The 144,179-nt window shown below is 35.4% G+C and overlaps 10 protein-coding genes, 3 long non-coding RNA genes and 1 other non-coding gene across 18 annotated transcripts; 4 read left to right on the top strand and 10 right to left on the bottom strand.

Moving 5' to 3' along the window:
- Positions 1-31,598: 31,598 nt before the first annotated feature.
- LOC110786901 (tRNA-specific adenosine deaminase TAD2) lies at positions 31,599-41,933 on the top strand. Of its 3 annotated transcripts, XR_008932721.1 has the most exons (4): positions 31,602-31,778; positions 32,622-32,685; positions 36,061-37,180; positions 41,753-41,933. XR_008932721.1 is itself a non-coding variant. In XM_021991482.2 (3 exons), exon 3 carries the CDS (start codon positions 36,196-36,198, stop codon positions 36,754-36,756), a length of 561 nt encoding a protein of 186 aa, XP_021847174.1. In that variant the 5' UTR covers positions 31,599-31,778; positions 32,622-32,685; positions 36,061-36,195; the 3' UTR covers positions 36,757-41,933. The 3 variants fall into 3 exon arrangements, 2 of the variants coding, with proteins under 2 accessions (XP_021847174.1, XP_021847176.1); XM_021991482.2 differs by having other exon boundaries at positions 31,599-31,778; positions 36,061-41,933; XM_021991484.2 differs by lacking the exon at positions 32,622-32,685 and having other exon boundaries at positions 36,061-41,933.
- A 571-nt stretch (positions 41,934-42,504) lies between these two features.
- LOC130472448 (uncharacterized) lies at positions 42,505-43,343 on the bottom strand. Its single transcript, XM_056843458.1, has one exon. It carries the CDS (start codon positions 43,111-43,113, stop codon positions 42,790-42,792), a length of 324 nt encoding a protein of 107 aa, XP_056699436.1. The 5' UTR covers positions 43,114-43,343; the 3' UTR covers positions 42,505-42,789.
- A 2,281-nt stretch (positions 43,344-45,624) lies between these two features.
- On the top strand, positions 45,625-59,470 carry LOC110786898 (E3 ubiquitin-protein ligase JMJ24). The gene is made up of 15 exons (XM_021991479.2): positions 45,625-45,900; positions 47,056-47,669; positions 48,429-48,571; positions 48,658-48,757; positions 48,843-48,975; positions 49,075-49,129; positions 49,649-50,339; positions 50,973-51,302; positions 52,581-52,973; positions 53,045-53,117; positions 54,584-54,669; positions 55,386-55,505; positions 55,634-55,704; positions 55,907-56,028; positions 58,610-59,470. Exons 2-14 carry the CDS (start codon positions 47,133-47,135, stop codon positions 56,004-56,006), a joined length of 2,832 nt encoding a protein of 943 aa, XP_021847171.1. The 5' UTR covers positions 45,625-45,900; positions 47,056-47,132; the 3' UTR covers positions 56,007-56,028; positions 58,610-59,470.
- LOC110786899 (psbP domain-containing protein 7, chloroplastic) lies at positions 56,053-58,923 on the bottom strand. Its single transcript, XM_021991481.2, has 3 exons — positions 58,584-58,923; positions 58,247-58,463; positions 56,053-57,628 (listed from the first exon to the last, which is right to left on the bottom strand). The coding sequence occupies exons 1-3, from the start codon at positions 58,921-58,923 to the stop codon at positions 57,316-57,318; spliced, it is 870 nt and encodes a 289-aa protein (XP_021847173.1). The 3' UTR covers positions 56,053-57,315.
- Positions 59,471-59,849: 379 nt separating the features above from the next.
- LOC110786897 (uncharacterized) lies at positions 59,850-64,722 on the bottom strand. 2 transcript variants are annotated; one of them, XM_021991478.2, is made up of 8 exons: positions 64,449-64,722; positions 64,080-64,226; positions 63,057-63,162; positions 61,693-61,760; positions 60,964-61,077; positions 60,692-60,857; positions 60,448-60,594; positions 59,850-60,350 (listed from the first exon to the last, which is right to left on the bottom strand). In XM_021991478.2, the coding sequence occupies exons 3-8, from the start codon at positions 63,144-63,146 to the stop codon at positions 60,324-60,326; spliced, it is 612 nt and encodes a 203-aa protein (XP_021847170.2). In that variant the 5' UTR covers positions 63,147-63,162; positions 64,080-64,226; positions 64,449-64,722; the 3' UTR covers positions 59,850-60,323. The 2 variants fall into 2 exon arrangements, with proteins under 2 accessions (XP_021847170.2, XP_021847169.2); XM_021991477.2 differs by lacking the exon at positions 64,080-64,226 and having other exon boundaries at positions 64,449-64,720.
- Positions 64,723-68,705: 3,983 nt separating this feature from the next.
- Positions 68,706-68,905, bottom strand: LOC130460365 (U2 spliceosomal RNA). The gene has a single exon (XR_008920250.1). It is a non-coding gene; the product is annotated as a U2 spliceosomal RNA (small nuclear RNA).
- A 2,377-nt stretch (positions 68,906-71,282) lies between these two features.
- LOC110786896 (uncharacterized) lies at positions 71,283-76,370 on the bottom strand. The gene is made up of 3 exons (XM_021991476.2): positions 76,201-76,370; positions 73,879-74,592; positions 71,283-73,475 (listed from the first exon to the last, which is right to left on the bottom strand). Exons 1-3 carry the CDS (start codon positions 76,201-76,203, stop codon positions 71,829-71,831), a joined length of 2,364 nt encoding a protein of 787 aa, XP_021847168.2. The 5' UTR covers positions 76,204-76,370; the 3' UTR covers positions 71,283-71,828.
- A 2,641-nt stretch (positions 76,371-79,011) lies between these two features.
- On the bottom strand, positions 79,012-80,568 carry LOC130471646 (uncharacterized). The gene is made up of 3 exons (XR_008932120.1): positions 80,436-80,568; positions 79,822-79,883; positions 79,012-79,182 (listed from the first exon to the last, which is right to left on the bottom strand). It is a non-coding gene; the product is annotated as an uncharacterized lncRNA (long non-coding RNA).
- An 8,091-nt stretch (positions 80,569-88,659) lies between these two features.
- Positions 88,660-90,033, bottom strand: LOC130460045 (uncharacterized). Its single transcript, XM_056827698.1, has 4 exons — positions 89,881-90,033; positions 89,729-89,789; positions 89,118-89,546; positions 88,660-89,033 (listed from the first exon to the last, which is right to left on the bottom strand). Exons 3-4 carry the CDS (start codon positions 89,522-89,524, stop codon positions 89,015-89,017), a joined length of 426 nt encoding a protein of 141 aa, XP_056683676.1. The 5' UTR covers positions 89,525-89,546; positions 89,729-89,789; positions 89,881-90,033; the 3' UTR covers positions 88,660-89,014.
- Positions 90,034-90,370: 337 nt separating this feature from the next.
- Positions 90,371-91,796, bottom strand: LOC130460046 (uncharacterized). The gene is made up of 2 exons (XR_008919887.1): positions 91,316-91,796; positions 90,371-90,752 (listed from the first exon to the last, which is right to left on the bottom strand). It is a non-coding gene; the product is annotated as an uncharacterized lncRNA (long non-coding RNA).
- A 1,595-nt stretch (positions 91,797-93,391) lies between these two features.
- Positions 93,392-95,521, bottom strand: LOC130459305 (uncharacterized). Its single transcript, XR_008918614.1, has 3 exons — positions 95,240-95,521; positions 94,998-95,139; positions 93,392-94,070 (listed from the first exon to the last, which is right to left on the bottom strand). It is a non-coding gene; the product is annotated as an uncharacterized lncRNA (long non-coding RNA).
- A 16,213-nt stretch (positions 95,522-111,734) lies between these two features.
- On the top strand, positions 111,735-114,322 carry LOC110786895 (probable methyltransferase At1g29790). 2 transcript variants are annotated; one of them, XM_021991475.2, is made up of 3 exons: positions 111,737-111,952; positions 112,282-112,327; positions 112,909-114,322. In XM_021991475.2, exon 3 carries the CDS (start codon positions 113,006-113,008, stop codon positions 114,179-114,181), a length of 1,176 nt encoding a protein of 391 aa, XP_021847167.1. In that variant the 5' UTR covers positions 111,737-111,952; positions 112,282-112,327; positions 112,909-113,005; the 3' UTR covers positions 114,182-114,322. The 2 variants fall into 2 exon arrangements, with proteins under 2 accessions (XP_056682656.1, XP_021847167.1); XM_056826678.1 differs by having other exon boundaries at positions 111,735-111,952; positions 112,282-114,322.
- Positions 114,323-119,496: 5,174 nt separating this feature from the next.
- Positions 119,497-125,239, top strand: LOC110786893 (40S ribosomal protein S15a-5). The gene is made up of 3 exons (XM_021991472.2): positions 119,497-119,756; positions 123,948-124,108; positions 124,851-125,239. Exons 1-3 carry the CDS (start codon positions 119,627-119,629, stop codon positions 124,947-124,949), a joined length of 390 nt encoding a protein of 129 aa, XP_021847164.1. The 5' UTR covers positions 119,497-119,626; the 3' UTR covers positions 124,950-125,239.
- A 1,055-nt stretch (positions 125,240-126,294) lies between these two features.
- Positions 126,295-131,610, bottom strand: LOC110786892 (CAX-interacting protein 4). Its single transcript, XM_021991471.2, has 3 exons — positions 131,386-131,610; positions 129,211-130,204; positions 126,295-126,564 (listed from the first exon to the last, which is right to left on the bottom strand). The coding sequence occupies exon 2, from the start codon at positions 130,180-130,182 to the stop codon at positions 129,226-129,228; it is 957 nt and encodes a 318-aa protein (XP_021847163.2). The 5' UTR covers positions 130,183-130,204; positions 131,386-131,610; the 3' UTR covers positions 126,295-126,564; positions 129,211-129,225.
- Positions 131,611-144,179: the final 12,569 nt, after the last annotated feature.

Here is a 144,179-nt window from a genome sequence, read left to right as displayed (position 1 = left end):
TTTCAGGAATCCGAATTTGACTAAAGAAAACAGCCCAGACCCTATTTTCAACGCCTGGCTCTGGGCGCCGAAATCTTCGGCGCCCAGACCTGGGCGCTGAAAATACCTGGGTACGTGTTTTTTCCTAATTCTTTGTGGATTAGAACTCTGCAATTCTATCTTTCCACGAACTCTTCCCTATAAATAGACCCCTAAATTCGACGTGAAAAGAACACACACAACACATAATTATATTCTGAGTATTTACTCCAACCCTTAGCCTAAGCCTCACGCTGCGAAACTGTTCACGCGTTCTGTCGCAATCGATCCATAAATCGAACAGAACGTATCCTGTCCCATAATTGAGATTCGTTAAATAAAAAGGAGAAATAGCAAAGTCAAAGTGGTTAGTTTTCTGAGAACCGTGACGCACCTCTCAAGGGTGCGTCGTAATGTGTCCCTTTTCGATGATTTAACTTCTTTCCTCGCCCTTTTTATAAACTGTTAAACTAACTAAATCTGATTGTTCTATCACGCCTAACAAATATAATATTTTTGGGAAATCGGATTATCATGTTAGGTCCCTTAATGCTATTTAAATCAGATAATCACGATCGAATTAGTATTATATGTTGCATATTGCTAAAATCGACTCAGATTAGTTTAATAGTTAACGCATGTCCCTTCAATTATTTATGCTGAGCTAGTAAGGATATCCTGCCTCTGGAGTTATCGACGAGCGAAGTACTCCTCTCGGTAGTTACAGTCCCCCGAACCCTCAATCTCTACCTTGAGGGTGTATGTTGAGTGATCCCCACACCAGGGATCACAAGGGAACCTACGGCCGTCGTGGTCAAACATAATTGCACTCCCTTTATGTCACGATAACCGGGTTTTGTCAGTTTTTCTCATTGTCGTTAAAAACTGAATGGCGACTCCTATATTACTAGTCAATTGGGTGTAAACTCACAAGAAATCCAATTACACTTGATTGAATAAAAGAATCGTCACACCCACGAGGGACGAGGTCACGCATTAGCCTCTTGCTTTTTCGACCCCCTCACACCATAGTGTTTGCATTGAAGATATGGAGACACTATCTGTATGGTGTGAAATGTAGGATATCTACGGATCATAAGAGCTTAAAGTACATTTTCACACAGAAGGACTTAAATATGCGCCAACGAAGGTGGTTGGAATTGATCAAGGACTATTATCTGGATATTCAGTACCATGAGGGAAAAGCCATTGTAGTTGCAGATGCCTTGAGTAGGAAATCAAGTCATGGTGTGAATGTGTTAGTAGTTTCTAACGAGCTGTGTAAGGACATGCAGCGACTGAATCTAGAAATAGTGAGTGGAGAATGCCTTGAGAGTATGATGAATGCCTTAACCATCCAGTCGTCAGTATTTGATGAAATCAGGGAGAATCATGCTGGTGATGTTAAGCTAGAGCGGATCAAGGAAAAGATTTCGCAAGGAAAGGAGGTTGATTTTAAGATCCACGAGGATGGAAGTTTGAGGTATAAAGGACGTTGGTGTGTACCTCAAAAGTGTGATGAACTAAAGGAGAAGTTGAATGAGAGAAGGTCACAATACGCCATATTCTGTTCACCCGGGAGGTTACAAGCTGTATAAGGATCTGAAAAAGGTCTATTGGTGGCCAAGGATGAAAAACGAAGTGGCTGAATTCGTGGCAAGGTGTTTGACTTGTCAGAAGGTTAAAATTGAGTATAGGAGACCTCGGGGAAAGGTCCAACCTTTAGAAATTCCGAGTTGGAAGTGGGACTGTATCTCAATGGACTTTTGAAGGAAATAATGACCTTGGTCCAAGTATGCATTCAATGTTAAGTCTAATAAATGCGGTTCAGTATTAATTAACAAGTTAATAATTCAGTGAGATCAAGTGCGCTGAATGCCTAGCTAGAGGCCGCTTCAGTTCAAGTGGAATTAATGATATTAAATCCACAGCTTACTCTTGACTGAACCCGTAGGGTCACACAAATAGTACGTAAACGGATCAAGTATTTAATGGCATTAAATACTCCATCTATGGATATTCGGAATCGACGGATCTTGGTTTCAGTGGGAGCTGAGATCGTCACAGGCAAGAAATGAATACTCCGGAAACGATGATATTGCCGGAAACGGAAATATGGATCGTATCGGAAATATAAATATTATCCAAGTCGTAGATGTTGCCGGAAACGGAAACATGGTACGTATCGGAAAATATTATCGGAAATGGAAATATTGCCGAAATCGGAAATATTGCCGGAAACGAAAATATTGTCAGAATCGGAAATATTATCGGAATCGGAAAATAGTTCCGGAAACGGAAATATTAAATATTTGTTCGAAACGGAAATTAATTCCGGAATCGGAAATATTAAATATTGTTCGTATCGGAAATGAATTCCGGAATCGAGAATTTAATCGGAAGCGTATCGTACGAATTAGCATCGGACGAGGCCTGCCAGACGAAGGCCCAGCACGAAGTCGGGCCATCGCCCAGCAAGCCAAGAGCAACAACCACACGCCAAGCATACGACCAGGCCCAGCGCAAAAGCCAGGCCCAGCCGAAGCTTGGGCGCGCGCGCGGACAAGGCTGCGACAGTGGGCATTGCGCTGTGCGCTCGGCGTGGGCCGCAAGGCCTGCGTGCGGGTTTGCGATGCTTGTGCGCCACTCGTGTGTGCTACTCGAATCCTAAGGCTACCGGGATTCGTAATATGATTAAATCTAATCCTAATAGATAAAGTTTGTTTAATTAGAGTCCTAGTAGGATTATAATTAAATAGATTTGTATTCTAATAGGATTATAATTCCTTTCCATAAACTCTATAAATAAGTGCCTAGGGTCACATATTTACATCGAGCATTCAAGTATTCAAAGTGAGTTTTTGAGAGAAAAATTCAGTCACACATTTGCCTATAAAGTGCCGAAAATAATAGTACCTTAAGGGCGATCCTAGTTGGTCAATCTTAAGGCGGATCCGGACGTGCTGTGGACTATCTACGGAGGGACGACACTTGGAGTCCTAAAGACTTGTTCTTGTTCGGTTCGGGCGCAGCTAGGGAAGGCACGCAACAAAGAGTATACATCTAAACTATGCTAAATAATTATGTGTAAATAATATGTTTTCCTGGCTTTATGGTTTTTCCGCATGATTTATGAATTGTCATATGTATCATAACCTAACAGTGGTATCAGAGCCTCTTATTATTTTCATAATCTAAATTGCATGAACATGGTTAAATATTACAAATTTGCAAGAATTAAAAGGGGTGATTAATTTTCGTAATTGTTAATTAATTGCAAATTGCGTTTATTTAATTATACGTAAGCAGTTTTTCGGCAGTTTCTTCGTTACTCATCCAAATCGAGTGATTTTTGTGTCAATTCCGCATGTAAAAGGCATTCTAAAATTTTGACAAAAAAAAAATATTTTTCTGCCGAACCCAGAATTCTCAAATTCGAAGCCTAACTATGACTTTTCGGAGGTTTTAGTTTTTCGAATGCAAAATTTCGTAAATTTAAGATGTTAAATTAAATATTTGCGATTCTTGTTGATAAATCTTGAATTTTTGATTGACCTACTGTATATGTTTAACAAGTTTGAATGCCTAGCCTTGTTAATTATGCAATCTAATTTGTAATTATGATTAATTTGTTGAAAATTAGAATAATTTAGAATTAATTTGATTTTCATAATTAATTATAATTTAATTAGATACCTATGATTAAAAACCACCATAAAAATTGTAAATTTATGATAAATTTTAAATTTTTAAGACCTAGGCTTGAATCCATGTTAATCGAAAATCAATTGAATAATAAATTTTCGATTTTTCGCCCTAAAATTATGAAATTAATATTATTTATTAATTTGTCATTAATTTTAAATATAAATTTTAAATTTTATGCGATTCGCTCATATAACTTGCACGCACAAAGCAATGGACGCTACGTGTTACCCTTAAGGGGTGTTGTATAGTGCGGGCATGTGACGACGAGCAAGGGAGCTCGTCGCCCATGCGGCACGAATGCAATGAGCAAGGCCATGGTGCACAAGCACAAGGCAGCAGCCCTGCCTTGTGTCGTGGGCTGTGAGCAATGGACGAATGGGCAAGGGCGAAAGCAAGGCACAGCAGTCGCGTGTGGGCAGCAAGCGAGCTGCGCCACAGCGCGCACTGCCTCGCGCAAGCGTGCGGAGCCTCGCGCGCAGCGAGCGCAAGCTCGCGTGCCACGAGTGCTACGCCCAGCGTCGATGCCTCGCGCAGCGAGCGCTGGCTCGCACAAAGCGAGCGCTGGCAAGCGCGCGCAGCGAGCGCTGGCGAGCGCGCGCAGCGAGTGCTGACTCGCATGAAGCGAGCGCTGGCGAGCGAACGCAGCGAGCGATGGCTCGCGTGCATCGAGCGCTGGCACGCGCGCAGCGAGCACCAGCTCGCGTGATGTCTTGCGAAGGAGAGCAGCAGCAGCGATGCGACGCAGCGCATGGGCTGCGCGCACATGGCCAGCGATGGCTGTGTGCGTGTGGCCCATGGGCGTGCGATGCGTGAGGTTGTTGCGTTGCGATTGGATCGTTTTGAAATTTTAATTTGAAATTTTCAGTTTACGGAATTTTAATTAATTTTAAAATTAATAATTTAAATTATTTTCTTGGATTTTAATTTTGAATATTGTAATTATAATAAATTTTATTTATTCTAATTATTTTACTAAAATTAAAATCATGAATTAATTTAAATACGACTGAAATTAAATTAAACTTTTTTGGATTCAATTATAAATTTATATGAGCTTTAAATTTTAATTAAATTTGTATGTTTCCGGTTAGACTAGAAATACATTTTTATGTTTAAAATTAGTAAAGCATATGAATTTATTGGTTTAAGTGGGAGCCCTTTTAGTCATAAACTCTTGATTAGGTCTACAAATCCTTAAGGTTAAAACAACTTGATTAGAATTAATAAGGACTGAATAATTGGTAGATTATTGGTGCCCTTGATTAATTGCTGCAAATGTTTACGTGATGCATAATGTGTTTTACTAACCAGCTATGTGGGCCATTCATTATAATGAATGGGTGAATGGTATATATTGTATATGTACTGTTTTGCAGGTTATGAAGTGACTAGTATGGCCCAAATAGGATAGAAAATATGGTCTGCGTACCATTAATTTGAATGTAATTGGTCTAAAGTACCAAAGTTGTTTTTCAATTCAAATATGGTCTGCGCACCATCAAATAGTTGTAATTAGTCTTAATTATAGCTTATTCCATTTGAAGAAAATGGTGCCTCCCACGGAGATTTTCAAGACGGACTTTGAAGTTAAAGCTTCAAGATGAAGTCGGGCCATACTAGATCACATTTATCTTATGCATGTTTTAAGTTATTTATTGCTTTTAAATATGTCTTAAAATGCATGAGATCAAAAGCTTGATTATGTTGCATGATTAAGGATTTTAGTTCACTTAAAATCTAACCAACATAGTAAGAGCCTTAAGTTCCAAACTTAAAAATTGAGTTATAAGGTGCCATGCCAAAATATACACTTGCTTGGACATCCTTTACATCAATCTAGTAATAGTTTTCGCTCAGCGAGGTGTTACTTATTGGTCCTAAAGGGGCAAGGTACACAAATAATTGTGAGTACATGTTAGTTTTGGTGAAACTCAACGATATAAGTAAGGAGTCCTTTTATGTCGTGGCAAAATCGATAGGTTTACCTAATAAGTTCTTAGACGTACCTATCAACCAAGAGTAGTTTCTAGACTATTAGCAAAAGGCTTTTGTTTACCTAAGATGTTTTAGAATTGAGTCGACAAACTGTGCTTAATTCTTTAATGGTTTTAGGGTCTTGGAATCATTTTATTCACACCTGCCGGAACACATAATTCGAATAAAATGCTAATGACTTGTTTAAATTGCATGATTGCTTTAATTTTCAAGTTATTACTCATGATAAATGTTTACACTTTGCATGCTTCAATGAATGTTTTAATTATTGTTTATAATTAAATATCTTGCACTGCAGTAAACCCTTTTAGAAAGGTAACAGTAAATTTCCTCGATAGGTAGTGAATCCAAGAACGATTCACGGAAATGAGAGAAAGTGAGCAATTTAAAATGTACATTTCTTATATCGACTTTTATGGTTGTTTTCGAATATCAAAATCGAATGACAAAACAATTGGTGCTTGTGAATTCAAAATACACTGTAGTTTTGAGATCATAAAGCATTCAGTTTAAACGCTCAGCCTTACCAATGGTTAACAACCTAAAATCTTTTTTCCATTTAATTCTCGAATGAGTCTAGTCCCTAGACATTCGAATAGATCGATGCTTAGAGAACTTTAGAAGCTTCTGGTAAGATCATCTAGTTGAAACAAAATATTCAACATAAATTAAAATGGTAAAGAACCTTGTTGGTGACATTGGACATGTCTAACAAAGTATAAAAGTCAACACTAAAGAATTCAATTCTTAAGACTATAAGAAAGGGTACAAGAAATAGGAAAACAAGGAACAAATGAAAGGAGTTTACGATTCCGTTTCTACCTATAAGTTTATGTTTAAAGAGAAGTGACCTAGCAATCAAACTTCCTTGGTATCATATACCGCTTGAGGTTCTTACTTCGGTAAAAACTCAAACAATGGAAGCTAGGCTACACTAATGACCTACAAGTGGGAAATGAAGCATGGCAATGCTACATTAGTTGTAGGGTCATCTAGTTTGTTTTAAGTCCTTTCAAAGGCTGGAACTTAATGGCTATTTTGTTCCATAATCAGCATACCTAAATTTCTGTTTTTCAAACACAGAAAGACTCACATTCAAGAAAAACAAAAAACAATGTTTGTTTGTTTATTTGAGTGAAATGGTCAATTACGGGTTGAGTCAATATGCTTGATTAAAACAAACAACTCTTTAACAATAAAAACTTTACTAGGTTCAAATCAACCCCTTGATTTGAGTTCCACTAATCTTTGGCATTGTTGCTTAGACCATATCAACAAGTTAACATTCAAAAGCTCTATTTTGATGGACTTTTGAAAGTTAATTGATTTCTAGATCAATTTAAGACGACTAGTCTTACTTGTTGAAAGTAACAAAAGATATGAACTATTGTTAGAACGCCTAGACAATAGAGTTCAAAGCTAAAGAAAGATTTTATGACTTTATTATTTCACATGGATTTGAGTGAATATAGGTTTATTTACTCAAAGTGATATAAGTTTGAATCTGTTTGACTAGTTCAAAGATTCAGAAGTATAAAATCAACTTGGCAAGAAATCATAAAGATCTAGGTTAGATCATGTTGATGATTACTTGAGACCAAATATGATCATCAATGATTGTGTGTTGTAATTTCACAATCTAGGTCCATAAGATATGGCATATCTTAGTTGGAATAATCGAAGTCAATTAGCACTTGATTCGATCAATGATGAATCATAAAGACTTTTCCTATAATTTCTAAAACAAAATGCTCAACTACCACCAAACTAAACCAAATTCGTCAAAGCTATTGAAAAGTAATTTCAAAATATCTTTTCATAATATATCTAAAGAGTTCCTAAACTCAGTGGGAGCTTAGTGTTTGTTATTCAACAAACTAAGGCCCAAGTATAGATATATGTTTCATTGTGATTTATTCAAATGAGACACAAGGGTATTGTTTCTACCACGAATTTTTGAGAACATAATGTTTGTTTGCTCGAAATAATGTCCTTTTGGAGATTCGTTTCCAAAATGACAAGTGGGAGAAAATAGACCTCGAAAGTCTTCGAGGCGAACAACAAACATAAACGGACATTCCGGAGGCTTTTCGAAGTGCTTCAGAAAATCCGAACTTATTCGATAAGGACTTTAGAAGTAGCTTTAAAGAATAGACATCTCTTAGAAGACTTTACAAGTGCTTCAAGGAGAACAGAATATTCAAAGGACTTTCAAATGGCTATTGATATTCTATTTGTTTGATGTTCTATACCCAAAGTAGGCATAGAGTTCAAGTCACTGTAACTATGATATTCTTCTATTGGATAGTGAAGAAACATGGAGTTCAGGTCATTGAAACTATGCAATTCTTCTATTAGATAGTGAAGAAACCTACAACTTGCAGTCAAACTATTATCATGTAGATTAATGAGTTTGTGACTTGTAAGAAAGGTATGACGAAACCTAGATTCCCTAAAATGGTTAGAGGCCATATATAGACTTAAATGTTTTAAATGGTTAGAGGCCATAAAACATACTCAATGTTTTGATGACAAAATTGAAATTTTGTTGATTTGCAAGAATAGGTTCACACCTATTGGTTGCAAGTTTGTTTTAAGGATAAAAACCATCAAACATGAAATTGTGTTCACACACAAAGCGAGATTAGTTGCTAAAGGTTACAAGCAAATTCATGTTGTGAATTGTGTTGAAACCTCATGCATAATCGTAATGCTCAAGTATATAATTCAAGCAATGATTGCATATTGGTACATATAGCAATTGGATGACAAAACGTATTCCTCAATCAAATGTTGGAATAAACTATGTACATGGTATGTCATAGGATTTGTGGTTCCAAATAAATGCTTGAAAGAGAAAGCTAGCTTATAAAATCTAAGTACAGATTTAAGCAAGCAATTGGGAATTGGAATTATATTTTAATGAAGCTAATAAGTATTTTAGTTTCATAAAATATACATGATTCTTATAGATATATAAGAAGTTTAGTGGGAGTACATAAAAACTTAATTGGTCCTATGTGTATCACACACATATCTCTCTATTGTAAAATAACATTCAAATGCTAATGACTTAGATTTGAGATTATTCATCAATGATGGACCATGGCGAAACTTAGTACATACTGGGTATTAAGATCTATTTACAAAGATCTTATGATATTGTTTTGGATTAAGTAATGGCATTTACTAAATCAAACACGAAAGTCTCCATTGGAGATATTCGACCCATGTGAATAAATCTAAGTAAAGGATGTTTGAACTATGTATAAGCATTTACTAAGTTAAACATCAAAGAGTCTAAATGAGATTCTTAACCTATATTATATGTCAAAGAATTTAGCTGAATTTAGTATCTACTGAAACTAGATAAGCTAAAGTTACATGAATAGAATTCAATTGGGAATTATTCTGCAAAAGAATTTATCATGTATGATATAATATGAGGATCGCCAAAAACGTATCGTATGACTTTAGGCATGACGAACATATACCAATCTCTATTGATCTAAGTGAAGATCAACTAGATTGAGATCAAGAATACTTATGGTACTTGAAAAGGTACATAGGAATAGTTCTTGATTCAAGGAAATAAAGATATGCTAAATATTGATGCTACACGCATAAACACTGGAAAAAGGATCAAGCAAGACCCTTTGGAGTTAACCATTGATAAGGACGAGCTATAGAGCATCGTGTTTTGAAATGGCAACATGGATTGGAGACCATGAGTTGTTGCGTGGGATATTAAAATATTAATTTTTATGTTCTAAGATACAGCTGGAAAGTATTCCACATATCTGTGAACTGCTTGGATAAGTAAATTCCAAACAAAGCATCACTAGCAACCTATAAAGTTGAAGTAAAAGTACTTATTGCCTAAGAAGCAATAAAACAGGGTTGTTTATGTTAAAGAGTTCTTCACTGAACTTGGGTAGATCACATGTCTGCTGGCTTGATGGTTCTTCATTGAAAAAATGCGTAGAACCACTCTTGAAGCAAGAAAAGACTAGATCACAAAATAAACATACTCAAAAGATCTTATCATCTATCTCGAAGAACATTCGATGAAAAGGATATTAAGATTGGCAAAGCATGATAACTAAACCTATGCAACAAGTGAGAAACAACACTCACATTGTAGCACTGGAAATCAAGCATAGCTTTGAATTCCATGAACTATTTTAGAAGATGGGTTTGAGGCCCATGGTGGTAAAACATTGGGGTTGAACATTTATCATATATGAAATGTATTTTCATATTCCATTTAATCTTGGTTTAGTATTAAATGATGAGTCCCTTCAATTTGACGATATATTCAAGATAGACTGTCAGGACCAGTCCTGTGACTAAGAAATGTCTATCAAGTGAACTTGAATGTCAAAGGTTGAAAATGGTCCCTAGTCGGAGTTTTCTATAAAATTGGACGCATAGAAAACGTTAGACGATTAGAATGCAAGATGACTAGTAGTTCTGTTTCTTGAACTATGTGGACATGACAATGTCATAATCATTTGCATAGATACTTACTTTGGGAAGACTAGTATCGGACAAGACCTATGAAACTTTACTGTAAGAGATGAAAATTTGTCATAAGTAAATTTCATTAAAATTATTAGACACTAAATCCTCAATACCTGAGTGATTTGAGATTACTTGTTTGAGAACTGGTTGCTTTGACGTTGACCAACCGTCGCACCGTAAAAGGAGGCTATAAAGGCAACACTCAGGTAATCACCTATCAAACGAAGTCTAATCTCAAGATCGCAAGATTGGGATTGTCCTCCCATAAATCGGGATGAGATGCTTAAAAGTTGTACAAGGCCACTCGGAGAGCTAGAAACTGTGAAATGCATGGCCGTGCTCGGATGAATCATAGGCTATGATTATCTGTTTATTTGATCAGTTGAACTCTGAAACCGAGGAACACCTCTGGACATAATAAGGATGACAACTCTTACCTTATGTTCAAGAGCAAGCATCGAGCGACAAAGGAATTAGGAAATGCACACTTGTCCCTAAGGACAAGTGGGAGACTGAAGGAAATAATGCCCTTGGTCCAAGTATGCATTCAATGTTAAGTCTAATAAATGCGGTTCAGTATTAATTAACAAGTTAATAATTCAGTGAGATTAAGTGAGCTGAATGCCTAGCTAGAGGCCGCTTCAGTTCAAGTGGAATTAATGATATTAAATCCACAGCTTACTCTTGACTGAACCCGTAGGGTCACACAAATAGTACGTAAACGGATCAAGTATTTAATGGCATTAAATACTCCATCTATGGATATTCGGAATCGACGGATCTTGGTTTCAGTGGGAGCTGAGATCGTCACAGGCAAGAAATGAATACTCCGGAAACGATGATATTGCCGGAAACGGAAATATGGATCGTATTGGAAATATAAATATTATCCAAGTCGTAGATGTTGCCGGAAACGGAAACATGGTACGTATCGGAAAATATTATCGGAAATGGAAATATTGCCGGAATCGGAAATATTGCCGGAAACGGAAATATTGTCAGAATCGGAAATATTATCGGAATCGGAAAATAGTTCCGGAAACGAAAATATTAAATATTTGTTCGAAACGGAAATTAATTCCGGAATCGGAAATATTAAATATTGTTCGTATCGGAAATGAATTCCGGAATCGAGAATTTAATCGGAAGCGTATCGTACGAATTAGCATCGGACGAGGCCTGCCAGACGAAGGCCCAGCACGAAGCCGGGCCATCGCCCAGCAAGCCAAGCGCAACAACCACACGCCAAGCATACGACCAGGCCCAGCGCAAAAGCCAGGCCCAGCCGAAGCTTGGGCGCGCGCGCGGACAAGGCTGCGACAGTGGGCATTGCGCTGTGCGCTCGGCGTGGGCCGCAAGGCCTGCGTGCGGGTGTGCGGTGCTTGTGCGCCACTCGTGTGTGCTACTCGAATCCTAAGGCTACCGGGATTCGTAATATGATTAAATCTAATCCTAATAGATAAAGTTTGTTTAATTAGAGTCCTAGTAGGATTATAATTAAATAGATTTGTATTCTAATAGGATTATAATTCCTTTCCATAAACTCTATAAATAAGTGCCTAGGGTCACATATTTACATCGAGCATTCAAGTATTCAAAGTGAGTTTTTGAGAGAAAAATTCAGTCACACATTTGCCTATAAAGTGCCGAAAATAATAGTACCTTAAGGGCGATCCTAGTTGGTCAATCTTAAGGCGGATCCGGACGTGCTGTGGACTATCTACGGAGGGATGACACTTGGAGTCCTAAAGACTTGTTCTTGTTCGGTTCGGGCGCAGCTAGGGAAGGCACGCAACAAAGAGTATACATCTAAACTATGCTAAATAATTATGTGTAAATAATATGTTTTCCTGGCTTTATGGTTTTTCCGCATGATTTATGAATTGTCATATGTATCATAACCTAACAACTTTGTCACTTGTTTACCCAAGTCGAAAAGTGGAAATGACACCATTTGGGTAGTGGTCGATAGGTTGACTAAGTCAGCAGTGTTCATACCAATGAAAGAAACCTGGAAAATGGAACAACTTGCAAAAGCTTACATCAAACATGTAGTGAGATTACATGGAGTTCCTAAGGATATCGTATCAGATACAGATTCTAGGTTCCTTTCGAATTTCTGGAAAAGTGTGCAGAAGAACTTTGGTACCACATTGAAAATGAGTACAGCGTTCCACCCAGCCACAGATGGACAAACCGAAAGAACTATTCAAACCTTAGAAGATATGCTAAGAGCTTGTGTGATTGATTTCCAAGGAGGATGGGAAGATAGCTGTAATCCCCCGTAAATTTATAAATTTTATTAAATATATTTTAACGTATATTATTTATAATTAAATAGAATTTATGAAGTTTAGTAATAAATATATATTTAACGTAATTTATTTTATACGTTCTAAATATTTCAACGTTTTATGAAATCAAGAGTAATTTTAGAATTTTACGTTGAAAAGAAATCGAATTACGAAAACCGATTGAATTTAGAAAACGATCCTAATTGATTTTGGATTGAAATCCTAATTCTAAGCCCACTTGGAAAAGCCCAAACTATAAGACCCAAAACTCTTCCTCCCTACTCTTATTGTACGTAAAAAAAAAAAAAAACAAAAACAAGAAAAAAAAAAAAATTACAAACACTCCCTCCATCAAATTCACGTGAACTAGAAAACCCTTAACCCTCCTTCCTTCAACTTCACGTGAACCCTCAAAACTCCACCCCAGCCGCCGGCAGCCGTCACCACAAGCCGCACCACCGCTGCTCTCCTCCGACGCCCGGCTTCCTCCTTCGTTCGGTAATCCTTCCACCTCCTCTTCTCTTTCGTTTTCTTTCTTTCGATTTGCCCTCCTTATTCATGGGTTCTGTTTTGCGTGTTCCTCTCGCACACCACCACCACCTGGTCGCCGCTACTACTCCACCACCTTGCCGCGCCGTTGAGACGCCTCCATGCTTGCTGCGCCGGTAATCTCTTATTCCTCCTCCCTCTCTTGCTTCATTCTTTCTCTTGTTCGTTTTCTACAACCTTACTCGATTGTTTATGCGTTCGCAGCCACCAGCGCACCTCCGTGTGCAACCCTGTCGCCCAGCCGCGCCTCCAACCGCGCCTCCAGCCATGCCTTCGTCCTTCCTCTCTCCTAACTTTTGGTTATTTCCTTAAACCCTAAACTAAATAATGAATTTAATTACGTTTTAATAATTTAATTATGTTTCTTGAATTAAAATTATAACTTTTATGATTTGATTATGAATTTCAAGAATTATATGTTTGCATAATTAAATTATTAATTTTCAGATTATATAAATGCATTGAAATATTGATTTTTAATTATTTAAAGTATGAATTTTAAGGTTTTTAATAATTTTAAATCATGGTAGGATGTTTAGGAATTATTAAAGTTATTGTTTTTATGATTTCAAACATGTTAATTATGTTTTGGAGCAGTTTGAAAGTAGTTATATTGCTGGAAATTAAAGTATGATGTTTGCGAAGAGTTTTCAACGAATTTCAATCATTGATTCAATAATTATTATGCTAGGAAATCAAATACTCAAGTTTTGATGTTGGGGAATGTTCTAAGTATATTTAGGATGTATTTGGAATGCTTTATTATGGTTGCGAATGATTAGAAATTGATTGGGATTATTTGTTGGTTGTTTTAGGCGGAGAATTTTCTTTAGGCGATATTTGAAAGTGTTAAAGTGGCCTATTAGTTGTTTATACAAGGTACGTACATACCTGTGTGCTTGGAATGTGTGCTAATTGTTGAAACCATGTTGAATCTTGTTGTTGAACTTGGTGATGTTGATATTATGGACGAACTGGGTTATATTGAATGTGCATGTTTAATACTGTTGGACAAACTTATTGAACTTATTTTGCACTATAAAAACTGTAACATGTTAGTATGGATGTTTGATACAAACATGTTGGTTGGGAACACTAGATTATTCTATATGATTGGGTTGGATCGATTGGTTGTTGTTCCCTTTCTATCTTTTCACTACTTTATAAGGGCGGAGGACCTTGTTTAGTAGGTTGAAACTTTATGCCCATATACAGGGTTGCTCATGGTTAAAGGAAAGGTTGGTTAAGTTGGAATGAGTCTTGATTGATGCTTTTATGATCACTTACTTAATTCCAAGATAAAAACAGTTGTGAACAAATGTGAATTGTCTGTCTTATGTAATGGTTGAGTCATAACGGAATCTCAATTTATAAATCATGTAAAGTGAAACTGAATAGCAATAGCTTTAGACTGTGCACGTCTGAAGTGACGGACAAACAGGAGTTGGGGTTCATGGTGGTAGCCCATGGCCTTTTCTGGAACCGGATTGATCACCGTGTCCTATTTTTATTTAAACGTTCCTCGATATCGCAGGTCACTGAGGTTACGGAGTCGCGCCCGTACCTCGTCTTCCTTAGTGAAGACTTCTGGATGGTCAACTCGGTCCATTGTCTATTTCAACTAAAATAATATTATGGTTATCAAGTCTAGCTTAGTCTAGTCAAGTATAGTCGTCAAATTATTATGTTTTGTCTGTCCTTACTTATATTTATTAGTATCATGTTAGGGTTGTTGGTTTGATAGTATCATGCTAGGATTGTTGTTGTTTTAGTATGTAGTACTCAGCTTTGCTGATTACGTGCTTTGTTTGTGTGTGTTGATCATGGCTATGCCTTATTGATCCTGTGATGACCCATCTTTGGTGAGCAGTCTCTAAGGATCAATAAGCGTTGCCCATCTACAGGTTTGAAGATGATGCATCATTGGGATCGGGATTAGAGAGCTTGTAGTTCTATTTGTTTAATTAAGTGATTTAATTTGTTAACTTGGATTTGAAATTTGTCGTACTATTCGTATTTCCTTAATTCAGTTAATTGGTTTGGACCTAATATGTAATAGATTATTTATGAACCTAAAAGTTAGTTTTATGTTTTCCGCTGCAAAATTCTGAATAAGCAGTTACGTTTTCACACGGGCGATAATGCCTTGATAATTCTCTACGTTTTATATTAAAAGATTATTTTAGAAAAGAGAGAATTGTCGGGGTGTTACAAAGTGGTATCTAGAAGCTAAGGTTTTACTTTAACAATTTTTTTAGGCGCCTAACTATCTAGTTATTTAAAATAAATTTCTTAAAAATCGAGCTTCTACGTATTATAGTGTTCAAAAATTGGTACTTTTTTTTGGGGGGCCGATTTCCTTTTATCTTGTTTGAAAGTATATGATATTTCTTATTTAAGTTCGAAATCAAATTATTATTCAAGTTAAAGTGATACTTTCGACATTTTTATTTTTCTTATTATTTATTATTCAAAATAAATAAATAAATAATGAGTACACTTTTTAAAGGAGTTCAATTTTTTTCTTTTAAGTTGTTTCGAGAGTTAGAATTCGTCGTTTAGGAAATATAAAATTTTTTTCAAATTAATAACTTTATTTTCGAATTTATTCGCTACGCATTTCCTTAATTTATTTTACTTTATTTATTATATATTTTTATTTATGTTATTATTCTATGTTATAATTTTCTTATATTATCGTCCTTTTACTTTGTTATTTAAATTATTTCAATGCTTTAGTTTATGAGAGATGGGTAATATAGGAAAGGGCATATAGGATAGAATTATATGTGCATTAATAGTTAATTGCTAGCATAAGAAGTTAATTCCTATGTGCATGTGTTAAATGTTTAAGTGTTGCATGTAAATGTGCATAGAAATTGTTTGATTCCACCAAACTTATTGTTTTATTGAATTCTGATTATGCTTTGGTTGGGAAATCGTTAGTAAGATCTTAAGTTGTTTGTTTCATGAATAAAACGCTTCTTTCCAAGTACACCAACATAGGATCCTTTGAGAAGATCGACGAATACTGAGGATCTAGATTTCACTTCACAAATTCCTAGGAAAGAACAGATAGGCAAGATGCCTTAAACATTTGAAGTTGTAATAGTTAGTTTGTTCTTAAATGTTTTGGAGAATAAGTAGCAAAGCTACAACAGTTTAAAGTTAAAGCAATAAGAGTTTGAGTTATTCTTTATTCTTTTCAAGGATGTATTAAACCTTTATAGAATTAGCAATAAAAGTTAAAGCATTCGTTCCCAATGTGAGAATTCCATAATTCGCCAACAATAGTTTATGTTTATGTCATAGAACTTTTAATTTTATTTTGAGGACAGGTGTGTTGTGGATATTTAGGATTGTTATTAACATTCTTTTGAGGAATAGAGTTAGATCATTGATTATCCAAAGGATCAAGAGTTTATTTTGGGCATGCAAAGAGAATGTTTTCTTCTTTTATTCTGCCTTATTATTCGTGATGATTGAATTTGTTCCTTGTTTCTCAGTTGAATGTCATGTATGCGAATATCATTCATAAATGATTGTTTATGTATGTGAATTCTGGATGCTGGTGTGATATTACATTGCTAGGATAATGTTAAGTGAAGTTTCGAACGTAAAATAGAATATATTACTTACAGGTCGCGCTTTAGGATGGCCAACAATAATGACTTAGTTGCTGCTATTCGCCTCTTGGCGGAAAAGCTGACCCAAGAGAGAACTGAGCGTCCCGATTTTGCTGGGGACATGTTTGAGAGACTAGCCAAAGTTAAGTCACCATACTTTAAGGGGGAAACTGATCTTACTTTTTAGAGAACTAGGTTAGAGAGTTTGAGAAATTGTTTGAGGCTGTGAACTGTCCTTAGAATATGAGAGTGGGTCAAGTTGTCATGTATTTGAAAGACGAAGCTGATTTATAGTGGAAAGAGAATAGAGTTAGTCTTAGCACTGCTGAGATATTCAATTAGGATTCAATTGTTACTGCCTTAAGGGAAATTTTACCCTACCTTTTATGAGAAAGCAAAAAGTTTAGGAATTCGTAAACCTTAGTATGGGGAGCATGACCATTGCCGATTACTATAGCAAATTTATAGCACTGTCGTAGTTTGCACCTGAGGTTGTAGCCACATAGGAGCTAAAGGCTCTGAGGTTTAAGAAAGGTTTGACTGAGGAGATCCAATTAGGATTAGGTGGGGAAACCTTTACATCTTTGGATATTGTGTATGTGAAAGCTGCTCATATTTATGGTTTGCAGTCTAGAAGGGACAAGAAAAATATTGTTCTTGGGAGAAAAGAAAAATGTGTAATGCTGGGGAAAACCAAGGGAATTTCAAGAGGAATATGAATGAAAATGGGAATGGGAATGGATATGGAAACTTTCAAGGAAGGAACAAACAGGGGCACAACAATAGGAACCAATCGGAGAAGGTGTATCACTGTAAGATGTGCAATAACAACCATCCTGGTAGGAATTGTAAGGGAGAATTAATGAACGGTAACTATTGTTAGAAAAAGAGGCATAGGAAGTATGAGTGCTTTACTAAACGGAAAAAGGAACAAAATGGTAATGAGAGTGCTAAACAGGTGAAGTCGGGATTTAACCAGTCAAGAAATTAGAGTTTGAAGCCTATAGGGTCGTAAGACAGCCAAGGAAACCTCCATAAGTATGTTAATTAGAATAACAACCATAACAAGGCCCCGGGTAAACTGTCTGTGATAAGTCGAAATGAAGCTGAACAACCCGTTGACTTAGTTTCTGTTACTATTCTATTAACTCTGTGCTAGTTAGAAAGTTATGTGATTCAGGGAAAGCTTATTCTTTTGTTTCGTCATCTCTTATTAAGAGTCTGAAGTTAGTAGATTTTGAATGATTGATTTACCTGTTATTAGGCCTACTGGTGTAACCATAAGGTGTATAAGATTATTTAAGAACTTGTCTTTGAAGACAAAAGATTGTGTTTTTCCTTCTGATTTGATAAAAGTTTAATCTGAGGGACCTGGATGTAATTCTGGGGATGGACTGGCTAAGTTTGTACAAGGCTAAGGTAGACTGTGAAATGCAGAAAGTAAGTTTAAGGAACCCTATTGAAAGGTTGAGCTCATGTAGATGTTTTGAGAAGTCCAAGAACCTTAGTTATTTCTGTAATGCAAGTGAGGAAATTGATGAATAGAGAGTGTGAACGATTTTTCTGTAGTGTGTTAGAGGTGAGTAAAGAAGTTGAAGTTAAAATTGAGGATGTTGCCATTGTGAGTGGATTCATTGATGTGTTTCCGAGCGAAATTGCAAGTATGTTACCAGCTAGAGCATTTGAGTTCTCTACAGAGTTAAATCCTGAAACGACACCTATAAATTATCTAATTAGGACACAATTGCAAGAGTTGTTTCGTTAAGGAGTATGTTAGGCCTAGTGCGTCACCGTGAGGAGCTCCTGTGTTGTTTATTAAGGAGAAAGATAAGAGTATCGAATTATGCATTGATTTTAGGAAATTAATCACCATCAAGAACATGTATCCTTTGCATAGGAGAGATGAAATATTGGATCAATTGAATTGGGCGAGTGTGTTCTCGAAGATTGGTTTGTGTTCGAAGTATCACCAATTAAGGATAGCTGATAAGGGCCTAAGACCTCATTAGGACTCGTTATTGTCATTATGGGTTTAGAATAATGTCTTTTGGGTTAAACAATGCACCTGCCATAATTATGGATGTGATGAATAAGATTTTCCACGAATTCCGAATTAAGTTCGTTATTATATTGATGATATCCTGATTTATTCAAGGAATGAGAAAGAGCATGTCAAACACTTGGGAATTATATTGGAGACGCTTAGAAAGAATTTATTTTATATGAATTAAGTATACGGATCTTGAAGTCATGTGTGTATAAGTAACATCGACGGAAAAGTGACGACTAAATTGATTGAAAACTACGTTACTTAAGGGAATAAAATTAAGAGAAGATTCGAGTGGTCCAGGATCGTTAGAAATCATTTGTTGTCTTGAAAAGATGAAAATGTATGAATTGGTGGAAGTGCTAAGAGTTAAGACCAAGAGTTATGACATAAGGAGGTTTGGTAAAAAGGAAAAGTTGACCAGAAAGAGTCTCTGTAGATCCTGCTAAGATTCAAGATGTGAGTGAGTGACCTACTCCAAAGAACGTGTCCGATATTTGAAGTTCTCTAAGCCTAGACGACTATTATAGGAAGTTGTGAAAGACTTTTCGAAGTAAGCAAAACCAATGACCAACTTGATGAAAAAGGAATCGAATTTCAAGTGAAGTGAGAAATGTGAGGAAGCTTTCTAGATTTAGCTGTTGTCGCGTCAATTGAAACCTTATAAGGCTAATTACCAAACCCATGACTTAGAGATAACTGTTATGGTGTTATCTACGAATATTTGGAGACATTACCTTTATAGGGCAACTTGTAAGATCCTTACCGAGAACAAAAGTCCGAAATTTTGGCAATAAGGTCCAGTTGAATCTTGGGGACGACATTGAAATGAGTATTTATTTCCACCCTGCAACCGATAGACAGACTGAGATTACTAACGGAATATATGTTGAGATCCTGTGTTATTGACTTTAAGGGTAATTGGGAAGACCAACTAGAGTGATTGAATTTCTTGCAACAATAGTTACTATGCGAGCTTTAAGATGGAACCTGTTGAGGCATTGTGTGGAAAGAAGTGTAGAAATCCCACTTGCTATGATTTTAATGGAAATATAGCTTTGGGGGCATGATTCGTTGAAGTAGAAATATCCAAAGTCATTCCCTGGGGTGAGTTACGAGGGCGTAACTCGTTTTCTTTAAGGGGGTAGAATGCGATAGAAATTCGCGCTTTTTACCTATTTTATGGAATTTTTATGCATTTTATTGCTTATTTTAGCAAATTTTACAAGTTAATGCAAAGCAAATAGATTCTCCGCATAAGAAAAGGTGTTCATGAGTAACACAAATAGCTTTGAGTTGGCAAAAGAGTGCACATCGGTGGCACAAGTACTTATCTAGTAAGAATAAGTTAAAAGCTTTTGGGAAAAATGCGGGAAATTTCGTGTCAAGTTTCGGGACGAAACTTCTTTTAAGAGGGGTAGATTGTAATCCCCCGTAAATTTATAAATTTTATTAAATATATTTTAACGTATATTATTTATAATTAAATAGAATTTATGAAGTTTAGTAATAAATATATATTTAACGTAATTTATTTTATACGTTCTAAATATTTCAACGTTTTATGAAATCAAGAGTAATTTTAGAATTTTACGTTGAAAAGAAATCGAATTACGAAAACCGATTGAATTTAGAAAACGATCCTAATTGATTTTGGATTGAAATCCTAATTCTAAGCCCACTTGGAAAAGCCCAAACTATAAGACCCAAAACTCTTCCTCCCTACTCTTATTGTACGTAAAAAAAAAAAAAACAAAAACAAGAAAAAAAAAAAAATTACAAACACTCCCTCCATCAAATTCACGTGAACTAGAAAACCCTTAACCCTCCTTCCTTCAACTTCACGTGAACCCTCAAAACTCCACCCCAGCCGCCGGCAGCCGTCACCACAAGCCGCACCACCGCTGCTCTCCTCCGACGCCCGGCTTCCTCCTTCGTTCGGTAATCCTTCCACCTCCTCTTCTCTTTCGTTTTCTTTCTTTCGATTTGCCCTCCTTATTCATGGGTTCTGTTTTGCGTGTTCCTCTCGCACACCACCACCACCTGGTCGCCGCTACTACTCCACCACCTTGCCGCGCCGTTGAGACGCCTCCATGCTTGCTGCGCCGGTAATCTCTTATTCCTCCTCCCTCTCTTGCTTCATTCTTTCTCTTGTTCGTTTTCTACAACCTTACTCGATTGTTTATGCGTTCGCAGCCACCAGCGCACCTCCGTGTGCAACCCTGTCGCCCAGCCGCGCCTCCAGCCGCGCCTCCAGCCATGCCTTCGTCCTTCCTCTCTCCTAACTTTTGGTTATTTCCTTAAACCCTAAACTAAATAATGAATTTAATTACGTTTTAATAATTTAATTATGTTTCTTGAATTAAAATTATAACTTTTATGATTTGATTATGAATTTCAAGAATTATATGTTTGCATAATTAAATTATTAATTTTCAGATTATATAAATGCATTGAAATATTGATTTTTAATTATTTAAAGTATGAATTTTAAGGTTTTTAATAATTTTAAATCATGGTAGGATGTTTAGGAATTATTAAAGTTATTGTTTTTATGATTTCAAACATGTTAATTATGTTTTGGAGCAGTTTGAAAGTAGTTATATTGCTGGAAATTAAAGTATGATGTTTGCGAAGAGTTTTCAACGAATTTCAATCATTGATTCAATAATTATTATGCTAGGAAATCAAATACTCAAGTTTTGATGTTGGGGAATGTTCTAAGTATATTTAGGATGTATTTGGAATGCTTTATTATGGTTGCGAATGATTAGAAATTGATTGGGATTATTTGTTGGTTGTTTTAGGCGGAGAATTTTCTTTAGGCGATATTTGAAAGTGTTAAAGTGGCCTATTAGTTGTTTATACAAGGTACGTACATACCTGTGTGCTTGGAATGTGTGCTAATTGTTGAAACCATGTTGAATCTTGTTGTTGAACTTGGTGATGTTGATATTATGGACGAACTGGGTTATATTGAATGTGCATGTTTAATACTGTTGGACAAACTTATTGAACTTATTTTGCACTATAAAAACTGTAACATGTTAGTATGGATGTTTGATACAAACATGTTGGTTGGGAACACTAGATTATTCTATATGATTGGGTTGGATCGATTGGTTGTTGTTCCCTTTCTATCTTTTCACTACTTTATAAGGGCGGAGGACCTTGTTTAGTAGGTTGAAACTTTATGCCCATATACAGGGTTGCTCATGGTTAAAGGAAAGGTTGGTTAAGTTGGAATGAGTCTTGATTGATGCTTTTATGATCACTTACTTAATTCCAAGATAAAAACAGTTGTGAACAAATGTGAATTGTCTGTCTTATGTAATGGTTGAGTCATAACGGAATCTCAATTTATAAATCATGTAAAGTGAAACTGAATAGCAATAGCTTTAGACTGTGCACGTCTGAAGTGACGGACAAACGGGAGTTGGGGTTCATGGTGGTAGCCCATGGCCTTTTCTGGAACCGGATTGATCACCGTGTCCTATTTTTATTTAAACGTTCCTCGATATCGCAGGTCACTGAGGTTACGGAGTCGCGCCCGTACCTCGTCTTCCTTAGTGAAGACTTCTGGATGGTCAACTCGGTCCATTGTCTATTTCAACTAAAATAATATTATGGTTATCAAGTCTAGCTTAGTCTAGTCAAGTATAGTCGTCAAATTATTATGTTTTGTCTGTCCTTACTTATATTTATTAGTATCATGTTAGGGTTGTTGGTTTGATAGTATCATGCTAGGATTGTTGTTGTTTTAGTATGTAGTACTCAGCTTTGCTGATTACGTGCTTTGTTTGTGTGTGTTGATCATGGCTATGCCTTATTGATCCTGTGATGACCCATCTTTGGTGAGCAGTCTCTAAGGATCAATAAGCGTTGCCCATCTACAGGTTTGAAGATGATGCATCATTGGGATCGGGATTAGAGAGCTTGTAGTTCTATTTGTTTAATTAAGTGATTTAATTTGTTAACTTGGATTTGAAATTTGTCGTACTATTCGTATTTCCTTAATTCAGTTAATTGGTTTGGACCTAATATGTAATAGATTATTTATGAACCTAAAAGTTAGTTTTATGTTTTCCGCTGCAAAATTCTGAATAAGCCGTTACGTTTTCACACGGGCGATAATGCCTTGATAATTCTCTACGTTTTATATTAAAAGATTATTTTAGAAAAGAGAGAATTGTCGGGGTGTTACAATAGCCTAGATTTAATTGAGTTTTCATACAACAATAGCTATCATGCCAGTATTGGAATGGCACCATTCGAAGCCCTGTATGGACGAAAATGTAGAAGTCCACTGTGTTGGAATGACATTAGTGAAACCGTTGTACTAGGTCCCCAATTGATAGAGGACACTATGAATCAGGTTAGGACTATTCAATCCAAAATCCAAGCCGCGCAAGATCTCCAAAAGAGCTACGCAGATTTAAAGCGTAGGGATGAAGAGTTCCAAGTAGGTGACAAAGTGTTGTTAAAGGTTTCACCAATGAAAGGAGTGATGGGATTTGGGAAGAAGGGAAAGTTTAGCCCAAAATATATAGGCCCATATGAGATCTTAGAACGGATAGGGAAGGTAGAGTATAGACTAGTCTTGCCCATGGATTTGCATAGAGTGCATAATGTGTTTCATGTGTCCCAATTGAGGAAGTATGTCCCGGATAAGTCTCATGTACTGCAACCGGAGACCATAGAGTTAGACCAAAGTTTGACCTTCGAGGAAAGACCTGTCAAGATACTTGATAGCAAAGTGCGTAGCACTCGAACTAAGGATGTTAAGATCGTAAAAGTGTTGTGGTCTAACCAAGAGTCTGAGGAAGCTACCTGGGAAGCGGAGGAGGAAATGAGAAAGAAATATCCCGAGCTTTTTCCCGAGGTTAGTTGAGTTACGGGGCCGTAACTCGTTTTCTTTAATGGGGGTAGAGTGCGGTAGAATTTGGCGCTTTTTACCTTATTTACCCAATTTACCCTTAAGGATATGCTTGAATCGTTGTTTCCAGTCAAGTTTCACTGTTTATTGTCATGTTGAATTACTTAAAGAGTACAGCAACTAAAACTTTTTGCAAATAAAACGCACTAAAGTCTCAAAATAGTCTCAAGTTTAGTTTTAAAATTGTGATTTCCGTGCCCAAGTTTCGGGACGAAACTTCTTTTAAGGAGGGTAGACTGTAATACCTCGTACTTTTCTATAATTATAAATATATTTTATTATATTTATAAAGAATTTCGTTGTATTTTTTATAAATTAATTTCATTTAATGAGAATTAATTGCGCTTTTTATTTTTAATTAACTAAATATTAATTATTTCGAAAACCGTATTTTATTAAATAAATTCAAGGAATTTATTTTGTCGGGAATTGTTGGGTCGTATTTCAAAAACGAATTTAATAAACTTAAAGCCCGATCGTTTTGTTTTAATTAAACCCAACAAAGCTTGCAAGGATTAAATTCAACTAAGCCCAAAAAGCAAGCCCAACCTTAAACCCTAATACCTAACCCATGAAGGGATGAGAACCTATAAATACCCCTCCCCTTCATGAGATCCCCAACCTAAAATGTCTGAATTTTCTCTCCTCCCTCTCTCTTGTTCGCCCGCCCTTGCTTCAGCCCCAAGGCACGAGTGCCTTGCTCGTGTCCTTGCGCTCGTGTGCCCAGTCGCGCCTCACGCGCACCGCACACCCCTTGCTCTCTCGCTCGCCTCACCCGCTCGCCCTCGTCGCAGCCCGCAGTGTGTAGCACTCGTTGCTGCTTCTGCTGTGCGCGCACCTCGCGCGCCCTCCCTCTCTTGCCCAGCGCACCTCGCGTTCCTTCGCCCCCGCCCAGGCCTCGTCGTTGCCCTCGCGCGCGCTGATGTGTCGTGCGCTGCTGTGCCGTGTGTGTTGTTGTTGCTCGACGCCCCACACACACAACACATCAATTGTTGTGTGTGTGTGTTGTTGATTGGTGATAATCAATTGTATACTTTTTTTAAACTTTGATTTCAGTTTTAAATTGTTTTAATTATTGTGATTAAATTTAATTATTGGATTGTTTAGATTAATTAAAACGGTTATGAACACCGTCTTGGGTTAGTACTGTGTTTTAATTAAAGAGATTGGTTTTGATGATTTAAAATTATGATTTTCAGATTTAATATGTTATAAAGTGTGGATTTTTGAAGTCAAAACCTGTTTTCGGATTAAACTATTGCTAGGGTTTTGGTTCCAAATTGATTAAGCAATTGACTTACATAATTTAATGAAAATTTAAATTATGGGAATCAATCAAAATTTTCAGAATGTTTATTAGCTTTAAAAGGATGGTTTTTAAGAGTTTTAAAGCTAGAAAGTCAATGTTTTTATGCTAGGACTTGAGTTGACTATTTGAGACTATTAAATTACCAATTATTGAATGAATTTTAATTAAACTAAGGGTTTTAGTTTCTTAAATAGTTGTTGGAAATTTAGTAAACATGGATATATAATAATTTAGTTCTCTTATTTGTTTTATAGGAGTTGATTTCTAGTGAGTCGTGATTCGCACAGTGGCCCCCGTACTTAGGTATTCCAGGTACGTACAAGTCTAGGGTGACCACCCATCCCTTGAGGACTTTGTGAAGTATATTGAATGCGAATCATGTGAACTTATATGTTATGAATTCATGTTTGATGATTGGGAATGATTATGTTGTTATGAATTCATGTTTAACGTTGAGAACAAGCATGTTATTATTATTGTTGAATCTATATGAATGAGTATGTTATGAATTGAATTATGCTTTATAGATTCTATTGAACTATCATGTTATGGACTTTTATAATCGTTGAATTATGTCAAGCATGTTGTTCAAGTTGGTTTGCATGTATGAGTATTTCGCATGCAAGTTATTATTATTATTATTATGCTATAGTACAGGATGTCTAACATAATCATTGAGCCAGTCGAATATTGCCAGTGAGCAATATATATTCTACCAAGGGGTAGAATATGTTAGAGAGTCTATGTGAATTTAATTAAGGACAATTCGTGCTAAGGGAACACCCCGCTTGTTAATAGGCAATGTCGGGTTATCTCAAACAGTGTTTTTGAGAAGAAACAATGGGAGTAATTTCACTTGAGTCTTGTTTGATCACAAGTCCTAAAGAAGTAAAATATTAAAGAGTCATTGTTTACTTGTTTGATTGTTCGATTGTTGTATGTTGTGTCTTGAGTCGCCTTGAACATAATATACTAATTAACGTAAAGTGTAACTCAAAGAGCTTCAAAACTCTTGGAACGTATATACCTTGAGTATGAACAATGGGGGGAGTCTTGCCGGAAAACTTGTACTCCTAGAATGATACAAGACGTTGTTTCATTCTCTTTTATGCCGTTGTGCATTGGAATTCCTGTCGGTATGGCCCGACTGTCGGTAGTAGCCCGACTTATTTTTGGCGTATGGTTGGCTCCCATCACCCTTTCTTTCCTTTTGAGGATACTTTACTTTACCCGTTCGAAGCTACTTTTTATTAAACTGTGAGTCAAAAGTCGTGTCTCGTGTCGAGTTTTGTCTCCATGTTTACTTGTTTATTTTATGGCTTTTGCATGTGGATTATTTAATTGTCGAGTGAAGCATGTTAGGATAGAATGTTATTCTAGCTTGTCCGTACTCAGCTTTGCTGACTTCGTGCTTCATGTCTTCTGGTCATGGCCTTCGCCTTAATGACCCTATGATGATCCATCAATTGCATTTGCGTTGTTAGGGAGTAGATTTTCAATAAAGCAGGTTTGTAGAGATAACTTGCGGGAGAAGTTATCATGGGATTTGAGTTGAGAGTTTTATGCTTCCGTACTTTATAAACTCTATTTCTATTTATAGTCATGACTAATACTACTATTTTCAGTTAATGGATTTTCAAACGGTTTGTTTAGTTTGGGCCTCAACGGTTCCAACTTGTTTAATTACCATTAACTATTTATTTAATATGTTTTGAAAGTTAGTTAATTCCGCTGCGTAATTCTGGTAAATAGCCTTAGCCGTTATCACGGTGGCGGTAATATCTTGGTAATTCCTGTGTTTTAAGTTGGAAAATGTTTTATAAAAAGCAAGGAATTATTAGGGTGTTACATAAAAGTACTGTAAGTCCGAGAGAAAACACGAAAGCGGAAGGGAATGAGCCTGCATAAGGCAGCCATGGCAGAGGAGGAGAGAGAATTTGCTGAAAATTTCAGGATCGCATTGATGTTGATGAAGATGAACTCGGAGGAATTAGGGTTTTTCGATGAACAAGTCTTGCTGTGTGTGACGGAGTTGGAGAGAGAAGGAAGAGTTGCGTCTTGGTGTTCCGACAGGAAAAAAAATCCGTCATCGAAGAAACGATTCAGCTCGAACGCAGCACCGCCACCACTTGGTTGAGTCTGTGACGAACGACACATGAATGGTGGTGGGAAGATCGGAATTTGGTGGCTCGTTGTGGAGTCTGATTTGAGGAGAGGGGGCGGAGGTGAGAGGAGAGATGAGCTTAGGTTAGAAAGTGAAAACGATCCAGGAGGTGGATCAGAAGAAAGAAAGGAAAGGAGAAAAGGGATGGCAAAAAAAATTTGGAAATATGCAAGGTCGACCAAGAATCGAACGTTGGTTGATTGAGCAAGGCTGATAGAGCTTTCAAAGGGAAGGAAAATAAAAACTTTCCTTATGAATAGTGAATTTCACCTAAATGTGACTCAATACACTATTGTTAAGCATAGTGTTTTGAGTTCATGCATTTTAAAGGTTTGGGGTATATAATAATTGTACTTATGAGTCATAACCATTAGTCATTTTAGAAATACATTTTAGAGAGAGAAAGAGGAGATGATTTATATTCTCTCAACATAAGAGAGATTTTTTGAGAGAGAAAGAATGAGATGGTGAGTGAAAGAGATAAAAAATACATTTTCTCCTTATTCTCTCTCTAAAATTCCTTTTGAATGTTTTTCGTTTGTTGAAAATAAGTGAATTAAGAAAAACACTAGTTCAATTTGGCTAGTTTTCGAAGCAATAGAATCTCTGGAGAGCGTGATATTTTCCGAGGATTGAGATCAGTTTTTGAAGATTTATTAAAAGATATTGATGCTCCTGATAAATATTAATCAAGTGTTTAAGGTACGTTTCCATGTTCTTTCCTCTAATGTTCTTTTCAAATTGCTATGTTCTTTTCACAACTTTACTTTTACTGTGTCATCAACATAGTTTGTTCTTTTAAATCAACATAGTTTGTTCTTTTATATCAACGTACATATATTGTTAAAAAAGAACATATAATGGTTTGAAAAGAACAAATAACACTTAAAAAAGAACATAGTCTGATTCGTGGTTTATTTTTTTAAATCAACATAGTTTGTTCTTTTATATCAACGTACATATATTCTTAAAAAAGAACATATAATGGTTTGAAAAGAACAAATAACACTTAAAAAAGAACATAGTCTGATTCGTGGTAAAAAAAACAAAAATACTTTTTTTTAAAATATAGATTTAGTTTTAAGTGCATCAAAAAATCGTCGTTTCGTCTTTTTTATTAGAACATAAAATCGTTTGAATAGAACAAATAACAATTAATAAAAGAACATAGATCTGATGCGTGAGATAAGAACAAAAATACGTTTAAATAAAAATATAGATCTAGTTTTAAGTGCATCAAAATATCGTCGTTTTCGTCTTTTTAATTAGAACACTAAGTGGTTTGAAAAGAACAAATACAACTAATCTAATATATATATATATATAAAGGGGAGTTTTTTGGAGAGATTTCGGAGCGTCCACGTAGGATTTCCACATCATCGCATATAATTAAATTATTAATTAATTAAATAAATAATATTAGATAAATATATTAGAGTCTTGACATAATTGACTACTTAATATGATAAACATAGATTCCACAAACTTATTCTACCCTTTTGTATATATATATACATATAAACTTCACGAAACAAAATAGAATAATTCCGGTGTGATAGGTAGTCTTCGAATTTTTTATATTACTCTAATATGTCGTTGTTGTTAGCATGTACGGAGTACTATAATTTGCTTGCGTTTCTTATCGGATAAAAATATGGTGTATAGCTTAAAGCATCATAACCTTTCGTAATTGAGTAACTCACCAACATTAATTCCGGAATAAGTGCTTAACTTTAGAATTTTTATATTTATTTCCAATATGTTTCCGGCACTTATCAAACAAATTTGTTTATTAAATGTTTACTTGCGGGAGTTTTGTAATCTAACAGGTGGGATGAGGATCGAGATCGAATTGGTTGTTGGAAATTTGTACGGAGTACTTCTTAACGATTCAAGTGGAGTATTTTATGTTTTTTGCACGCCTTTATCTTAGCTTGGGGATCAAAACTGGAGTGGCAACAGTTGACTATCTGTTAAATTGAGATTTCAGATTGATAACACATTGTAACCTTAATTATATGTAGGGTTGTTAAATTGGGCCATTGGCTTGGGTTCAGATCGATTATGGACAGGTCAGTTCATGTTGAGAATGGTTAATGTCGGGCCATTATTTATGTTCATATCACTTTTTAATTCGGGTCAAATCTGATCATTTTTCATTTTAGGTTCGAGTCAGTTTTAATTCGATCGGGCAATTTCAATTCAGGTCTATTATGGAATCGATTTGTATTTGTTCGATTTTAAAACGATTTTGTGCCAGTAGGTTGTCTTATATCCGGCACAACAAACCACAATATAGGTGTGAAAATTACACCAACCTCGCAAGATCGCCCTGCATCAAGAATTTTGAAAGTTAGATGTTATTAAAAAAAATTAGTGGTGATTGTAATTTCAATTACCTTAATAATAACGATTACATTCCCTTTTTATTCTCTTTTAATATTCAACCCCCACCAACAAACACAGTCAGCAACGAAATCCAACTAGACAAACTCTAATCTCTCAAGAAATCGAAGACCATCTAAATGCAAATTAAGTACTAACCTATTCTCAATTCTTTAGAGTTTGAAAGATATGATAATATGATTAACATATGAAAATATTCAATTGTCCAATCGAACTCATCATCCTAATTTAAGTATTAAGTAAATCTTTAGTGTCATTTTGATGAATATTAAGATTACTTTGTATGATCAGCTACGACCTTTTATTAGGCCGCAATACTAAAAAAAAGATGATAACGAAGAAAAGGATAGTAGATTTCAACGTAAATTTATCTGTGTATATTACCCATAATGATAAGATAAATATTTAAAAAGATGATAACGAACAAAAGGATAGTAGATTTCAACGTAAATTTATCCTACTTTTACTTTTCCCATATTAAGATAAATATTTAAAAAGATGATAACGAACAAAAGGATAGTAGATTTCAACGTAAATTTATCCTACTTTTATTTTTCCCATATTTTGTACATATCATTTTCATTATGCGATAAGGATTAAGGGCCATGGTTTTAATTGCTACAAAATAACATGGAATGATGGAAAATATCAATACGTACACAAAAAGATCATTGAGATTGTTATACTCCGTACCAAATAGTCAAACAATATTCTAATTTATTTTATTCTTTTTTGCAAATTTTTACTGAAATATATAGTAGAGTTTTATTTTATTAAACCTTTGATATTTGGATTAATTTATATTATAACAGAATTCTACTTGCATTGTTTAATATTCTATATTTTCATGTTTTATACTCTATAATATATTAACCATAATTATAAGATAAATTTTTAAAAAGATGATAAATAACACAGAATTATTATTACTTTAAAACACTCCATACGAATATCTCTACCATGTTTTATACTCTATGTATATTACCCATAGTGATAAGATAAATATTTAAAAAGATGATAACAAAGAAAAGGAGAGTAGATTTCAACATAAATTTATCCTACTTTTACTTTTCCCATATTTTTTTTGACGTTATATTGAAGGAAACTGAATGCAAAGTAAATGGCGTTTATAGGGTAAATTTAATATATCATACAAAAATGAAGCAATCTCTAAGGAATTGACTAAACAAAATATGGGGCGAAAAAAATAAGGACAGAGTGAGTCTATACTTATACAAAGTATATGTAATAATTTTGTAGAGAACACATGAATAACTAACTCGAGTTTTACCATTATTGAACTAACCATTTCATAACTCAATTTTCCTATAAATGTCTTATTCATAAACATTTTAAATATTAAGAACACATTTATACTCCAACTTGAAATGGGACATATTTTAACTTACTATTGTACGTATACTTTATAAAAACAACTATTTGTATACGATGATATAATAAAACAAATATGTACGAAAATTGACAAACCGTGCATCGCACGGGCTTCAATACTAGTAAAAGAATATAGATTTGTTGTTCTTTTCGTCCCTTTCATTCTATTCTTTTGTTTGGTAAGGAAAAAAAAATGTTGTTCTTTTTCATGTGTTATGTTCTTTTTTTTTGTCGTCGTTTTTTTTTAATTTTGAGTTTTTGTTATTTTTTTTTTCTTTTGATTTTGTTCTTTGTGTTTTGTAAAAAAGTTGTTGTTATTTTTTTTTTTTTATTATTATTTTGTGTTATTTTTAACTTTTTTGACTTTTTATAGTTTTTTAATATTTAATAATATTATCGATAATATGTATTTTTATTTTGTTTTTCTGTTGCATTTTTCACATGAGTTTTTTTGAAAAATAGTAGTTCTTTTTATAGTTTATCAGGAGATAGAATATGTTATTTTTATTTTTGTACCTTTTCTTTAGCTTTTTAACATTAATGTTCTTTTCAGAGGTTGGTCAATGTTATTTTCGTTATTACGTACTTTCTATTTAATTTCTTATGTTTTTTTTCATTTGTTTTGTTTTTTGCATTTTCTTTTAATGTTTTTGCCTTTTGGTGCAGCCCCTGCACCATGGGCGCGTGTCATCTCACTCCTCCCGTAACTCCCTCCCTCTCCCTCTCCTTCACTTCTACTTCGTTCCTTCTCCCCTCCTTGCGCCGCCCCACCGTCGCTGCCAACTCACCGCCGCCATCACGCCGCTGCAGGTAGCCCCTCCTCTCTGCTTCCTATCCCCTTTTCTATTGTGTCGCGCAGCTGCATCTCTGCCGCGCTGCTGCCGGCGGCGTCAGGTCGCCGGTGGTGGTGGTGGCGGCAACCCCTTTCCCTTTCCCTTTTCTGGATAGATTATGATTGTAATTTGCCTAAACATTAAACCCTAACTATTCAATTGGATTTATATTTTCTGATTTTTCTATATTCAAAGTATATAATCTAGCTCAAATTAGTTAAATTGGAATCAAAGTTTAGAATTATGAACAATTATTGAATTTTAACTATTATAGGATTCTATTGAAGTACTTAATTTTCATTATATTTCCTTGCTTTGAATTATGGATATCATGAAGTTAGTAGATTATTTATTGAGTTGTAATCAATTGTTATTATTTGAATTCGTTTTTGAATGGAGCTTTTATAAGCATTTTTCAGATAATTTTAGAATGGTTTTAGAACTTATATTTTTCAAAATTAAATAAAATGTGGGTACTTTGATACTTTAAGCATATATCCATGTATTTTAGTAAGTTGTTTATATTTTTATATTCAAGTATACTCTTATTTTAGATTATTTGAATATAATGGGTTATTTTAATTAACTAGTTTTGAATTTCTACACTTATGTTAGAAAGGAAGTTACTATAAACGTATAAGTGATATTTATGAATTGAACTATTATGTAATTTGGTATTATAAATTAAAGAAGTACTCTTATTTCACACTTTTGGGAAAAGAGATTGCAATAAGCTAGTTAAGAATTTAGATCAAACAAATTTTAGAATTTCTAAGGAGGAGACTAACTATCCTTTTTATTCTTATGGATTTCGATTTAGCTTTGGAATAGAAGAACGAGTTGGGGAATAGAATATCCAAAATTACGCTAAGAGCTTCCTCAAGGTAACCCCATGGACACCTCCTTCGTTCGTAACCTTTTAATTTATGTGCTAACGATTTAAATGCAAATCTAGAAATGTTCTTTTTACGATATTAAGCAACCTTTCTTATGAAAGTTTTAAACTTTGGTTTTCTAATGTTTTCAGTATACGTATTGAATCATCAAAGATGTTTTACGAATTACGCTTACTATGTTTCTATAAATAAAACCATCATATTTGCGACGTGAAAATGTGACTTTTATCTTGTTTGTTTTATTTACTATAGCGTGGATGTTTGATATGAGTAAATGAATTAGAGAATGATGATACTTTGTGGGTTGGATTAATAGCGAAGATCATGTTTTTAAGTTATGGAATTGGATGATTGAATAGGAGTGAGCTAATTACTTTCAATCGGAGAAACTTTTTGAGTGTTGGAGATTTGAGTTTAAGATGATTGTGGGATTTAATGATTTTTGCCGTATGTGGCAATTCAGAATTTATTTATCGCCGTATGTGGCAAGATGGTAAACCGTCCTCATCTCTGGTGTGACTGTTCAGGGGCTCCCGGGTCACGTAAAAGCTAGAGTTGGGGGGTGTGCACACTATAGGTTATTGAATTAGTTGGCCGACGAAGAATGGATGTATTGTCAGGGCTCCCGGATCTATCTATTGTTCAGTAGATTGTCAGGGACTCCCGGATCTACTTAGAATGGAGAAATTCAAGGAATTAGGAATATATGAGATAGTGTTTATACGATTAGAGAATAGCTCAAATAGAAAACCATTAGAAATCCTCAAATATTCAGTTTGTTTTATATTTTATTATTCAAAATTATTTGAGAACGATGTCTTGAGTTTTATATGTACTATTTAACTTGTTTATGCTTATATGATTTCTTTAATATTTATTTTACTGAGTGGAGTGGTGGTTACCAGCTTTGCTGATTCTTTTTCTTTGTTTGGTGTTTGTTTCATTGTTCTCCCCTTTGGGACTGAACCTGTGACGACCCATTTAATTATGGTGAGCAGGAGATGCAGGCAATGGCTTTGAAATTTGGGTACACGTGAAGTAAAGTTGAGAACTTAGCTAAAGTGTTCTTCTATGGAAGACTTTAATAACTGTGTACAAGTTATTAGAATTCTTTTAGTTATGTAGTATGAATAGTACTTAGCTTTGCATCTACTTTTTAAGTAGGTGTAGCAGTAACACCCTCTTGGTGTATTGGGAAATTTAATTTGTTGGAATGATGTATTTGTAGCAGGTTAAAGATATTATGACGTAATTCCATAAATAATATTTTAGGTTGTCCATATTTAGGGGAAGTGCTGCCGAAATTTTTAATAATTAGTTAAGCTAATAAGTCATATTAGTATCTTTAAAGTAGGCTTAAATATGGGCGAGTTACAGAATTCATGAGATTGGTACTTTGGTAGTCTGCGGTTGTGACTGACTGAGTTACTGATTTGGTATTTGGTAAATGGTAATCAACTAATCATGATTCTTTCACATTGTTGTTGACGTTGTTGTTGAATTGCTGACTTTTTTGGAGTAGTTGTTCAATTGTAATTTGGTAGCAGTGTTGTAGTAGTTGAATTGTTTTTGAAGAGTTGCTGGATTTTTTTTATTTGAATTGCTTTCTATTAAAAAACTACTGGATGTTGTTAATTTTGGACTGATAAATATGTTTCTCACTTTCTCTTATATTTATGTGTTGATTATTGATTGTATGGTGAGCCATTGCTGATGGTGACCCACCATCCGGGAAATCCTGGATCCGCTACTGATTTGTGATATATTATGTTGATTCTAAGATGACCCAGGATGCAATGCAGTTATTCAGGTGTTTGAGTACATGAAAATTAGTAGAATTAAGCCTCATTTGCATGCTAGCAAGATACCTAGAGAACAACACCCTAGCATTAAGCCTCACCTAGTTGGTGATATATTATGTTATTCTCACCTAGCTACTTAGGAATTGAGCAGAGGCTTTAATTGGCGGCTGAATTTTCATTAAAGTGTTGTTTGTTGTCTTTATTCTGTTTCATATATTAGGTAGCTTATGGTTTGCTTTGCTTTAGGTTCTTGAAATGACACATCTAGGGAGGAATAGATGGGCAAAACAACTTCAATCGGTTATTAAAATGGTTTGTGGTTTTTATGATTTTTTAGGTTTATTATTTTATGAGTGTATCTACAATTAGGGGTGCTCAAATCAGGGGAAAAAGAAAGAATAGGAAGGTGTTACACTCATTGCACTTGGGTCATTTAATAAGAGAAAGTGATGTAAATTGCAAAAGTGAACTTTGTGTCAATCTATGTGTCTTTACTGATATTGCGACGTACTCGATTCCGATCCATGAAGTGCACTACTATGTCTTTGCTTTATTTTATTTTTATGTTGCTTTATTTAAGTGATTTTGCGAACTTGGAGTTTAGCCCCCCTGTACCTCGGTTAGTTTGCTGCTGTGTTCAGCATTTGTGTAGGTTTGTTGTTCTGTTCTGGTTGGTTTTAGATGTTGGAGGTAGTCTGGTTAGTGTTCTGTCCAAAGTTGGGTGTTTTAGATGATGGAGATTGTCCGTTAGTGCCAAATTCTGCTGCTGATGCTTGCTTCCTGTACTGCTGTCTTCTGATGCAGTGGTTGACTGTGGGTGAGGTTTTTCCCATTTAGTTGACTGTGTTGCTGTTTGTCTTCTTTGCCTCTGAAGTCTGAAGTTCTGATGTTAATTTCCTAGTGTTGTTCTATCTTAGGTTGTCGAGATAGTCATGTTTTAGCTTTTAAAGCAAGGTTGTAATAGTTGTAGCTTGTTTTTTGCTTCAAGAACTCGAGAGATCTCCTCGCTTGATTTTAATATTTTGTTATGACTGATGCTATTTTGTTTTTATGGTATTTTATAATGATTTTAGTTGTACTAGTTTCAAACTTTCAATTTACTAGATTTCTTGTTTTATGTTGTACGAAGTACATATATAGATGTACCATACACTAGATAAGAGATTTCTTCCCTTGTTACTCACCAAACATCGAGTAAGGGAATCGTACATCAGTGATTCCTTTCCTAGAATCTACCAAACAACCAATAATGTTAATAGTTAACATTACCCTTTCCCCTTCTTATTTGTTTCCATTCTACTCCCTTTCCAACATTCATACCAAACATGCACTTAGATAACATAGAAAAGATATTATGAATTAACCTTAGGCCCTTTGCTATGACTGATGATGTAACATTCCCCTTAGATATTATAATCTTTTTCTTGACATCATTTATCAAGAAAAGCTATATTCTTTAACGTGCTATTGCTCTTCCGTTCCTGGTCCAGTCCTCCAGCTTGTCATTTTTTTTTGAATGCCGATATTCTTACTGCTTTCATGTGTTCTTGTTTGGATGCAGAAGCTTAATTCCTTGTCTCATTTACCGGAGGGAAGCAAGTTCCTGCAGTTAGGTTTCCTTCTCAGTCAAAGGGCTCCTTGCTTTATCTGCTGTGAATTATAGTCCTCAAAACTAGATCTTAGATCACCTACTTTGATGATGGATTTGGTTGAGTCCGGAGTTCCTCTAGATTCTGATGCATTTATGGAGCTAGCTATACAGGAAGCTAAGGGTGCTCTTGACAGACTTGAAGTGCCAGTTGGTTGTGTAATTGTCGAGAACAAGAAGGTCATTGCATCAGGAAGTAATCGTACTAATGAGACACGAAATGCTACAAGGCATGCAGAGATGGAAGCTATTGATGGCCTTCTACAGCAATGGCAGAGAGATGGCCTTTCGGAATCTGAAGTTGCTAAGAGGATTTCAGAGTGTGTCCTCTATGTTACATGTGAGCCATGCATAATGTGTGCAAGTGCCTTGTCGTATCTTGGATTAAAGGAAGTGTATTATGGATGTAGAAATGAAAAGTTTGGAGGATGTGGTTCAGTTCTTTCACTGCATGCAACAAGCTGTACACCATCAAATAATGCTGGAATAGCTGGTTTCAAATGTTTCGGAGGATTAAGGGCGTCGGAAGCAGTTTCTCTTTTTCAAATCTTCTATGAACGTGGGAATCCTAATGCTCCCAGGCCTCATCGAGCAGTAGTTCATCCCTAGCACTTTGCTCTTGTTGGTTGTCCATTCCTTTTGGAGATTGTCTTCTTTGTTTCTACAATATGACCTTAATTGTTAGGAGCAAGCGTTCAAGGTGCGAAATTGGGAGATTGATTATTATCTATTTGTTTATTCTCGTAATCCGTCCTCAACTAAATCTCAGTATTTGCAATGCTTATTAGCTTATGAACATTTGTACTGGAAGAGCTTTGGAGGTTGTATTGTTGTATACGTTCTGCAGATAACTTAGTATGTGGCTGATTGTTTCAATTGCTGAAACATTTGCATTGGAAGATCTTAATCTAGGATTCATAACTTGGTTTCCTGATGACCTGGTGGTTGTATCTGTTGAGTGGAATAAATTACATCCATGAACAATTTTGCATCTATATTGATTGGATGATCTTCACAGGCACATAATATAAAGGTATGCTTATTGTAACACAAGTTTCTTTCTTAATTATACTGTATTAATTGTCTTTTGATCTTGTAGAAAGGGATCTCTTATTAAGGAAAGCTCAAATTGCTCACTATTACTCCATCCGTCCTTAAAAGATTGTCCCAAACAACATTTTTCACTTTATTAAGAAAGAAGGCAAAAGAAAAGCAAGTGGGTTGGTAGTTTTGTCATTTTGCTAATTTAGATAATAGAATGTGAGAGGAAACATGTGAGCACCACATACTACAAATGTTATGGGGCAAACTCAAAGGGACGGACCAAAAAGGAAATTGGGGCGATCATTTAGGGACGGAGGGTGTACTAATTTACTTCTACTACATCCCATGTTATATTCTTTGTCAATAAACTGCTTTTCTTATCTCCAAGAGAGGGATGGTATTCTGATAGGTATTTTACCTGCAGTGGGTTGGTTTTTGCAATCATATTTTTTATATATCAATCTTGAAACAAACATAAGGTATCTTTAAGCATCTTAAACCTACATTGCTAATCTCGTAGTTCCTGCTGGGGGATAGAGACTAGATTAATCACTATAATTCAAAAGTAAGTGTTTTGAATTTTAAGGTCGTGCACACATATTATGGAGATTTAGTTATTGTATATTTGTATGGAATATAAACTGATAAGTAATAGTGCTACGATATTTTAGACTAGTGATGTTATGAAATTAGAAAATGAAGTTAAGAAAACCCTTATTTTGCTATGGAGGTAGTGATAGGCAATTATGGATAGTTTCTTTTATTAAAGAAGGAAAGATCCATAGCTCAAAATAAAATTATAAGTTTGGATGCATGAGCTGAAAGTAGTTCCATCTTGACAAATGATCTGAGGTGTCAGGCGTTTTGAAGAACTATTTCTCTGTTAAAAAGGTAACCAAAGTAAATATAACTTAACATTTGTTTGCTGTATCATATTCATGAATTAGAGTGTGGATGGTTATTTCTCTCCACTGTAATCTTTTTGGTTATGGAGTATTATGCGGGTCAATAGGAATATAGGATAAAGTAGCTGAAATGTGCAAATTTTATAGGAATTCTTGTGATCTATTCTTTTCTCCAACCAAAAGTGCTATTTTTTCTGTTCTCCTGGAAACTGAAATTGCCAAAATGTTTCTAAAATCGCTTGCGTTTCTGTACAATAAAAATCCTCTCGCTGTTCCTGAAAAAAGTATATTTTTATTAACTTTTCTTGTTCTAGATTATCGGCAAAACAGCGGTATATAATTGCTTATCTGTGTTATAAATGCAACGTAACTTGTTGCTAGCATCTTCCTGATTTGTTATAACCTTAAACGGCACTTATCATGAACGGAGGGAATAGTTGAATTTTCTGTTGTGGCGTAAAAGAGGGGAAGATGCACCAGTTGAAAATATGTGGGTTGAGTTTTATTTATTCCACTTTTCTCCCATTGTGTCTGAAGGCCTGGGGGTGGAGGAGAAACTGGATATGTGGTTTTGGTTGCCAGTATCCAAAGGATAGAGACTTAACCAAAAGCATCAGTACCTAGTGTGCTCATCTATTAATCGTTGGATTCTGAAACTTAGTTTTCTTTGATGGTCTTCTGGAGTTGCAAGCAGTCGTTTTAATCTTCCAAAATCATGAAGCTAATTCTGGCAGGGGATATTCCCCTGTTCACTTTCCCTAAGAATATTTGGTTGTGTATGTGTGCGCGTTTGTTCTGCATTCTGAGTGAATACATACTCTATTTTGTGTGTGTGATACATGTCGTGAACTTGTGTGCTAAATATAGTCTTTACTTTCACTATCTATTAGCTGGAAATAGTGTAGGGAAGAAATTAAGGACCATGTTTGAGCAGTTTGACAACTCTTGCCATTTACAGAGTATATTTTTAGAATATCTGCCGTCCTCTTCTGAAGAATTTAATTATTACTTCCAAGATTGAGGAGACACATGACTCAATGTGGATCTGTTGAACCAACACTCCAATTAGGGGTGAGCACAACAGGCACCCCGTCAAAATTTCAGGAACTGGCACCTGTTGCAACAGGTTCTGAAAATGGGAACCGGAATCGGAATCTGTTGCAACAAGTTCCTGAAAATGAGAATCGAAACTTGTTGCAACAGCCAACAGGTTCCAATTCAGGGTACCATGTCATTTTAAAAGTTTAAATAAATAATTGCTAATTTATTGTAAAAAATCTAATTGATGGTTTGTTCTTTGATTGTTTTATAGTTTGGGCTAATATTGGAATTCTATATTTATATTTTCCAAAAATTAGCTTGGATTTTTTATATTTTGGGCATAATGAATCATTTTTACATGGTCCCGGTTCGTGGTTTCGAGTACTCCATATCAGAATTGGTGTGTACAGAATAGGGTACCTGTTCCGATTTTTCAACCGGAACTTGTTACAACAGGTTCCCAATTTTGTTACCCGGAACCTGTTACAACAGAACCGCAGGTTCCTAACCGGTTCGATTTAGGGTACCCTGGCTTTTTGCTCACCCCTAACTCCAATAGTGTAGGGCTATATTTTTTCGCAGTATCATCACTGGACATGTTGCTGCTCCTAGTCTTTTGAAATGGTGATGAATACATTCGTTTACCCCTCCCTGTAACTAAATAGATGAGTACCTTCTATCATTTCCACATGAGTTAATATGCTAAGACAACGCTAAACGTTGGAAAACATCTGAGCTCTGTAAACCAGTAATTACAACTGTAATTGCATATTACTCCGTATCTTTTACGTTCAAAAGATTGGAAGTCTGTATTGATGTAACTGTGTTTATTAGTATCTGTGGAATCATGCCTTCTCAGTTAAGTAATGACATCGTTGTGGAGTTTCCTCTTGTTAATCCAAGGTAAGTACAGTCTTTCAGATGTTTCTCGTAAAGGTTCCACTTGCTTGTTTATCCCCTTCCAACACCGTTCTTCTAAAGGAAGGCAAGTAGAAACTGATCAGCCTAAAGACCCCTTTTATTACCACTGATACTCGATGAATTGCTTTATCAATTCTGTCGTTTTCGGACATGTTTCTTATGATGTGAAGTAAAGAGGGCATCAAGTCTAATTTGGAAAATCACCTTTAAAGAGAAAGGAAGAAGAATCAAAGCTCTGAAAGTTTCCTCACAATTTTTCTTAGTGGTTTTTGATGGAACCTTAGTTTTCTTAGTGCTATGGTGCCTTGAGTATTGCTTTTGATTTTTTTTTTTTTTACTTATTTGCTTTTCTCAAAAGGCCTTAGGATATGCTTGGTAGCAATTCCAGTTTGATTGTGTGTTATAAAACCCCACTGTAATACTGTGTAATATGATGGAAAGTCGGAAACTTAACCTTCAATTGTGAGAATTTCAACTGTATAAATGAAGTCGGTTCTGTTGTTACAAAATCCTTAAGGAGCTAGCTTAGCTTTTTCGGCTGAGAGTATATCCCATATCTGATAATGGTAGTACATCTTCTTAATTAGTTGCAGTTCATTAATATTTGTATAGTTTGATTTAAGTGAGCAGGACAGTTAGACATTTTATAATTTTATTAGGTAATACAAGGGTAGAAACAACATAAAGGGCAGGAAATAATTTTGCTCGTCTTTAAGTAAATAAGTGCAGTGTACTAGCTTCCAAACTTTTTCTTGCTTTATTTAACAGTGGAAAGTGAAGAGATGAAACATTGATAATTGCTCAATTATTGTCTGGAGTAGAGGACTGGCATCCATAGTGGTAATGATTGGTTTAGTAATCTGTCCTGTCACCAGCATTTTGAGCTTGAGGGCACTTTTATCAGACTCGCCTTGTCCTGATTAGCCTTCGCCCTCCTTGTGAGTGGCTGTAAACTGTAAAGGGTGATTATTTCAGACTTGAGATTAGATTTGCTATGATAGCCTTTTATATGACAAATGTGCATAAGCGAACAACATCAGTAGTTTGACTGTGTATAAACACATTTCTTTCTGGAGTTGAAACTTGAAATCCTTCATGGTCTCAATTATTGGAGGACACTGTTGAGACATATCTTTCTGCTATTACCAGGAAGCCAAACTTGATATATTGATATATGTTGTACTCCACCAGTAAGTAGTAACAATTGCAGGGGCTTGGTAACGGCAGACTGGTGGAGACTTGCTTCTTCTTTCTCTTTTTTGTTCTTTTTCCCCCTGGATTAAGCTGTGTGCCTTTCCTATTGTTCGTTCACCTTTCTTTGAGAGAAAGAATACAAGTTTGGTGTTGGAAATCAATTAAAATATTTCATAACCTATAACTAGTGGATATTGTAATCAAGTGCTTAGTATAATCATTTAACATATGTATCTATTTTTTAAATAACATGCTTTTCTGTGTTCCTCTTTTATTGGTATGTCAAAGAATAATTTTGTTCTGTTGATTTGGAAATAAGTGTATGCATAATGCTGAACTCTCTTTTGATTTCGGTTCACTAGTTTACTTGAAGCATCTTTCCCATATATTCTGTTTTATCTCAAAAGCAATGATTATGTTCAATATGTCCCATCTAATTGTTGCTCCTTGCAGCTCTTTTTGTTTACGATCCTCTTTTTTCAAACTTGTTTAATATACAGATTTTTATTATTTTTTCCCCGTAAAAGCAATGAAGAACAATACGCTTTCACGAGGATATTTAGATATTTGCACGTTGAAGCGTAGATATTTCTCTCTGCTTATCTTCATTTATAAGGAATTTGGAGAATCTATGAATGAAAGAATGGAGCACATCGACCCAGTTAACAATTCAACAGTGAGGTATGATTCATATGCTTACTCTATTATATGTTGTGTTTTTTAGTTACGGAATCTTAGCTTTGGCTTAAAGCACTTTTTAGTTTTTACTGTGATGTAAAAGAAGTGTAGTGGATGCTCCAAGAGTCCAGATATATCATGGAATCATGCCGTAGTTGAACGGTCATCCTCAGCAGGGGCCGGGGAGAGACCTAATGGGGGGCATAAATCATTTTAGCCAATACTTTGCCTGATAAGTGCCTGAGTTCGGATGATTGTGTTCTTGATGATTCGCTTAGATGTTTAACTTAACTGATTGAACACATAAAGGATTTGCTGTTCACTCTAGTAATTCTGATTTCTGATACCAAACTGGGATAGTAAAACACTGATATCGAAAATTTTCCACATTTAATTGCCCCCTCCATTTTGTCGTTTAAGTTTATGAACAAGTTTTTAAGAGGTCTTAGTTATTGGGCATTTCAAACTGGAAACTCATACCGTCTTGGTATTATTAACGAACAAATAATAGTGCATCGGCATCTTAAGTGGCATATATGATACGGAATGAGATAAGTTAGTCGAAAATACAGAATGGATTAATGAACTACTACTTTATTATTAGAGAAAACTGCATAATAGGATCTCTTGTTAGTTCTGAAATCTATATTACTGCAGTTTGCAGGCATCAAATTCTGCATCAAAAAAGCCAACAGAGGCTAGCTTCAGATTTTTTTTTCTTATTTCTCATGACTATCTGCTGTAATTTACAGGATTTTCTATACATACTGGTGGTTGTTAATACATATGCTGATAATACTTTACCTTGGTCTAGAAAAGAAGTCTAGCAAGCTTACTACTACATGCAGGAAGACGGAAACTACATACAGATTGCATAGCGCATGCTGTCACTTACCATAAGATGATCGATTTCTGAAGTTCTCATCGTATGTCCAGTAACCCATGTCCTATCAGCAATGTTCCCTTGGCGTTTAGAGAAGCTGGAAAGGATAGAAAACGGGATGCGAACAATGGTGTAAATAACCAACAAACCATTCCAAGGTTGCCTACGTTGTTGTTCTACCTCGTGATCAGCATATATTATGGCGCCTATCCCATTGCCAAACATAGTCTCATCTGCAACCTTACGACTTTTTCTTTTGGTGAGAATATGCTCCCTCAAAGCTGTGAATGTACGCGACATGCTACAACAAGTACGTCTTGAGAGAGAACCGGATTCCGGAAACTAGATGATGGTGCTGTAATTAACTAGTTGGAGCAAGTATAAAGAGAGAGAAAATTAAATGTGGGATAGGAAGATAAGAGGAGAAATGTGTTATGTTGCTTCCTTTTTAAATTACAGATATATGGATTTGTGCTGCTTTATGGTATGATAATGGTAAGTGGTGGGTATTATGCCTAGTTGGTTAGTGCTTATGACTATGAAAGAAGGGTACGATGCTCCAATCTTATCAGACGTCTACTTCCATTTATAAATATAATGCTATTGCTCCTACATTGTGGGCCTACACAAGAAATGTCACCTTTTTTGTTATTTATTTATTTGTTATTTATTGAATTGATGGAGGGAGCTAGTTACCTAATTTTGGGGTAACTTTGGAAATTTTTGAATTTAGGTTACTTTTGGTAATCGTTTGTCTTTCCTTTTAAATGAAAAAAGGTTTTTGCACCTTTGAGGTAGTTACGAAAATTTTGATTTCCATCCCATATGCGTACAACTAAAATGATTGCAAAGGGAAAAGACATTTTCATGAAAACGTTTTACATCAAACCAAACGGACCTTAAAGGGTATACAGAATGGGTGAATTTTCTCTCTCGTGTATTCAATCAGTTTTGTATACACTTTGGGAGCGACTGGAATGATAGGAGAACTCCATGGAAATTGTAACAAAGCGGCTAATTCTATGATCAAAGGTTCCCTCCTCCATGAAGAAGTCTTGGTTTGGATTGAAGAATGCCCTCCGGATGTTCTCCTTTAATTGAATGATAAACCTACAATTTTCCGTAAAAAAAGAAAAGAAAAAGGAATGATAGGAAATCTTCACCCTATAAATGCTCTTAGGATTCGTTTGGTTTGGCCTAAAACGTTTAAAGTGAAAAGTGATTTTCTATGTCAAATATTATCCAAGAAAAGAAACGTAATTTCAAACTAGTTTTTTTCTTTCATTTCTTATTAGAAAATAAACAAAAAAAGAGAAATGGGAGAAAATGAGAGAAGATTGATGAAGAGGGAGGTAAATAAGAAAATTGAAAGGATTTTCCATCTTTGAGGGAATTATGAAAAATTGTTTTTCATCATTTCACAAACCAAACAATGTAAAATGATTGAAAAGGGGAAAGTCATTTTCCATTGAAACGTTTTACACCGCAAACGGAGGCTTTAGTGGGGTTTGATCCATTACCTTGAAGTCAACATGTGCTTGATAAAATACAATAGGGGTTAAAATAAAAAATAATTGGGTGAATATGGGTTTATTAATATTCTTCAAAATTACATGATTTTTACGCAAATTATTTGGTCTACATGTGCATGATGTGATAGGTGATTTTTATTCGAAGAAACTAAGTTTAAATTCAATTCCCCTCAATTCAGTTCAGCTCTATTCATTTCAGTTGAACTGAGTAATAATTAATATTTTAGCAAACTTTGACTAGAATAATGATAATTGTTTGGAAATGGATGTATTATATATCCACTAACAAAAGCTTAAGATAGTGACAAAACTTCATTCTCGATTCTACGAGAATTTTTATGAAAGCCTTTCATTTGCTTCTCTTCGATGGAAGTTTGATTTTTTCAGAGTTCAACTCCATTCAATCCAGTTCACCTCCACTCAGTTCAGTTCAAAGAACGACGTTGTGCTCATTTACGTCTTTAATGATCTTATTTTATTATTTTGTTTTTATTAGAATGCTTAAAATTACTATTATTATATTACAATGTTGATCTTTATGTATTTATTAGTATTATTATTTATTACTTATTATTTATTATTTATTATTACTCTGTATTATTTATTATTTATTTTTTGTTATATGTTACATGTGACATGTTATTTTATACTTGTCACTTTTTTTTGTTTATTTTTTATTTTTTATTATGTATTATGTATTATGTATTATTTCTTATTTGTATTTTTTATTTTTATTTATTTTGTATTATTTATTATTTATTATGTACTTATTATGAATTACGGTGTATTTATTATTTATTACTTATTATTATTTATTTATTATTTTATTATTCATTCAGTCCAGTTTAGTTTATTCCAGTTCAATTCAGCAAAATAGTATAGTAATAATAATAGAAATAACAGTAATAATAATAAATAAAGATGAACATTACAATATAATAATAGTAATTTTTGACATTATAATAATAAATAAAATAATAAAACAAGATTACTAAAGACGAATATGAATACATCGCCGTTCTTTTGACCTGAACTGAATGGAAATGAATGGATCTAAGTAAAATGAACTGAATGAAACTGAAATTAAGTCCAAAAGTACATGGTCTTACACTCTTACCCGAAATTGACCAGTAATAGAACGGATCCTATTCATACCCAACCCGAAAGCTCCCTGACATGAATTCGAGTATTTGACCCAACTTATAGACCGGACCCGTTCCTGCCCAAACGGCCCGTTTGCCCGTGTATGTTCTGTCAACTGTTGACTTTCATAGTTTCATGAGCTTTCTCTCCCAGAGTCCCAGATAGCCAGACTCCCCTTCTTCTGTGTAAAGCTCCAACCTTTGTACTTCCGCTTAAACCTTTATCCACTGTGAAAACGCTCAATTTCCCGTCGCTTATATTCCTGGACTCTTCTGATCAAACCCTAATTTGACGATTCCAGAAACAAAATAATCATTCCAATTATTCACGCCTCCAGTGAAATTGCACATTATCATCAATCTACTTCCGAAGCTGTTCAACCCTAATAATTTGATGCGGTTATATGAGGAGGGTAAGTATTTCGTGTTTTTCGCAATTAATTTTGTTGTGCGTTTGAAATTTACAATTCTAAGCTAGCTAACTTCAATTCCGTTATCTATGTCTGCCCCCTTTTGTTGTGTTTTCTTATAATTTGCCCTATAATTAGTTTGAATGCCGACGATAAGTAAAATCAATAAATTCAACCCCTACACTTGATCATATAGTCGCATCTCCTTCCTCTTCTTCCTGCAACCAGTTTCCTCCAACAAAAGCAGTATCTTGTAGTTGTATCACCATTTTAACCACCTCTACCCGCGTTGCCTCATCCAACCACCTCTCCTTCTCTGCTGTTGCTATTTTTGGTAATATCTATTTTGTATCTATTTTGGTAATTTCTGATATGTTAAATTCATTATGTTTGGTTTCTTTGTTTAGCTTTGTGTTGGTGTTGTTTCATAATTCTACTTGAAATTCGTATTATCCCTTTTGATATGATTCTCATAAGAGTTGATTCTCATAAAAGTTGGGATTTTCCTGATATTTAAATTGTTAAATATATCCTGTTGGGTTTGTTTTGGTGCTGTTTTATGTCTAATTAGTCTATACCCACTTCATAATTCTACTTGAAATTTGTGTAATCCTTTTTTATGTGATTCTCGTAGACGGCCAGACGGGGCTGGTGAAAGTTGAGATTTTTCTGACACCGTTCATCTCTCCCTGGCCCATGGCAGGCACCCCTCCTGCTCTGGCTCAAGAATGGGCCTGTGTTGTTGCAAACTAGTCTTATATGCACGCAATGCGTGCAAATATAAGAAACAGATTTGTGTTATTAAATTTAAACTTGAAATAACATGTAAACTTGAATATAAGTTAGATAGAGCCGAATTCATATAAACAGATTGATAAATGGTAAGATTTTATTGAAGAAGCTAGATTGATTAAATGCCTCTTTCACTCTTTCGGCTTTTCCTATTGGGTAGGTTGTCATTATATTCTCTATTTCATAAGTGTGGAGGGTATTTTAGTAATCCAAGGGGGACACCAAAAGTGGATTTACTAAAATAACCGCACCTCTTCACTTATATAATAGAGATTAGTAAAAGAATTTTTGTTCATGGATAGTAATTACCTCTTAAGGATATTTGAGATGGAATATGTCGTTTACAAATATGTTGTATGCTTGCAGACTGCTCTTTGGTGTGGTTGTAATTGATGTTGTAAGTTAACAAGTTGTTAGAAGATTTATATATTAAGTGAGTTAGAATGGATGTTCTACGTACTCCCATCGGTAATGGAGATGATAATGCGGGTATTCCAGATGATTTGCGTTGTAAGAGGTCGGATGGTAAACAGTGGAGATGTACAGCCTTGTCTATGCCGGATAAAACTGTGTGTGAGAAGCACTACATTCAGGCGAAGAAGAGGGCAGCGAACTCTGCATTACGAGCCAGTTTGAAGAAAGCAAAGAGGAACTCTGTGGGTGGTAGTCCGGTTTATTTGGAGAGTAAGAGTGATGACAAGGATATGCCTTTTACGGATGTAGAAGCTCAGGACTTTCCTGTTTCAGGTTCGGCAACAAAGCCTATGGACCGTGTGGGAAAGAATCCAGTTCTCTGTTCTCCTGGATCTTCACCTTTGAAAAGTTCATCTATGCTGAATCCGTTGAACGCAGAGGATGATATGCAGACAGACTTGGATCTTTTTGATGAAAATCGAAGGTCTTACAGGGCATCACCTCCTAACGCTTTAGAATCCTCAAGGAACATGTCACAGAAGAGCACTGATATGGTTACCGACGAGGTAGGAAACAGTTTATTTACATCCACTTTTCTTTTTTCTATTTGTGCGTGTTTCTGTTAGCTGTCAACTGATTGTGTTACCAGCTTACCACTTCTTGAAAAGTAGTTAAGACAATGGTATGAAATGCAGAATGTCATTTTATTTTTTGAAAGATACTAGAAATTCGTGTAGAGAAAAAGACACAATCCCAGATTTATGTTAACATGCACAATTTAGTAATTCTTCGTGTCTATTTTTTCTCTGAAGTTGACTCCATATCCACTATCTTTGTTCCATTTACTTATGTTAACTTAATCCTGGGGTGGAGCAATTAATAGGTAGCATTTAAGGAATTATTTAGAGTCCTAGGTTCTAATGATATCTTACACTGTTAACTACTCTGTATCAGCCAACTGTAGATGGGTTTCCCTCCTCATATCCTACTCTATATGGCTTAGGTATAATAACCAGTAGTAAAATTTTGACTTGAGCTCCACCGACTCCTCCACCCTTGCTTTTAGAGATAGCTAGGGATCTATATCTTGAAGACTTGTACACCTTATCCATAAGTTACTTTTAAGCTGCTGTTAATGCGATGTGTATTTTCACTCAACGATTTCAGTTTAAACAAGCAATCATTTTTTTAGCCCAGAGAAACCTATAAATGACACCTTCCCATATCTGATAAAAATTGGCAAATCTCCTTAATGCACTTGATCTTCCAGGACATTCATGCATTGCTTTTTCTTTGGCAGTAATAAGTTCCATGTTTCTTTCTAGGCTCATTCTGATGCTAGCACAGATTCTTCAGATGACACTGGTGGAGTTACTTGCCATCAGTGCAGAAAGAATAACAAAGGCTCAGTTATTTGGTGTCTTAAATGTGATAGAAGAGGGTATTGTGAAAGCTGCATTAGTACATGGTGAGATCTATGTTTATACTTTCTTAAATGTTTCTAGTACTTGGTGGTGCTGGTGCTTGACTACTGACCACCACACTCGTGTCAAGGTATACAAACATTTCTTTAGAAGAGATCCGAAGAGTTTGCCCTGCATGTCGCGGCACGTGTAGTTGTAAGGTGTGCTCCAGGGTGGATAATTTGATAAAGGTAAATGTTTTTCCTGTTGGCTCCAGTTGTCATAGCAGTTTTCGTTTATTTACTTGCTAAGACTACCATTTCTTTCTTGTTGCAGGCAAAATTAAGGGAGATACCTGCGCTGGACAAGTTGAGATACCTTTATTGCTTGCTGTCTTCAGTGCTTCCTGTGGTGAAGCAGATCCACCAGCAACAGTGTGCTGAAGTGGAGTTAGAGAAGAAGCTCTATGGTAATAGCTTGATGTTTCACATTTATTTGTCATATTTTTTGTGCATTGTCATTGCTTATTTTGTATGCTGTGTATACTTATTATGTATGCATTCTTCAGGAGTTGGCGTAGATCTTGAGAGGACGAAATTAAATGCAGACGAGCAGATGTGCTGGTACAGGGTTTAATATGTGAAAATTGATGATTTAACAACTTATCCTTCAGTCATTATCTTATACTTCTTATTTGTTATCCACCTTTTTTGAAACATATTGTGAAGAAATATTTTTTTACTCCCTCCGTCCCGGAATACTTGACCTGTTTTCCTTATCGGGCCGTCCCTTAATACTTGATCTGTTTCTAAAAATGGAAATATTCTAACAATATTATATTATTTCTCACTCCACCCCTATTAACCCACCTACCCCCTACTCCATACAAAAAATAATTAAAAATTCAACCCCTACTCTCCCCCAACCCCCACCCCTTCACACATTTCCCACTAACTACATTAAAATAATACCCCACTATCAACTACTACAGTAATACCTATTAAATTAAATAAGTCAATTCAAGTCCCTTAAACTCTGTGCCGGTCAAACCGGGTCGAGTATTCCGGGACGGAGGGAGTATTAATTATGTTATGCCTTATTGAAAATGGTACACATGGTTGACTGAAAATGTTCTCTGCCAGTGACTGCTGCAGAGTTCCAATTGTTGACTATCACCGGCACTGCTCAGTTTGTTCATATGATCTTTGCCTCAGTTGCTGCCAAGATCTTCGCAGTGCAACTCTGGCTGAAGGAAAACATGATGTGGTGGATAATCATAGCTCTGAGAATAATCAGTTTGGAGATATTCTGAAAGAGCAACAAGCTTCACCAAACCATAGGCTTTTGATAAGTGTGCAGGTTCCTGGTTGGAGGACAAGCAGAGATGGCAGTGTACCTTGCCCTCCGAGGGAACATGGTGGCTGTGGTTGCTCTTCTCTAACTCTTCGACGAATTTTCAAGATGAACTGGGTTGCTAAACTGGTAAAAAATCTAGAGGAAATGGTTAGTGGTTGCAAGGTTAAAGACATTAGTAAATTTTCAGACTCCAGATCACTTAACTCTAGGTTCCGTGAATGTGCATCACGTAAGGACAGTGATGACAATTTCTTGTATTGTCCATCCGCTCAAGACATTAAACACGATGGGGTTGTTAACTTCAGAAAACATTTGGCGAAGGGTGAACCTGTCCTTGTTAAACAGGTCTGTGATGGTTCATCAAACACAAGTTGGGACCCTATGGTTATATGGAAGGAAATATGTGAATCTACCGAAGAGAGGATGAACGATGCTGGTAAAATGGTGAAGGCTGTTGATTGTCTAGATTGGTCTGAGGTATGATTTTCAAAATTTTAACTGGTATTTATAAAAATATTTTGTGAGCCATTTAACCAATATCTTCATTTGCGTACTTTACTTACTGGTTTTTGCCGAATGCATTGCAACTTTTATTAGCATGATAATCAAATTTAAAGTTAAGTCTGAGTTGGCAAGTTGCAGCATACAATGAATGGTTGTGTTAATACTGTTGATGGTAGCTCTTACCAGAAATAAATACAAAAATATATTGTGGCTAGTGCCATTTTGTGATATGAAGCGGAAATTTTGAAGTGGTAACTGATTGAATATGCAAACTTGCAGTTTACAAATATGAAGTGTAGGGGCATGGATCAGGTTTGCATGTGCAAATCTGGTGTGTGAGAATTCCAGTTCTTAGTGTAAGAAAGGGTTTTTTGTTTTGTTCTGTTTACTTTCCCATTGTGCTGCACTATGCTTGGGGTTGTCTACTTGGCCACTTCTATTCTTATCCTCTGAGGCCTTTTTGGTTCTTTTTAAGCTGATCTACAACATGATTGGTGCTTTACTTTTCTGTCGTACTTAGTTGGAGTGTTCCTTACCCTCTTTGCTATTTATTGTTTCACCAGTTTTTTTTTTTTTTTGGTAATAACTTATCTCACTTGATGATAGGTTGATATAGAACTTGGGAAATTCATGAAAGGATACTCAGAAGGGTGCCTCCGTGAAACTGGTTGTCCGCAAATGTTGAAGTTGAAGGACTGGCCATCACCAAGTGCATCTGAAGAGTTCTTTTTGTATCAAAGGCCTGAGTTTATTAGTAAATTGCCATTTCTTGAATTTATTCATTCAAAGTGGGGGCTTTTGAATGTTGCGGCGAAAATGCCACATTATTCCCTGCAAAATGATGTTGGGCCTAAGATATTCATCTCATATGGACTTTCTGAAGGTTTAAGTAGAGGTGACTCAGTGACCAATCTGCATTTGAACATGCGTGATATGGTAAGTCTTTCTTAATCTGGTTTCTCCTTTTGTTCTCTGAGTTTGAGAATGAGGAGGTAATGGTGTGTGATTTGTATAGATCAAAAACTGTAGAAATGAACCTAGATATACTGGGGTTTCTATGTTTCTCTGTTGATCTACTTTATGATAATTGAACTCCTAGAAACTAAATATACCATAATTTTGAGTACAAATTGTATATACTTTCTAATTTTATCTTTAATATCAAGTTAGACACAAATATTTTCTAGCAGGGAATGAATTCAGATATATGGATCTGTATCATGGTCATGAATCACGATGCGCATGTATGATCAGATAGAAATAATCATCATGTCATAAAGTTCAACTGCAGATATTTTTTCTTCCCAATGTCTACTTTGGGACAAGTTTATATCACGCCTTGTAGACAATGGACTGCGCCTAAGCCGTCATAGCTAAATAATTTAGAGTTGGTCACAACAAGCCTGTTTAGTTTGGGAAAGTGACGACAGGAATGAATTTTCTTAGTTTTCATCAATTTGATCTTCTTGAAAAATTGAAAATTAGCGACAATATAGATGGGCGTGTAAGGCTGTAATTACATAAATATTATTTTAAAAATTTGAATTGAACCAGAATTGTATTGCCTTTCTTAAAACCGGTTATGCCTTATTATCTGGTGTTAGCGGCACTTAGGAAAGGAGGGAAGGGGGCTGTTTTAGGTTTGCTTAACAGAAAGTGAGAGGGCTCTTTTCATGTTGTAGCACTTTATTTGCTGTGGAAATATTGGGAAAGCATCTTAACAAATAAAAGTTTCAGCGCGTTTGGTTGACTTTTGAAGTTCCACCCCCGCTACCCACATCTCGTTATTATGTTATTCTTTTACTATGTGAAAAGATTATCACCTAAAGCAGGACTCTTGAGCTTTAAAACTAATTGTTGTTCTAAGAAGTCTTATGTAGAAAAAAGAATTCTTAAATCCATGATTACCATCTAGCAGGCAAGTGTGCTTTGTTGGAAAGAAAAAGAAGGCACAATTTTTTTGGGATGTAGTTTACCATTATTTGAGTACTATGGCATTGTAAAGCTCGTAAATGAATTCTATTCGATGGCTCAATTATTTTACAAGCTGATGTAAATCATTAATGAGTAAAGATCTTTTGAAGTTCAAGAATATTCTTGAAAATTGGCATTCTTTAATAGGTTTTGTCCTTCCTTCTCACTCTCCTTCAACCTTGTGCGTTTGAGGTGTTTCTCAATTTTGTTAGTGGATATGTTTTTTGAATTTTCTTGCAGGTATACCTCTTGGTGCATTCTTGTGAAATGAAGGTTAAAGGCTGGCAGCAAGCAAACAGTGACAAGGTACAGAAAGCTAACAGGGAAATTCAGGTGGAAGATTTTTCAGGATATCCATGCAGGGACTTGAATGAAGAAGTTCCGATTGAGTTTCCTGTTGGCGGAGATGATAGAAGAGATGTTAATAGGGGTAAACTAGACATAAATCTGGATCAACAAATAGAGGATGTTGAATGCCAGTCAATTGACCTTGAACGCGAGCACGTGGAAAGAGGGATGATTTCCTGCGACACACATCCAGGGGCTGTTTGGGATGTCTTTCGACGGGAGGATATTCCGAAGTTAACTGAATATCTTAGAGCCTATTGGGAGGAATTTGGGAAGTCTAGTATGGTAAGCTATAATCTTTTGAGAAAACACTCGCTATAAATACTTGTTTCTGATCCTAATTTCTGGAATTTCAGGTTACTAGCCCTCTCTATAGTGAAGCAGTGTATCTGAATGATCAACATAAACGAAAACTGAATGAGGAATTTGGTAAGGCTGCTTTTTCATCAAGGAATCCTGTAACTGTAGGTCTTTGTTTCTGAATTTTTTGTTTGTCTATAATTTAAATATTCTAACTCTGTTCCACAAACTTCTAATTTCCCTTGGGAACATATTTTAAAGGGAGAATTGGTGGTGGGGCTTTCTTGAGTATAAGTGAATAAAAAATTAGTTAGTAGGTGTTGTTTATTGTATTTCTATTGAAGATTTGAAGTGAAAGAAAAAGGGACCAAAGTCAATTGAGGGAGACAGGGAGTAGAGAGAAGAAGAATAAAAGGGAAAAGGAAGGAAAACATTAATAGATTACGTGGACCCAATCCAAAGGAGAAATGGGAAGTTTTGTGGGACACGCGTTTAGTGAAATGGGAAGTTTTTTTCTGGGACGGTGGGAGTAAATGGGAACAACCGTCAACGACATTGTATCTTCAATGTTACCCAACCAATAGGTTATCGTTTGTCCCATTATGGTACTTCACACCCTATGTTTTGGCACTTTGTGAACTATGCACAAGAGTGCATAGTGCTTACTTCCACCATTTGCAATGTTTTGGCTTTCTCTAACCACTTCGGTAGTTAAGATTCATGCTTTTGAGATGTGCTTAGGCCTGAAAACAACATTTATTCAGGAAAATATCTGCTCATATTGCAATCACTAATCAGGGATTGTTATTTGTTAGTGTACAATTTTGATCTAGACGGCTCAGGAGGTTTAGGCTGTAAATGATAGAAATTTTCGTCATCTGGTGTGCAGCTTAGGTTATTTATGGGATCATGTTGTTCTTCTAGCTTCTTTCTGGGATCATGTCTATGAGGTTTCCCCTAGCTTGGCTGTTTTTGATGTGCACGTGATTAGAGCTCCTTTTTTCTGCTTGATTTTGGCAGACTTGTGGTCTCCATTTTTGTGTCTCCTTGTTTTCTCCGTTATCTGTTTTTTCAAACTAAAACTATGTAAACTTTTCAATTTTATTAGATTGTTAGTTATATTGAACTGTTAGGATTCCAACTTCGAATTAATAATCTAATGAACATATATATATTCCTAATCTGATGCACGTGTATCATTTATGGCTGTTTGAATTGAGATACTTTAATCAATATCACATTCGTTCAACAGTCTCCTTCTTGCTGCGAACCTGAGACCCAGGAAAGACATTCCTTATATACTTGGTTTTCTCTCTGGTTCCTAGTCTTATATTTCATCTGTTGTTTCCGTCCTTATCTCAAATTTTGCTGTTTCTAATATTGTCTAAATGTTAAGAGAAAATCATTACTTAAGTGCCTGGTGATTATGGTTTACTACTCCTATGATTATACAGTATTCTCAAGTCATTATACAGCTCTTGTACTGGAACATAGCTTTGTGATATTAGATTTCTTTATATTTTTGGTATGCTAGTTATGATTATAAGTTTATAACAGAAAATATGGTTTAATAGCATCTTTTTTTTCTTTTTTAGGGGTTGAACCATGGTCATTTGAACAGTACTTAGGCCAAGCGGTGTTTGTCCCAGCTGGATGTCCTTTCCAAGTAAGGAATCTTCAGGTGAGTTCATTTGAGTACTTTGGCACTAATAAGAGGTGCTGTGGCCTGTGGTCATGCTAATTTCTAACTTTATTTTCTTTCTTGCTGTTTATTTTTGGACCTGTTATGTTTCTAGTTGCTATCTTTATCATGCTGGTATTTGCACCATTGTTTATGCTTGATGTTTATATCCTAGACCTGTCTTGAGCCAATGTTATTAATATGATATCTTTGTCATTGGTGATGTCTTTTCAATTGAATAGGTTGCTTGTGCTTACAAGAGGATGTATTCTAACTAGTATGCATTTTCAAATGAAGCCTGTAGCTGCTTATATGATGTGACATGCTTTTCTTTGGAAAATAACCAGAGTTGTCAAGAGTTGTTATTTGGGCAGTGCAATAAAGTATATTTTAAAACTAAATCTCATTTGGTGCATATCATATTGCCTTGTCCTTGAAAACTCAAATCATCAGTTTGAGATGCAAGTTCATGTATTAAGTAATAAGCTGATAATATATATGAAGTAGCAAATTAGCAAGTCATTTTATTCAGCAGATGTATATATGAGTTCAATTCTTGAACCTTCTTTTTCCTTCGTCTTATATTTTTTTTAATTCTGGATTTAGTGAAGTTGATTCCTTCAACGTGAATTTGTTTTTAAATAAGTTGCAAGATGTTTCTGAGCTGGTTTATTGACATGCGAGATGATTGCTGTGTTCATTTGGTGATTTTGCAGTCTACTGTTCAGTTGGGTCTTGATTTCTTGTCTCCTGAAAGCTTAGAGCAGGCAACGAAACTGGCTGAAGAGATACGTTGTCTTCCAAATGATCATGCTACAAAGCTTCAAATGGTAGAGGTAAGTGAAAAGAAACCATTTCTGCAGTTTTCTTGATATAGTTGCAAAATAATTTTGCTGGAATGTAATTAGCAAGTGAGCCACTTTAAGTCAGCAGGTTTCTCATTTGCATCTTCTTGTGCTCTCAGGTTGGAAAGATATCGCTGTATGCAGCTAGTTCTGCAATTAAAGAGGTGCAGAAATTGGTTCTTGATCAAAAGTAAGCGGGAATTTTGAATCTTAATATTTTGTACTCAAACTTTTGAATCTAGAAGAAAGTGGTATCTGCTGCTGGCTATTTTTTGTGTTTTCTTGTGGATCTTCTATTTGTTACTCTGAATATTCCAGCGTTATTTAATTGTCTGTATTTAACTTCTGCCTGTGTATAACTTGACAATTAATGGTTTATCATTTTGCTGCAGGCTCGGTGCAGAGCTTGTGTTTGAGGATCGTAATCTAACTGCAATGGTTTCAGAAAATCTGGAGAGAATGACGAAACAAACACAAGTTGTGTGCGCATGAATCAATGTATTTGCACGTGTTGGTAATTTGTGCTTCTTTCTGATTGTTTTTTTTACTATTTATTCTAATTTTTATTTTTATCTTTTTATGGATCTGTATGAACTAGCGGTCCCTTTTGTAAGCCTCGAGTGGGGAAGAGAAGCAAAGTGTATATACATAGAAATTTGATATTATAGTCCCTGCATGATACAGAGGGTTTATACTGATGTATACCCTGTCACAAAAAGAAATTGGCTATATCAATTACTCCCTGCCTTCAGTAAAAAAAATTGACCACTTTTCCCCTCACAATATAGGTACAAGTAGTGAAGCATACAGTGATTCAATAAAATGGAGTACTTTCTTTGGATTTACTCGGAAATAAATCCTGCAATAACATATCTATATTGTAAATTATCGTAATTTTCAAACGAATTACAGATGGTTGGAATTAAAAAAAACAAATAGTAAAATATCAGTTGGTTCAACTTCTTGTGGTTTTTCTTCTCTTACAATGAGATGTCTTATTCACAATGTTACATTATGCCAAATAAAGATAGAAAAATGATACCTCATTATTAAGTATACTTATAAATACGCCAGGCATATACCCACGGAAAAACCTAATAACCCCCAAGATATTCCAGATTCGGTTTGACCTCTTTTTATGTTACCTTCATTCTTTCTACTGCAGTCAAGCAATACCATGTAGCCTAGCTTTTCTCCTGTTCGAATAATGATGAGGCAAACTAAACCCTTATTTTTTTCCTCATTCTGTCTTCTGATCCTAGTCATCTGTATGTGACTGAGTAGCATTGAGTACCATGGTTTCTTACTGACTGATAACTTTGGCATGACAAATATCAAACCACTTTATGCCTTTTTATCTGTAAATAAATTTGAAAGGAAATTTTTCCCTCAAAAAAAGAAAAGAAAAAGGAAATTCAAACTAGCTTCCATTATTCTTCTCTTAATTATGTCTACTACGAGAGAAGGATGGCACTTTGGCACAACTTATCAGGATACATATCCGAATTCCTCCTGGTTATTTCAAAAGCTTCATTGTAGAGTGATTTGAACTTGTGTTTGTTAGGCTCTATAGCGACCTATTTTGTTGTGAATTGGGATACGATATAAACTCCTGAGTAAAGTCTAGCCAAATGATTCTGAAGTCTGTACACTCTGTCTTTCAAACACTCTGTAGTAATCTTCTTTCTCTGCCTGAGGATGTAGTGGTGTAGGCGTGTAGCCTAAATAGTTGGTCAATCCATGTTAATTTGATCTTGATCCTTTGTTCTTTATTTTACACACACATGCTTCCATGCATATGTTATGAAGTCAGAACAAAAGAGGCAGCAATTTTGTAGAAGTCTTCTTTCACTTTTTGCCATGCTGATTCTGGAGCTTGTGCATTCAGTGTGTATAGCCTTCCATTTTGAGCACAACATACAGTCACATTATGGCGCTGAAATGAGGGGCTTTCAACCCTAAATTCCAGCTCATAATAATTAATATTTTTCAGCAAATCCCCTCTTAAGTTTGATCTCAGCAACATAGCCTTCACATCTGGGCGGCGAGTGGGAGCTGTTATAGTTCTGATAACAGCTTCTCCTACCTCTTTTGGTCCTCCAAATGCTTCAATCCTGTGAAAAAAATATTACAGAAACCAACAAAGCTTGCTTAAAATTTTATATTCATACATTTTATTTGCTCATGGGAAGCTTTCAATTTTGAATGTTTGATTAGATATTTGAATATCATAGCCAATAATGATATTGTCTGAAGCTCTAAATAGTGGAAATAGCAATATCGATGATAAATAATAACCTTGGTAGGATTAGAAATAGTGGAAATAGCAATATCGACGATAAAAAAGAGAGGAAACAATAACTTCTGTATTCAAGTTGGTTTTAGAAGGTTATATTGTCAGTTTGCGTACTGTACTAATTGTATGCTTAGACTTACAGAAGTGTTAAGACTCAGGTATGTTTTTCCTAGGTTTTCTGCTATATTTGAAGGATCATACTCCTGTCCGACATAGGTATGAGTTACTGAATGGTAGGTGAAGGATCAACAGAACGTAGTTGTTGATGATGCCGTAGGATATATTTTATTCACATGCATGCAGGTCTAAGAATGTGCTGAGGATATATTTTGTTTTAGTAATGTGTTTTCCTTATCTGTCGTACTTAGCCACTCAAGTATAATGAATTCAGGGGGTTGATAATTGAGACTAATAGTGGTGATTCAAACTTGATTACCTGAATTCTGGTGAGACTGATGAAGCAATCACACTGATGTTAAGCTCACCAGTTGAGCCAGGAGGACCAAAAGCTATGACTGGTTCATTCACATTCCTTTTGCGACGCTTACCAGAATCGAGTGGAAGGGGATCCAGCGATCTCTCTTGCTCTGCTCGTTCTGCTGCTCGATAAAGTAATGTTTGGTCGGCGACCCATGTAGCTGGATATATGAACTCTGTTTTTGTTCAGAAAAACATGCTACATTCAGATAGTGATTGATTGCTTTTCAGATTCATTTTTTAATAATGTTTGAGATGCAATTTAAGTTGTATGTATAAGATATGAAGTTGCTAACCAAATCCTTCGTTTGGTTGAATGCAGCGACTATAACCTCGAATTGGATAAAGCACATCTAGCTTGAGATTTCGCCCAGTATCTGGTGAAAGTCCAAGGAGGAAGCTTGTAATACCAACAAAATTAGCACCAACAGCTACTAAAGAAGCAGACCCAATGCCTAACAAAAGCCTTCGTTGGAACGTTGATGCGAGTGGTGCATATTGCTCAGCAGGTGATCTTCCATATTGGTTGCCACTCCCTTTCCCGTCACCAGGTGATTGTGTAAGATATATTCGGCCAAGGTTGGATGATGATGATGATGATGATGTAAGATAGTGGTACGAGTGCTGCAATGTCATTCTTCTTTATTGTGTATAATATCTCTATCACAACGCCGTTGTGTCTTTCACGTGCGTGCTCTACGAGTTCTGGTGAGAGTAAAACCACACGGATCGCAGAAATGGTTGATATGTATGTCTTCTCGAGTATGGAGAAAATTCACGTATGTAAGTGTACAAAATGGATATTACTAGCTCTTGCCTTGTATGAGATAATGTTATCCATTTCAGCGCCTCATTTTCAGTGGCTCTCATTCATTCTGGTTAAAGGTGGTTGTGCGTTGGGTAGGGCTTCTAGTCAAGCCCAAGGGTCGTGGGCCTGAACGTTACCCACGCCAAGCCCAATCTGCATCGGGATTTGCTGGGCTGGGCCAAAAAATTCAAAATAGTATGCTTTGTCGTGCCCGGCTTTCATGCCTAAGCCTAGTTTTGGTAAATTTAGTTGTGATTTTTCCGTGGCGAGCATCTTTAATTGTAGTTGTGTACGGAGTATTGTATTGTATCATTGTATAAATTGAATATTCTGATGTTTTCAGAATTCAGTAATTCACCATTTCCTTTTCTGCAAGTTGGGCATTGCCAATTGATACGACGTAAATGACTAAATTTAAAGAAGTATATACATATATAAAGTTCTATCTGTGAGATGTTGAAAGACCTTTGTCAAATTTAATAATAACAGATTAAACACTTGGATTTTTAATGTTTTCTTACCCTGATTTTAGTTGATTCAGAAATGTTGGTTAGGTTAACGGTAGAGACATAGGATAAAATGAACATGATTACAAACTAGAAACGAGTAATCTGTTTGTTCCTGCAGGTTAACTGTAGAGAAGGGGTAAAGAAATCATTGTTGCAGATACTTTTGATTCTATGTACATTTTGGGATTCTGACTACTTGTAAGAATGTTATCAGTGTATTATAACGATCATTCCGATCTCAGACATTGATCAAAATTTCTTCATAGAAACTTGAAAAAGGTGCACCCCTACATTTGCATCAAGCTACCAAGTCCACACTACTACAGTCTACAGCCATGGCTAAAAAGAATGTTGCAACTTCAAAATAACTTTGAGATGTCATGCAAACCTTAGTCCCTTGGCTACAACATTACAAATCTACAGCTCCTCGATGATGAACGCAGAAAGCATTCTTCAAATTAACATCCTCGGCTATATTATTACCAGACATTAAACAATAAATCAATACAATTTCTGTAAGACAAGTTTAACTAATACTTCGTATTTTTTATTTAAGAGGGAGAGACTAGTTACAGTAGATGAATACAGCAGAATATATCTGAGTTTACAGAACCACAGATGCTCTGGCAGCTTTGCTAGCACTTCTGCCCTAATATGCATTCAACGCAATCAAATCTGAATGCTTCAAACATGAAATATGATGAGATTACACAGTTGCATCAGCCTAGGAGTTCTTCCATCATTCCCTGTTAAATAAACAAGGTTTAAGTCACAAGTAATTCCTCAAATACAAATCGACTGAAACCAGCAAAAGCAAAAAAGGTTGTCTTGCTATCAATCTACCTGAAACATGTAATGCTCAGCATCACTTCGTTTAAGGAAGTGGATTGAGTGCCGTGCAAGGTTGGTATCTCGGTCTCCCATTGCTGTCACCCCAATATCATCAAGGACCCTTACTTTAATGTAGGGATCTTTTGGTGGCACCATATCCTGCCACAGATATCAACATTTTAATGTAGGGACCCATGGGAAGGAATGTTCAGAATCAGCACCCCGGGCAGGAAAAGGAGAGTAGAATAACACATACCACGGTCAAATCAAGGCCATCCATCCCCCTCATATACGATTGTAAAGCGGAAGAGTGGCTCTTAAAGTAACGCTTTTCTGGATCACTTAGCTTGTTCTCAATTTCTTCAGGGAGCACCCGCCCAACTTTCCAGCTTAAGTTTTGTATAACTTCAGATCGTTTATGCCTGCATTGTTAAGAAACTTATAGTTGATAGGTGAACCAAACCATAAACAAATTATTGGCAGGATAGCCAAACGTCATGTGAGAAAGGATTGTAAGCTTATACTTACACATATGCCATTAGGCAGCGCTTGTTGCGTAATAGGGAAAGATGATGGATAAGCATTCCAAAGTGGTCAGCGTTTCTAGCTGACTGGACATCTAATCCTTCTTCCTGCATTTTCCTGCCAAGGCATCAGGTTAATTAGGGTATAAAGTTCATAAGGAACTACGCAACTAACTAAGAAACTTAAGTTTTCATTTTGGCTACAGAAGTTAAAAGGAAAAATATTATAACTCCTTGCAAAAAAATATTTGTTTGCTTCAAAATCTGTGACACAGTCGCAATTTCAAGATAGTCAAGTAGTCAACTACGTGGTGATGGAGGATATTTATGCATTACGATTGTAATAAATGAGTCGGTAGTAATAATGATAGAATATCCAAACGTAATATCCTCCTGTTGAGTAGATTACTAGAGGGGGGGGGGATAAAAGGAAGATGATTGAGGAAGCAACTGGTGATCACCGTAGTTAGCAAATACTTCGTATAAGCTGAAATATGGTACTTGTCAGTCAGTTGAATGGGTATTGAGAAGTTAGGAAAGGACAAGAGAGCCTTGAGATTTTTCTCAAAGTCTAGTAAAAAGGATATAGTTTCTGAAGATGTTCAGTTGTGAAGAAAGGCTTATCCAAGTGCCAAGGAGAAAGGATAAACACGGCAAGAAAGGAAAAACATATAGAACTAATAAGGAAAAAGAGAAAAAAAACTGATGACAAAATTGGCAGCGAGAAGCTTACCTAGTAAGTTCGTAAAATTGACTGTAGTGCACAGTACATTCTTTAATAACTTGATTAAATAAATCATCCTGGTTGACCAAAAAAAAAAGTTAATGGAAAACAGAGCAATTTACCAACTTAAAATTCCAATGGGAGAAGCTAAAATGAGAGGACAACAATACAGATAGCAATAGAGGCAAGGATATAATCTAATACTTCGTGTCCAGCAAAAGCAAAGACATAAGATCATAGATTACAAACAAAGCACACACAAGTTGTCTCATCAGTAAAAACGGACAAAACATAGCTTGTATTCAGAAGAATGCAAACAGACAAGTCAATGCAACAAAGAGACACTTAGATAATGTTCAAGCTGTGGGATTTGAGGATGCCCATGCATCATCATTCGACGCAAGTGCTTGTCCCTCCCTCATCTTTGGAAAAATTATTCTTATGGTTTATAAACAGGATAGACCCCAGGAAACTACTATGAGCATTTGAAGATATAAGAAAATATGTAAAATAGACTACACGGAGAAATTGAGTGCAAATAAACTACAGAAATAGTCATGAACCTCCCTTGCAACATGCAAGCAGTAAGTCTTCTATAGTTGCTCTATATTATAAATAATACGTTCACAGATAATTATAACACTAATTAGTCAACCCAAGCTTGCAGTTTAATTACATTACATGGGAATGCTCTAAATTAAATCCTCTTCGACAATGCTCAAACCTACATACGATACTACCACATACTTTATCAAGAAACCAAAACAATTTTCATTTGATATCAAAGTTTATAAAGATGAAGATTTGATTTCATGTATAATCTTTACATAAATTCTCAATACAATACTCTTCACGTGTAATTGTACAGGGAAATTCTTCAGACACATAAGAGAGGTCCAATTAGTAGACATGTAAGATCATACAGATTAACAGATTACCAGTTTTGGGAGCCAGCATTTTGTTACAAAGTTAGACTTACGCTATCTGGAAAGCCCTAATAAAACAAATCAATTGTGCCAATACCCACAGACAACTCGTTCTAAGAAGTTCACTACCAATTCATAAATCAACATCGTAACAACTATAAAAATAAAAATGCTCCCTCCATTTCATACTAAACTTTTCCCCTTCTAATATTAAGTGTCCCAAAACAATCTTTCGATTTCATTCTAAAGTTGAAGTCACACTATGACACTACCTTTCTTCTCCTTCATTTCTACACAATTTTCATAATAATTTTCCTCTCCATCTTCAAATTTTTGATTCAAAATTAAAAAAATATTCTTAATCTCCTTGCCAGCTTACAAATGGGAAGTTTAATATGAGAGTAATGAGACGAAGGGCTGCAAACAAGTATAAAGGCGGAAGCTCACATTGAATCGAGTAAGTTGCCCGGGTTCGGCACAGGCAAGCTCTTTCACAAGCTGACAAGCCCTCCTACCATAAATCTCGGTGCCCTCCATTTGAACTTATCTGAAACTGAGACACGCAATAGCTTTGTTAATACCTTAGTTTACAGTATTCCAAAATATGAAAAGGTAAAAGTGCATTAATTAAGGAGTCAAAGGTTTTGCTTCCTTAACGTAAATTGTCCAAGATGAGGTTGCTTTTGCCATCGAATTATGTTTCTTTGATTAGATGGATGAGTAATCAATTCATCAAAGAATTAATGCTTGGATTGCTAAATTCTCATAATTTGGAAGCTCGATAGCATGCATAGTACTAATGAAGAACAGGTCCGTCCCTGGCAGGAGTGGCGCACACCCTGGGCCCAGGGAGGAGAAGGACATTTTCATAGTTTAGCGTCATAATATAAAAGGGTTATAAACAAAATCTTGAGAAACTAAGCTGAATGGTTGAAGTGGATCAACAGTATTGACTATTGAGGCCTTGTTAATCATCAAACTTCTTAGAACTAACATAATACACAAATAATACACAATCTTTTCACAAACAAAACCACCAGCACCTACATTTCCGTAATTCAAATAGAAAGAATTTCCAAATTCTTATTCAATCATACACATAAATTATACTTTTATATAAAAAATTAATCCAATCAAATAAACTTTATCATGCCTTTAAACTATTGCTCTTTTCTTCTGTGCTCCCTCCTTAAATCAACCAAATAGACCCCCAAAACATAGTATTAAGTTAAAGTCAAATTGAAAAAAAGGATAATATGATTTTCAACTACAATTATGAAGTGGTACATTAATGCATTTAACAGCAACATTACATTATTAAAAATGTCATATCAGGCAACAGAATGTACTTAAACACTTCCTGGATCTATTTAAATACAATTACAATCAAGAGAAATTTCAAAAAAGAATCGATGTCAATAAATAGAAAAGTAAATAAGTACTCCGTAGATGAGAAGAAAGAAGCTATACATTGTCTTCAATGCCGAGAATAGCAGCGGCAGAGAAGTAAATGTGGTTGGAAAAGATGGCGCCTACTAGAGGCGGTGATACAACTAGAACGCGGTGGTTTTGTTGGAGGAGGAAGAAGATGAAGAGATAATGCGACTTGGCGTTTGACTACAGATAAAATTAATTTGAAATTAAGCTCAAAAAAAACCAATTAAATCCATAATTAGTTCATCAACCTATTCATTCAGCTAATTCACCTAAACCCTAATTCCAAAACAAGTTCAAAATTCGAACCCATGAAGAAATGACAAATGAAAAAGCTAAAAATCTCAATTAACATGGAAAAAATAACAGAACAAAGTTGAAATTACAGAAATGAGATTTCTTCACCTTTTTCTTCAATTAGTCCATCACCGCCGCCGCAACTTTGTCGAAGATGTAATTCTTCGTATGAATATCTTTTCCTCAAGTTGCCGCTGGTTTGTTGGAAAAGAGGGGTTAGGGTTTGGGGGGGAGGAGAAGTGGGCGGTGTATATATGAAATCCACCGTCGACGGCGTTTGGAGGAGAGGGAAAGGAGGCGGGATAAGAGGTTGTAGGCGAAAGTGAGAGTGGAAGTTGGAGAGAGAAAATGCGTGTATGTGGCATTGTGTTATTTTGAGATTGGAGAGGGGAAAAAGCGCGCCCTTTTTTCGGTTTGCAAATATCTGAATTTAGGTTTACTTAAAAAAAGTGTATCGCTATTCGACGCCCGCCCACGCTAAAATCGCCCTACTATTTATAGTGAAAGTACAGAACTACCCTTATATTTTTTTACCCCTCCCTTTCATTTTTTTAACCCTTCTCACATCACCTTTCCCTCACCTCTCTCTCATTCCCCCCTCCCCACCAATCTGGCTGCCGGAAAATCGCCGGAAAAATGAAATTCCGGCGAGAATTTTTTTTACCCCTTTTATAATTCGCCGGAAAACTGATATTCATACCTGTTTCTTCATAATTCGCCGGAAAACTGAAATTCTGGAAAACGTTAGTATCTTCATAATTCGTGTGAGAGTTGCGGCGGTGTTTATAGTCGAGGAAGTTGTCCCGGAAAATCGCTCCCGGAAAGCTCGTAAGCTTCAATGGAGGAGGTAAAAATGGTGTTTTTATTTATTTATTTATTTTACTCATTTCTGGCGCACAAGATTTGCACCGTTCACATGTACCTGGCGCACGGAATTTGCGCCAGTTCCAAATTGCGCCAGTTCCATGGACCTGGCGCAAATATGCAAATTTCGTGCGTCGGGTAAGGATCGGAGATGGGGCGGCGGAGATGGGGCGGCGTTGAGGGCGGCGGAGATGTTTATTGCCAGCAGGAGGAAGGGAGGGAGAGAGCAGAGAAGGAGAAGGCTCATGAAGGAGGGGGGGTGAATTTGAATTTAAAGGGTAGAATCGTACTTTAACGTAATAAATTAGGGCGTTATTAACGGAACAGGGCGTCGAATGAAAATCCCCTAAAAAAATCCTTACCTTTCTTCCTTTATACGAAGTACGAAGGACAAGTAGTTACTGTCTAATAAAAATATTTCATTTTAACTAGCGATTAAGCGGTGAATATAAAATAGTCTGCACTCTTGAACACGATCGAACATGGTAATATTTGAGTCGGCTCGACTCGACTCGATTCGTTTGCACTCCTAACTTTGGGCTGTGAGCTCTTGTTCAATAAAGCTTCGGGTTGGGAAATTTTAGACCCTTCTTCTTATCGGGATAGGAAATTTGGATATCTAGCTCCGATTAAATTGAATATTTGAAAATTTTAGATCAATAAATCAGATCCAACAAATTCTGATATCATTTGAAATGTCTGAATGTAGGAAATTATCAGATTCTCAATTTACCGGACCGGATAATCGTTTTTTCCAGAGATTTTAAAATCTTAAAAAGAAATTTTGTTTGGGTTTACAAAATACCCATTTTATCGGATCGAATTAGCCTGATTACCAATCATATTGATGGGTTCTTATTTTTTGCCCACCCATGCAGCCTACCTAGTATAAGATGAGTGATTTTTTTTTGTGTAACCATCCGGTTCATTCGTAAGGCTAATCCGGATTTGGGATGAGTTCTGGATGGATAGGTTTCAGGCCCCACCGAATTGTTGTGGCGGGGGATCGAATACAGGGTCCTACCTACCAAATTCAGCAACCAATCACCACCGAACCACCAAACAATTGGTTAAGATGAGTAATTAAGATAACTTATTGTATTTTATGTGTTGTTCGTTCTATCAACTTATTTTGATTGTAACCATTGAAGAAAAAGCGCCCTAGTGAGTTCGATTTAATGGGAAAGAGTGCAAGTCACTGAGTCAGTAATGGGATTTACAACTACCAGTTGTTAAATACTTAAATATATATCCAATCTACGAGCATAGTAGAATAAGTAAAATACGGAGTAATATAGAAAAAGACATGAAAATTGAAAAGGGACCGACCTAACACAGTCCAATTCTGTAATATTAATGTACTTCTTATTTAATTTGGTCTGATTTCATTAATTAATCTGACTGCTTCTTCTTTAAGCAATTAATTAGAATCAAACCGTTACTTGCTGCATATCCCTATTCCCTGGAGTATATTATAAATACTCTTAACATGCATGTAATGAGGGGTGTTAATATAATGAGTCGAGTTTAGACCTTCGGCTCAAGCTCGAAGCTCATGGAGCCTGTCGAGCTTGGAAAATTGGGTTCGAGCTCGAAACATTAAAATCGAGATCGATCAGTTCGGCTCGAAACTCGATAGGCTCGGTTGAGACTTGATATATAGGCTCGTTCGAGGTTAATCATCAAATGTTTAATTAAAATATATGTTTACCAGATTTTCCATGTATTGTACATAGTATGTTAAAAATACCCCCTTCGTCCCAAATTAGTTGTTACACTTATCTTTGCACAAAGTTTTAGTGATAAGTGGTTGTTTGATTATCAATTGTTATTTTATTGAAAAAGTAGATGTGATAGGAGTTAATAGGGTATTTTTTTTATTTTATTTTTGCTTCAAATGAGGATTTGTATTCCAAATAAAAGAAAAAGAACAAGAAATAAAAGCTAACAACACCAACAGAAAGCAGACTAAGGAGGAACTAGGCGTGGTAAGGCCACGCCTCTAGCATCCTCAATTATGATTCTACCAAGTTCTATAGGAGCAAAAGAGCAAATTTGGATTCGAATGTGTTGAATGAGAGGGTGTGGGGACAAAAAAAAATTAAGTGGGAAGAAAGAGACAATATAATAATTGTGGGGTCATTCCTAATTTAGAAGTGTAACAACTAATCTGGGACGGACGAAAAAGGAAAATGTAACAACTAATCTGGGACGGAGGGAGTAATATCTACTAAAAAAAAAAAATACTAAGAAAATAAATTATTTTATAAAAAATACATGTATTGAAAAGAACTCGAACTTTCGAGTCGAGCCATAGATATATATTGGGTTTGGCTCGTTAAGATCTCGAGCCAAACCTGAGCTTGAGTCGAGTCTGTTCGAGCCGAACATCGAGAAGTTCCCGAACATGCTCGGCTAATGACCCGACCCGAGAAACCGACCTGAACCGACCTGTATTTTTAAGGACCCGGACCCGACCCGAGACCCGAAATTTTGTTAAAATAGGAAATCCATAACCCGACCGTATCAAACCCGTTAAAACCGACGATTGATTTCGACCCGTTAATGCATGACCCGAACCTGACACCCGACCGAAATATAACCGATAACAAAACTGATTCAGCTTACCCGACCGAAAAATGACCCGAACCCGATTCAACACCCGACCCGATGTCAACCCGAAACCGATTATAACCCGATGAAACTTGTTATTGACTCAATTCGTGACAACCCATTACCTGAATTTACGCGACCTGTTGACAACCCGATTTGTCATTGACCTAACTAAATTATAACTTAAATCAAGTTAATATATTATTTTTTATAATTACCTAATCTAGAACAAGTAAAAGCGTTAAACCAAATTTAACCAAATTTATAAAAGTTAAACTTGAGTAGACCTGATAGCTATCGTACCCGGTCTTAACCCGTGTCCGATGGTGAACCCGACATGAATTTTAACCGACCCGATAATTATCCAATCCGAACTTGACCCGACTCGTTAAGACCCGAACCCGTAATTGTACCCGACTAGAAAAAGACCAGACCCGAACCCGAACCGAACCCGACCTATACCGAAATGAAAAAATAATCCGATATGACCCGACAAATTTTCAACCTGACCGAACCTGACCTACACCCGGTGATAAAATGACCCGACACGACCCGACCAGATCATGACCCGTGACCCAAGATGATCAGACCCGGACCCGACTCGAGTAACCTTTTTGACAGCTCTACTATGGACTAATAGACCATTGCACATTTGCACCTTATTGTTACTGGTGTTGCCACTCCCGGCATGTGTGACTAATCTATCCACGCGATTTATCGTTACATCAATAGCGAGACTAGTCTAAAATTAAAACATGACGTTCAATTGACCAATTTGGGACTATAATACGGAGTAGTAGTTTTTACTGTGAATGAACCTAATTGGACAACCATAGACCACGCATGCACACACCTTAGCTCTTTTTTTTTTCTTTCTTTTTTACATTTTGTGGGTGCGTCAGGTCTGTGCAATAGTGCAACGCATAGGCGACACTTGAAGACCCCAACCTCAAGCTACTGTGATTGGGACTTCCCCCTTAAAAAATAAATTTAATATCGTTGTGGGACATTAGCCCACATATCAAATACTATTAAACTGATAAGAACAAATACTACACTTGATCTTAGCCAAAAGGCCGAGAAAGGTGCACACACCTTAGCTTCACTATCATGAAGTATGAACAACTCTATAATGGACTAAACTTGTCCGATACTCTGATAGTTTGATCCCATATGTAAATTAAGACAAATCAATTAAAGACGCCCATTCCATATGAATGATACGATAAGATGACGATGTTGCATGGTGGGACTTAACCATCAAACCCACGTCTTCTAGAGCTAAAATAACACACATCCTATCTAACTTATTATGCAACATATCCTAAAACTGCTTATGCAATACCCACAAGTGACCATTTGTAGTTTTTAAAAAACCCAACAACATACCTAGGTTTTTTTTTGCTGATTTAAATTGGTCTCGATCTTGTGCTCAACTCTATTAATCTTTTGTCATTATATATATTGTGATATACATGCGTACTGATATAAGATCTTTCACTCTTTACCTAACTCTCTCATATCCCTTCTTGAATCTTGACACTCTAGTACCTTACGTCCTTATCCTCGTATTATAATTTGTTATGTAAGTGAGCTATTTAAACATTCGCATTTCTAGTATTAATATACAATTTTGGATTTGACAAAGTCCAATCCAGTCCATCCAATTTATACCCTTACGTGGTATAGTATCCTTTTGCCCCTTTTTTTTTTTGAGACCCTAACCCTACCCCCATGTTCACCTTCTTCGATCTCCTGTTATCTTCCATGATATTCAAAATTTTACTTTTGATCCTTGACAAGTTTAGTAGTATAGATGTTTTAAAACACAAAAACTTATATACACTTGTCACTTTTCCAAAAGTTTACATTATTTTAATTTCTTTTTTATTTTTTAAAATAAATATATTAATTGGCTCGTCTCAATTAAGTTTAGTTAAATATTTATAACTTCTATTATTATTTTCATCAACATTGTTGTTACTCCAACCATGTAAAAATACACTATTATTATTTTCTTTTTTCTGCCTTGGATCAGATCACTTTTCAACAAGTGCTGATTAAATTGATGTTCGAATATCAAACTCTTATGATTTCCCTCTCTTGAACTTTTTCATCAACATTTTTTGCAATGTTGAATATCATATTTATAAAACACACGTGGGCAAAAATCTAATTAATTAATTAAAAAAAATAACGCAAGTGAGTTATTTGAACAAATTGTAGAAGATGCTCATTTGATTTCCTTCCCTACGCTACGCAAACTTTAAACATCTTAATCAAATTCTTTAAGATAATCAATAATAATTAAAAAAAAATAGAGAGAGGAATAACTGGTGAATGGATCTGCCGACATTTTCACACACAATTCTTTTGCTTTTCAATTTCTCTTGAGAACGTTTATTGAGAAGGAGTATCTGAAGTTAAATGTGACCAAGAGTTCGTTTTCCTGCTCGTACCCTACTCTGTACTTCTGTAGTACATTACAAAATAACTGTATTCTATTCACATGACACGTTTTGTAACTTGTAAGGAGAGCAATTTATTTATTTATTTTGAATCGGAAGGGATGTTTAGAATATAATCAAGATTTTATTCTCAAATATAATTGAAAGAGCTTATATTATAGGTGAAAAACTTAGGGCTCGTTTGGTATCATTGCCAGTTTTCATTTTTTGGTTTTGAAAGTCATATGATTTAGATTGAATCATGAAACAAAAAGTAGTCATACCTAGAGTAATTAGGTTGATTTTGAAAACTGACAACAAAAAACCGGAAACTACTTTTTGTGATTTTCATATTTTGGTTTTTAGTTTTGTACATAGTTGTTTGTGATTTTCATATTTTGGTTTTTAGTTTTGTACATAGTTGTTTACTAGTTAAATAATAAGCAATAATTAACAACATTTATTTATCTATTAATAACTTTCTCAATATGATTTAAATTTACGAAATTTTGCTAGTCAAGACAGAGTGTAGAATCATAAATCGAATTGTAAGACCATAATTGAATCGTAGAATTCTACGATTATAATCGCGATTTTAATAACCATGCGAGCAATGATTTTCAAGTACTGTCAAGTGTGAACACCAACCTGTCCAACTAATGTACAATGTACAACAACCAAGCTTAACCATTCTTCGCCGGCCTTTCATACATTTGAGCACCTAATAATCATCTTAAGTCTTCAACCCCCAACCCCAACCCCAACCCCAACCCCAACCCCAACCCCAACTCCCTAAAAAAGTACATGAGATTTCATTCCAAGACTATTGTACAGTAGCTAGACGTTGAAAGTTCGTTGATCAAATTTCAAAACAGAGGAAGCAAATACCCCTAATCTTAAGCTAACAAAGAAGCATATAATCCAACAATAGAGTGTACTAACACCCTTACCACCGGATACTTTGGAGAATCATTATAAGCTAAAATTCTTAAATCACCGACACCATACGAACGTGAGGTTGTAAGCTACGCACAGCTCCAAGGCAATGGGAGCTTCAATCAATTATATTTAAACACAGTCCTCCACCAACAATGTTGAAAGAAAAGAATAAGAAAACTTTGTGACAAAAGTAATACTCACTACACTTTTCAAATGTAAGAGACTGAAACAAAAGGAAATGTCAATCAGAATGTATGAAAGAAATAGAAATTCCTTCTTTCCTTTTATCTGTGCTGACATTATATCAACCAATAGCAACGGACAATTTCTTCCCAGATTAATTTCCACTGCACCTTCCCTTCCCTTCCCTTCCCTTCCCTTCCCTTCGCTTCTGCAAACTCATGACTGACTTCTCTAATTTCAGCCTACCACATTCCTTGCTTTGTGTGTTTGTATATACAGTATCAAGCAGAGCTATGACTTATGGTATGTTTGGTCATACGACTTCACGAGTCCTGAAATCACACTTCTTCTAACTCTTTTCCCATGATTTCTACATACCAGCAGATAACACTGTTTCCACAGAGGTGGGTTTTACGATAGTATCACAAAAAGTCATCAGATTTCACATAAAGGATGTTTCTGGAAGCCCTAGCAATTCACAAGTCATAGCTGCCTTAACAGTTGGGATACCATTCCCATTACCATTCTCACCAGCTGCTGCTTCCCTGACCTCAAAATCCATAACAGGAGGAAACATGGAGCTTTTGCTGCGTGGTTGACGAGGGCGCTTTGACTTTTGATCTAGTGTTGTAGATGAAGAACGCTTTCGACTGTACCTTACTGAGTCCAGAAACCCAATTTCAAGAGCTTCAAGTGCTTTGGTTGTAAGTGGACGACTTCTAGTGCTTTGCCTTCTTGGCTGTTGCTCTAATGAGTTAACAGGCGCCACAACAGCAGCTGAACTCAATAAGGGAATAACTTCTCTATCAGGTTCAGAATGAACCTGAGGCAAGTTCAAGTCAATAACCATCTGTTTTATAGCCATTTTTTCATTTTCCTGGGAAATTACATCACAACTACTAACATGGGTCAAACATTTATCCTGGATACTCTTTTCAATCTGAGTTCCTGCAACTAATGATTCTGTAGACATTACTTTCACACTGTCAGAGTGACTCACTCCAGAAGTAACACCATTGTTTGTCATCAAAGGTTTAGAAGAAGCAGCAGCAGCAATCTTTTTCTTTCTTCTAGCTGGTAAGCTCAAAACACAAGTCAACTCCGCCTCAACACAAGAAGCTAACCTCCGCTTTTTTGTCACTGTGCAGCCTGTGGGGCCTGCTTTTATACGACGACTGAATTGATGTTTAATGGTTCTCGATTTGTGGTCTGTTGGTAGATTCGCATCAGCTGGTTTTCCCGTAGGTTCAGCACTCGTTAATTCTTTTGATTGAGCGAAAAGATTTGGGGTTTGAACACCATTTCTCATAGTATCAGTATTTACCTCTGCTCCTATTTCAGTTTTTCTAAAGGAACATCTTTTAGTTTTAGCTCCAAGAGGTAAACTCCTCAGTTCTCTCACCTTGGATGGGTTTTCTTCATTAGCCAGACTGGTGTCAACTACAGTAAACTTGAAAAGATTTGAAACTTCTGAGGAAACTCGAGGCTTTAGGTAACAACGACGTTCATGGTCAAAAGAATCTTGATCATCATCCTCTGATTTCACTGCTATGGCCCACCCATTTTCTACCTTGGAGCTGCTAGGTTTAATTTCATCAGACTCCAGCTCAATCAGCTCTGGTTCACCGGAAACTTTTCCTAAGACATCACTGATAGAATCAAAATAGTGGTCTCCTTTTGAAAGCTTCCTTCGTGAAAATTTCTTAATCCCGGGCATAAGGAAAACTAAACAGTTTTTCGAGCCTACATAACCATCACCCCTAGGCTGCTCAGAATGCCATCCTCTTGCTAATAAACGAGGCCAAACAGCTTCCCAAAACAGATCATTTGATCGAGCTTTGCTAAGACGGAAATCTCCTGTTAAAAACTTAACTATCTCAGCACAGGTAAGAGAAGAACAGGCCTTGCCAGAAGGAATTTCAGGCCGAATCTGGTTATTTTTTGAGCTATCCAAGATGAATGTCGTGAGATCATCCTTTCCCTTCCCTATTCCAACAGCTTCTACTAAACCATGAATGCCAACCAAGGCTTTGAGTGAGGAGACATATTCATCTAATGTAGTCCTTCCCTCAGCAAACGCCCTTGAAACCTGACAATAGTTCATATGGATCCTTGTTAACAGCAGCAACAGCAGAAAACATTAGATAAAATGTGAACAAACATGTAACTAATCATTGCCTTGTGATTTTTGAAGGTTAAATAGGTACTACATTCTCTTTATGTTTTTGCTAAGAAGAAAATTGCTAAAAAGAGATGTTAAATGAAGATACTATGATGCTGAGATGCATAATGTTCAATATTTCAATCTCTTCTACTATAAGGCTGAATTCCGATGTCTTTTTCCTTCTGTATCTTTCTCTAATTCTGAATACACTGCCTTTTCCCCTTTGAAGGTGAAATAGAACAATATGATAAAGAATCCATGCATGTACACGCTTTATACTTTCAAGTTTCAAGTAAAAGTGAAAAATAGCAGTAAACTAGTGGAATACCTCCAACAAATTAGTTTTGGATTCTTCAGAGAGACTAGGGGCTAAACGAGCAAAGAGTTCTTGCTGCCTATATCCTGTAAAAAATCTATGTCCGAGAATACACTTCTTGTTTCTCATCTTTCGGCACTCTGCCCATCTATGATATCCTTTAGACCCGTAAAACCGGCCATAATAATACGCTAAGATTTGTCCCAGACCCTTGCTCTCCATAAAACTCATCACTTGAAGAAGATTCTTTCCAAAAATATACAATCCAAGAAGGAAGCAATCAGCTTCAAAATCACTCCACGAAGCCCTTGATTGACCAGGGACGAGATAGTATGTTTGATTCGGAACATCAACTTTGACATTTGGTTCTTTTTGTGGAGAAATCTGGCTCATCCCTGCATTCTTTTTAGATTCCACGAACCCATTTGAGAGAGGGTTGACTACATTTGCCTGATTACAAATCCACATAACTGGTAAGGGGAGTCCCATTAGAGAATGGGAAGAGTAAAAAATGCCTGCTGAATCAGCTGGATTTGTCATCAGCTGAAAGAGTTCACACTTGTTCCGTATAGATGGGATGCCCACCTGGAACTCATCACCAACCCGTGGATGAACCAACGGTTCTCCAAATATTTCATTTGAATCAGGTGGATCTGAGGAAAGAGAGGAATCAGAAAACGTTTCTGGTGAACCTTTGTCTGCTTCATCCAGGTGACTAGAGTCCATCTGCAACAGGAGTTTGGGGGGATACAGTGTTAGAGGTTACGGCCTCACAAAGACTGTTTCACAAAATCAAGAAACACATAATATTTTCAACACTGTGTTCAGGAACTTCAATGAACTTTGTAATTTGCCAATGACCAATGATTTCACATCAACCAAAAACTAAAAAGAGGGGAGTGCATGAATATCCTAACAATTCTATCAGTATATGAACCAACGCTTTTCACAGCTTAGGTACCAAATGAAGATTATAATGTATACTGCTCCAACTCTTTATTCCAACCCACATTGTCAGCATTGAGATATAATGTGACAAATGGAAATTTAAAATGTAAATGAGACTCCTTTAACCTATTGATCTCTGATTATCGGATACACAACCATAAGTACGCCTTCACTGAACTCGATCTAGTATGTTCTCTTATTTCACTGATTAATTAAAACAAATCTGACGTAATATGAACAAGTTCAACACCTAAATGCATAAGTATAGTAATATACATTTCACATTATGAACTACTGGAAGCTGTGAATTCTGATCTGACATCTGATTGATCAAGATATGTACCTAATGGTGTGAAATCGACGAGGATACAATCCTAGAACTAGATAATGTTATACTGAAGTACTTTGTGTAAACACAAAATCAAAATAATAAAAAGCACCCAACAAATTCAGGATTTCTTGATATTGAATTTCCAAAATATAAGTTCATGTAGCAAAAACCTAATTGCTACCCACAGATTCTCTAGTATTATCAAATCTGTTTATCAATCAAAACCCATCCTTACAATACTGAATGGTAAACCCCAGTGGCCAGTATGAACAACTCGGCCGAGAAGTCGAGAAGTTCCAAACTTTCTCTCTCCTCCTTCACCCTCTCAACCAACTCTCCAGTAACTCACTCGAACAGAGAAATTCTCTGCTCTAACAAGCACAAATTTGACAACAAAAACCAGTTATAACAACACCTACATGAAAACCGAAAACCCAGAAACCAAATTCCACCAAAACCCATTAAAACACTTCGATATCACCAACCAAAACATACATAAAAAACCCAGCATTTTTTAGATCCAATACTCCATGAATTTGCACAAAAACCACCCAACACGTAAAAACAAACATATCAATAAACATAAAATTAGTAATCCTTACAAATTTATCTAACAAAACCTGCACAAAAACAAGCAAATAATAGCACCAAAATTAACAAATAATCCTACAAAAAAATGTAAAAATAACACGTGATCCAAGTTTTATCATACCTTAACAAAAAAAAATAGCCAAGAAATAGTTAGAAACAACACTTACATTTAACACTTTATACAACCAAAAATCATACAGAAAAGGTATGAACATTTGCATTGACTATAACAAATTATACAAGAAGCTTACAAACATCAACAAAAACGTGAAGAACCAAATTTGAACAAATGGGTATTTTGGGTTTTTATTTTTCTTTGATTATTATTATTGTTTATTATTCAAAGTTTTGTTGTTGTAGGCAAAAATAATAATAATAATAATAAAACCAAAACCAAACAACACCTTAAAAATAAAGAGTACCCAGAAAGCAAAAACTACAAAGGAGAGAGGAAAATAGTTTACCATAGACGACAGTTCAGAGTTGTATTTGTAAGCTTTTGCTAAGGCCGTGTTTGTTTGAGATTTTTGAAGGGGTGGGTCGAGGAAGAATAAGGGAGCCAAAGTCGTCCTCTTCTTTGCATAACAGGAGAGAGAAACTGTGAGGAGAGAGAATGAGAGATGTATTGTCTTGTGTTTACAAGTTTTTTTTTTCAAGGGGGGTATTTATTAATTTAATTTTTTATTTTTATTTTGGGGTTATTTTACTTTTTAAAAAAATTAATTTTTTGTTATTTTTGGAGAAATGAAAGTGAAATGTCGAACTAATCCTGTATGTTACTTGTCAAATTGTCATCTTTTACTAATGATATTACGGCCAACCAATTGCCCTTTAGGGGTAGTTTCGACATTTCAAGACAAAAGATAGGAGAGAGATTAAATACAATGGGCTTTTGTGTTTCAAACTACAAGCTTTTTGATGTTAATCTTAGGAGTGCAAATGAGTACGTTGTTGAAAGTTTGTTAAGTAAACTAATTGTGGTTCTTGTAAGAAGGTTTTAAGTGAACTCGAATTAAATTGTTTCGTATTTTCGATCAAAGGTGTATTGAATCCGTTTGATTAACATTAACTGGTTTGAGCTAGTGTGATAAAAATGATCGTTTTACTAACATTAGTGAGTGTAGTAAGTTCCCCTATGGTTGAATTAGTTGAGTATTTGGGTCTTAGTATTAGTATAGTTTCGGTGGAGTATCGTCGTGAATTCGGTTCGTTGATAAAGAATTATACGAGATAAGAGATTGAACCAGTTATCAAAATTTCAAATTGACGTAGATGAATCGGATGGAAACCGTCCTCGCGGCTACAACAAATCGTTAGACCGTCTCTCCGAAAAAGTTGTATGTTCCAGCGATATGTGTGAGAGATGTCCCACAATGCAAGATCTTCCCAACGATGGTAGTTTTGATGAAGGAATACATTTTTTTTTATTCAATTTGTTATGTATTTGTTAAATTCGATTTCTATTGTAAATGTCGTATATCTTTCTATTAATGAATTGATTTTACATTTAAAAAAAAATCGTTTAAAAGATGGGCGGAAATTTATTAAAACTTGATCAGTACTTAGAAAATGGAAGATCATTGTCCTAAGCAGAATTGAGAAACCTATCATCTTTATTTGGGAGTGATTTGCTAGCCTCTAACCACTTCATTAGGACACTTTTTTTTAAGGACGTTTCAAGATACTAGGTTACCATTCACGTTTATAAGTTATATGATTTCCAAATTGCTCTTACTATTTTTAGGAATTGATGTTTGGTATCATCATAAGATGTTGTTCTCAACAAAAGTGATTATCATCATAAAGTTTGGCTAGATCCAACCTCGTCCAATAATTTCAGATATCCAATTTCAAATAAGTTCCAAAATTCATATAAGTATGACTATTTTCTACGGAGTCGTAGTTTATGTTGTACCACTCAAAAAACCCTAATTTTAGGTTATTTTATGTCAGCATTTATAGCATTTGAGTTTATACGTGTGACCTAACATTATCATTTCTTGAACCCTAACCTTACGCCAATGTTGTTGCACAAGTCGCCTCCCTCATTGTTAGAATTCAATATTTCTTTACGTGTATTTTGTTTATCTGTTGTTTTTTAGGATCTTTCTAATAGTACATTTTCTAGGCCATAGATAGAATTATTATGTTTCTATCAATCAAGGGTTCACTGGGAGTTTATAGCTAATTCAAAATAAACCTTTTATGAGGAGTATGGTCCAATACCTTTCATCAAAAGTTGTCTTTTCTTAATCACTTGTGTTGTTACTAGTCTTTATAGATATTATTGTCACATGTTTTTGAGCTTTTCAAGACACGACAAAATCTTCTCAAAGCAGATATATTCTCGTCGTTGGTCTCGCTTGTGCTTGTTGTGCGCACACAAGCGCCCCGATCGACCATCGACCCTCGCTCTTGTCGCAAATAGGCAAGAGTGCCCATTCTGAATCAAGCACGCGCTCCTACCCCAACCCTTGAGACTCAAAAAAAAAGTGCCCCTAGCTAGTTGATACGGTATAAAAGAGAAACTTTTCAAGAGTATAAAAAGGGTCATGTAAGAAAATATTATTTACAAAGAAATAAATTAGTAAGATATAAAATGAGTTTTTCATGTTAAAAATAACATTAGAAAGTTTGATTATGAATAAACCACTACAAATATTTAAGTTGAACATAACTTTCTATATACAAAATAAATAAGTTAACAAATTAATTTCATACCATTGGAAATGTTTGAAAATTTATTTAAAACAAGATCCAATTTATATGTTATACAAGTTTAATGATTAAACATTTTATTTTTATCCAATTCGAGCAAAAAAGTTTAATTGAATTTTAACTATGCAAGGGGAATGTTTTCTAAGAATAAAATAGTAATATTTCTTTTTTTAGTGTAGAGAGTCATAAAGGGCAAGGTGAAAACTGATGTAGACGGGATGCGATCTCAGATCTTGGGTACCATCCCCTCAAGACTTTACCAACTAAGCTAGATGGCATCCACAATTTGATAAAGAATATAGGTGTAAGATTATATTTGTGTATATTTGTAACACCCCGACTTCTAAACACCATTAATTAGGTTAATTATCTTTAATTATCAGCGGAAACCCTAATATAGTCGGAGCGTCACTGCCGTATCTCCCTAGTGGGAAATACAAGGCGACATAACCTTTTTATATTTACTGACTACTGTTGAGTAACAGTAATTATACTTTACTTCGATTAATTCTTTAATATTTACATCGAAATCTAAATGAACTTTAATAAATATTCCTAACATTGATTAAACATAAATATTAAAATCCATCTCAATAATTGAAATTTGACTTAGAGTTTAATTAGTTCATCCATTTTTACTAGTGATACATAATTATCTTTATTAAACATCGATCGTGAATTTGATGGTTGCATCCTCACTCTAAGGCATCCCATGATCTTCTTCGTACCTAAAACAAAAGCAACATCGTGAGCCGAGGCCCAGTAACATACTACCCTAACAACGTAAATTCATTTCAATTCATTTTATTTAATTTGCAAACAGGGAGAATAGAATATAGTAAATCACTTTCACAAAAATATCATAATAAAACATCATTTATAGCTTGAAACTTTAGTAGTTCCCATTATCTTTCATAAAACCTTCATTTTACTTGGTAACTGACAAGTTAGCCTTGCGGGACGTCTCCCACCTTGCGATAGTCCTCAAGGAACACTCTCCCTTGTTGGACATACGCCCGTACCTAAATAGTTTCTCTTTTAGCTTGTGGTAACCCTCAAAGAGCACTCTCCCTTGTTGGGTGTCCCGCGGTACGGCGGTACGTGCACGACCTAGAAATAGTAACCCCACTAACTGCCAGAACCGGTTACACTTTTATTTATCATGTTTCTTATCTTATTCGTAACTCATAAACATCATTCTTATAAAATCATTCATAACATATTTGAATATCATCATGCATAAAACAAAGTTTATAAATACATTTCATATCCCACAATCCAATAAAAACATATCATTATAAACACATTTCATAATCTCATAAAACACATTTCATAAAGGGATTGTGGGTGTTAGCAATAGATGTTACCTCAACCGTAGTTTATATTCCCTGTTCGATGGATCGTTCTTCCTGAACTCCGAGTCCAATTTCTTTCAAAATATTAAATAATTGAATTAGTTATTAATATGGTAATAATTTAACTTAGAAATTTCGAATTATTATAAATAACGAATTTTCTAATAATAATGTTAGAAATATATAAATTCATAGTTTTAATGAAAATATAATTAAACACCAATTTTAGTGATAAATATAATTTATGGAAATTTCAATCGAAGTATATATATATATATATATATATATATATATATATATATATATATATATATATATATATATATATATATATATATATATATATATATATATATATATATATATATATATATATATATATATATATATATATATATATATATATATATATATATATATATATATATTCTAAATCAATTACACAAGATTTATTTAATTTATGTCCTTGATAAATTTAGTACGGTAATTTATTTTTCTTAAACTCGATAATCAAATTTATTTATTTCCTGAAAATAATAACAATTCATTAGTAAATAATTATATCATAAATTTATTAAAACATGAATATTAAGGAATTGATAATCTGAAATTCAGGTTTGTCTTACCCAAAGCCCAATTGATTTGGCCCAACTTGAATAAGGAGGAATAAAACAAAGTTTCAATTTCAGAAACTTTGTTTCTGAAATTGAAGGGCACGAGCAGCAGGGGGAACACGAACAGGAGAAACATGAGGAGGAGGAAGAGGGGAGGGAAGCTGGGGGCTCAGCCTGGGCGGCGAAACCGCGCCGAGAGGCGACGGTGATGGTGGTTTGAGGCGGCAGAAACAGGCGAGGGAAAGGGGAGAGGGGCGCGAACAGGGGAGAAATCAGGGGAGGAGAGGGGTGATGGTGACCGGAGGTCTGGGCGGAGGTTCTGGGCGGACTGGGTGGAGGCAGAAAGCCGGCGGTAATCGCAGCACGGAGGCGCAGTGGTTGCGCGATTAGGAGAGAGAACAGGGGGGTCGAGTGAGGAGGATGGCAGGGGAGGTTGTGCGTGCGGCGAAGGGAGGTGAGGTGGCCGGAGCCTGGGTTTGGGCGGCACCGAGACGCGAAAACGAGCCGGAATTTTGACGATGCTGGTGGTTTCATGGCGGAGGAACACGAGGGAAGGGGAAAGGGGTTCGAGCAGGGAAAACAGGGGAGGTTGGGTGGTGTTTCTCGGTTGGTTCTGGGCGGTGGACAAGACGACTAGGTGGTGAGGGTGGAGGGAATTGGGTTGAGTCTGCGACGGGGTGGCTGGGTGTGGTGGATGCGGTGGTTGACGGTGGTGGTTAGTGGTGACTGTGTTTCGAACAGGAAGGGAACAAGGGGTGATTTTCAATTTTGTTAACTGATTTTTGGTTGAGAAAAGTGGAAAGAGAATGGCTGATTATATTGACAAGTAGAGTGAGTGAGAAGCTGAAATCCTTGGGGAGCAAGGCAATGAATCAAGACTGAATTGAGGCAATTATATTGACAAGTAGAGTGAGTGAGAAGCTGAAATCCTTGGGGAGCAAGGCAATGAATCAAGACTGAATTGAGGCAAGGAGAGGAAGGAAGGAATGGGTTCCTTCTTCTTTCTACGTGGAAGGCAAGGGAGGAAGAAGCTAATTGAAAATTTTGTCCTTTAGGGGCATTTTAGTAATTAGGCCAAATTTCTGAATTTTTAATTGCTATTTTAGGAAACTACTAAAAATAGAAATGTTTAATTAAACCAAAGTCTCGTAAAATATATCGTTAACGAAAAATAAATAAATTTTCGTTTATAAATTTATCGTTTAAAATAAATCGTAAAAACGTTTAAAATAACGAAATTTTTAAATTATTTCTAATAATTAAAACGAAATTACGTTAATAAAATATTATTAATTTTAATAAATTGAGTTTAAAAATTTCGGGTTATTACAATATTTAGGTTTCATATCCCCTCCTATCGTTTTTATTTGTCACTTTTGCAAAATCACAACAATTTAGGAAGTAGCCGGATATTCCCTTGTTCCAAAAATATTTAACTGAAACCATTAATTAGGATTCTATATGAACTATCTAACTTCATATTAAATTTCATGTGCATTTTATTTTTATTTTTTACACGATTTCGTAATAATGATGTGCAATTTAATGTGCATGTTGTATCGGTAATCTAAAAGCGACAATAAAAAAATGAACCGAGAAAGTTAGATAACTCGACAATGGAAAAAAAAACCGAAAAGAGTATGCTTTATAGTCCTAATTAATATGATTAAGATTTAAGATTGTTGTTTACACAAACAAACAAGCTAACATGGATCAGGATTCAGGACCGCGACTATTTTACAAATTTGTGCAATGCAATCGACCCGGACAACGCATGAAATAGTTTAACACCTACTCCCTCCGTCTCTTTTTGTTCTTTATGTATGGTATTTTGTACGCGTTTTAACGACTTATTAATGTGCATTGAGATTCCTCTGTTTTTTATTTAAACAAGGCAAATTACGTTTATTTATAATGTTTTTACTTTTATCAAAATTCTGATATTAGGAAATGGGAAAAATTTAATATCTCAATGGGAAAATGTGATAGATTAAATGACCCAATGAATTTGATTGGTTAAAACAATAATTGAAAATAAATTTTGATAGAATATTAAAGCATTTATGTGATAATATAAAAGGAAATGTAAAGAACATTTTGGGACATCCTCTATCCGTTTTTAATTTTTAGGTTTAGTATCATGAACGCTATTTAACAACTAATTAAGGTGGACAAAGATTCCTTTTTTTTTGTATTTAAACAAGATAAACTACATTTATTAATGGAGTAATATTTTCCTTTTTATCCAAAATTTGGCATTGAAAAAGTGAGAGAGATTTAATGCCTAAATGGGAAAGTGTGTCAAATTTAATAGCCCAATGAATTTGGTTGATTGAATTTGGTTGATTAAAATAGAAGGACAATCGCAATAAGAGGTTTTTCGTGAGGTTTGTTTCATGTTTTTGAGGTTTGTATACAAAGTTTACTATTGTTGGCCTAAGCTTTTTCAAGAGAGGTTACACTGGAATGATCTGGGAAATACCATTTATGATTTTTGCGTATCCTGTTTTAGAAGTGGTTTAATTCCTAAGGAGATTAATAAGTCCTATATAGCCCTAATTCCGAAAATTGCTAATCCCTCCCTCATTACTGAATTTAGGCCAATAGGTCTTTGTAACACTATTTATAAACTAATTACCAAGATTATTTCTTCTAGAATTAAGACTATCTTAAATCGGATTATTAGTCCGTTACAATCTAGTTTTATCAAGGGTCGAGGAATTGAGGATAATGTCATTTTGGTTAAAGAAATGGCACATCACTTTCACAAGGCAAAAAAGAGGAATAAAATTATGGCTTTAAAGTTGGATATTACGAAAGCGTATGATAGCCTGGAATGGGATTTTATAAGAAAAACTCTCTTGTTTTTTGATTTCCCTATGCACTTGATTAATTTGATCATGTCTTGTATTACTTCGTCTTCCATTTCTGTTCTCTGGAATGGGGAGATTTGTGATTCCTTTTGTCCGTCTAGAGGAATTAGACAAGGGGACCCTCTTTCTTCATATATTTTTGTCCTTTGTTTGGATAGACTCTCTACTATGATTGAAGATTTAGTCCATCAAGGCCATTGGAAGCCTATATCTTTGACTAAGAATATTAAAATTTCTCATATCTTTTATGCGGATGACGTTTTCCTCTTTAGTACTGCCTCGGTGGATAATATGAATGTTATTATGAACTCTTTGAATCAGTTTGGAAATATGTCAGGTTTAAAATTAAGTTTAACTAAATCAACCTTAATTTTTCCAGATTCCCTTAATCATAATGTAAGAAGAAACATAGCTGGAAATTATGGCCTTAAAACCTCTTCTTCTTTTGGAAAATATCTGGGTGTAGACATTAGACCTCATAAGCTAAAAATTAATAACTATAGGGGGCTTTTGGATAAAACGATGGAAAGGATAAGAGGTTGGCAAGCTAAGCTTTTGAATATGGCAGGACGTTGTACTCTAATTAGATCAGTTCTTAATTCTTTTCCTCTTTATGCCATGCAAACTAATCTAATTCCTACCTCCATTACCTATGCTATTGAAAAATGCTGTAGAAAATTTTTATGGAATAAGGTAGACAGAAGTAGATATATGAAAAGAATAGCTTGGGATAAAGTGACACTCCCAACTAATGCTGGAGGGTTAGGAATAAGAAGATTGAAGGAATGGAATTTGGCTTTTATGGCAAAACTAGGGTGGAATATCCTTGATAAACCAGACAAATTGTGGGTAAGAATTTTAAAAGAAAAGTACCTTAAGAATTCGAACCTTTTCAATTCTGTGCCTAATTATAATCAATCTCCCTTATGGAGGGATATTCTTAAGGGAAATCATATTCTTCAAAAGGGGTTAATGATAGGAATTGGCAATGGAAAAAGCACTTCCATTTGGTATCATCATTGGATAGGGGATGCTCCTCTTTATACTCTTGAGGAAATTAAAATTCCAGAGTTGAAAGCTCATTGGTTTGTTAATAGGATCATTAGAAATGGAAAGTGGCATCTTGAGGAAATTCAACATCTCCTTCCTACTCATATTAAAAATCTCATTTTAGCCTATCCTCTTTCAAATAATATGGATGAAGAAGTTTTTATCAGATGGAAATACTCAAAAACTGGTGATTTTGAAATAAAATCAGCTTATCATATTCAATTACAGGACCCATCTCCCACTTCTTCTTCGAATTTTTCATGGAAAGCAATTTGGAAAATAAAATTCCCTTTTAAATACAAAATGCTCCTATGGAGTTGCTGTCATGAAATCTTGCCAGTAGCTGCTAGTTTAAATCAAAGAATTCAGGGCATTAGTCCTGTCTGCTCTAGATGCCAACAACAAAGAGAGGATCACCTTCATCTTTTTAGGGACTGCCCTCAATCTAGTGTTCTGTGGTCCTTCATATTTCAAAGGGTTTGAAAAAATGACAAATTCCAATACAATGGCTTTTATAATTCAAGTTGGAAGAATTGGATCCAATTTAATCTTCATAATTCTGCTTCTTGGAAAGTCATTTTCACTGTTGCCATTTGGCATATTTGGATCTCTAGAAACAAATCTGTTTTTGACCTCAAAATGAGAAGTGCTTTTTCTCTTTACAACTCTTTCTTTATAGACTGGAATTCTACTAACTTGGCTTTGCAGGGTAAGAATACAGCTACCAAAACGGACCTACCTCCTATTAGGAAGCAGTGGATGCCACCTATGGAAGGATATATGAAGCTCAATATTGATGGTGCCTGAAAATCAGGAAATGTAGCAGGAGGAGGAGGAGTCTTTAGAAGGCACACTGGTTCATGGTTTGTTGGATTCTCTACAAAATTTAGGGTTCATTCTCCCTTGGCTTCTGAACTCTATGCTTTGAGAGAGGGTCTAAAAATTGCGAAAAATTTCTTAATTGATAAGTTGGAAGTGGAAACAGATGCTTTGAACCTTAAGCTCCTGCTTGATAAAGTGAAAGATCATCCACATCATGAGTTGGGTCCTGTTCTTAGGGAGGTTACTCAACTTCTGGGAGAGAGCTGGATTATTAGCTTCTCTCACATTCCCAAGACCTATAACAGAGTAGCTCATGCCTTGGCATCTCACTCTTTGATTATGATGGTGCAACATAAGCTCCATTACATTATTCCATCTTGTGCAAAAGAGGAGTATGAGGGAGATTTTGAAAAAGCAAATCCAGCATATGCAGAGGAGATGAGAAGAAATGCTCGTGATCAAGTCTTGGCCATGTGTAATACAAGAAAAGAGAATGCAGCAAGGCTCAACACTATAGCCCAGAGTTCTTCAGCGTCAGAAATTGTCTTTGGCTCTATTGTGTCTACAATTAAACAAGTGATGCAGGATAAGAATTCAGCAAAAGAGGTCAGCAGCACAAACAAAGGAAAAGGAAAGGCTTTTGTTCCATTCGTTGTTGGTAGTTCAACAATTCCAAAAGACATAGAAATTGTTGAAGTTAAAGATGATGAGGAGAATGGTACTGTTACCAACAACTAATTCGGACTCTTACCTTTTGGAGTGGCGCATATTTCACAGGGTTACTTCCATGGCGTCTTTTTGGATGTATATATCTCTAGAATTATTGTTTAAGTATGTTAGTCTTACCGGTTACGGTGCTATGATAGGCGATGCTTATCATCCTCATTTTGGTATGATTCACTTTTTGGGGACTTCAGAAGGATAGTTAGTGTGATTAGGATGATTTGCACAGATCTAACTTTTGTCTAGATCATGAAGAATTTTGGCAGAATTAGGGCTTCAAACCCTAATTAATTAATATATATATTTCGTCGGTTTTGCGTTAAAAAAGAGTTGAATGATATATGGGTGGGCCTATACATAAATTTTTAAATAGATTTGTCTATTGTTAGCACAAAGTTTGTTAAAAATGAATTTTGTAAAATGATGATGTGGCATAGAAATAAACCTTGATGAAGTTTGCACTATTCCTAAATACCTCTAATATAAATGCCCCTAGTGTTCTTTTAAAAAATTAAAAGGCACGAAGGAGTAATTAAATTGAAATACTCCCTCCGTTTCTTTTTGTTCTTTACGTTTTACTTTTTGGGTGTTTCAAAATGTTATTTACGGAATACATTTCTTTTTATATTATCACATAAATGCTTTAATATTCTATCAAAATTTGTGCCTAATGATTATTTTAACCAAATAAATTCATTGGGTCATTTAATCTCTCACACTTTTCAATTGGGACATTAAAATTTTCTCATATTCCTAATATCATAAAAGTGAAAGCATTATAAATTAACGTAATTTTTCTTGTTTAAATAAAAAAAATAATAATAAAAAAAAAAAATCTCAATACACATTAATTAAACGTTAATAGACTTACAAAAGACCAACCCTAAAGAGCAAAAAGAAACAGAGGAAGTATTAAACTTTTACTAATAATCCGGTAGACTGGTACCCTGTACTCCTGTAGTCCTGTACAGTGTACACTATAAAATTACCGTTCTTCAATGCAACAACCATTTATGGACCGATATAATTTTAAGTTCTTGTGAGTAGTCTATATGACTATAACTAATTCAAAGTAACATGAATATAATAATAATATACACAAAAAAACCTAATTCATAAATCATACTCGGTCACTAATTAGCTAATCTGATTATATATATTATGGTCTGAAACAAGGTTTCGATTTTCGATGGCAAACAAGATTCCCAAAAGATTTTGTGTAAGACGGTTAGACCATTTTTTTGATACTAACATTAGTGTAAAACTAGTATAATACTCGTGCGATGCACGGTTTATAAAATTCACATACTAATCTTATACTAATCTAAATATTAAGAGTGATGATATTAACTTCTCAATCTATAGTTAAAAAAATATATGAAATAGAGGTGATAATAATTTAGTATTGACCTACTTGTCAGTCGTCACAATACAAAATTTCACATCATAAATTTACTTTACTCGTTCCGTATAATTTAAACTACGGAATTCATTATTAAAACGTATTTGTTTTCGTGACATATTGTACACCATTAGAAAAATATTATTGCGTATTAAATCATATCTATCACGACTACAACAGATTTATAAACCCCTTGTCAAAGAAATTAGGTATACATAATGTTTGTTCCTAATACCTTGTGTACAAAAGGGATGATGCAAGTTTATAGAGATTCGTTGGAGGGAGTATAAGAGAAGTATGCATATTATTTCCCATCACTCGTGGCGAGAAAAATAATATTGTTATTTGGTTGAACATGTTGGAATAAAGTTCATTCAAGTCTAATATTTAGTTGGGCCTTTTATGTATGGAATATCATGCTAAGGGGTTTCTAAATCCATTTCAACATACTAAAATCTCATACCACATCCCATCTTATATTTTAAATTCACCCCGTTTGATTGTACAATCCATTATATAATTGAACCACTGACATATATAGAGTGGCATATCGTTTTACATACGTAGAATACATACCAAGATCTATAGTATGAAACAGAGCAATCCAGATACTCTACTTTGATTTCAGATGAAGCAAATGTATGCAAATTATACGTATAATCTATTAAAAATGAAAGGTTATGAACATCATATTATAAAAAGTTACTTTAGCTTCCATCATACAACGTATTAGAAATTCTTCTAATGATATGATCTGATACACTAAACAGATAAATATCTTAACACATTTATTAACATATAAGATATCTATCTTTTTCCCGGTTATAATGTGTCGCACGCACCAAGAAGCTCTTGTCCAGGTTTCTTCAATACCATGATCGAAGTCTAAACATTGTAGAAAAAGTTATATTACAAAGTAAACCTTTTAAAGCTTAATTGTAGACTCGTGCAATACACGGTTTATTCATATTTTATCATTTCACACCATATAGTTTTGTATGCTAATTACACTAGTGGAAAAAGGGTCATTTGCATCGCACTTTTAAGCACATTTGCGTCGCACATCGTGCGTGGCAAAAGCTCTCGACGCAAATGACTAAAAGTCATTTGCGTCGCACATTTGTGCGACGCAAATGAACCTTATTTGCGTCGCACAATTAGCTAATGTGCGACGCAAATAACTTTTCAGGCATGGTGCTGAAAAGTCATTTGCAACGCACATTAGCTAAATGTGCGACGCAAATGACTTTTCAATATGTTAAAAAAAATGTCATTTGCAACGCACATTAGCTAAATGTGCGACGCAAATGACTTTTCAATATGTTAAAAAAATGTCATTTGCAACGCACATTAGCTAAATGTGCGACGCAAATGACTTTTCAATATGTTAAAAAAAATGTCATTTGCGTCGCAGATTAGCTAAAGTGCGACGCAAATGACTTTTGGATATTCTAAAAAAAATGAGCTGCTGATTTTATTTAATCCATAGATTAAATAAAATAAGCAGCTTTCAGTACTAGTATATTCAGAGCATAAAAATAAAAGTAAACTAGGTGAAAATTTTGACAATATTTCCTTTGTAATTTGACCCTCCCCAATACCGGGAATGTTATAATACATTAATATATACCTGTCAAAACAGTTTACAACCCAATAAAAGGCAAATTCACCATAGATCAACCAACATGTTGATAACCTAACTACACTTTAAACATAAAAGTTTAAGTAAATATCTCTATCCTGGATATAAAAATGGAAGATGTTAGAAATCAAATCTATGACAAATCAAGATATGACTTTCAATACAAAGATGGGATGCATTACCAACGGTGATAGTCACAGTTAAGGCAGAGAACTTCAAGAAAGTCCAGCAACTGGTGAAAATAAACACTCTTTAGGCTGGCTTGGTTTTGTTCTTGTTTCAACTGGCTGCTGCCAGAATTGCTGCTTTCTACTTCTGCCAGAACTGCTGCTGCTGCTTCTAGCTTGTAATCGATAACTGTTGTTGCCAGAACACCTGCTGCTGCTGCTGCTGCTGCTGAAGCTATGTTCACCAGTGCTCGGACGCTCAAGGGATGAAAGATGTCACCCAATGGATGACCGAACCAGGCAGAGTCGGCCAGCAGATAATTGACGGCCTTAGAAGGATTACATGAGCTGTACTTTGGTTGCAAACCATCTCCATGGTGTCGCACCCCGATGCTGCTCCATGCCACCCTATTCCACAACATGCTCCTCTTGTTTCCTTGATGCCTACCACCCAAAAATTCACATACCATCACTACCAACATCACAACAGAATCAGCTTAGAGACATAATTATGCATATATAACTGCATAAGTAACACTAAGTATTGTACAACATTATAACCAGCATTGTTACAAGATCATAGGTTAAAAACAGTTCCACCAATGTAATGTAATGAAAGTGCTTACCATAGTGTTTAGGGTTGGACAAGATACGCATGAAGCCTTGGTAAACATCACAGAACACAAACTGGGCATCAGAGAGCTCCAAAGGTCAGTTATGTGATCCAACAAAAGCTGATTATGTTGCGAAATATACTGATTGATCTCATTGACACAACCTCTTGTACTTTTAATATTTCTGCCGGAATGAAAGTACCAGTCAACCACCGTCCTAGTAGCTCATTCCATCTGCAAGACACGTGGATGCTTCTTAGCGAGTTTACTGGCTTCAATCTTAACCATTTCCTTGTATTCTGAGCGAGTTTACTGGCTTCAAACCCTAGCTTCTTCTTGCTCCGGCCATCTTTCTCTTCTTTTCCTCAAGTAGAGACAAAAGGTAGTCAAGATCCTTCAGAGACACGTCAGTGCCCTGTCTACATATTATAGATTATTCAAAGAGTGAACTCCAATTTAAAAAGCGATAAATCACTATTAAAACATCCAACTCCACAGAGTTTCTGACAACGATTGTAACTAATAAGTAATTCCAAATTGCCACAGAAAGAAAGGTCGTGTAGAAACTTTAATCACCAAAAGGAGCATATGCCAAGACAACTGCTCCGAGTCCACTTCATAACTACGAAATTTATACATTGGTTACATGTCTAATTGCCAAATCACCAGTTTCGTGATCTAATTACCAACAACAATTGAAAATTACAGTGTTCGATCATGTTCAATGCAATGATATGCAAGTGTTCGACAACTATCTTTTGTTAAGTCTTCACAAAATTTGAAGAAAATAAATAAAACAAGAACACAAAAAGGAGAAGCCAACAGAACTAGAGGAAACCTCTGTCAATCCGGGATTGCTTCTACACCTAACACAAACAACTCTTGTATGTTATCTTCAGCATCTACGGAGGTAGTATACGTAATATTCAAGCACATATTACCAAACAGCTTCTGTGGCAACCACATGAAAATCCTTACGGGACCTTAACAACATCTAGTATTTAACATAACAGAAAATAATAGTGAAGCTCTTTACCTGAAAGAAAAATAAAGAAAATAATGCCAAGTTGCCAACGAAAGGGTTTCTTCACAAGTTCCCAATTAAAACATGGAGTACAAAAATGAGAGCAACCGAATTTGGCAAATTGCATTAATATTATCCATACATTTGATGATATAAAAAATATATTGCAGCAAGAGAAATTGCACTTCACTCTCAACATTTTGATTTTTTCAGGAAACCAGACCAATACAAGTCAGAAGACCAATACTACAAGGATATAAGGGTAAAGCTGAAAATTAATTTAAACAACAATCAAAATCATAACACATTTCTCCCAAATACATCCAAATCTCACAAAATAATAGCAATTCCGTGCCTAAAACCTACAGAATAGTAGTCCAATGCCAAAAAAGTAAAATTCTAAACAACGAAATTCTAAGAATTATCAGTGCATTTTTCCGTCAAAAATCAAACGAACTCAAAACCTTAACAGTCAAGAGACAATGCACAATTCAAATTAAAATGAACAATTAAAATTCAATATCCACAAAAATTCAATCTTAATATCAAAATTAAAATTCAATCTTTAAATATACCTAGGAGAGGAGAGAAGACAGTGACCAGGAGCGGAGGAGTGGGCGGCGGCGTGGGCGGCTGCCGTGGAAGGCGGCGTTAACACGGAGCAGCGACACTGATTAGTTTGAGTTGAACGACGCAGGGGAAGAAGAGAACGAGCAGCAGGTTGAAGAGGAGAACGAACAACAAGTTGAACGGCGCAGGGGAAGGAGAGAACGACGCAGAAGGAGGGAAGACGACGGCAGTGAAGCTGGTAAACGGAAGGGTGAAGCCGGTGAGAACGGATGTTTTGGGCTTAACTGGTTTCGATAGATTTAGGTCATTTGGAGCAAGTCAGAATATTGAAGAAAACAATTAAAAGGTGAGCGCGAATTTGAGAAAAAATTAAATTCACAAACACCTGTGCGTCGCAGCTTTATTAAACTGCGAGGCAAATGACTCTAAGATGTTCTCAGAGTCATTTGCGTCGCAGATTAATAAAACTGCGACGCACTTGATTGATTAAATTGCGTCGCTGTTTTACTAATCTGCGACACAAATGATTCTGGGAGCATTTTAGAGTCATTTGCCTCGCTGTTTAATAAAGCTGCGACGCAAATGACTAAATTTTATGCTAAAATTTATCATTTGCGTCACATGTTTAGATTGGCGATGCAAATGCAGCGATGCAATTAAACGTTTTTGCACTAGTGTTAAATGAAAATCACAATATAGCATCTTGACTATGTACTTTTTTTTAGAATACCACTGATTATTTTTATTGGAACCTAATTTTTTATATCACGGTAGCAGGTTGTAGTTAGGGAGTGTCTATTCTTACCGCCTTAAATGTTGTACCACCCTCTTTACCATAGCTACTATAATTTTTTTTATCCCTAACCCTATCCATCAAGACCATCACCACTAATCCCCTTATTGTAAAAGAAAATCTGCAGCCATCACAGTAATCCACTCGATTCGAGCTCGTATTTCTCCAAAGAAATTAAAAGTGTTGCATTAGCTCGTGCTTCATCCGTTGGGGCCTATGGTCATGCATCTCCAAAGAAATTCATGCACGATGTATCTCTTAGCTAGTTTCTTTCAACATAATTAGTCGAATAGCGCTAGTAGTATATGATTATACGTTTGGCCTAAAACCTTACAAATCTGCTATAATTTTATCTTAACTTTCATTATCAAGTTTCGGATATTTAAAGGAATAGTTTATAAAATACATGATCTGAACTTAGAGATTTAAACTGTAATGTTACTATATCATGAACTTACCCGTGTAGTATTTTCTTATGATAAGTAGTGATAACGGTTTTGTATTATACATTAAAAAGTCTCCAAGCAGATGGCCTAATCATATCCAAATAACAATCTATATGTTAAGACAAATTCGTTAAGACAACTAACTACAAAGAAGAGATTATATATGACTTCTCAAAATAACAAATCATATATGTTAAGACAACTAACTATAAAGAAGAGAATATATATGACTTCTCAAAATAACGAATCATATATGTTAAGATAAATTCGTAAGCGTATAATTATGTATAGACTTTTAATATTATACTTCATCCGTTTCATAAAAAATGCAACACTTTTAATTTTACTATTATTGATACACCAACTTTAACTATATATCACTACTACAAAAAAGGGCATAGAGTACTGTTGAAATACACTTTATAGGACGCCTTAGAGGCGTTTTCCAACTCAACGCACTATAAAATTTATAAAACGGGTAAAAGAACCGTTTTATATACCTAGTCATAAAGTACAGTGATAAGAGATAAGCGTCCTCTATTCCCTTCCTAAAATCAGAAAATGAACAAGGAATATAGAACGCTTAATGTACATAACCGTCTCCTATACTCTATAATAAAGCGCGCTTTCCGTACATAACCGTCCTCTATTATACCCGTTAAATATTGAGATACAGAACATCTTCCGTACATAGGCGTACTATATACTTCCCGTTTAATATTAAAATAGAAAGCGGTTTCCTTACGTACTGATTTTTATTATTCGAATCTAAATGAAATTTGCTTACTATGAATACGGATCTAGTAAAATAAGTTAAAGAATTCTCAAATAATCAACAAATTTCAAATTCAAGCTGTTATTAACTCTCTATTTCTTTTGACAATATACAATATATTACAGTACTTCCCCTTGCTCCCTTTTAGCTGAAGTTTGTAGATCGCCAACTAGTTTGATCACTAGTTCACTACTCTACAAATTTTAATACAAATGACATAATCTAACTAAGTAGCTTAGGAAACAAATTCAGCTATGACATGCCTAAAATCAGCCCGTTGAGGATAGGGTAAAGCCTTTACAGCTTCCTCACAATTTGTCTTGATGATGATATATTGACCAATTTCTTTAACACCATGTAAAATTGCTTTTTCTTCTGCATGCGATGGATTTTGAGCATAAACCCTAGCTCCTCCATGGATTTAACTCACAGTAGACCTCTCCACACTCCAACCTATTGATGCACCCATTATTTCTTACTTATCTCCTCATATTTTTTCCAAGAGGCATCACTGGCATGGATACAAAGTATGTGCCTCTTAATTTTCCATGAGTACTTAAAGAATGTCTTTCTTGCTTTCACTTTCTTTGTGGAGACTGGTTTTCCGCCCCAAGGTAGATGATTTTGCTGTCTCCTAAATACTCGTACATCATTTCTATGTAGCCACATTGCCCATTACCAGGCTATAATCTTAACCAATCGACAATTTTGCTTCATGTCCAAATATGATCAGTTGATTCATCTTCCTGCTTGGAGAGAGAGCACATTTAATGCGTTATATTTCACAGCAATGCAATTAAAATACAGAGTATACAGCTCAGGAGAAAAATTTAGAAAAAATAACAAGAACCCCATAGCGCACCCACCTCCACACCACCAACACCAAGAATCACCACCTCAACTACAATAAGCAAACAAAGTAGATATTTCCAACAAAATATACCCCTACTTTTAGCCTCTCCACTCTGTGTGTGATTCTTTCAGCTCAAGTTCGTCAGTAAAACACTAGGCAAATCAACACCAAACTCTCAACAATAAAAACAATATAGACAATTAACACAACCCCATTCATCCTAAGTATGGGAGCAATTAACCTGCCTCGACAGATGCAATAGAAAATGGACCACATTACAATTTTAAAGTTTAAGCTCACTAGATTGCTTGTCTAAAATTGAGTTTTCTCTGTTTGCTAACCAAACCACAAGTAAATGGAGGAGGCCGGTGAAACGCGGTTTTGCTTTCGCTGGAGTTCTCGATCTCATCAATTAACCTGCTCTTATTTTTTTTACAATTTTCAGCATCTTAAACTGCAAATGGGACATTAATTTCACCATTTTTCATTCACATTTTCAACAACAAACTTCACCATTTCCACCCGAGCACACTAGCACACAGTATGAAAATGTCAATATATTCAGACTCAGATAGCAACTCAGGGGATTACCGAATAATAACCAGAGATATACAACAACGGAAAAACATACAGGATCACAACCGACAAATTGAGGATCATATAGTTCTCAAATTCACACCAATTTCGGATGATATAATTAATCGTAATATAAATCAAAACTAATTTCGGAGAAGAACATCAATCAAACATGATAAGTCACATGCAACACAAGAATCGGAAGATAAATTGATCAAACATAGATGAAAATTAGATACATTACCTGATTTAGTCCGACCAATACCGTTGTCAATAATTGACTAGGTCTTGTTAGCTTTGACTGGAACAAGCCTAAAGAACAACTCTGGCTGCGCATCAAACTTACTCTTATCTGTCAAACTCTCAAACCTAATCTTATCCAACGCCTACAAAGATATTTGAACAAAAAATCATCAATAAAAATGTACAAATAAAATATCAACAGAAAAAAAAAACCCCGAAATGAATAGCAGAATCAGGACATACATCTCAAGAGTTGGAGATGAGTTCACGAAGCCACGAAGGAAAATCTCTTTGATAGAGTAGAAAGTGTTGATGATAACTGATAAGGCTAAGAAGCTGGTTGATTTCTGCCTGGAACCAGAAAGTCTCTGCGAAAGCCATTGATGAACCTTCGCCAAATTAAAACCTAGAAAAACCCCTATTGAGAGAATGAATAAGTTTTTGGAAGTTATTTTGCCTTTTTGGAATATATTGCCGCCTAACAAGTACAGTTTCAATTGGATTTTTTTCCCTTTTTTTTTGCATAATTAGGTTTCAATTGAGTGACGCTACTAGTTTAGGTTTTTTTTTTTTTATTTAAACATATTTAAGCCCGGAATACATAACTGTTATCAATTATCAGAGATAGAGCTTTCTATTTTAAATTTAATTATTATTATTATTGTAAAGAATACAAGACGTTTATGTAAGTAACCGTACTCTATTCTTTTCTTCACACAACTGTTATATTAGAAATGCGTACTATATACTTCTATAAAACGCTTAGCAAACTTAAGCGTACTCTATTCAGCGTTTCTTATTCCAACTTTTGTAGTAGTGTATTTTTACTAATTTATTAAAAGCAAATATTATCAAGTAAAATGTCGTTGAATAGATTTCATTATATACATTCATAATGTTAAAATTTTAAGATTTTTTAGAAAAAGATAATTAGGGATAATTATGGTCAAAATTTTTATATTGGCAAACGTGCTAATCAAAGTGTTGCAATTTTTTTGAAACACAAGAAATATTTGGTAAAAAGCAATAAACCATTTGATATTACGATTCACAGCTCTATATTCAGGTATCTGTGTACTATTTGCGTGAGATTATAGGGATGTAAAACATTTGTTGTTGTAATTTTTAGTTAAATTTAATTATTTATATTAATGGAGAGGTGACCAATGAGTGACGTTTGTCATCTATTTTAGTATTTTTTTTTATAGTATAAGATAATCAAATAAAAGAATGGCACTTGTCAGCACCATGTAATCAGATTTGTACGTAGTTTGAGGAAATATAACATATAAGAATCTTTAAAAATGAAAATCTTGATAAGTTACATTTTTACGTTATATTTTTAGGATGTTTATATTATCAACAGAATCTAAAGATTTATAATAGCAATCAATAATATTTTCTTTGTGCATCTTTTTCCTTAAATAAAACAAATAAATTTTGACTAATATTTTTAATTTTTTTATATACATTAAAAGAGAGACCAATCAATGAGTGACATTTGTCATCACCACATTGATTTCCTCTCTTTTAGTATATTATATAGATAGATATAACTAAAAGTAATAAAATCAGAACTAATTGAATAACAAAATAGTTAAAGTATAAAGACAAATAGTTAAATTTATGAGTCGAACGATTACTATTTTTTCACAAACTTATTATTAACTAAAACTCATTAAATCTTAACTAATTGATCTCATTGCTTAACTAACCAGTTTCATGGTTTAACTAATTGGTTCAGTTCTTAACTAATCAGTTTCATTGCTTAACTAATTGGTTCAGTGCTTAACTAATCAATTTCATTAGGTGACAACAAAGTGGTCTAACTGTTAGAAGGTCTTTTTTAAAGGTGGGTAAACAAGATTATATCCGTAACTCATAACCAGTTAACCACCATGTACAACGACGTACATCATACTACTTAGATCAATATTAACTGAACCTTTTTTCTCTTTTTATCCCGAGGGAAATATTAATTGAACCTAACAATCCTTATTATATCATCGCAAATAATTACTCCTTAGTCCTTACACATTAAAGTAAGTGATGTATACAAATTGTAGGGCCTATGCAATTGCCCACCTTGGACGTATTCTCTCAGTGCCACCCTTTTGACTTCTAAATTAGTAAAATTAAAAATAAACGTACCAATAATAATAATAATAATAATAATAATAATAATAATAATAATAATAATAATAATAATTTCTCTCAAAATGGGCGATTAGGGGATTAGGGCTTTTCACGACAGCATTGTTCATCATTCCGGCGGGTTCAAGGACGGTCTCAGGCAGGTCGGCGGCGGGTTTCCAGTGCATCGGTTTTTTTTCAGGGGGGTTGCAGGTGTCTCGGGTTCATTTCAGGCGGTTCCACGGTCGTCAAGTAGTGCAGTTTCAGCGGTTTTTTTTGGGTGTTTTTTGTCCAGTTTCAGGGAAGTATTCGGTGTTCAGGCGAGGTTCAGGCGAGGTTCAGGCGGTTTACAGGTGTGTATTGCGACTGTTTTTGGAGCAGTTGGACGTCAGTTAGGCGGTTACGCGTGTGTATTCAAACGTTATTCAGGCGGAGCTCTCGAATTTCGATCTTGCGTTTGCGTTTGGTGTGTTTGCGTTTGGTGTGTTTGCGGTTCTGGAATTCAGTTTCGGGAAGTCTGGAAGTCAGTTTCTGCAATTCGTGTGTTCAACCAGCAATTCAGTTTCATTTCGTGAGTTCAGTCGTGCCGGATTTGCGGTGTGGTGCTGTGGGTTTTCTCCGGTGTGTGGCCGGTGTGTTTCGGTGTGTTCCGGTGTGTTGGTTCTGGTGGTTTCCGGTGTGTTGCTGTGGGTTGTTCCGGTGGTTTCTTTGCGGTGCATTATCTCAGTCGTTGATTTCAGTTTTGTTTGTGGTGCATTATTTCTGCTGCTGCCATATCATCGTGGGACTCAAAATTCGGTGCGTTCATTCCGGTGCAGTGACGTTGGAGTTACTTTTAGGTTGAAGTGCTTTGTTATGGCGGCTTCCGTGGAGAAGTTTCATTGCCCTTTTGTGGGTCTTAGTTGGTGCCAGGATGGTGGTGGGCGTGGTTTGGTGAGGAGTTCTCTGCTTACTCACTTACGGGATCGTCATTGTTGCTTTGGTGTGCGGGATGTTACCCGTCATTCCCTTACTACCAATTTGCAGGTTTTTTCTTCGGCTGAGGTGACCTTTCGTCGTATGGGAATTTGGCTATGTGGAGATTGTTTCAAGACTCATACTCATCGTACTAGGTGTCGGCATGGCAGTGGTTCTAGTATTGTTTTTGTGGATCCTGATTCTGGGGATGGTATTCTTCGTTTTATTCTCTATGGTATTCAAAAACCCCTAGCTCCTACTTCCGAGCTGCCTTCTTCTGATGCGCCTCGGGAACATCATTTTTCTTTTGATGTTGCTCTTCTAGACTCTTTGTTGTCTAAGCGGTTGCGTTCTGTGAAATCCATCCCTCCCAAATGTCGTTTGGGTTTTTCGCGAGTTCTGAAAGGGGCGCTTGATAAGGTGATTTGCAGATCAGATGACATCGCTTGTTGGGTTCAGTTGCTCGTGTTACCTCTTTGTGTCCTCACAACTTTTTCTCCGCGGAGTAATCGTGAGTGTTCCTCCGGTGTTAGGCGTCGTCGTCAGGAAGAGAGTATCACCTCTGCTATTCGTTCTTGGGGTGTGCCTGGTGGTTCTGAGCAGCTTGTTATGGACACATTGGCTAGCGTGTCTCCCCCTCTATTGGATGTTGACGACGACCATGATTTGGCGGAGCGTAATATTAAGCAATGCAAGAGAAAGATTTCTGACGGTCACTACACGGCTGCCGTTAGAGTTCTTTCGTCCTCAGGTCTTGCCTCTTACAATGATGCTACTCTTGCTGATTTGCAAGCAAAGCACCCTTCAGTTCCGGAACCTACCTTACCGGATATCCCAGTTGATCATCACCTTACTGCTTCCTCCGCTGTTGTGTTGGAGCAGATTAGGGGCTTTCCGCGTGGTACTTCGTGCGGTAGAGATGGCTTGCGTGCTCAACACCTTTTGGATTGCTTGGGTGGTGCTGCTGTAGCTGTTTCTGATGAGTTGGTGGACTCTATCACTCAGGTAGTTAATCTCTTTCTTGCTGGAAAGTGTCTTGCTGAGCTTGGTGGATATATTGCTAGTGCTCCTCTTACGCCACTTGTTAAGCCGGGTGGTGGTATTCGGCCTATTGATGTGGTCACTATTTGGAGGCGTCTTGTTTCTAAGGTTGGGGCTGCTATGATTGGTCCGCGTTTAGGGAACTACTTTGGGGGGCTTCAGTTTGGAGTTGGGGTTCCAGCAGGTGGTGAGGCTATTCTCCATGCTGTCAATCGTTTGGTTGAGGCTCGTGGGGCCGATGTTGGCCTCTCTATGTTATTGGTGGATTTTCAGAATGCATTCAATTTGGTTGATCGTTCGGCTTTGTTGCGTGAGGTTCGGCTACATTGTCCTGCTCTTTCGCGTTGGGTTGAATTCTGCTACTCTTCTCCAGCACGGTTGTATTATGGGGAGCATACCTTGTGGTCTTGTCAAGGTGTGCAGCAAGGGGATCCTCTCAGCCCTTTGCTATTTTCTTTGGTTCTACATCCATTGGTGTGTCGAATCAGGGACTCTTTTGATCTATCTCTGCAGGCGTGGTACTTGGATGATGGCACTATCATTGGTGACACTTTGGTGGTTGGAAAGGTCTTGGAGGAGGGTCCTCATTTAGGTCTCCATGTTAATGTTGAGAAGACAGAGGTTTTCTGGCCTTCGGAGGACCCACGCAGTCGTCTAGAGGGTGTCTTTCCTACGGATATTGCTCGTCCTGCGCTTGGTGTTAAGTTGCTTGGTGGTCCAGTCAGTACGGATTCCTCTTTTTGTAAGGAGTTGGTTTCGCGACGGGTGTCGAAGACTGTTGTGTTGATGGATGCTGTAGCTAAGCTTAATGATCCCCAGTGTGAGTTGTTGCTTCTTCGTGCGTGCACTGGAGTTTCTAAACTCTACTTTGCTATGCGCACTTGTCCACCTCATCTTTTTGAAGCGGCCCAAGTATCTTTTGATGTGGCTCTTCGGGCTTCTTTAGAGCGTATCGTGACTACTTCGGGACCTGGGTTCGGTGACTGGCAATGGCGTCTTGCTACCTTGCCTTATTCGTATGGAGGATTGGGTGTTTATTCAGCTGGTGATGTTCGGCATTATGCTTTTCTTGCATCCCGTTTGCAGTCTTCTGGTTTGCAGGATTCGCTTCTTCGGCTTTCAGGTGTTGATGGTCCGGGGTCGGCCTTTGATGATGCTCTTGGTCGTTTCAATAGGACCGTGGAGAGCGACCTTATGAGTAGCCCTAGTGAAATCGCTGCCCCCGCTCTCATGAAGAAATTGGCAGACATATATTTCACGAAGGTTACTGCTGATGCGGTATCCGCCTACTCCTTATCTTCGCGTCATGTTGCCCTTTGGAAATCCCAGCAGGGGGATCACTCCTCAGCTTGGTTGCGGGCAGTCTCCATCTCAGGTTTAGGCCAGACTATGAACGGTAAGACTTATCGTTCGTTTCTTTGCTATCGGTTGGGTATTCCGTTGTTCTCTGATTCGACGCCGTGTTCTGCTTGCTCTCGGGTTTTCGATGGGGATATTTATGGGGATCATGCCGTGTCTTGTGCTGGGATTGTGGGTATTAAACATCGACATAATGTTGTTCGTGATACCCTTTTGGATATTTGCTATAGGTCGGGGATTTCTGCTCGTAAGGAGGTTGATGTTGGGCTGACTAGTGAGAGTGATGGAGCTCTTCGTCCTGCAGATATATTGCTTTATTCTTGGGATGGCGGTGTAGATGTGTGTTGACTTGACTGGGTCTTCACCTATGACGCAATCTGGGTTGTCAGACTTCGTTCCGGGTCGGGTTGTGGCGGTTGCTGCGCAGCGGAAGCAGGTTAAGTATGCGGCACGTTGTAGGGCTTTGGGTTACGGTTTCTTTCCTTTTTCCTTCTCTTCTTTTGGGGAGTTAGAGAAAGGGGTTGTTTCGTTGCTGAAGCGGGTCCAGACGTACTCAAGGGCTTAAGACATAGGGGCACGGGCAGCTGCCCACATTTTCAGCAGGATCGGGTTCGCCATAGCTAGAGGAGTGGGGGCCCAGATTGTTTGGTGGTTTCCCATAATAATAATAATAATAATAATAATAATAATAATAATAATAATAATAACAACACTGTATGCTTTACTTGAACACAAAAATTAAAAAGGGACTTAAAACTCGACAATAAATATAATCTATCTTTATAATGCCATATGTCAACTACGTAAATAAAACCTAATCCCGTTTACATAAATTCGTATTTCTCGATAGACCATTAGACCCCAAATCTTTGAATCTTTAATTTTGAAAAGCCAAAAGAACCTAAAAATAAAAAAACAAAAAAATAAAAAATTAGAATTCATCATCTAAATAATAATCATCTTCGTAGTAGTTACTGTGATGAACACTCCAACGATGGTGTAACCATGCGAGCTCATCCGCCTTGACAGTTTCACTTTCAACATCATCATCAAAATATTTGTCGCCGTCGTGAACCGGAATATCGTCACCGGAATTGTTGTTGTTGTTGTTGTTGTTGTCGTCGTTGTTCGAGATCGAACCGTGTTTGTCAACATGTTGTTGGTGGTGTTGTTTACCCGTACGAGTTTGGGCAAGAGATAAATTAAAAAGGATAACACCAACGCTAAAAAAACAAAGCATTACGACCCCGAACCAAAATACACACATTGAATCTTTATCTGCCCTTCGGTAACTCATTGTTTCGGGTCGGATCTTTTCTAACTGCTCGGTAAATAACAAATTTTAACTTTGTTAGAGGGTGGCCTAGTTTATAATGACTATATCAACGTTTCTGTGTGTGTATATATATATAAGAGTTGGAGTTATGAAGCCTAATACTACTCGAACTTTACCTAAACTTGTTAGATAATTGGCTAATTATATTCTAAACTTACTAGGATTAGGTCCGATAAACTCCCCCCCCTAAGAAAAAATACTCGATATGCATTGAATACAAATTAGAATTGAATAACTAAGCTCTCTATTACTTTTTACTCTTTATGTATGATATCATCCACGCGATTTTTAACGGCTCTGTTATGTTCGGCTTCCTTACTCCATTTTCCATATTCATTGAATAAAAATCAGATAAATTCAGTTAACATAAGTTAAGAAAAAATACTCAAGATAAAATAAGTTTAAACATTTTCACCCACAAGGAAGTTTATTTAAGATAAAATAAGTTTTTTTTTCTCCAGATTAATTAAGTACGGATAAGTCAAGAAAAGTTCAGATAAGTCCAATTAAATTCAGATAAGTTTAGACAAAATACGTCGAATAGAATGAAGTCTTAATATGGATAATTTTTTTTTACTACTGCAAAGTACAATAATTAAAGTAATATCTTTGCTTTAATCCAAAATCCAACACTGTGAAAGGGAGAGAGATTTAATGTCCCAGTAAAAAAGTGGGAGTGATTAAATAACCCAATGGATTTGATGGGATAAATTAATCATTTTGCACGATTTTTGACAGAATAATAACCACGTTAAAATATAAAAATAAAATATTTCAAATGTACATAAAGATTAAAATGGGACACCCAAAGCTGAAAACGTAAAGAGTTTTTATTTTTAGGAAGGGGCTAAGTGAGGTAAAGTCACGCCTCTAACGTCCTCCTCTAAGATACTACTAAGCTCTAAAGGTAAAGAATCTAAAATATGAGTGATGATAAAGGTCGCGAGTTGAGACAACATTTAGTTGTCGTAATTTTATGTGTCGGAGTTTAATTGGTACATATACGCGCCACGTAGTTTGTATAAATAAGGTATTCGATATAAACAAGGAAACAAATTAGAATATTTGCAATTTATATTTTTTTGAGGGGGGTGTTTGGGGGGTGGGGGAGACTTTCATGAAAAAATGACACGTGCACAAAATGAACGGAACTTATCTAGTAATTGTACAATTTGTGATTTTGTTAAATATAGTGGATTTTTGGGCATGGTTTGTTCATGAAGCAAATTAGGGTTTCAACTTTTTTGTGTTTGATAATAATTCAAAGATAATTTCAATAAGTACCAACAAAGACTTCCTATAAATAACATTATTGTGGGAAAAGTTCATCCATCATGCACCTTCTAAAAAGGGTTAGGCATATTATTGCCATCAAAACAAATATCCAACGTATTATTCAATGTCTTCATTTTATCTCAGCTTATTGGCAGATCTTTGATACTCAAAAATGAGTGTGGATACCTCAACACTTTTTAATTATTAAATCGAAATTATTAACTTTTATAACATAGCTAAATAAGTAAATATCAGACACTCGGACACATACATACTCGTATGATCTACATGGTAACCTGGATCCGAGTAATGGTATAAATATGGTACGTAAATAAAGTAGATCTAAAATTTGGATGTGTACGTAAAAATAAACAGGTGAAGTCCAATATTAATGGTAACCGAAAGAATAGTCTCCAACTTTTCGGATTTTGCAAGTAATGTGCATGACCCACTTGAGGAATTGACTATGATCTCCATAGTGGGGTCCTCTACGCTCGCCGCCGATTTGTGAAGTACAAAATAGTCCACATGATTTAAAACTAGACCCGTTAAACGGGTCGGTCGGGTCGAGTTGTAAAAAATTATTTTCGGATTGAATCGGGACGGTCACTTTCGGGTTTACAAATGCTTGTTTAAGACCCAGAACTTTCGGGTTCGGGTCGATCCAACGGGTTGAGAGATTTTAAAACGCGCATTGTATTTTCATTAATTTAGGTGATAAATATTTAAAATATGAGCAGAAATTAACAAATTTTCCTACACAAGTTTATATTTAGTCAAATTCAACCATAAAATGACGTATAATTCAATTTAAAATCATATTACACACAGTAATAGTAAAAACAACGTGTTTATTATGCTTAAATTTTCTCATAATCTCATTTTTTTAGTATAAATACAATGATTTTCAATCGGTCGGGTCCAAAACGGGTTTGGTCGGGTTTTGACCCATTATTTTTGGGTTGCTCGGGTTCGGATAAAATTGGGTTACGGGTCACAAAATCTTGTTTAGGACCCAGTATTTACGGGTCGGTTTTTGGGTCGGGTCGATTTTTGACTGGTCTATTTAAAACCTTCATTCTTTCCTTTATCGGGTACTCCTTCCATATTTTAAAAAGAGATATATTTTGACTGGCATACAGATCTAGGAGAGTGACTTAAATTTATTAAAATAAGATGAAAGTGGGATAGTGGTGAATTATTTATTATAATAAAAAGATGATGTGACTAAGTGTGATGACCAAAACATGACAAAAAAGGGAGAGGTGAGAGTTAAACATATGGCGTATTGTGTGTAGGCTCTCAATTTTAACCATTTTACCAATACCAATATATCGTTGGTGAACAGAACACCTTCTTATTAAAGTACTCATAAGAACTACTCTTAATGAATTATTCTAAAGAACAAATATTCACATGGATCAATCCGGCATGATTGAAGGGTCGGATGATAAAATTATTGCACCCTAAATTAAAGTCTCTTGTGTTTGAGATAAACATTTTAATCTATAACTATATCGATCGAGTACTAGTGTACAATGCATCATACGTTAAAATGTTCGTTCTATTTGTAATTCATACTGCATTTATGTATCATTCACATAATAGGGACTTAGGCCCTTGCCTGCCCACTATATCAAATAAATTTTGCATAGTGAATGAAGCGACGTAACTAAGGGTTTTTTTTTTTTTTTTCAATGACCACAAGAACAATTTAAATTATAAACTAGTGTTATTGGTCCGGACGGTGCCCCGGATTATTGGTCATTGTTGGTAATATGATATTAATATTTGGAACATACATAATTATTGAATTATTAACAATTTAGATAAAATGGAGATATAATAGTTTTGTTATAAATAAAAATTAATTTAATTTATTGTTTGGTTTGTATATATTTTACCAATTGTTTAGATTCATTTTAGTCTTTGTTTTGTAACTTTGAAATGCAATATATTAAAGATAAAGATGATAAAATCAACATAATAAATATGTAGCTTAGATGGTAATTCTTTCACATTAATAATTAGAGATCATGGGTTTGAATCTTGTTAGAGACATTTTTTTAAGCACACTGCCACGTATTCACGTATGTGGTACCATATCATGTTAAGTAAAATGCGACACATGGCGGTATGGCATGTCTTGTCTTGGAGTTTTAATAATATTATAGATAGATTATAGATTATAGATTATAGATAGAATAGAGAATTTGAACCCATGACGTATGGTACACAAGTCATCGATCTAACCCACTAGCCAAAGATTTCATTGATACTAATTTAAGTTAAATTAATACTCCGTATGTTTTTGATAATTTCTTGGTTCCTACGCGTGTATAATGTATGAGTTTCTTTAAAATCTATACCCAGTCTATACTTAATATTTAAAAAATAAAATCATAAATGATTATATGACATGTGTCACCGATCTCCATCTTTCATCTTTTTTTTTTCTTTCAATTTTTTCTTTTGTTGTTTGTTATATGAAGTACTAGATTAGATCCCGTGTATGCACGAATATTCTAAAATTATTTGATCATTTTTATTAAATATTTGGTAACAAAATAATTGTTCAAAAATAATTAAGTAGCATAGAGTAAACAGTATCTTGACGGATTTTTAAAATATTTATAAAGTTAGGGTGTATTTTATGGTTTTACAAATATTATTTTTTGAGAAATAAAATTGCAAATGAAAGTTTATATTGAAGATCAAATAAAGAGAGAATGATAAAATTTTATCAAATACACTGAATCATTTTCATAAAAAATTATTGAAATAAGTACATGAATAAAAAGGAAAAAAAGTTTTGGCGGGATTTTTTTTTACCAGGATATGACATGTGTAATTCTTGGTGTCTGTTTTAATAGAAAGTGATAGATAATACTCATTCCGTCCCTTAATACTCGCACCGCTTTCCTTTTCGGGTCGTCCCTTAATACTTCTATAAATGGATTTTTTTTACCAATATTATATTATTTCTCACACTTACCTACTAACCCCACTCCCTACAAAAAATCATTTAAAGTTTCACACTCCCACTATCGGATTACATATTTCCCACTAACTATATTAAAAAATACCTCACTATCAACTACCACCCATTAAATTAATAAGTCAATTCAAGTGTCTTAAACTCCACACTGGTCAAACCGGTGCTAGTAGATTTTAATTTTCAGTTTCAACACTTATTCCACTTCATCTCCCTCATTTAACATCAATTTACTATTTAATTTATATATTGATTCAACCTCTTTTACTCCATTTCCCTAATTTACCATTTAAGTTATATATTTTTTCAAATTTCAAATTCCCCCTCTATATGAACATATATTTTTACTAAAATTACAAACCCTCAATAAAATTAACACTTAAAAAAAATGGTTTAACATCCATTATATAATTGTTCGTTCTTTAAACCGGGTTCAAAAGCTAATTGTGTAAATTAATGACATTATTTTTATGCCTTTTGTATCTCATTAATAATATATTTGGACATCACTGTATTGTTGCTACCGGAACATCGACAAGTTAAGACCGACAACGGATCACGCTCATCTATTACATTATACTAAAACAGACATCAGAAATAGCACGTGTCACTTCCCAATCGATGTAAAAAAATTTCCCCAAAAAATATTTCCTAAAAAATCTCTTCTTTATTTTATTTTATTTTATATCTTTTGTTTTAACTGTTTATATATTGGAAAATACCATATTTGAATATAAATTATGAAAATAATTATATGTCACATAATAATTTGATAAAAATAACTTTTGGTAATATTTTAGTCAAATCGTTATATTAATAATGAAAAATATATTTACTTAATATTTTGATCAAATAGTATACCGAATATTTTGCTCAAATTAAATCAGCTTCTCAAACATTTAAAATATGTAATACTTAGTAGGACAATATTGTATTAGATGATTAAATGAGTATGTTAAAGATTTATTAATCAGGGGCGGGCCCAGGAATTTATAAATGGGGGTCCAATTTTTTTTTTTTTTTATTTGCTTTCTAATTTCTCATATGTGCTCTTTTAGGGTGTTAAAGTTGAGAGGTAAGTAGACGAAATATTAAAAACGTTATAATAAAATACGTGGAGGATTTATGATCTTTATTTTTAGTTTTTCATAACAATAAAACTCAACACTTAGTTCAAATTACAACAATAATTTGGCGCAATTTCAATTTAAAATGAAAAAAACGAGTTTATCATAATTTGAAAGAGATTTACTTTATTACAATAATTGTCACTGAACAAATAGCACACAAAAACACTAATAAGAAAAAGGAACATCATTCTTAACGCTTAAGGGGTATTATGCTATTATATACGAATGAATTAATTAAGCTTCTAAGTCTAAGAAACATGGAACTATAAGTCTATAAAAGTGGAGTATAAAAATACATTATTAGAAGTATATGTTATGGAAATTGCAAAACCTTTTTGAAGAAAAAATAACAATACTTTTTTTTTTTTTTGTAAAAGCAAAATCATGAATCATTATAGGAAAAAATAAAATTAAAAAGGGATGACGGAAAAACGACTTGTAAAAGGAAAAGGAGAAAAGGTAAACATGAAGAATTTAGATGATTAACTAAGGACAAGTAAAAGACAAAAAGACAAAAACAAGGGGGATAAAAAATCAAATTTAGCCTCCCAATAAGAGGAATCGAACTCTAGTTCCATGTGTAGCATAGTATTCAAGCAACCATTATGTTACAAGTATATTTCATTGTCATTAATGTAAGTTAATCACACATAACTTAAATATTTCAAGTACAATTAATTACCCTATATCAATTTTACAGTTTTTTCCCAAAAATAATCGGGGTCCCTTTGAACCCCTCGGGGTCTATATAGGTCCGCCCCTGTTATTAATGATGCAATATTTTTGGGTAGAGAAATATTTCAGTCAAATACTATTAAAACTTGTCAAATAGTTTAAGAATATTCGTGCATGCACGAGACTTAATCTAGTATCTTGCTATTGTAGTGTCTTCAAGTTTAGGTTCCGTTCTATTGGACTTTTTTTTACTGAACTTATATTATATGAACTTAACTGAACTTATCTGAACTTATTTTATCTGAAAAAAACTTATTTTGTCTGAAGTAAACTTATTTGTGTGTGAAAATGTCTGAAAAAAAACTTATTTTTGTTGAACTTATATTATCTGAAATTATCTGAACTTAATTAAATTTATTTGAACTTATTTGAACTTAACTGAACTTATCTGAACTTATTTTGTCTGAAATAAGTCAAAACAAGTCGAACAGAATAGAGCCTTAACTGAACTTATCTGAACTAATTTATCCGAAAAACACTTATTTTGTCTGACATAAACTTATTTGTGCGTGAAAATGTCTGAAAAAAAAAACTTATTTTTGCTGAACTTATATTATGTGAACTTATCTGAACCTAAGTGAACTTATCTTAAATTATTTTGTCTGAAATAAGTCAAAATAAGTCTAACAGAATAGGACCTTATTTTTTTTTTTTTTATTTCCCCTAATTGCTCTTTAAGCTATGTTTAAGCATGTCATAAAAAATAAAAATAAAAATAAATATTGGACATCATTACTCTGTATATTATTTCGTGAAGTGTACTCCGTACAAGTTTTTAAGTAAAAAGTACAAACATACGTACTACGTATATATGTTTGTTTACATCGTTGTATACATATAAGTCGCGACTAGCAAAAAGATCCATTACGTAAACAATGTGGGTGATTTTTTAGTTCGAGTATTATAAGTATGAGTTTAGAATGGTCTAAATTCATAACATTTGTTTGGTTGAAAATTTTAAGAGTTTAAACCGATACCTTTAGGTGTCAAATAATGAAAACATCTCATCCCCAAATCGAATCAAACATATGGTCGATACTAAAAAATTAAGTTCCAAACGAATAACACCTTGATATCATAATAAAATTACCGGAAGCCATACAAGAATACTCTGCATCAAATATCATATCTTACCTATAATAGTTCGTGATCCCTTTGAAGTACTATTGCTTATTAACATATCTATGAAAATTAAATCACGTCTATATTAGAGTAAGATTAGTGCTAGTCTGAGCTAAGACTTCCACATCAGCTTTTTATTAATTTTTCATTTTTTTGATTCTTGTCGAGACTCTCTCAGACTTGCTGAATTTTGTCACTTCACTCCTCATACTCATTCAAGACTTGTAAAAATAAAAAAAATAAAAAAATAATTAAGATAGAATTTACTGTTTAAACGTCTTAAGTAGAGTCTTAATATTCCAAGACTAATGAGTATTGATCCTATAAACCCAAATAAATAAATAAATAATAAAAAGGTTATAAACAAAGGGAAAAAGAACAATGTTGTAACATAATCAAATTCTTGAAGTTGGTTTCAAATATCGAACGGAATTCAAACTATTACGAAACATCAAAGTTCGTATTTCCAACAAAAATCATCATAATCATCATATTCATCAAAATCGTTGTAAGAGATCGATTCGGAAGCCGGAACACCATCACCGGAATTCTTGTTGTTGTTCGAGACCGGCGTCGGATTCTGATTACCGTGATCAGAATTTTTGGAGATCATGGATTGAGAAGACAAACCAACGTTATTATTATCAACTCGTTCTTGTTTACGAACTTGGGCTAGAGAAATATTAAAAAGAATAAGACCAATGCTAAATAAACAAAGCATTACCACCCCTAACCAAAACACACATATCTCTTTATGAGATTGTCTTGCTCTTCCGTAACTCATTGCTCAATATGTAATTTTCAATATGAGACCTTCACTGTTGTGTGTACGTGGAGGATTGCCTAAGTTTATAATAACGACTGTGGAGCACATGTGTTTTTTATGTTGTATTTATAAGGGTTATAATTTATAATTAAGAATCCTAAAACTAAGTGGATTTGAGGATTAGCTTAGAGTACGTGCCTATTAATAAAGGTAACTGAATAATTTTTAAGTACAACTCTTACTAGGATTCTAATTCTAAAGTGAGTTGAAGTAACTTGTCAAATCACGTTTTAATATCTACAAACTTTTATATACTCGGTAATAGTTAAAAATGAAACAAATTAGTTAAACAATGGAATCAATTAATTAAACAATTAAACTGGTCTTTTTCGATAAGACGATTTTATGCAAAAGTTGCCGTTTAATATTTGGTCGAAAGCATAAAAAAGTACGGAGTACAAAGTATCTACGGAGTATCATAGAACTTGCGTTATATATTAGATTATCCACCCATGATTTTGAGAGCTTGACAAGTCAACCATTTGTGAAGATGACTGGGAATTACTCCGTATCACTTATACGTAGGGGTGGCAATGGATCGGGTTTGGATCGGGTGAAGCTCAATCCGCATCCATCCATGACATTTCATCCGTCATCCAACCCATCCATCATCCGTTAAATTCTTCATCCACATCCGACCCATCCATCATCCACGGATGATTCGGGTGGGTCGGGTGAGAATCGGGTGAAATAAATTTGAAGATATATAAAAATAACTTAAAGTGACACATATTGCAGTTAGGAATAATTAGTCTACAACTCTACATATAGTCCACATGACTATTTTTCTTTTTGAAAAAACATTGCGTAACTTTTACAAAGCTTTAGATTTTTCTTTGTGTTATCCTAGTAAGGGAACACAATATTTTGTGTTACGCTTATGTCTAGTATAGTTTTATTTACAATAATAAATATATTATGAAAGTAAATTATGATAAATTAAAGCATACAACTAATGTAATAGGTTGATGGATCAGGTGGTGGGTTGGATGCACCTTCATCCATATCCGACCCACCCGTCATCCAATCCATCCATCATCCGTCAACCATCCGCTTATTTTCAGGTTTTCGTCCGTATAATCTGGATCGGGTGGATGGATATCCATCGATTCGGTTGAAATTGCCAGCTCTACTTATAAGGAGTAATATGTTTTGAGCCTTTTGGTCGTTAATCTTCCGATTCCTTGCCTAATACGAAGTAATACCAAACACCATGAGAATGCGAACAAAACCCCTCGTAGGTGTTTAGGTGCACCATGTTGGAAGTTTCATTGGGAAACACAAAGAAAAAGAGTGTAAAATAAGAGAGTCATACATTGGAAAAACTCTTCAAATTCCCTTTGTTTATTAACGGGGGTGTGGAAGTAACTCTTGTTTGAGAAAGTGTGAGAGTGGTATGAGTAGACACATACCACACGTGTGCCGGGCTTGGGCCTTGTACTTGGGAATGCGGTTCAATTCAAAACACAAAAACATTCAAACACATTTTCTAGAAAATATAAAACACAATCTTCTCTCTCACGATTTTGGACATATGTTCTGACTCTATCCGATTTCGTGAGTGCATACAAAGACAGTGTTGCGCTAATACTGGATGACGACCGCATTATGTTCTACTGCATCGAAATGTAGCGCGAAATCGTCTTTTAGCAAAATGGATGTCCACGACACAACAATTATTCTTCATTCAGTTCATCAAATCAGATAAGTTTATTCTAATTTAGGTTAAATCGCAATCCACCACACCTTCATTACCGTTCAAAGAGTTTAAGTTTATTAAAACAAATCTAAAAACCCTAAGTACAGACTAAGTTGACTATTTTCAGCCTATAAAACCTTAATTTTTGTAAGCAGTACTCCTAGCCTAACAATACCGAGAAATTGAAATTCAAAATTCTTTAAAAAGAGAAATAAAAAGAATCAAGTTTCCAATTGAATAAGATCCGAGGGAAGTAGAATTTGGAGAAAGACCAAACCCACTTTAGTCGAAAACTCTCCCAAGTCAACTGGGACAACTGGGTAGTAATTAAATCACTCAAATTAGCTGGTAAGATTGATCTAAGCTTGAAATTCACGTAATTGGTTCCGTAAAATTCCATTGTTTGAGCTTTAAATTTCATGTTTCCCATTCAGGTGGTGAGAGGATATTTAATGGGTTTTTAATTTTTCCAGCTTTAAAGAGCTCTGAATTTTGTTGAATTTGTAAGCAATTGAATTTTCTGGGGTTAATCAAGGGTTTTAGTGGGGTTTAAGCAAAATGGGTTTATTTACATCATACTCAAAGTGGTCTTTTAATTTTCTTACAAAAGTTGGGTAGAATTCCAAAATGATGCTTATTAAATTCTTATTTTGTGAGAGTTTTATCATATTTTGCAGGCATCCAATTAAAAGGGGAGATTCAAAATCCTGAGGGCTTTTGTGGGTAATTATGATCTTCCTCCTTTAATTAAATCTAGTATTAGTATTTTGTTTTTGAGTTTGAATTTTGCATGTATGTGGTTATGTTCGGATGATTTAGTCTTGTTTTTATATTGATTTTGGTGTTTTTCTTCTTCTATTTTTTTTTCTTTGTTAATTTATGAATGATTTTAGGTCTGAGTTGATCAATTTGGTAAATGTTGAGTAATATTCATATTGGGTTTTGTGAATTTTGAGTAGAATGAGTGTAATTGGATTCTTATAGAGAAGGGAAACTAGGTTTGATCATAACCGGGTCGCGGTTGATCTTGAAGATATGGTTAGTCTTATAATTAGAATTCTCAAATTTGGTTGATTTTGGGTGTAATCCAATTTTGACCTGTGATTTTGGTTAGATCCTAGAAAGAGAGGAGGAAAAAGTAGGTATTAGTCGTTCATTTGAATAAAAATGGGCATTGCAAAGCATCCGAGATGGAGATTAACCCGAATAATGGGTTGGCTTCAGTTGTTTTTAGGAGGGCTTGTTGTAATTGTGAGCATTTCTAGCCTAGTTAGATTCTATCATGCTGGATTTTTCTTTCACAGTGAAGATATTTGCCGTCATTTTTATGGGGAGAAGGATGCTTTTGAGGGGTTTGATGTCAAGGCGTTGTCTAATCGCATTGAAGAAGTGCTTGAAAAGATGGAAAATTTACAAAACAATCTCGAATCCAATGTGCAAAAGATGGAGAAAGACAAAGATGATTTGGAGAAGAGTAATATGTCAAGGCTAGAGTTCAAGAGGTACTTGGAAGATGAAGTGATTCAACCTCTTTATGATGCTCACATCACACTTAGACAAATCAGATTACCAAGAGTGAGAGGTAATGGAAACACGACCTTTATGGAGGAACCGTTGATTAATAGTTTCGTGATTGAGGAGATCAGAAAGTATATTACCCCGAAAGAGAACAAGAACGGAAAAGTTAACATTTTCAAAACGGAGCGGATTCACAATACTATAGGACATGCTTGTGTTTTAATGAAGAAAGATTTAGAAAATTACATGGATTATGATGTGGGTTCTTATTGTAAGGATGATTGGAATCTAGCTCAGAAGCTTATGCTTCACGGGTGTGATCCATTGCCTAGAAGACGTTGCTTGACACGAGCCTCGAAGATCTACCTCAAGCCATACCCCATTAATCAATCACTTTGGAAGATTCCAGAAGGAAGAAATGTTCGATGGAACCTTTACAGGTGCAGGGATTTTGAGTGTTTATCGAACAACAATACTGATCGAGGCTATACAAAATGTACCGGATGTTTTGAGATGGAAAAGGAAATGCTTAAATGGGTCAACAAAAGCTCTCTTACTCCTGCTGAGTTTCTAATCAGTGATGTTTTGGGTGTTAAGCCAGGGGAAATACGGGTAGGTATTGACTATAGTGTGGGTACTGGTAGTTTTGCTGCTAGGATGATGGAACAAAACGTTACCATTATTTCAACTGCACTAAACTTGGGTGCACCTTTTAGTGAAACAATCGCACTTCGAGGTCTACTTCATTTGTATGTAACACCAAATCAACGACTCCCGTTCTTTGAAAACACAATGGACTTGATTCATACAACTGGTCTGTTAGATGGGTGGATCGATCTGTTACTGTTGGATTTCATGTTATTTGATTGGGATCGAATTCTTAGACCCGGGGGTTTGTTATGGATAGATAAATTCTTCTGTAATAGAAAAGATTTGGATGATTATATGTACATGTTCTTGCAATTCAGGTACAAGAAGCATAAGTGGGTTGTGACGCCTAAGTCAAAAGACGAGGTTTATCTCTCTGCTTTGCTAGAAAAGCCTCCTAGGTCGTTGTGACTTTATTGCTTCATTCTCATTTTGTTCAGTAAAATATTACTATTGTAGTTTTGCAAGAATTATGGTCATGTATTCAACAGTTTGTGTGTATAATGTTGTCCCTTTTCCTTAATTAATATTTCAGTTTGTTTCTTTTCTGAAGTCACCTATGCTATATTGCTATCTAGATGAACGCATCATGTGTCCATGGTCTAATTTGCGCTGTCCTGTGCAAGTTGTTTCACCTGAGTTCCACGATTACGTGTTAATTTAAGCAGATGGGGGAAATTCATCTTCTGTTAGCAGTTGAAACCATATACAAGGGTGGTCCATTATATAACAGACTGCTCATATTCTCAGTAGTCAGCATTGTAGAAATGAATTGTATAAGTGACAGAAGAAATTTCCTAAAATTATTATCATGCACCTAAAGGTGTTTATGCCCATTGGTGGTCCCTATACTGGGTGCATCTAATATACTCTAGAAATTTCCATTTTTCCAATATGATTCCGTATACGCTTCAAGTTGAGAGATTTTTGTACTAAATGGAGATAAATGAACTCAATAAACTGGTTTTTAGCGTATTGATTATTGAGCTACCATGTTGTATTTAACTTTACCATCAACCGTGCGCGCTTCCGGTCTAATATACTCGTAATATTTGATAGTACAATTTCTCGCTTGAGCCCGTGATTGTTGAAAATGCCTTGCTTACACCACCTTTGATGCGGTATCCTGCCAAGGCAATTTGCGACCGAGTTTTCTTTATAGTAGATGATGCTGATGATAGGCCATTTACGACATTTCGCAACAAAGTTAAAGCACATAAATCAAACAAAAAAATCGCTTTAGCAATATTCCATCCATATCTCGGGATAGATCTAACCTTTTTTTTTTTTGATAAACAAATTAATTCATTGATAAAAAGTCATACGACATCTACATAAAGATATAAATCTAACAAATACATAACAATCGAATCAAATAAAAACTTCTTTCACCATAGCTACGATCGTAGTATATCAAACATTCTGTATACCCTCTTTTATATCGCTGTGATTTACAACCTTCATTGACGAGGGGGTCTATAGATCAGTTGTAGCCATGACAAATATGATTTCCGTCTGATTCGTCTGATTGTAGTCGAAAGATTGACATCCTCTTCGATCCCGCATAAATCTTTACCAAAGAAACAACCTGAACTAAACTAAACTAAACACACAAAACTTAACTAAAAACAAACCCACCATAGGGGTACTTACTACACCGAAACAATCAAACCCACCATAGGGGTACTTACCACACTGAAACTATGTAGTTTTATTGAAATCTAACGCAAAAACACAACGAAATTGAAAGAGAAGGGGCGGAAATAACCAAATTTCCGAAGAAAATTGGCTATTTCCGCCCTAGAAAACCCTAATTTTTGTAAACCCTAAAAAGAGAGAGAAAAAGGGAGAGAGACTTTCTTAGGTTGTAATTGCTTTTTCTCGGGATAGATCTAACCTAGTACGTAATAGTTTCTGATTATAATTATAATATTCGCTTTAGCAACATTCCATGCATATCTCGGATCTAATATACTCGTATTTCTCATGTTTGATAGTACAATTTCAATGACTAAAAAGTACAAATTATGAATGTGACTAAGATACAAATCATATTGGAAATTACACTAATTTCAACAGAAAATGCTCATAGACCAGAATATGATATCGACATGGGCTTGGATTTAACAACTTGTTCAAATACACACTTCTTACTTATATAAAAAAATATCATTAAGATTCAGGCACTCGATTATTAAGCACGCACTTTACACGATTTCGATCAATTTGCACCAAAGTTAAATCACATGAATCAAACAAGATAATATTCCATGCATATCTCGGGATCTAACCTAGTACAGAATAATTTCAAATTAAATTATAATAAAAAAATATTTCGTTTCACTTTCTTTTTCCGGTTTTAAGAGGCTCCCCGTGAGCCTCTAGGAATCATTCAATCTAAGAGTAATATGACTAAACCAACTTTATAGTAATCTAATATATATATATATATATATATATATATATATATATATATATATATATATATATATATATATATATATATATATATATATATATATATATATATATATATATATATATATATATATATATAAAGGAGGCATATTTGCTGAAATATTAGAGCGCCACCCAGGATTACTAATGGTTTCGGCCAATGAAAAATAAGATTTCTAATTTATTTTTGAATTAAAAAAATCGATTGCCATGTAATTAATTAGGTGCCATGTAGATTTTTTAATTAATTAATTACTAATACATACAACTCCATCTAAAATCAAACACTATAATAATTAAAAAAAATCTAAAATAAAATTCATTCAAAATCAAAAACTAATCTAAAATAAAATAAATAAAATTCATTATCCAATATTAGAGCGCCATGTAGGGAATCTAATGGTTTCGGCCAATGAAAAATAAGATTTCAAAATTAATTTTGAATTAAAAAAGTCGAGTGCCACGTAGATAAATAATTAAACGCCACGTAAATATTTTAATTAATTAATTAATAATATTACGCGCGCATATACAGTTTCATCCAAAAACAAACACTCTCATAATTTATTTATTTTTAAATCTAAAATGAAATTTAATACAAAATCAAAAACTAATTTAATCTAATACGAAGTATATATAAAATTGGTATATACATAACAATTTAATAGAATCTGTGCATCGCACGGGCTAAAATCTAGTATATATATATAAAGGGGAGTTTTTTTGGAGAGCATTTAGAACGTCCACGTAGGATTTCCACGTCATCACATATCATTAATTAATATTCTAGGTTTATTAAAAAATAAATAAATAAAATTAGAGTCTTGACATCATTAAATTGGTAGATAATGATCTCCTACGTGGACGTTCTAAATGCTCTCCAACAAAATAAATAAAGATAGATTCCAATAAAATTGTATCCTATTTCTCTTCCAACAAAATTTTATCCTATATATCTTCTACGTTTTTATATATACATATTTGTTTTGAGAGGAACGTTGAAACCAAAAAACAATGCAAATAAAACTACAGTTACAAGATTAAGAGGGAATTAGGCGTGGAAACGCCAAACCCACGTAGAATAGTACATGGTAGGAGGGTGTATCCAAAATTCATCTTTTTTTATGGACCTAAATTCATCTAAAATATCCATCTTTTATTTTTTATATTTTACAATAAATCTTTAAATTGGTTAATCTATTATGCATTTGATGAATAATGAATAATTGAATAATTGAACATTGCTGATTTTGTTGACAGATTCGGAGGGAAAGAAGAGCACTTGCAGCACTACAAGGTTCAGTTGTGATGGATGAAAAGGAAAATACAGGCAAGTCGACCGAGCGATCATGATCTTTCGGCAAGCGCACAAGCGATGCGTCATCAAAAGACCGCCACCACGGGCTGAGCTTCAGTCTCTGTCTCTTTTAAGAAAGAGACTACTTGGAAGTTGGAAGGTTATATGACTTGGTGTATATGTGTGCTTATTAATGATATTGGGTTTGAGAGTGATGGATAGCTCAGTTGGTTAGAGCTTCCATCCCGGTTCCAGGTGATCCTGGGATCGATTCTCAGGTTGGTGTCCAAGATATAGGATCCAATCTTAATATAACCCTTCTTCGTAGTAGAGGCTATTTGTATATTGTACTTCGTAAATTAAAATATTTTGTGTAATCTGATATCCTGATGTGCTCAAACTTGGGCATTAGATGTATTTTTCAACAATAGTCGCGCAAATTTCCAACTTCTCTTTTTGAAGTTCATTATGGTTGGGCCTGGGGGTAGGCCGTAGGCTTTGCCTACTCAACATTAAGCTATCTTTAAATGGGTGAATGAAAATTTAATTAAAAGTTGTCGATTTCTGTAACTTCTACTAAGCTAAAAAACTTTAGATTAACCTGCTAAATTCAAAAGATAACTTCACTCTAGGCTTGAACACAAAGCCAACAATCGCTTAATTTTTTTTGGGTCTAATGAATCCTATAAATATGTAACTAATATTATTCAGATTTTTTTTTTTAAAAAAAGATAAATAAGCACCCAATAAAAAAAAACAAGAGATAAATTTTGCTAAGAATAAAAAAGATAAATAAGTACTTAGTAAAAGATAATAAGAGCAAAAAAAATTTATCACCTTTAAAAAAAAAAGATAGAATTGGAAACAAAAAGAGTTACATGAGGGGTAGATCTTTCTAAAATATTTTATTTTAACGAAACACTATAGTGGGGGTTGAACAAGATAACGATAGGGAGTTATCTTAAATTTTTTATTTTAGAAAAAGAATAATTTATCCTACTTAAACTCATAACTACGCATAATAAGTTTCAAAGTTGGTAAGTCCTACTTTTATAAAGACAAATTTGCCAAAAAGAACCTTTTATAACTCAAATTTTCCGAGAAAGGATCTTATATAATTTTTTTTGTGAAATCACACCTTAATGTAAATTTTTTTGCGAGAAAGGACCTAAGGAAAGATTCCCGCATTGACTGAGCTTTTCCGGCCATTGACTTGCCCGGGGAGCATCACATGTGGCTTAAGTTGACTAAAGACGTTGATTTTTCCGAGTCTTGAATTTTCAAACTTGATTTTATTTCGTTTTTTTTTTCAACTTTATATTTTGAAGCTTATAGTTTTGGAGGAAAATTGGGTGTTGTTAGCAAAATAAAGCCACACGTGCTTCTCCCGTGCAAGTCAATGGCCGGGAAATGGGTCAATGCCGGAAACTTACTTTTGTTTGTCTTCCGCAAAAAAAATTACATTAAGGTGTGATTTTTAAAAAACAAAATTATAAAAGGTCATTTCTCGCAAAAAAAATTTACATTAAGGTGTGATTTCACAAAAAAAATTATATAAGGTACTTTCTCGCAAATTTTGGGTTATAAAAGGTCTTTTTTAACAAATTTGCCTAAAATAAATAACCAAATAATAAAACCATATTCAAAAATATTATATTATAGGTATAATTTATAAACACCTATCTATATACGATGATATAATAAGACAAAATTATACAAAAATTTACAAACCCGTGCATCACACGGGCTTCAATAGTAGTATTAACAAAAACTCGAGCACAATAACGAGATTTCGAGTTGAACCAAATTTATATCTTAGACTTGGCTCTATGAGATCTCAAGTCAAACCCCAAGATTTGAACTTTCACCGTACCAAATCTCAAATAGTTCACGAGCAGTCCCAGCTCGTTATTAACACCAAATGGAGTAGGACGTACATCACAGATTTACAGGTCCTTGACAAAGAGGCCCATCCCATCCCATCCCTAGCTTGAAAACAGACCGTGAAAAACCCTCTTTCCTTCAAACACACTGAATTCCTTAAAACCCCACCATTTTCATTCTTCAGAGAGCAAGCAATCCAGCCAGGAAGGAGAGAGAAAATGGGAAGAAGAATACTCAACGATGCACTTCGAACCATTGTTAACGCAGAGAAGAGAAACAAAGCCACCGCTGAACTCCAACCCATTTCTACTGTCATGTGCTCCTTTCTCCGCATCATGAAAAATCGAGGTCTTTTTTTTTTTTATTTTTTTTTATTAATCTCTTTGAATTTCTGCATATAATTTGATTGAAACTTCTATTTAATCGCTAATTTCAAATTCTTGCAAATTGAATTCGACCTTCAAGTTGCCTCTTTGCTTGCATCTTAATTTGGTTATGGCCTGGTTTCTTTGGAGTGATTTCAGCTCAAAATCGATGCTTCTATTGAGATATATGATAAAACCCCCGATTTTAGGGGGTTTTTGAGGAAGGTAATTGAATTGGGGCTCTGTTGTACTTTTTGTTATTTTGAGATTTTTTAACTATTAGGATTTTTAGTGGTATTGGTGTATATGCATAGATTGAGAGTTTAAGTTGATCATTTTATGTGCAAAAACAAGAACAACAAACAACCCAGTAAGTTCCAACCATAGCTAGTAATTATTGTATTATCCTCTGAGTAATGCTCCTTCCTCTCCAATAGGGAGAATACTGAATTTTCTTATTAGGGTTTTCAGGACTGTTTACTGATTGTTGCGAGTATTGAGAGTAGTGGTTCGGGACTGTACAAAAATATGTCTACCATAGTTAGAATAGGATGAGATGAGATTGTTAGAATAGGATGTATGCGGTCATAGTTCTTGGAAAGCTAGAGGATATATCAAGTAGAGTAGTAGACTGCTACACTGTCAAGGGAAGTAATTAAAGTAGTTGTTTTATTAATTTGTTTAAAATTCTGTATGCTAGCTGAATTTGTTGTTTGACATTTTTGAGGCGGAAGGTCGATTTCGTGGTTCATCAAGGTAGAGAGCCTTAGGTGCCTAAGGCAAACTTGCTCGGGGTGTAATAATTTGCACTTGGGTTTAAAAAGTTAGTTTAACACTGCCTAAGGGCACATGGAAATAAATGTATTTCATAGCAATTTTTTTGAGCTATGGCTCTGAATCTGTTGTCCCATTGGCAGTTTGGCCTGACGAATGTAAGCATTTTTTGTTCTTGTGTCCTTAGACCTATAGGCTGTGTATCAGAACCAATTCTTGGAATGGGCATAGCACCATCAAACAAATGTTGTCAGTGATTGAGGTATGTAGCTTAGATTTCAATTCAGCAATCTCATTTCACAGCTTCCAGTTAAGTGCAAAAGAAAAGGGAGGGAGTATCTCATAAGAACCCAATAGCAATGGTCAAAACCAAAAAAGAGAATCCTGGTGTGTGGATAGGCTTGCAACATTAATCTGTTTTAGTTTTTTTTGGATAATGATCAAGGTGCTGGTCATTTCTTCAGTGACATGTCTCATTGCTCTCAAAAACAACATTCAATTGTCTATGTTACTGACTTACTGGCAATGTCATGCCACCGTGTTGAAGAGTGCCTCTGTGAAAGACCATCATGTGCCCACTAGATTTCATGCAAAGGTTTTTCTTTTTTGAATCGTCTTAGCTCTTTTGACTTTATAATAGCTTTCTTGACCACGTCTGTTGACGAAGAAAGTTTGGGGATGAGATTTGTTACCATATTTATTAGGCATTATTGAGAATTAGAGCTTTCACAATCGGTACTTTTGAGATGCTAAAGATGAATCCGGCAGTTCTTGGTTACAACAAACCATGGGTATGAGTTTATTGATAAAAGTCCATAAGGAATTCATTTGAACTGCACATATTCTCTTCCTAAAGTTCAATGTACATAAACTGATTCCATCCTCAAAAACCATCCTTTTGAACACTTTGATACAAACTTAAGCTCAGATTCCATTGTAATCTCTCCTTGAAGATAATTTTTCTCCTGTAAGTCATGACCAAATTCATACGAAAACCTTTTTTCCATTCTTGGGGCCAACATATTCTGAACTGCTCAGTATCAATTTGACAGATACGCTCTGTGATGCATGTAATGGTACATAAAGATAACTAGCATGATATCAGTGATCCAGTTCAAATTGATCCATGAATGTTAATCTAAAAAATTGCACCCCGTTATGATAAGTGATAACCTATCTTATTCGTGCTTGAGTATGCTTGTAACATTAGTATTTGTCCAAGTGTTTGACTCGTGTGGTTAATGAACTAAATTTATTGGGCTGATACAATGTTCAGAAAAAGCAATGGTAGATAAATATACCATTATTAAGGAGAATGGGACATGTGGTAATGTGGGGTAGATATTTCATCTTGGACTAGGATAGATTTGTACTCTTGAGGAGTTGATACACAATGATGTGTTTTACCAAACGTAACTGTCAGCAACAAAGCTCAGGAAAAGAAGTTAAGCTAGGTTATTACCAGAGATTAGCATGAATTGTCAAAGGGGAAGGTTTATTTGTTATGATTGTTGCTCAAGATATGATGTTTCTGATAGAAATTTGAGGACGCACGCGGAAGTTTTGATAGACCTCAATTATATAACAAAATTTCATTTTTATCATTGATTACATTAATAAGAATTTTACAACAATATTTGCAAGAGCTCATAGAACCCTTGTTTCTACCCCTTACTCATATTTTGGTGGGAGCTCTCTTGATTATCCCATCTCTCAAACTTATGCATAAAACATATTTATAGTGGGTGTATTCTACATTCTAGATTTTTCTACACTTGTCATTTATCTAGATTTTTTTTACTATATTTTTCTACACTTGTCATTTATCTAGATTTTTCTTAGGATAATTCTAGAAATTTTCCTACTAGATTTTTACAAACATATTATCTAGATTTTTCTAGATTAATATTTCAACAGTTTCCTTGATATCTTCATGTAAGACATTGTCTTGGCCAACCCCTTCTCATTGTTGTGAGCAATTACCATACAATCTTCACAAATCCCCTGGCCTAATGGCCTTTATTTATCTCAGTAGGGGAGGTAGGTGTGGTTTCGGCAACAAAGGCATAGTGTTACATGATCTGCACATCCTACAAATACAGGTTAAACAAAGGGGAAATAACTGTTGAGTTACTTGGTTTGGACCAAAAGTGCGCTTCGGTTTTCAAATAACTTTAAAAGTTTAATGACAATAAGGGGTAGTTATACCTGAGTGACTGACTGAGGCCTAGAAAGCTTCACACTATTTGATGCTGCCACAGTGCCGTGACTCGTGAGAGCATATTCCTGAGTGATTGACTGAGGCAGCGTTACCTGGTTCGCTCCTAAACCCCACGAACCGCGAACCGGTTCGCCCGTACCGATTCGCGGTTCGCCGGCGATCCAATTCGGTATTTTTAGAGAACCAAACCAAAACCCGATACAAAATATAATATGTTGGGGCTTTTGGTTGAGAAGGCCATACGCGTTGAATTCCACCGTCAATAGATGTTTTTGTTGTTTTTTCATGTTACTGAAATAAACAACCATGGATGTCGAAGAACCTGGAACTCGAAGAATGAAGATGATGGGAGTTTTTTAATTTGTTTTATTTTTTACTTCATTTTGTCCTTTTGTCTGCACATGGTGACATGAGTTAAGGGTGTGGTCCCATTACTTTATTAAGTGTTATTTTATTTGACAATTGACTTTTCTAAGTGCTAACAATTCTATTACTCTTCGTATGTTACTCTTCGTATATTATTTAGTTGTCCTTAGTGAATTACTAAAAGTCACACTCTGCACTTAAGATCAGCTCTTCAATCGTTCTGGTGATATGTTGTCTATGTTCTGGTTGTACGAGTACTTAAGAATGTAGGCCTCAATTTGAGTGACACTAAAACACACACAAAAAAAACAAAAACCATAACCCTCTCGCGAACCCAAAATCAGCTACCCGCGATCTGCGAACCCGAACCCGTACCCCGTACCGAAGCGAACCACGAACCAGGTAACTCTGGACTGAGGCCTTGACAGCTTCACACTATTTGATGCTGCCACAGTGCCGTGACTCGTGAGAGCATGTGCTGGTACTGAATAAACTGTGATGAAATTGTGAAAATGCCTTTTTATCCAGTTGTTTGTCTTTGCCCTGGAAAAGTCGTCGTACCTTTTTTATGGCAAATGCTTGATCTGTATTTTTCTCCCGAAAAAAGTTCTTTAGTGCCGTCTTTTTCTGACTCACTTCCTCAACTACAAATAGTAAAACTTTGGTGCTTTACAGGCAATTGTGAACATTTTGCTTCTAAGACTAGAGAAATTTATTCTCATGGACTCCTAGTATAAATACGGATTTGGGCATCATTGGCTAGCCTACCTGTACTTCCAGATTCACAAAGAAAGCTGGTCATCTTATTTGCAGGGTATATCAAAGATTTTCAAGTTCATGATCCGCATAGAGTTGGGAGGGCCACTGTGGAACTTCTAGGACGGGTGAATGACTGCAAAGCTCTCACTTACAGACAGGACTTGAAAGCAAAGGAGGTTGACAAGTACAGATTGCAGACTCTCCCAACACGACAGGTGTGCATTTTCATACTCTGAAAGATTTTCTGACTAATGATTATGTGCCCCTGATTGCAAGAATTTAATGAGAGCTCCCTCGTCAAGGGTCGGTTTTGTTTCTAGTGTACTCTAACCTCGTTGTTGCAGAGCTATAATACTTAATAAGTGGTTAGATATTGTCCCCTTTTTTTTTCTTGCCCTGTCCTAGCTTGCACCCAGCAATGGGCTGGCAGGTGAATGCCTGACCCCCCTATTTCCTTATGATCAAGTATTTTGGGGTATCGGGAAAAAGAGTTAGAATAGGCTTTACACATTCCCAGAGTTTGGACTCTTCATTTGTTTGTACATTTCTTTCTTAGAGAATAAGGAACTTCACTAGCCCAACCTTTATACTAGATCTAGCAAGGAATTTAGGCTAGGATAGTGTTACCTAATCCTCCAATCACCCCACGAACTGAAAAAGTGAATTACAACATGAAAATGGTATAATTTTGGACTAATTCAGCAAAATAGGTAGTGAATTGTGAACCCGTACCCAATCGCATACTAGCGAACCAGGTAACGGTACGGTGGGCTAGGAAGAGGGAGTATGCGGTGTGCATATCCTAGAGCAATCTTTCAGTCCCCATCGAAAAGTATAGTTGGTTAAACCGACTTCTTGGTAAAATCGAGATAGGCTGATTTGAATAATCTTTTAAGGGTAGTTTTTATTTAATTTTGCCTTGTCTAATGTTTATCTCTCTTATGTCTGTTTCTGCAGTGGGGATACGTTGTAATTACAACTCCAAACGGTGTCCTGGACCATGAAGAGGCCATCAAACAAAATGTGGGCGGTCAAGTTCTTGGTTATTTTCATTGATCACAAACTTTTCATGGCTTCTGTATCCGTTTTTAACAAGGTTGCACGGAACTAATTCTCCAAACTACTCAATCACGTCATTTTCGTGTTTGAAAATGCAAACAAACTAGAATTTGTCTCCAAAGATCATGTATTCTTTGCTGACAAGTCTTGTATGCTTTAAAATTCTGCATATAGCTTATTCATTTCCCCAAATTTGTCTCCACATATACAATTAACTGTATGCAGAAATTTAAGGTGTTTTTTTTTGATGTAATACTAATACAGCAACCCGTTTAATTCACTAAAAACTGCTTTTTATTTTCCGAATAAGCACTAAAAACTTTCCAGTACCACAAGAAGAAACTGGCTTAATTTACTCAATTTGATATCTACACTTTACTCCATAATGCCAGTCTTTTAAACTAAGATGTCGCATTCAACAATTCAAGTGAGGAATTACTAGAATTTCAGACGTGCAAATGTGTTCAATTCTTTCAATACACTCAATGATGTTTTTGTAAGAAATTACCGTCTCGAAAGAGCACTATCATAATTTCTTGTTTAAAACCAGAGCAAGAAACTTACAAAAGCGCGAAGCATTTAGGGATGAACTTTCAATCTTTCATTGCATTTCTTCGGAAAGGACCTGACTTATTGGCCTTTGGATTTTCTTAATGCAGTATAACATCAACATAGAATTCTCCTTCAAAAACTATTCCATTTATTAAAGAAAAACCCAGCACGTTAAAAACAATGGGTATCAAATAATCCAAGTACTCCAATATACGTTTAGCTAAATCGTCAATTTTTCTGCTCGTATTTGAAGCCGATGCATCAAAAATCTTTCCCACAACCTTAAACACCAGAGTAAAAGAATAGATCAACCAGGAAACTGCGAACAATTTTACTGGGCATTCTACATATTAGATGGGTCAATATAAAGATGGCTCTGGTCGAGGCCCAACTCGACCAGGCACAAAAAAGCCCGATTCAGCACGGCCATGAAAAAGCACGGCCCAGCATGAGCATTAAATCGTAGGCCAGGCCTAGGCCACAATTTTTTTAAAAGAAACACAATAAGGCATGACTTTACCCGACACGACAAAACACGCTAAATTTAGTAAAATAAGGTTTAGTCCACAACACAACGGCCCAACCCGACAGCCCAAGGACATGGGGCCTTTTTTGAACTTTTTGGGCCAGGGCCGATACATAGTGGGCCTAGCATGGGCCCAGCCCGTTTAGGCCCATGTGCTAGACACAAAGCCCAGCCCGACCCACACCCATCTTTAGGTCAATGCAGGAAATATAGAATATGGTGTATGCAAACAAAAACATGTGCATGTCCATTGTAAACACATAATGAAAACAGAATTACTATATATTTTTTTCTTAGAGATGAAAATAAATTTGTCGAGTTCATATAGAACAAACAAGCAAAGATTGAATGGAAGGCTCCATACATAAAAAGCAACCAGTTTTAGTACAACAGAATACAAAGGACAAAAGCCCTCCTAATATATTTAATCTTCATTCCGCAGAAACTTGGAACATAGATGACATATTTCACAGTGCTCAGCCATGTAACATTGTATTAGCCAGCGCAGATGACTTGGTACATGAAACCCATTCCCTGAAAGAGTATAACAACCACCAGTTATCAGTATGTTTACTACTTTCAAGAGTACTTTGGATAGAAAATATATGAAGGGGACATCAAGCCTGCTCTCAATAAACAACACACGAAAACGAAAAACACATCCTAAAACAGAGTATAGCCTAACCAATGTTAAAATCCTAAATAACTCGCCATAATCAGCAAGCTTGCATACATATTCCCCATCTATGCCAGTTGGGCAGGAATTATGCATGCAGATAAAATCCATTACACTTCTACAACAGGAACAACTGAATCCTTTCTTTTCATTTGTTGGTTCTATCCCCCCAAGGCCCCAACCCCTTTCCCATTCTTCTTTGGCCCACACCATAGCCAGATTGAGAGGTGATAGTACGTTTTAAGTGCAAGTATGATGCCCGGTAAATACTCCTTCGGTTTAAAGGGCAACATGAAGCAAGACTCACGTCAGCCATAAACCAAATTTACCGACTACTAGCATACAGTCTGAAACAAGATACACCCTTTTAGCAAACAAATACTTCGCCCATTACAAATAGTTGCAATGGAGGAGGTAACAATTTCAATGTCCATTTCCGATGGAGCAAAAGATCCACTTATTCTTTTGGTTGTGTGATGTAATGGACTAAATCAAAATGGCTCTTAAAACCTCTTCGCTTCCTTTCCATGAAGTAGAAGATGGTCGTCCCGTTATCGCTTTTGGCTCAATTGGAAACAACCTCTCTACAATTGCAGGGGTAAGGTTACGTACACCCGACCCCCCTTTACCCCGCTTCTTGCGGGTGCCTCTTTGAGGCAATGGGGCAATAATAATGATGGAGGAAGTACAATTTCAATAACACTTGAACACTTTTTCCTACTAATATTTTAGAAGTTGCAACATTACCATACATGTTGAAGAGTAATCACATCTTTAAGTCGGATTTAAAAGAAGTAAATAGTCCAAGACTTATCAATAAAATTAAAAAACTTAGAATGCAAACCGAGAATCCCCAAGGCAAGTGGACAACTACAAGCAGGGGCGGAGAGAGGGGGTAGGGCATGTAGGGGGGCTCGGGGCTCCCGCCCTTGCAATAAATATTGAAAACTGCAAGCAAGTTCGAATAATTTTCTTTGGATCAGTGAACATTATTAATTGAGTAACTTGAGTCATGTGGAGGGAACCCATTATGTGGCACGATTGACGATGTTAAACCCATTATTTCCATTAATATTTTTTATTTGCTTCTTACATTTCAACTTTTAGGTTTAGACACAATCATTATCATTACCCCATTGCCTCAAATAGGCTCCCGCAAGAAGCGGGGTAAAGGGGGGTCGGGTGTACGCAACCTTACCCCTGCAATTGCAGAGAGGTTGTTTCCAATTGACCCAAAAAGCGATAACGGGACGACAAGGGGACGACCATCTTCTACTTCATGAAAAGGAGAAGAGGTTTTAAGAGCCATTTTGATTTAGTTCATTACATCCACAGCCAAAAGACAAATGAATCTTTGGCTCCGTCGGAAATGGACATTAGGTTTAGACACAATATTAAAAAAAAAAGCACGGCAACTTATTTTCTACTCCTCTTAATCATATTACTGGAAAAACACTTCTACAACTTCAACAGTGTTATTGTGATATTTCAACCTTTTGTCGAGTCTAACACTAAATTCGTAAATCCCCTCCAATGAAAAATAATTGGCTCCACCATTGCAGACAAGGGCCCCTCCATATTCCTGTTGTAGTTTTTTTTGTCTCATGAGTGTGATATAAGGTTAATGGTCTGGTTTTAAATTCTAGATTCTTTAGAAAAAGGGTGCGAAAGAAAATCAAAATTAGAAGTTGAATAATTGAAGGACAAGAAGAAAACAAGTGAAGAACAATCACTTAACTTAAAGCAAACATAGGAACAGCTACATGGAAAAGGGGGTAAGAATACATCAGAAAATTCATTTTCCACATTATAAGTCAATGATAAGGCAACTTCAGGTCTCACAAAGGAGACAACAAGTCTCGCTGGCAAATTAAAAACTTGGTGCAATTAAAGACCAAAAGAACAAGCCAAAAAAGGTTTCATCTACATCAAATAGAAAAAATCTCACTTCCATGGGATAGCCAGCAAGAAATATACAGCTCTCTTTCCACAAGGCCATGTTCTCTTCATCTTAAAAAAAAAAAATCAGTAAACTGACTTTTACTAAAACTAAGGATAAGCTTTAATCAGTAAATATTAAAAAAAAACGTTTAATCATTAACTCCAAAGAACAAATGTCAAAGGAAACCAGTAAAAACCAGCTATGGTTGGTAAAATTACTCGTAGTGGTAAAAACCAGTTCCTCCTAATCCTCCAGTTCCATCACCTCCTCTTACTACCAAATAAAGTTTTAATCGATACAAATAATTTAAGTTTCTTAAAAATATTTTCAGTTCGGCAAAACTAAGGAAAAGAGAAAGGGCCTACTGCCTAAGTCAAGCAAGCATATAAGAATTGTAGCTGAGCTATAGAATAAATAACAAGAAAAGTCTTTATAGAAAAATATCAGTAATTGAATTCAAATGTCAACAGAGCATAGGAATTTAAATGCAGGACAGATCTTGCAAATGTATATAGAAACCACAATTAGTACAGAGTAATAAACTCATCATAAAAGATCATACCTGAAGATAACAACATTACTCAGCATCTTCACGATTCCGTTTCCGGCTCTTCTTGTCTGAACGTTTTGAGTGCCTTCCAACCCTGGCATCATCTGAGTTACTAACATCAGAATCAGAAGGTGATCTGGCCCTCCTGCTCTTTCTCTTGTGCCGCCTAGGAGATTCATCAGAATCATCTGAATCATCAGCATGCCGATGGCTCCTCCTTCTCCTCTTCTCCTTTCTACTCTTCCTCTTTCGACTTTCCTCCTCCTCATCAGATGACTCATCCTTTTTCCTTCTCTTTTCCTTTCTCCTTTTCCTGCTACCATCGATTTCACCATCTGAATCACTCCCTAATCTTTTCCCACTCCTCCTCTTCTTAGACCTACCCCTTTTCTTCCTCCTTCCAGAATCAGAATTTTCATCATCCGATATATCTTTCTTCCTTTTAGCAGACTTCGATTTGCTGCTGGCCTTCTTCTTCCCAAATCGTTCAGCAATAATCTTCTCCATCTCTGAATCTTCACTAGAATCAGAGCTCTCAGTCTCATCATCCACATCGGAACTCTCCTCTGATCTTTCAGCAGCAGTACCGTTCCTTCTCCCAACACTACCCTTAATTTTCTTTAACCCTGCCATGACATTGGCCTGAATCATTTCTGGGTCTTTCTCCTCCTCTTTAGCACTCAGGAAGTTCCTGCACTGGAAAGTAAGATGGCCAACACGGCCACACTTCTTGCAAGCACCACGGGCTTCATCATTATTTGAACCAGTGATACGAGCTAGAGCGAGCAAACCCTGGAAATTTGCGTAAGCATTCTCAGGATCTGCCTCGTCCTTGCTCTGAGAAGCAGCCTTGGAATCATCTTTAGTGGGAGCATAGGGATCATAACCAATCGCACTCTGCCAAATACCGTGAGTCTGAAGGGCAGCACTGCTGTGAACCCGGTTATTTGCGGGCATACGCACCCGACCTGCTGTAGCCGGCATTTTGAAACCGAAATGTACAACTCTGAGAAAACACAAGAGACAAAAATTCAGAATATAGAGATAAATGAGCTGCAAGGATTTCAATTGAAACATGAACGAGTACTAAATTTAAGTTCCAATTTTCTTCTGCTACATCACTCATCATGGGACAATATAATAAATAAATAAAAACTCAACAAGGGACTGAGGGAGATACACCACAATCACCAGATCCAACACAGTATAAATGTTTTCAATTCTGTATTTTTCTTCTAACCCAAATTACGATTATTCGAGTAGAGAAAGTAAGTATGCTAAATTCGAATTTGTTAATACACTATATTATTCACAAAACCAAGACAGGGAAATTGTTCCCAATTGATTACCACAGAAGTAAAGGGAGGTCATTCCCAATTGATGATTCATGATGAAAGGCAATTATCATCCGAAGTATAATTATCACTTTATCATAGTCCGAGCAGCAGGGAACGAAGGATGATATGATTCCCCAGTATAATTACGAAGTGGGTATAGACTAACTAGACATATAACATCAAAGCAAAGCCAACGAGAAACCCAATGGAATCAATTTAACAATTTGAATTTTGAAACCATCATTTCAGGCAAAATCCATCATCCCCACATGAGACTATACTCTTTAAGCTCCAAAATATTCGATGCAAGATAGAAAAGTGAAGAAGCAGATGAGACAAGAAGCTATGTACTCTTGTCAACACTGAGATTAGCAGCGGCAGAAGAGAGGTAGTTGGCAGGGCGCCGCCTACTAGAGTCTAGAGGTGTTAATACAACTTGAAGATTGGTTTTGTTGGAGGATTTTAAGAGAAGGCAATCAGAAGGAGGACGGAGATGAAGAGCAGATGTATGAAATTGTTCTCATCCGTATCATCAAACAGTCTTACAATATTCCTAATACAACTTGGATTCTAACTCTCCTAATTATATCAGCATTTTAATTCTTAAAAATCAGAGAATTGAATAATATCATCATCAATTGTAATCAAAGATCACCAATTTCATAAACTCAAAACCCTAAACAAATGATCGAAAGCAAAATTTTCCGAAATGGTTTTACACCAAAAAGAAAAAGGGAATACAACAATTTACTGGAAATATCGTATGAATTTTAGGCCTAACAACACGAAATTCTCAAATCTATAACACAATTAATTAAAAACTAATTGAGAAAGAAAGTTGAGAAATTACCGAAATTATATTAGGGTTTCTGAACCGGTTAATAACGTAGACGACGTAAGCAGCGCGAATACGGACAATGGGAAGGAGAAATGGATGCAAGCCGAGAAGAGAAAAAGGTCGAGCTTCAAGCTTTAATGGCGTCTGGATGAAGAGAGAGAAAAAATAGATGAGAGAAAACACAGAAGGGAAAGGGGAAAAGCGTTGTAAACCGCCTTTTTCACAGAGTGCTTTAAATTATGTGGTTATTAATAATTTTCCTTTTTTTTACGCATAACCGAGGAATTATATTAAACGAAACTAGATAGTTAATGTTTTATACAAAAAGGGCATATCCCAAAAACTTGCTGCCCAAAAACGAGAGCTACAACCACTAGATCCTACCATGTAAAGCATTGAACCAGTTGCAATCATCTCCCAAACTAAACTACAACTACCACTACTTCCTTCTACATTCATAGAAAGCAAAAAGAGCAAAAACCAGTGGCTTTTATGAATATTATGTGGATGCCCATTATACCCCTAGTATGTTTCCAGAATATTCTAGATCTTAGGGTTTATTGTTCCTCAAGCAAACCCTATTCTATTGTATGTATATATACCTTATTGTTCATGGAATAAAATAAACAGTTGTTCTCTCCCAATTTCTCCTCTCCTTCTCTTTATTTCACAACACGTTATCAGCACCATTGTTCTATGCAATAGATTAGAGTTAGATCTCAAAAACAATCAAAAGTTATTTTTCTTCATAACCAGCGAAAGAAAACAATGGGGACGAAAAAAAAAAAAAAAAAAAAAAATGTTCTCGAAGGACCATCATCAATGTAAGTTTAATTATTTGATTATTTAAATTTTGGTATTCCAAGATTATAAGTGTCTGCCATAATTTATGCTTGTTGTTCAACCAATTTTTAGAGTCAATTTTATTTATGATAGCCATATACGAACAATTTTGGGTATTATTAATTAGCAAACTAACTACAACGTATTTAGATCTTGATTCGTCAATGTTTGGTAACAATACCTGAATACATAACAACGTTAATCTAAGGAATTTTATGTACAACTGTTTTTTTGTATTATTATCTTTCATGATTTGCATCTTTTATTAAAAAAAAAAAAAAAAATGGACTTTCTGATCTTTTGATGCGCATAGGTTCGATCATATCACACCAATTTAGAAATTGGTTTCCTAATTGATCATAATTATTACTATTGATCACAAGTATGTTTTAATTAATTAATTTGTTTGTTTTATTATTATTTGTCGATCTTCAATGACAATAACTGTCACCAAAGCATAATCCCCCCTTTATGCTTATCTTCATAAGAACACTAGTTTAATTGTGAAAATGATTTTGGCGTCATGCCTGGTTGATGAAATTAATATGCATATGTTCGTGTACATAACTTAGTATGAATACATGGGATGAATGTGTAATATGTTTGCGTAAATACTTCGTAGATTAGTAGGATACTTGTGAATAATTACGTTTCGTTAGGAATATATTCACTAGCTAAGCCCTAATTGTGCAATATTCTCTTTTAAATATGAATATCGGACAATTTTGAATTTACGGCCTTGATATTGCTGAAAAAAAAAAAAAATATTTGTCATGGGTGTTAGATGGTGAAATGCACCTAGATGCCAAGGATAAGTGGTGATACAATCAATGAAGTAAATAAATCAACAAGTCAAAACAAGGCAAAGTCTTGACATTTCTTCGTCATCCTTTCCATTAAGGTCTTAAGATGAGTAGTTGGCCATAAAATATCCACAAGTCCTTTAAAATAATCTAAAGGAAATGCATGTATGACCACCAGAAAACTGTGATATTACACCCAAAACTTGTTATGGTTGGTTACATTTAAGACTATCAGACTTTAAGTTTGTAAGTGAATATAACTCAGGTATGTTTAAAATTATTTCTCAACTGAAATTATATGGAGAGAAAATTATTGATGAAGATATGATAGGAAAAAAAAAACATACTCCACTAGTCCACTTTTCATGCAAACAATGTTGTCCTGCAGACACGGTATCGAGAAATACGTTTTAAGAAATATTCGAAATTGATATCATGTCTTCTTGTGGCTGAGCAAAATAACGAGTTATTGATGAAAAATCATGAATCACGCCCAACTGGTTCTACTCTATTCCCTGAAGCGAATGTGACATCCCATAATGGGAAAGAAAATACCACACAACAAAAGTGGTTGAGGACGTGGTCATGGATACGAATATGGTCGAGTTTGAGGCTGAGATAGTTCTCTCAATAACTCATATCCCCACCAGAAGTGGGACAAAGATGTCAACAAACAAGAACAAGATAAAAATGATACTTGACCAATGTATGTTACCGCTATGGAGAAAGAAAAAAAAAAAGAGGTATTGGTCTACTAAAACAAGTAGAATTCATAATAGAATTTTACTAGATAATATTGAAGAACTTAAATATGTGGTCTTGCCCTTCCCTGAAGAAAATTATTTATCAAGGGTGTTATATGTTGAAATGCGAATATACCATTGACTGTTGTTTACAAGTCAAAATAGGTTCACGACTTCAGTTTAGACTTTTGACCATTAAAGGCCCGCAGACCTTTTGGAGAAGTACAAGAAAATATGGCCTAGAAAACTATAATAGTTTCTAAATCTTGTTGTCAAGATACCCTACATTTCTTTCATGAAACTAGCGTGGTCCTGCAGACACGATATTTTTGAGAGAGATTTAAGCTAGAGTGTTTTTAAATAGTTATATATTAATTTTTGGTGGATGAGACAATAACGAAATCCTGAAGGAAAGTATTATGATCACGTTCAATTAGGTAAATCATTCCCAGAAGTGAATGAGAAATTGTATGACTAAAGATAGTGAAGTTAATGTCAATAGTCATGATCGAGGATGTGAAAGTAAAATATAATATAATCATGGGTGAATAAATGAGTACAAATGTAATTTCAAAATACACATATACACACCAGAAGTGAGATTGTAAATGATGAAAGCATGTGAAAGTTAATGATGAGAAAATACAAATTTTATATTTTTGGTTGGTTGTAGAGGAAAAATGAACAAATGTTTGGCCCATTACACCAAAGCATCTTGTTGAGCTTTATTAGCACCCATCAAAAGGGAATAAATTGTAGATACACATGGCGTATGAAAATATATGTCTAGTAAACATTGTAGCGCTCTCCGAACCAAATTTATACATGAATACATGCAACGATTAGTGGGAAATAGCTCTCAACATAATAAAATTAGTAGTATATGATCAAGATTATAATACAATATGTTAAACTTGGTACAAATATTTGATTATGTCTTATTGACTCGCTCTATGAGCATGAGTAATATACTACATTCTGAAGATGTATACTTTTGTGATATGTACCAAAGTTGTAATGGATACTCTTGAAGAGTACAAGCTATCTTCCACAAGTTTTGTTTAGATTGTCTTGCCGTTATAATTGAGACACCAGTTTGTGTCGTTATATCACATCACAATATGTTCAAATTATAGTATTCTATAATTACAGTGATCACTTTGAGAAGATAACCAGCAGTTATCGAATGAAATATTTTATATGATATTATATACGCATGATGTGATAATCCAGGCCATCCGGGTTTAAGAACACCCGTTATGAGAATTTGAAAATTCTTATCAAATAAAATTTTAGGTGCTGACACTCCCTCATATTTTGTATATATATTGAAGGCAGGACAAAATGATGAGGTAGAGTTGTATTTCAATCGAATAGTTATAATGAATCGATTGAGAAAATAAATACAAGAGATATTAATGATTTTGAAAAAATTGTATAATGATAGGTGATTTGAAGTTCACCATGATAGTAAGTGACCTGAAGTTCACCAGAATGATAGTAGGTGACTTGAAGATCACCAATAAGTTTGCAAGTATTTTGTGATTGATTTAAGTATCATAAATAAGCATCATAAATCTCTTGATCGGGGCAATCATACGTCAGCACGAAAAGAGAATATATGAAGAAAACAACTGCATATTATATCTACTCCCCATAATCAATGTTGATCTCCAGAAGAGAACAAAAGTATGTAATATTTATCAAAATACACGTTGAAAAGTGTATTATTTAGTTGGTGAAATTTTTTATGCCCCATAACATATTGAAAATATTTTCCCAACTTAGGGGGAGACGAGCAAGAATAAGTTGGCAAAATTGAAAGATAATAAATTGATCCCCATATGAGTAAGTGTACATGCCAGCTTTATGTCCTCTAAGTATGTTTGGACATAAATATCTATGACTTGATTTTGTTGAATTGTTACATGTTCAAAGGCATAAAGGTGTATGATAGTCATAGTGCTCGATGTTACATAAAGTAAGTGTTGAGAAATATATATCTTGCCAATATTTATTTAAATCTCTACACCTGAAGTGTAGATTATATATACGGTTCCAACATAGTGATTATATGAAAATGATGGCAAGATAATGCAGTTGATGATATTTTTGAAAATAAACATAACACTATTAATTATATAGTGTATGAAAAACCCTTGAAGTGGTATAGATATCTGAACAATAATAGATGGCCCGTGAGAATAAATGAATGGTACCTATTGAATAAATATTCAGATATCATTGATGAATAGCATGCAGAATATATGTTGAAGAATTTTGATGATACCGGTAGATGATGGAACCGAAATATAATGCATATGCGAGAAATAATGGATTTTGAATAGGAGATCGTAAATCTATGTCTGTTTCAATGTAGACATAACTATAATGATCAAATGAGCTCATGGACCTGAAGTCCAACAAGTTATGGATTTGAAATATCCACACTGTACAGTGTTTTGCATTTGAGTCTTACATTCATGCACACGTGTAGTTAATAGTTAAATGCATCATTCATCATACATTTAGTTTGTTTTATATTTTATCATGGTATGATATAGAATTAGCTAGTTATAATTTCATATAACATGTTTCAAAACTTTATTATGTCGTATATGAATATGCATCCAAAGAATGGTGAGATAGATTTGCAACTTTATGAAAAATTTATAAGTGGAGATTCTTACTCCATTGGCTTAATAGTTGTGAAAGAAGTATATATATATAATGTTGATTTAATAGCATGTTATGAATCATGCAAATAAGAAGAGTTCCTGAAGAACTATACATGATGTTCTTAAACATCTAGCCTTTTAAGTTTTGCACAATGAATATACAACATTGGTAAGATATTATCAAAACTCTAAAAGAGTGTTTTGGAATGTCGTCTCAACCAGTAGTTTGAGTACTTGAGAGTTTTGAAATATACATATTAATTTATTCATGAAAGAATTCTTGTACAAATATGAATCATCTTAAAATATAAGATAAAGGTAATTAATGTCCTTCCAGTGGATATTATGTCATGGTCCAGAAGAACCATAAATAACATTATTATCTACATTATACCTCCAAGTTGGACGATGATATTGTTATTTATCATGTATTGCCATGAAAGTATGACCAAAAAAAGGTTTGATCAATATTGATCAAAAACTACAATTTATGACCTCCAGAAGAAGGTATATATGTCCAATATGTATGGATAAGTCTTGTAATATCACATACAAGAAAATGTATCTATCTAAGGTGAAGCTAAAGTATTATGCATCGAGAAACTCGAAAACAAACGTATCGAATGAGATAGAGAAAAACAAATGATCTTACAGGTATTATTTTCGAAGCTTTGGTGATAAAGATATTCACTTCATCTGTTCAAGTAGAGAATTGAAGATTCAAGTTAAACTATGGAGAATCGAGTTTCAAGGAACTCCATGATGCTGCATTTGAAGAGCTACTCAACAATATTGGATTGATTGCACTTAAAGATCTCAAACATTGTATTCATCAGGGGGAGAAATGCGCGTTGCACTCTTTTTCCCTTAACCAAGGTTTTGTCCCACTGGGTTTTCCTGGTAAGGTTTTTAACGAGGCAACATCTCAAGCGTATTATGAAGAATGATGTACTCTTTTTCCTTCACTAGGTTTTTATCCCACAGGGTTTTCCTAGTAAGGTTTTAACGAGGCATAACCTTCAATAATGGACATCCAAGGGGGAGTGTTATGAATATTATGTGGATGCCCATGATACCCCTAGTATGTTTCCAGAATATTCTAGATCTTAGGGTTTATTGTTCCTCAAGCAAACCCTATTCTATTGTATGTATATATACCTTATTGTTCATGGAATAAAATACACAGTTGTTCTCTCCCAATTTCTCATCTCCTTCTCTTTATTTCACAACAGTTATTAATAATTTTCCTTTTTTTTACGCATAACCGAGGAATTATATTAAACGAAACTAGATAGTTAATGTTTTATACAAAAAGGGCATATCCCAAAAACTTGCTGCCCAAAAATGAGAGCTACAACCACTAGATCCTACCATGTAAAGCATTGAACCAGTTGCAATCATCTCCCAAACTAAACTACAACTACCACTACTTCCTTCTACATTCATAGAAAGCAAAAAGAGCAAAAACCAGTGGCTTTTATCCATCAGTGGCATCACCCTGTGTATTCTGCCCAACATCCCAACGCTTCTTCCTTGTTAAACTTGAAACTGAAGTTGTCACCGTTGTTGGAATGGTACCAAACATTATACTCGTTGTAACTGTGTCCTGCGAAGAAACTTCAGGTGGTGGAGGAGCTTCCAAATCAATGATCTGCCTTTCTTGTGCCTGATCTCCTAAGCCACTCTGATCTCCATTGAGTTGAACACACTTCAAGTCCGCCTGAAAAGCTTGATCTACAAAAGGGGGTGGATTGAGAAAGAGTTTGTACCCAAGTGCCATCGAGGTGGAGTATTCTTCTAGTTTATGTGCCACCTGGTTGTTGGTCCTGGAAGTGTGATTAATTTCCAACGAAGGAATACGATTCATTAAGCAAACAACATCCTTGATAACTTGTGAAAGATCGTGATGATAGGTGTGGTCCACTATATTAAGCAATGTCACTAGAGTTTTTGCATCTGTTTCAAGCTCCAATTGCCTAATGTCGTAGTCCACAACCATCATCAAGCCCTCTCTTATGGTATAAAGCTCAGCAGCCAAGGGAGTAATGGCACTGAATTTGCTCGCAAAGGCCATGTACCAATTCCCATTTGCCCCCCTGAAAACGCCACCACCCCCCGCTTCATTGAGAGCCTTCCAGCTTCTATCTACATTCAATTTCAAATAACTGATGGAGGGGTCCAAACAGATTCATTGATTACCAATGGCTCTTTGCCTTTACCCTGCAATACGGTGTTAGTAATTGTGTAGTCAACAAAAAAAGCAGAATATACAGAAAATGGTTTGAACATTTTTTGCTCAAAAACTGCTATATTTCTGGAAATCCAAATGTGCCATATGGCTGTGGAAAAAACAACTCGCCAGTTCAGATCTTGATCCAAGTTCCAGCGAATCCAGTCTTCCCAGGCCAAATTAAAAAACGAGCTGAAGTCAATTCGAGCTGCAGTAAATAATCGTTGAAAAATAAAATTCCACACTATACTGGAATCCCAACAATCCCTGAAAAGGTGCAAATGAGTTTCATTGTACACTCCACACCTGGAGCACAATGGGGAAATTAACTTAATTATGTGAAAGAGCTTATTAGCTACTGGATGGATTTGATGACAAACCTTCCATAATAACATTTTATATTTGAAAGGGACCCTAACTTTCCAAATTGAACGCCAGGCAATAGAAAGGGATTGAGGGACAGTAGAAGAGGAGCAGAATTGGGAGAAGTAAGCAGTTTTTGTTAGGTTATGATACATATGACAATACATAAATCATGCGGAAAAACCATAAAGCCAGGAAAGCATATTATTTACACATAATCATTTAGCATAGTTTAGATGCATACACTTTGTTGCGTGCCTTCCCTAGCTGCGCCCGAACCGAACCGAACAAGAACAAGTCTTTAGGACTCCAAGTGTCGTCCCTCCGTAGATAGTCCACAGCACGTCCGGATCCGCCTTAAGCTTGACCAACTAGGATCGCCCTTAAGGTACTTAGAATTTTCGGCTAGTATAGGCAATTGTATGACTGAATTTTTGCTCTCAAAAATCACTTTGAATACTTGAATACTCTATCCAAAATAATGACCCTAGGCCTTTGTAGAGGTATGGAAAGGGAATTGTAATCCTATTAGGATACGAATTAATTAAACTAGAATCCTAATAGAATTCTTATTTAATTAATTCATCCTTTTAGGTTTAGGATTTTAATCATATGTCGAAACCTGATAGCTTTAGGATTCGTATAGCACACAAACACACACACGCACGCACAGCAGCCCACGAGGGGCGCCATGCGCGCGCGGAGCCCGCGAGCTCGCAGTCCATTGCCACGAGGCCCACACGCTGCCGCAGCGTTGGCGCGCGCTGGGCCTGCCTTGCGGTGGGCCTGGCGCAGCCTTGGCTGGTGCGTTGTGGCGCGCTGGCTTGCTGGGCGATGGCCCGGCTTCGTGCTGGGCCTTCGTCTGGCAGGCCTCGTCCGATGCTAATTCGTACGATACGCTTCCGATTAATTTCCCGATTCCGGAATTCATTTCCGATACGAACAATATTTAATATTTCCGATTCCGGAATTAATTTCCGTTTCGAACAAATATTTAATATTTCCGTTTCCGGAATTATTTTCCGATTCCGATAATATTTCCGATTCTGACAATATTTCCGTTTCCGGCAATATTTCAGATTCCGGCAATATTTCCATTTCCGATAATATTTTCCGATACGTACCATGTTTCCGTTTCCGGCAACATCTACGACTTGGATAATATTTATATTTCCGATACGATCCATATTTCCGTTTCCGGCAATATCATCGTTTCCGGAGCATTCATTTCTTGCCTGTGACGATCTCAGCTCCCACTGAAACTAAGATCCGTCGATTCCGAATATCCATAGATGGAGTATTTAATGCCATTAAATACTTGATCCGTTTACGTACTATTTGTGTGACCCTACGGGTTCAGTCAAGAGTAAGCTGTGGATTAATATCATTAATTCCACTTGAACTGAAGCGGCCTCTAGCTAGGCATTCAGCTCACTTGATCTCACTGAATTATTAACTTGTTAATTAATACTGAACCGCACTTATTAGACTTAACATAGAATGCATACTTGGACCAAGGGCATTATTTCCTTCAGTCTCCCACTTGTCCTTAGGGACAAGTGTGCATTTCCTAATTCCTTTGTCGCTCGATGCTTGCTCTTGAACATAAGGTAAGAGTTGTCATCCTTATTATGTCCAGAGGTGTTCCTCGGTTTCAGAGTTCAACTGATCAAATAAACAGATAATCATAGCCTATGATTCATCCGAGCACGGCCATGCATTTCACAGTTTCTAGCTCTCCGAGTGGCCTTGTACAACTTTTAAGCATCTCATCCCGATTTGTGGGAGGACAATCCCAATCTTGCGATCTTGATATTAGACTTCGTTTGATAGGTGATTACCTGAGCGTTGCCTTTATAGCCTCCTTTTACGGTGCGACGGTTGGTCAACGTCAAAGCAACCAGTTCTCAAACAAGTAATCTCAAATCACTCAGGTATTGAGGATTTAGTGTCTAATAATTTTAATGAAATTTACTTATGACAGATTTTCATCTCTTACAGTAAAGTTTCATAGGTCTTGTCCGATACTAGTCTTCCCAAAGTAAGTATCTATGCAAATGATTATGACATTGCCATGTCCACATAGTTCAAGAAACAGAACTACTAGTCATCTTGCATTCTAATCGTCTAACGTTTTCTATGCGTCCAATTTTTTAGAAAACTCCGACTAGGGACCATTTTCAACCTTTGACATTCAAGTTCACTTGATAGACATTTCTTAGTCACAGGACTTGTCCTGACAGTCTATCTTGAATATATCGTCAAATTGAAGGGACTCATCATTTAAAACTAAACCAAGATTAAATGGAATATGAAAATTCATTTCATATATGATAAATGTTCAACCCCAATGTTTTACCACCATGGGCCTCAAACCCATCTTCTAAAACAGTTCATGGAATTCAATGCTATGCTTGATTTCCAGTGCTACAATGTGAGTGTTGTTTCTCACTTGTTGCATAGGTTTAGTTATCATGCTTTGCCAATCTTAATATCCTTTTCATCGAATGTTCTTCGAGATAGATGATAAGATCTTTTGAGTATGTTTATTTTGTGATCTAGTCTTTTCTTGCTTCAAGAGTGGTTCTACGCATTTTTTCAATGAAGAACCATCAAGCCATCAGACATGTGATCTACCCAAGTTCAGTGAAGAACTCTTTAACATAAACAACCCTGTTTTATTGCTTCTTAGGCAATAAGTACTTTTACTTCAACTTTATAGGTTGCTAGTGATGCTTTGTTTGGAATTACTTATCCAAGCAGTTCACAGATATGTGGAATACTTTCCAGCTGTATCTTAGAACATAGAAATTAATATTTTAATATCCCACGCAACAACTCATGGTCTCCAATCCATGTTGCCATTTCAAAACACGATGCTCTATAGCTCGTCCTTATCAATGGTTAACTCCAAAGGGTCTTGCTTGATCCTTTGCCAGTGTTTATGCGTGTAGCATCAATATTTAGCATATCTTTATTTCCTTGAATCAAGAACTATTCCTATGTACCTTTTCAAGTACCATAAGTATTCTTGATCTCAATCTAGTTGATCTTCACTTAGATCAATAGAGATTGGTATATGTTCGTCATGCCTAAAGTCATACGATACGTTTTTGGCGATCCTCATATTACATCATACATGATAAATTCTTTTGCAGAATAATTCCCAATTGAATTCTATTCATGTAAATTTAGCTTATCTAGTTTCAGTAGATACTAAATTCAGCTAAATTCTTTGACATATAATAAAGGTTAAGAATCTCATTTAGACTCTTTGATGTTTAACTTAGTAAATGCTTATACATAGTTCAAACATCCTTTACTTAGATTTATTCACATGGGTCGAATATCTCCAATGGAGACTTTCGTGTTTGATTTAGTAAATGCCATTACTTAATCCAAAACAATATCATAAGATCTTTGTAAATAGATCTTAATACCCAGTATGTACTAAGTTTCGCCATGGTCCATCATTGATGAATAATCTCAAATCTAAGTAATTAGCATTTGAATGTTATTTTACAATAGAGAGATATGTGTGTGATACACATAGGACCAATTAAGTTTTTATGTACTCCCACTAAACTTCTTATATATCTATAAGAATCATGTATATTTTATGAAACTAAAATACTTATTAGCTTCATTAAAATATAATTCCAATTCCCAATTGCTTGCTTAAATCTGTACTTAGATTTTATAAGCTAGCTTTCTCTTTCAAGCATTTATTTGGATCCACAAATCCTATGACATACCATGTACATAGTTTATTCCAACATTTGATTGAGGAATACGTTTTGTCATCCAATTGCTATATGTACCAATATGCAATCATTGCTTGAATTATAGACTTGAGCATTACGATTATGCATGAGGTTTTAACACAATTCACACCATGAATTTGCTTGTAACCTTTAGCAACTAATCTCGCTTTGTGTGTGAACACAATTTCATGTTTGATGGTTTTTATCCTTAAAACAAACTTGCAACCAATAGGTGTGAACCTATTCTTGCAAATCAACAAAATTTCAATTTTGTCATCAAAACATTGAGTATGTTTTATGGCCTCTAACCATTTAAAACATTTGAGTCTATATATGGCCTCTAACCATTTTAGGGAATCTGGGTTTCGTCATAGCTTTCTTACAGGTCACAAACTCATTAATCTACATGATAATAGTTTGACTGCAAGTTGTAGGTTTCTTTACTATCTAATAGAAGAATTGCATAGTTTCAGTGACCTGAACTCCATGTTTCTTCACTATCTAATAGAAGAATCTCATAGTTTCAGTGATTTGAACTCTATACCTACTTGGGTATAGAACATCAAACAATAGAATATCAATAGCCACTTGAAAGTCCTTTGAATATTCTGTTCTCCTTAAAGCACTTGTAAAGTCTTCTAAGAGATGTCTATTCTTTAAAGCAATTCTAAAGTCTTTAAAGAATAAGTTCGGATTTTCTGAAGCACTTCGAAAAGCCTCCGGAATGTCCGTTTATGTTTGTCGTTCGCCTCGAAAACTTTCGAGGTCTATTTTCTCCCACTTGTCATTTTGGAAACGAATCTCTAAAAGGACATTATTTCGAGTAAACAAACATTATGTTCTCAAAAATTCGTGGTAGAAACAATACCCTTGTGTCTCATCATAATGAAACATATATCTATACTTGGGCCTTAGTTTGTCGAATGACAAACACTAAGCTCCCACTGAGTTTTGCAACTCTCTAGATATATTTTATGAAAAGTTATTCTGAAATTACTTTTCAATAGCTTTGACGAATTTGGTTTAGTTTGGTGGTATTTGAGCATTTTGTTTTAGAAATTATAGAAAAAGTCTTTATGATTCATCATTAAACGAATCAAGTACTAATTGACTTCGATTATTCCAACTAAGATATGCCATATCTTATGGACCTAGATTGTGAAATTACAACACACAATCATTGATGATCATATTTGGTCTCAAGTAATCATCAACATGATCTAACCTAGATCTTTATGATTTCTTGCCAAGTGGATTTTATACTTCTGAATCTTTGAACTAGCCAAACAGATTCAACTTATATCACATTTGAGTAAATAAACCTATATTCACTCAAATCCATGTGAAATAATAAAGTCATAAAATCTTTCTTTAGCTTTGAA

This window comes from Spinacia oleracea, chromosome 4 (genome assembly GCF_020520425.1).
Source record: "Spinacia oleracea cultivar Varoflay chromosome 4, BTI_SOV_V1, whole genome shotgun sequence".
NCBI lineage: Eukaryota > Viridiplantae > Streptophyta > Magnoliopsida > Caryophyllales > Amaranthaceae > Spinacia > Spinacia oleracea.
This window is presented reverse-complemented; position numbering and strand designations above follow the sequence as displayed.

Coding starts and splice junctions, on each gene's coding strand:
- LOC110786896 (XM_021991476.2), bottom strand. Junction 73,476..73,878: donor CCAAAACTAATTTGTTGGAG/GTATTCCACTAG, acceptor AACTATTGTCAG/GTTTCAAGGGCGTTTGCTGA.
- LOC110786899 (XM_021991481.2), bottom strand. CDS start 58,923: ATGACATTGCAGCACTCGTACCACTATCTTACATCATCATCATCATCA. Junction 58,464..58,583: donor TCAACCAAACGAAGGATTTG/GTTAGCAACTTC, acceptor GAACAAAAACAG/AGTTCATATATCCAGCTACA. Junction 57,629..58,246: donor TCAGTCTCACCAGAATTCAG/GTAATCAAGTTT, acceptor TTTTTTTCACAG/GATTGAAGCATTTGGAGGAC.
- LOC110786897 (XM_021991478.2), bottom strand. CDS start 63,146: ATGGAGGGCACCGAGATTTATGGTAGGAGGGCTTGTCAGCTTGTGAAA. Junction 61,078..61,692: donor CAATTTTACGAACTTACTAG/GTAAGCTTCTCG, acceptor ATGCCTTGGCAG/GAAAATGCAGGAAGAAGGAT. Junction 60,351..60,447: donor CTGAGCATTACATGTTTCAG/GTAGATTGATAG, acceptor TTTATTTAACAG/GGAATGATGGAAGAACTCCT.
- LOC110786893 (XM_021991472.2), top strand. CDS start 119,627: ATGGGAAGAAGAATACTCAACGATGCACTTCGAACCATTGTTAACGCA. Junction 119,757..123,947: donor CCGCATCATGAAAAATCGAG/GTCTTTTTTTTT, acceptor TCTTATTTGCAG/GGTATATCAAAGATTTTCAA. Junction 124,109..124,850: donor AGACTCTCCCAACACGACAG/GTGTGCATTTTC, acceptor CTGTTTCTGCAG/TGGGGATACGTTGTAATTAC.
- LOC110786901 (XM_021991482.2), top strand. CDS start 36,196: ATGATGGATTTGGTTGAGTCCGGAGTTCCTCTAGATTCTGATGCATTT.
- LOC110786895 (XM_056826678.1), top strand. CDS start 112,772: ATGGGCATTGCAAAGCATCCGAGATGGAGATTAACCCGAATAATGGGT.
- LOC110786892 (XM_021991471.2), bottom strand. CDS start 130,182: ATGCCGGCTACAGCAGGTCGGGTGCGTATGCCCGCAAATAACCGGGTT.
- LOC130472448 (XM_056843458.1), bottom strand. CDS start 43,113: ATGTCGCGTACATTCACAGCTTTGAGGGAGCATATTCTCACCAAAAGA.
- LOC110786898 (XM_021991479.2), top strand. CDS start 47,133: ATGGATGTTCTACGTACTCCCATCGGTAATGGAGATGATAATGCGGGT. Junction 47,670..48,428: donor CTGATATGGTTACCGACGAG/GTAGGAAACAGT, acceptor GTTTCTTTCTAG/GCTCATTCTGATGCTAGCAC. Junction 51,303..52,580: donor ATTTGAACATGCGTGATATG/GTAAGTCTTTCT, acceptor ATTTTCTTGCAG/GTATACCTCTTGGTGCATTC.
- LOC130460045 (XM_056827698.1), bottom strand. CDS start 89,524: ATGTTGTGGAATAGGGTGGCATGGAGCAGCATCGGGGTGCGACACCAT.